The sequence below is a fragment of the Sus scrofa genome, chromosome 7, assembly GCF_054392235.1.
Source record: "Sus scrofa isolate SSC_HxYL_T2T_F1_AM1 chromosome 7, Sscrofa_HxYL_maternal_Yorkshire_Landrace_v2.0, whole genome shotgun sequence".
NCBI classification, from domain to species: domain Eukaryota; kingdom Metazoa; phylum Chordata; class Mammalia; order Artiodactyla; family Suidae; genus Sus; species Sus scrofa.
The window spans coordinates 13,412,094-13,530,228 of NC_139389.1; the positions used below are offsets into that span (position 1 = coordinate 13,412,094).

The 118,135-nt window shown below is 40.2% G+C and overlaps 2 protein-coding genes and 1 pseudogene across 15 annotated transcripts; 1 reads left to right on the forward strand and 2 right to left on the reverse strand.

Annotated features, from left to right (window-relative positions):
• Nucleotides 1-456: 456 nt before the first annotated feature.
• On the forward strand, nucleotides 457-13,198 carry FAM8A1 (family with sequence similarity 8 member A1). Of its 2 annotated transcripts, XM_003128189.5 has the most exons (5): nucleotides 457-1,288; nucleotides 2,365-2,485; nucleotides 7,186-7,309; nucleotides 8,152-8,291; nucleotides 10,043-13,198. In XM_003128189.5, the coding sequence occupies exons 1-5, from the start codon at nucleotides 571-573 to the stop codon at nucleotides 10,185-10,187; spliced, it is 1,248 nt and encodes a 415-aa protein (XP_003128237.2). In that variant the 5' UTR covers nucleotides 457-570; the 3' UTR covers nucleotides 10,188-13,198. The 2 variants fall into 2 exon arrangements, with proteins under 2 accessions (XP_003128237.2, XP_020955874.1); XM_021100215.2 differs by lacking the exon at nucleotides 8,152-8,291.
• A 2,886-nt stretch (nucleotides 13,199-16,084) lies between these two features.
• Nucleotides 16,085-104,784, reverse strand: NUP153 (nucleoporin 153). 13 transcript variants are annotated; one of them, XM_084967450.1, is made up of 25 exons: nucleotides 104,718-104,784; nucleotides 103,420-103,602; nucleotides 100,650-100,892; nucleotides 99,422-99,496; nucleotides 73,159-73,384; nucleotides 67,327-67,575; nucleotides 67,048-67,187; nucleotides 66,833-66,961; nucleotides 62,727-62,843; nucleotides 62,592-62,633; nucleotides 62,430-62,486; nucleotides 60,039-60,185; nucleotides 56,751-56,800; nucleotides 56,374-56,500; nucleotides 48,563-48,700; nucleotides 47,565-47,663; nucleotides 45,957-46,041; nucleotides 42,461-42,568; nucleotides 38,168-38,785; nucleotides 34,839-35,033; nucleotides 31,357-32,241; nucleotides 27,334-27,690; nucleotides 26,426-26,698; nucleotides 17,551-17,719; nucleotides 16,085-17,212 (listed from the first exon to the last, which is right to left on the reverse strand). In XM_084967450.1, the coding sequence occupies exons 5-25, from the start codon at nucleotides 73,232-73,234 to the stop codon at nucleotides 17,128-17,130; spliced, it is 4,146 nt and encodes a 1,381-aa protein (XP_084823576.1). In that variant the 5' UTR covers nucleotides 73,235-73,384; nucleotides 99,422-99,496; nucleotides 100,650-100,892; nucleotides 103,420-103,602; nucleotides 104,718-104,784; the 3' UTR covers nucleotides 16,085-17,127. The 13 variants fall into 13 exon arrangements, with proteins under 13 accessions (XP_084823576.1, XP_084823573.1, XP_084823575.1 ...); XM_084967447.1 differs by having other exon boundaries at nucleotides 42,461-42,586; XM_084967449.1 differs by lacking the exon at nucleotides 100,650-100,892.
• LOC146401202 (large ribosomal subunit protein eL33 pseudogene) lies at nucleotides 96,183-96,510 on the reverse strand (annotated as a pseudogene).
• Nucleotides 104,785-118,135: the final 13,351 nt, after the last annotated feature.

Genomic DNA, 118,135 nt, shown 5'->3' on the forward strand with positions numbered 1-118,135 from the left:
TAGTTTCTAATTCTCTTAGAGGATTGTCTCGTATCACCTTGCTGAGTACAAATGGGTGAGAACTACCTAATGGAATGAATGCAGACAGAAATACGCAACAAGCCCCGTGTCTAGTGATGAAGACAATCGCGTCTCCGTAATAGAAAGGGGGGCACACACCCTTGGGACTTCTCATAAATCCCCCTTTCTCCATCAGCTGTTTCTCCCGGGACAGCCCCAGTCCTCAGCCGGTGGGAATATCAAGAGAAGCCTCCGGCCTTAATTAAAAACGCAAGAGGTGTACGGGGCGTGGGTGTTGGCGGTGACAGTCTGGACCTACAACTAGTAAGCGCAGGACGCCCAATTCCAGTGTCAGCCTCCGAAGCCAGCTCGGGAACACGAAGGCCCACTTCCCTGCCCCGCCTCCTTGCCCCGCCCCGCGCCGGCGACGCGGAAGGGGGGGTTTCCGCTTCCGGTGGTGGATTGTTGACGCTCGCGGCTGCTGCGGTGGCTACGGGGCCGTTGGGGAGGGGCAAGCGGGGCAGGAGACGGCGCAGTGACAGGACCGCTGAGGGTGCTGCTGAGGCGACGATGGCAGAGGGGCCGGAGGAAGCTCGAGGCCGCCCTCCTGGGCAGGACGACGGCGGAGGGGACCACGAGCCCGTCCCTGCCCTGAGAGGCCTTCCTGCTGCCGCCGCCCCACGCCCCCGAGACGGGCCGCAGGCCGAACCCCAGGCCCCGGGCCGGCCCCCAGCCTCGGGCCTCGCGGCCGCCGCCAAGACCTCGGAGCCGGCGCGCGAGCCCGGGAATCGCGGGGAGGCGGGCTCGGGCTCCGGCTCGGGAATGCAGGCGCCGGCAGGCTGCGAGGCACCCGAGGCCGGGGCGCCGCGGGAGAGGCCGGCGCGGCTGAGCGCCCGCGAGTACTCCCGGCAGGTGCACGAGTGGCTGTGGCAGTCTTATTGCGGCTACCTCACCTGGCACAGCGGCCTGGCCGCCTTCCCCGCCTACTGCAGCCCCCAGCCGCCCGCGCCGAACTACAGCTCGGGCGCCGCCGCCGCTGCCGCCGCCGCCCCTCAGACCGCCGCGCCGCCGCCCCTCCAGCTGGGCTACTACAACCCCTTCTACTTCCTGAGCGCCGCGGCGGCCCGGCCTGAGCCGGGGGCAGCCGCCGGCGTTGCCACTCCCGCCCCGGTCGGTGGCCCGGGAGGCCGCGCCCCTCACGTGCAGCCTTCGGCCCGGGCAGCCCCAGTGGCCAGGGTAGCATCCGCCGCCGCTTCGCGAGCCCCGAGCGAGACTGGGCGGCAGGCAGGTGAGAAGGCTCTTCAGGGAAGGACCTGGGGGTAGAGCCGGCGCGGTTGTTTCTCGTCCGTCAGCTGGGGTTGGCCCAGGCCTTCTGTTCCCCAAGTGTACAGCCAGGTTCTAGTTTGCTTTTTCTTTAGACCTGGCGGTCTCAGTTGACTCCTGGGACTAATCGTTCACACGTGTAAAGACCATTCTCTTACTTTGATCTCCATGCTCTGGAGTGAGGTCCAAAGCTTAGTTCTCGGATGGCAAAGTTCACCATGGAGGGAGGAGGAGTTTTGACTGGTAATGCTGGAAATAACCCAGACATGGCTTTATTATATATATTACCCAGCATATGATAACATAGGTGAAATATATATAATTAATAGCGCTTGTGTGTATTAGGGACAACGGAACTGATGGATAATAAGATTTACACGAATCCAAATGGAGTTACAACCTTTGGGCCTTGGCTTAATCTTGTAGATTGTTTACTTCTGTTTGGGAATTAGAATACTTTTAATTATTTACACTTTTTAGTTTATTATTTAGACTTTTTATTTTAATTCAACCACAGATAATATGGGACAGACCTAGTTGCTGGAATTTGCAAGCTCCCTGGGAATCATTGGGTTTGTTACATAGAAAGCAAGACAAACTAAATGAATAAGGGTGAGATGAGGAGCACAGGGATTTACTTTGTACTAATTGTCTAAACTTAACCTTGATATTTTGCTAACAGATATTTAATTTTGTGTCATAGTCTTGCAACCACCTGGATTCTGCCCATTTGAATCCCTAGTGAAATGTATTGAGTACCTTCAGTAGTGAAATTTATCTGTGAAGTCATTTTGAAACAGTAAGGGGGTAAAAACAATTTTAAACTGCTCAGTTAAGTAGTGAAGTGGTGTTGCTGTATTATTAAAATAATAACATGCCTTATTGGAGTCAATTTCAACAAATGTTGAAAAAGTTATAATTTTTTTTTTTTTAATCAGCAAGTTGTACCTTTATACTCCTCATTCATTTCCTAACTTGGGTTCCAAGGTCTGTGCGCAATGACTAGTTTTCCTAATTTTTTTCTTTTTTTTTAATTTACAGGCAGAGAGTATGTTATTCCATCCTTGGCCCACAGATTTATGGCAGAGATGGTGGATTTCTTTATTCTCTTCTTTATAAAAGCAACCATTGTCTTAACCATTATGCACCTCAGTGGAATAAAGTAAGTTAAGGCCATTTGCAGAAAGGTTTTAATGTCTAGAGATCTTGCTTTAGTTCTTTTCATGCCTGCTTGCGACCATATGGATAATTTGTGTGCCATTAACAATTTCATTATAGGAGCTTTGTCAGGTTTATTTTCTTGTTGGTTTTAAGAAATAACTACAAAAGGGAGAACAAGACGTAATAAATTCTGTAAGGTGTGGGGGAATTTTACCTATCAAGACTAAGTAAAAGGAACCTGCAAACCTGAATTTGAATTTATTCACTGTTTTCTTAAGCCAGTTACTAATTTGTCTCTTACAGTCATGTTCAGAGTGGAGTATCTAAAGACCAAGGCATAAAGAGTTTTTAGTAGATGAACTATTAAATAATCAGCGAGGTAGCACTTGCAAATGGGGTTGCTTATACTGTCAGACAAGTTCCCAGTAAATTGAAAGTGAGCCATTTATCTGAATAATCTTCCTTTCAGATTAGTAATCTTAATAGCAGTTATCACTTCCTAAGCACTTTCTATAGGCTAGACTTCATATGGATTCTTAATTTTATTGGAGTATAGCAGACTCACAATGTTATGTTACTTTCAGGTGTACAGCAAAGTGAATCAGTTATACATTCATTCCTCTTCAGATTTTTTCCCATATAGTTTATTACAGAATATTGAATAGATTTCCCTGTGCTATGCAGTAGGCCCTTGTTAGTTAGTTATTTTATATATAGTAATGTGTATATGTGAATCCCAAACTCCTACTTTATTCCTTCCCCAGTGTTTTCCCTTTGGTAACCATAAGTTTGTTTTCAAAGTCTGTGAGTCTGTTTCTGTTTTGTAAATAAGTTCTCTTGAATCATTTTTAAAATTAGATTCCACATATGAGTTTTATCATATGATACTTGTCTTTCTCTGTCTTAGTGTGATAAACCTCTAGATCAATCTTGGATTACTTAATCTTGCCACCACTGTGTAATAGAGGTTAAAAACCTCCATTTTATAGAAAACTGAAATTCTTCCAGAAGTTAAACTCAGCATTTACCAAGTTACAAAGGTAGTAAGTTTGACTGTCAAGGTCAAACCTTTGTAGTTATTTAAATTTCAGGGCCCTTTCCGGGAACTTGAATATTAATCTGATTCTTCCCTGTCTCCCTCCCTATGGGCTAAACATCCAGTCAGCACCTACCACCTCCTTTCTGTTCAATCTCCTGAATAACCTTCAACCTGTACCATTTCCTCCAAAGTCAGAAATCCATTTTTCATCATCATTGCTTCTCCCTAGTCCAGTCACTGTCATCACCTGCTTGGATTATAGCACAAGTCTTCTAACTGGTATCTCAGTTTACTGTCTCCTGTTTTATCTTAATTCAGTCTCTGGTGTAAAACCAGAGATGATCATTTCTGATTCTGCCATTCTCCTGCCTTCAAAGCCTTCAGTAGTTTCTCATTGCCATCAGAATAGTCTTAATGTTTTAATAATCCCCTCATTTCTTTTATTTTTTGTCTTTTTTCTCTTTTTTTAGGGGAGGTTCCCAGGCTAGGGTCGAATTGGAGCTACAGCTGCCTTGCCTGTGCCATAGCCACAGCAATGCCAGATCCAAGCTGTGTCTGCAACCTACACTATAGCTCATGGCAATGCCAGATCCCTAACACACTGAGCGAGGCCAGGGTTCAAACCTGCAACCTCATGGTTCCTAGTCAGATTCGTTTCTGCTGCACAACAGGAACTTTTTTATTAATTTTTATTTGTTATAGTTGATTTACAGTGTACTGTCAATTTCTGCTGTACAGCAAAGGGACCCAGTCATTGTGTGTGTGTATGTGTATATACATCATATGTACACATTTACATTCTTTTTCTCACATTACACTCCGTCATGTTCCATCACAAGTGGCTAGGTATAGTTCCCTGTACTATACAGCAGGATCTCATTGCTTATCCATTCCAAATGCAATAGTTTGCATCTATTAACACTAGGCTACCAAGGCCATCCCATTCCCTCCCCCTTGTCAACCACAAGTCTGTTCTCCAAGTCCATGAGTTTGTTTCTTTTCTGTAGATAGGCACATTTGTGCCATTTATTAGATTCCAAATATAATATCACATGGCATTTGTCTTTCTCTTTCTGGCTTCACTTAGTTATGAGAGCCTAGTTCCATCCATGTTGCCGCAGATGGCATTATTGTTCTTTTTTAATGGCCAAGTAGTATTCCATTGTGTATATATACCACATCTTCATTCATTTGTTGATGGATGGACATTTAGGTTGTTTCCATGTCTTGGCTATTGTGAATAGTGCTGCTATGAATATAGGGGTATGTGTATCTTTTTCAACAAAAGTTTCTTCTGGACAGATGCACAGGAGTGGGATTGCTAGGTCGTACGGTAGTTCTGTATAGTTTTTGTTTGTTTGTTTGTTTTTCTACATAGTTTTCTGAGGTACCTCCATACTGTTTTCTGTAGTGGTTGTAACCAATTTATATTCCCACCAACAGTGAAGGAGGGTTCCCTTTTCTCCATACCCTCTCCAGCATTTGTTATTTGTTGACTTGTTAATGATGGCCATTCTGACCAGTGTGAGGTGCTACCTCATAGTAGTTTTGATTTGCATTTCTCTAATAATTAGTGATGTTGAACATTTTTTTCTTTTTTCTTTTTTTTTTTGCTATTTCTTGGGCCGCTCCCACGGCATATGGAGATTCCCAGGCTAGGGGTCGAATCGGAGCTGTAGCCACCGGCCTACGCCAGAGCCACAGCAACGCTGGATCCGAGCCGCGTCTGCAACCCACACCACAGCTCACGGCAACGCCGGATCGTTAACCCACTGAGCAAGGGCAGGGACCGAACCCGCAACCTCATGGTTCCTAGTTAACCACTGCGCCACGATGGGAACTTCTCCTGAACATTTTTTTCATGTGCCTGTTGGCCATCTGTTTATCTTTGGAGGAATGTCTATTCAAGTCTTCTGCCTGTTTTTCACTTGAGTTGTTGGACTTTTTTGTTGTTTAGTTGTTTGTACATGTTAAGAGATTAAGCCCTTGTTGGTTGCATTGTTTGAAACTATTCTCACCCATTCCATAGGTTGTCTTTTTGGGTTTTTCAGTTTCCTTTGCTGTGCAAAAGCTTGTCAGTTTGATTAGGTCCCATTGGTTTATTTTTGCTTTTATTTCTGTTGCCTTGGAATACTGATCTGAGAAAACATTTGTACAGCTGATGTCAGAGAATGTTTTGCCTATGTTCTCTTCTAGGAGTTTGATGATGTCTTGTCTTACGTTTAAGTCTTTGAGCCATTTTGAGTTTATTTTTGTGCATGGTGTGAGGGTGTGTTCTAGTTTCGTTGATTTACATGCAGCTGTCCAGGTTTCCCAACACCACTTGCTGGAGAGATTGTCCTTTCCCCATTTTATATTCTTGCCTCCTTTGTCAAAGATTAATTGACCATAGATGTCTGGGTTTATTTCTGGGTTCTCTATTCTGTTCCATTGGTCTGTATGTCTGTTTTTGTACCAGTACCGCACTGTCTTGATTACTGTAGCTTTGTAATATTGTCTGAAGTCTGGGAGAGTTATGCCTGCTTGGTTTTTGTTCCTCAGAATTGCTTTGGCAATTCCGGGTCTTTTACAGTTCCATATAAATTTTTTTGCCTTTTTGCCTTTTCTAGGGCTGCTCCCAACAGCATATGGAGATTTCCAGGCTAGGGGTCGAATTGGAGCTGTAGCCACCAGCCTACGCCAGAGCCACAGCAATAACAGGATCTGAGCTGTGTCTGCAACCTACACCACAGCTCACAGCAACACCAGATCCTTAACCCACTGAGCAAGGCCAGGGATCGAACCCGCAATCTCATGGCTCCTAGTCGGATTCGTTAACCACTGTGCCACGATGGGAACTCCCGGTTCCCTATAAATTTTTGGCATGATATTTTTCACAGAACTAGAGCAGATACCCTTACTTCTTAATCACTGTCATTTCTCATACTTAATATTTGAGGCATATCGAGCTGCCTACAGCTTCCATCACACTCTTGCTTCAAGGCTTTCTCTCAGTGCCTCTGAAATGTCTCCCTTCTTATTAGTCTGGCTAACTTATCGTCTTCAGATCTCAATTTAAATGTCACTTCTGGGAAGCCTCCGCTAAGTTAAGTGTGCCTGGTGTGTGTTTCCAAGTACCCAGTGGTTCTCTGTTATAGCCCTTACTTATCCCACTTCAGTATTATTTATTCTGCTTTTCCTGCTAGGTTAGAATCTCCATGAAAGCAGAGACCATGTCGAATCCACTTATCATATTCCCAGGCCTAGCACAGTGCCTGCTTATTTGTGGAATAAGATAAGTGTTTTGTGAAATTAGATGGTTGGAAACATAAAAATTATTTTTTTGGGGGGGGTGTATATATCTTTTATTGGAGAGAGGGCTATAATTCAACTATATCGTTTATTAGGAAATGTACAGAGTAGCTAAAATTCTAGGGGGTATAGTTTTGGAAAAATTATAGTGAATGTTCATTAAATAATTATTAAGATCCTCTTTTAATGGCTTGGAAACAAATTCTTCTATTCTTTTTGACCCAAGTTTCATAATGTTGTGAAGTTATAATAATGCTTTTAAAAATGATAATTTCAGTTAAAGTTTATGATTTATAATCATAGATGAAAAAGTCAATGCAGTTGCTCTGGTAATCAATTCTTTTTAACTTCAAACTATTTATTTTGTGTAGGGATATCTCTAAGTTTGCTATGCATTATATAATAGAAGAAATAGATGAAGACACATCAATGGAAGACTTGCAGAAAATGATGGTTGTGGCTCTTATATACAGATTATTAGTTTGTTTCTATGAGGTAAGCTACTGTCTTCAGCAAATAATAATATTTAACAATCTAATTTTAGATTATCAGCCTAAGACAAAACAAGTAATAGAAAATTATAATCATGTATTTGTCAAAAGTCTCCATTTTTTCTAAAAATTCTTTAACATAATACTTTTCAAGTTAAAACTTTCTGGGGAGTTCCCTGGTGGTTTGGTGGTTAGGACTCAGCATTTTCACTGCTGCAGCCCGGGTTCAGTCCCTGGTCTCGAAACTGAAATACCACATCAAGCTGCTGCATGTTGTAGCTTAAAAACAAACAAAACACACTTTCTGGAGACATTTTATAATTTCTTTTTTTTTTTTTTTTTTGCTTTTTAGGGCCACACCCACAGATATGGAAGTTCCCAGGGTGGGAGTCGAATTGGGACTATAGCTTCCAACCTACATTACAGCCACAGCCACGTTGGACCCTGGACCCACTGAGCGAGGCCAGGGATCTAACCCACACCCTCATGGATACTAGTCAGATTGTTTCCACTGAGCTACAGTGGGAGTTCCTATTACCTCTTTGTAATACATTTCAGTCTTGTCCAAAAATAAAGTTGGTTATGGAACTTGAAATGTATTTTTATATAGAAATAACTTGCTAAAAAATATAATAGGTCAAAGAGAAATATTATAATAGATATCTTGTGGTATCAGAAATGTTAGAGACCTGCAGAAATGCATTAAAAGGTTAACCTTAAAAGTATTCTATTAAATTCTTTCAACTTGAAATTTTTAAAACATGAATCATATGGCAGGAAAATTTACCTTTAAGATTGGTAGAGTTGAGCCAGTAAATTATTTTAAAATTATCCTTCTCTCCTTAGATAATTTGCATTTGGGGAGCAGGTGGAGCTACCCCAGGGAAGTTCCTGCTAGGGCTTCGAGTTGTGACATGTGATACATCAGTGCTTATTGCACCAAGTCGGGTTTTAGTGATTCCTTCCTCAAATGTTAGCATTACAACGTAAGTTCTTTTCTTAGCTTAATCTACTATGTACTTATGAATTATATTGATTACTATACTTACTTACTTATTTTCATAAACTATACTGGGGTTTTTTTGTTGTGTTTTTTGGTGTGGGTTTTTTTTTTTTTTTTGCTTCTTAGGGCCACACCCATGGCATATGGAGGTTCCTAGGCTAGGGGTTGAATCCAAACTGCAGCCGCCAGCCCACCCCACAGCCACTGTAGCGTGGGATCCAAGCTACGTCTGCGACCTACACCACAGCCCATGGCAATGCCAGATCCCCAACCCACTGAGCAAGGCCAGGGACAGGGATCCAACCCATGTCCTCATGGATGCTAATCAGGATCATTACCACTGACCCACGACGGGAACTCCTAAACCATACCATTTGATAAAGTATTTTTAGGATGTCAGTTCTTCATGGTATATAATAGGCTTACATTTGTTAAGTGTAAGTTTGGATGTTTTCAATTATGATTGTAGACCTCTCTTCACTGTGCATCAACTGTAAGTCGTAATAGTGAGAAGAGGATTTGGGTGTGGATGCTCTCGACATCAGTGTTCCACACCTAGCTTTTTAGTCTCTAGATCTGTGGATACTGGGGTTATGTTACTGAGCTGCCTTGAAGCCTCAATTTGGAAATAGCTGTCATTATCCCATCTTGAATAGACAATAAGTTTTGACAGCTGAACATGCGGATATCCTGCTCCTGCTCTTAAAGTCATAGAGCTTGTAATACTCTCAGTTCTCAGGGCTAGCTGTTGAGAAGGTACAGACAGTGGTAATGGGAGTTGTGGAGGTGAGTAGGTGGTAAAACAGTTGAGCAAAACAAGATACTGGCTGGAATGGCTGCCAGAATGATTCAGAATTGGATTGTTAAATAAATACGACTCTAGAAGAAGCCTTGAGTTTGCTGACATGTGCAAAATTTCCTTATATTTTTGTGGCTTCTACTGTTAATGAGAAAGGCAATAATGGCTAATGTTTATTGAGCACCTCACAAACCAGGTAGTTTAGAAAACACTGCATATGTATTAACTAATTTAATCCTCACAACCTTATAAGATATGTACTATAATCTTTATTACAGGTGGGGAACACAACGATTAGTTGTGTTGGTAGAAAATGAATCTAAAATCAAGTAGTCTGGATTCAGAGCCCACACTCAGCTGCTATGCTATTCCTTCACTGCACTAAAGGGCAGAAACCTAATGTTAGGATACTTCTCTATTCTGAGCTATTGCTGAAAGCTTTTTAAAGCTTTCCTTAATCACAGGACCCCACAAAGAGAGCTGAAAAAGAATACAGTAGTTTGAAATGCCGGCACTCTTCATAGAAGGTAGAAGGTGGGACTGTTAACAAGCATACTCAGAAGATAGTGAAAACACTAAAAGATACTGACTGAAAGTAGTAAGTGACTGTAGAATAGGTAAGTAAAGGGAATAGCTATTCTCTTCTGGCAAAGTACTAAAAAATACTGTTAAGTTTTTAGTACACATTTTAAAACATATTTGTTACTGCTTTTCATGTAAAAGTTCAAGGTGTATCTTCTATGTAATGAAGTCTTTAGAACTAGCTCAGTTAGTTTGATCATTATATAATGCAACTTGAAAGTAATCACATATCAAAGGTAAAACCCTTCCACTTTCAGTATGTTTTAAATACCTTTGGAATTTGATAGAATACTATTAATCTATTTGTAGTTGATAATACAACTTATCTGATCTTTTTTGCTTTAATTTTTTAGGTCCACTATACGAGCTTTGATCAAGAATTTTTCTATTGCTTCTTTTTTCCCTGCTTTCATCACACTGCTGTTTTTTCAGCATAATCGAACAGCCTATGACATTGTAGCAGGAACTATTGTAGTAAAAAGAAATGGGGTTAGATGATGCTCCAAAAGCCCTGAATTCCATAGTTTCTGGAATAATGACAAAACTAAACTATGTATCAAGGCCATCAGTATCCCTGGGTTAATTGATGATTTAGAAATTAAAGCAGTCGCTCCAGTGTGATGCAGGTGACTATGCTGAACGTGTTGACTTGACTTGAATGCCAAAGAACTTTTCCAGAGGAAAAACCTGTTAAGTTCAAGTGTTAAAATTTTTAGATCGAAAAGAAGGCAAGTGGTGTCATAATCAACCATGAAGAATATGTACTTTCTTAAGATCTAAAGCATTAGAATTTGCTAAAAGCATTTTTGGCTTTGAAATCTCCAAATGAAACTTTAAAAACTTATTTTGGTTTATCCCAAAATGATGGAAAATGTCCAGTTGTGTTTTGTAAACACATTCATCTTTGAGTTTCCTTCATCTTCTTGAAATTTGTCTTTGCTTTTTGAGGGGAGGGAGTGGGGGACATAACTTTGATAATAATCCACTTAGCTCCCATCCTAGGAGGTGGTGAGTTAGCTGCAAGAGAAAGGGGAAAGTGAGGCCGGCCCAGCAATTCCCTAACCTGAAATTTAACCATCAGTAAGTACTGCAGCCTGCAACTTTGGGGGCAAGTTTTGCATGATGATGAAAAAGTATCGTGTCATATTACTATCTTATCGTTGAATTTTTTTTTTTTTTAAAAAGGTAAGTTAGTGGTTGCTTTTAATGGGGCAGGGGAAGTAAATTTTCTCTGTAAATTTAACTTAATTCATGTGCAAACGTCTTCACTGCCCTAAATCAAACCATATGTGGGGATTTATGTCCTGTCAAATTGTTGCATATTCACAATATTCCCAGTATGTGTGCAGCATGAAGAAAGTATTAGTGCTTTTCAGTGTTCTGAATATAACTTTATATACAGTATATTCACATACTAGTTAGTTTCCTTTTATTATATTGTTTCATAACTTTTGAAACATCAAGAAGTTAATCTTAGTATTTCATTATTTAAATACTAGTACCCTGTGAAATACTTAGCAATTTTCCCATTAGGGATTGTTCTTTGTAACAAGGAAGAGTAGCATTTCCAGACATTATTCTAAGTTCTTTGGGCCATCAGCTCATTTGGAGCCTGGCAGGGATGATGTTTTGAGGAAAAATATTAACACTTCGTGTATTGCCATTTTAATTTATTCTTCCATTGCAGAGTTGTAGAGTTTTAAGTGTGTGTACGTGCTTTTGTTAGATGGCCCAGTTAGCTGTGCTGATAAATATCTGAACTAAAAGTTTTGATTCTTAGGCATTTTCTGCATCTCTGATATTTTCCCAAAAAAAACACTAAACTGTACTGGACAGTTCATAATTAGGGTGCTTATAGGATCAATCTAGGCTTTATTTTGATCTTAATTGATCTTAATAGCAAATAATTTTGCTTATTACTATATCAATTTTTAAAGTGGGTTTTTTTGACATTTAAAACTGAAAATATTCACGTTTGTTTATAGGAACCTTAACAATGTCCTTAATGCTTTTTATTGTAAAATTTCATAAACCATATTTTTCATAGTAATTTTATATTAAATCCATCACAGAAAGCCTATTAAATATGTCAAAGTACTAAACAGATCATTGATTTGTAACCTCAAAGAAGATAAAGTGTTATGGCCCGTCTTAATAAACCAAAACCACCCAGTAACTTTTTAAATTAGAAATTATGAAATGTTACATAAACTTACCGGTGAGCAGTGTATACATTAGCACTGGCATATATACCCCTTTTGTCTGATGGGGAATTCGAGCTGAAATGTATCATTCTGAATATAGCTCTGGAATATATCTTTAATGTATAATTTCCTCTTAGATAATTGGATAGTTTACCACCTAGGCTATTTTTATTTATAAAATAAAAGTAAATGCATACTCCAATTTAATTTGGTTTATACTTTATAGTATTGCACATTTGCTATACCTACGTGATTCAGATTAATTCCTGTGTAGGTGCATTTAGACCCATCTCAGGATTCATGTTATACTCTGGAGCCCTATCAAAAAATATTACTTTGTCTGCCTTTACAACAAAATCCAAGTCCATTTCCGAATTCAGTACTTAGGGAGATTTTGATTCCCAAGTTGCTGGAAGAAGGGAGGGGACCACATTTTTTTCTCTTGGGGATGGGGTGGGTGGAGCCTCCCTAATTTCATCATACTTTATATTTCATCTTATAGAAATGCTGACTTTTCTGTCAAAATAGAATCCTCATACTGAACCTCTATAACCTTTTATAGGATAATGAACATGAACATGCCACCCATAAACCCACAGAACAGGCAGTTAACTTAGGCATCTAGAAAATCTACCCATCCTGAGTGGCTAGCGCACCTTGAGGAAAAGTCCCTGAGTGATGGCAGCAAGCCATGTGACTATATAATAATCTATAACTCGTGGCATTCATTCAGAAATTACTTCTGTCTACCCAAACATTCACCTCCTAGTTTCACCCAAATGAATCTTTAGGCGTTTGTTTCAAACAACAGTAAAAATTTTTAACTCTGCTTAAAAGAATTTTTCCTTTAAGTAACTTGTTTGGGTGCTTCACTTATGCATAAGTATTTCCAGCAAAAAGGAAGACAGGAAGGAGTTGAGTAATGGGCTACTTGGAGTAACAGGCTCTTTGGTAGGAATATGGATATTAAGTATTTCCATTCTGCAGTTATCCCTATGACAACAGGCTATTGTTTCTTTTAAAGAATATGCCCAAATAATAGCAGTATTCCTAAAATCTGACAAGTATTGCAGTTACTTGCAATTCCCCCCCCCCATGCCAAAGGCCAAAATCTTTGCCATATGTGCTTCCTTGGGTCAAGTTCTTTATCTCAAACTGTGTATATATTTCCATGTAGTTCATCACAGCAGGGCTTGACCCACAAAAAGTATCTGATGGCCTGCCCATAAATGAAATTCAACATTCTATTTTTAATCATTTGTATGCCACCAATTTGTATTGTCTCAATAAATACCTGGATGCCAATGATTTGTGTTTTGCATGTTTCTTTGAGATTTGCTCTAGAATATCTCACTTCCAAATACAGCTGCTCTAGCATTCTCTTGCTATCGGGACAAGTGCTTTCAGAAATAGAGATCTATCCAAAAAAAAAAAAAAAAAAAATCATCCACTTTGCAATACATTCTTTTAGCAAGTCACTCAGATGTTAGCCGTAGATGACTAAGCATTTAATGTTAAACTAATCCAGTCAAAGTTGCTAATCCTTCCAACCACCAGGCAAGATGTTAAGGACCCATATTACACGTGAGGAACCAGAAATTCAGTCTCATAGCTAATAAAAGACAAGGGCTGGGTGATTTAATCTCAGTCTGGTCTGACAAGCATTCCCTCTTCCAGCCTTTCTAAACAAAACTAGAACAGGACACAAAACAGATCCCTCAAGAAAGACTAAGATAATTAATAAAGGATAAACTCATGGTCTAAGTCCTATAGACATTATACACTGTTAGGTGTTCGGCTAGGAACTGCACATTCTGGAACCACAGTGGACTTTTGAGATAAAGTTTATAAAAGTTGCCCCATAGTACAAGGAAATGAAAGCTCTGACATGCTATATATAGCTGGTGTGTGTAGATAGCATATATATATATATATATATATATATATATATATATATATTTTTTTTTTTTTTTTTTTTTGCTTTTTGGGGCCACACCCACGGCATATGGAGGTTCCCAGGCTAGGAGTCAAATCGGAGCTACAGCTAGCTGCCAGCCTACAGCACAACCACAGCAACACGGGATCCGAGCCGTATCTGCAACCTACGCCACAGCTCATGGCAACACCAGATCCTTTACCCACTGAGCAAGAACAGGGATCGAACCTGCAACCTCATAGTTCTTAGTCGGAATCATTTCCACTGCACCATGATGGGAAATCCAGCACATCCATTTTCTCAATTTTAGTGTACCACATTTGTCAGTTTCCATTCAACGGGCCCAGCACACGACATCCTAATACAATGAAAGAAAACGCAAGTTCTTCCCAAACTAAACCAGGAAGTTTATGGCCTGGTTACAAATTGTTAAAATTAGTTCAACACTTATTTCAAGTAATAAAATCCTAATTTTATGAGCAACTTACAGAGGAATTTGTAATAAATATTAATAGCTAAAGACATTTCAGTTATCTGAATTGTACTTTTTTCCCTTCATGTCCCAAATTGTAAATTACTTAAATCATCCTAGCACTTAAAAGTTCTAGCATTCTCCCAATTGTCTGTCCCACATGCTTATGTAATGATTTTTGGACCCTATCTGGACCCAACAAATGCACGAGTTTTTGATGAAGACTCAGAATACACATCTGACAAACCCCATCAAACACTGAGGTACGTTTAGTGAGGACTGACCCACTTGTCAACCAAATTATATAAATGTACCTGATTATTCAACCTTCTTGCATATGGCTTTCTTTCCTTCGGAGAGTAGTCAGTTAAAAACAATTCCTCATTGGTCCAGCATGAGAAGTGGGCTTTTACTGTCTTCTTTTCAAAATGTTTCTCCTTCTTCCACAAACAGCACTTGATTTTCACTTGTGTATGGAGCATAAAACCCAAGGCTGCTAGGGGGTCTGCAGCCTGAGCCAGTCCAGTAAAGAGATGCTGCTGCTGAGCTGAAGTAGGGAGAGGTTTGCAGGTGGAATTGCCACAATGAATGTGTAGTCTACAGCTGAGAGTTAAAGCAGTCAGATGGAAAAAAACAGGTCCCAAGTCCCAAATACAAGTCTAGTCCTACAGATCTCCGTTCTGGGGGCCAGAGATTTCATTTTTAAGACAAGCCACCCTGAGTATGGTTTTCAGTCACCTGCTTAGAAACAAATTACTGGCAGTTCCTGCTGTGGTACAGTGGGTTAATCATCCAGCTTGGTCTCTGCAGAGGCATGAAGGTTCGATCTCTGACCAAGCGCAGTGAATTAAGGATCCAGAGTTGCTGAAGCTGTGGTGTAGGCTGCAGCTCGGACTCAGATGTGATCCCTGTCCCAGGAACTTTCACATGAAGCAGGTGCAACCGAAAAAGGTGGGGAAAAAAAAATTACTAAATAAAATGCAGTATTTCTAGCACATCTGAAATGAAATCTTCCCAGAAAAAAAATCTTCCCCAGAGTAGAGAGTCATCCCTGTGAGCCTAAAGGATGGGTAAAAATGAACAAACCTGCTACAATTCAGTTAGGCATTTTCTCAGCATCAACACCGCACAGGTTTCCGGCTTGCTTCTAGCATTTGTCATCATCTTTTGCCCCCAAATAATGCACATTTGTCCACATCAAATGTGTATTATTTAATGAGGTGAGAATTATAAACACAAACACAAAATCTCTACTCTGAAACCAGCATTTGCTGACTAGACTCGACCAAAAGTTCAATAAAATAAAAGTCACCACAGAATACATTCAAATTGAAAAATAAAATTATCAAATGCTATCCCAAGAGTTCTTGCAAAGGCCACAGAAAAGATATCTGGTTCAAAAAAATTTTTGGTAAAAGAACCCAAAAGAAACTCCACAAAACGACCACCAAAGTTTTTGTGGGCTGCTTTGGGCAAGTTCTCCAAGAATGTGATCAATAAACACTGTCGAGTCATCTGTCAATGAAGATACAAGTACAAACAGAACAAACAGAAACAGTTGCTTGTGTTTATTTTCAACTTTTAAAAAGGTTTGTCAATTTGTGCGCAAAGTAGGTGTGGTTCCTAGCACCAGACAAAAAGCAAGGTACCTTGAGACACTTTCCCTCCAAATCACGTCAACGTGTTCTTTGGAATCTCTCTTCTGACCACTGTTAACCTTTATAAAAAGGTTCTCTTCTACTAACACTTGACCTTCACTATGAGTTAACACTAGAACAAAAAGTATTTCATAATTTTTTATTGATGGCATTTATCCCATGGTTTAACATGTTAATTATACTGTAATAAACATGGCTTTAATATTAAACTTTTCCTTATTATCCAAAGTCACCACAGTCCATTTCAGTAAATATAAAAATATATGCTTAATACTTTGTACAATACTGGTTTTTGGTCCAAACAAAACTGGATCAGAAAAGCCAATAAATTCACTTTAAGAATCCCCAATTTTTTTTTAAAGATTTCCAAATGGATTTAGGCAACTTTGAATAATGGGATTTACATAATAAAATCTGAGACAAGACTAAACAAACAACAAAAAAATTTTCTAACACAAAATTAAAATTTCAAGTTCACAGATTTATGTTATGCCAAAAAAGTACAGAAACAAAATTGTATTTACACAAGTTTCATAATAAAATAATGAAAAAGGCAAGACAGGTGATAGTCGGAAGAATGACAATATAGAAATAGCATATAATTATTAAATGGAGAACGAACTAGATCTAACAAGTCCTTAGCATGGACCATTCTTTAATCAGGATTCCTCTATCAGAAATTTTAGTGCACGATACACCCAACTCACTCATTTCACACATACACCAGCACAAACTCATCAGAGAAATCATTCATTTCAAAATCCTCTAATCTATACAGAATTCCTCAGATATAATTACAATTTCAATGCGTTGTATAAACGCGTATCAACGCACGTGGTGGTGCAGATGAAGAGGTTCTATACAAAGCCATTCTCCGAGCAGACTCAATTCCTGGGTTCGGCCAGCCTAAGCCAAATCAGCGAATAATTTGCTGGATCATAAAATATTTTTGCTGAAGAGTCAGTCACCAGTCTTAGCTATTATTTTTTAAAAAGGGGGGGCAGGAGAGGTGAGGTTGGGGCTTCTATAAAGAAAAACGGAGGAAAATTCCAAAATTAAAGAAGTCCTTAGGCAGATCTAACTTCAGATGACCCAGCACATAGTACAATCCAGTATCTGAAAGCAGGGCACCAGCTGTTGTTAAAATGGTGTACAATCACCGTGACCTTTATTTCCTGCGTCTTACAGCAGTCTTTATCTTGCGACCAGAGAGTGAAGTTCCCGAAGAAGAGAATATGTTTTTCCCATTTGACCTGTGAAAAATAAAAACTTTATAATGTGACATGATGCTCAGATAAAATTCTCCAATCATAAAATTAATGTGACCAGTGATGGGGGGGCATCATCAAAGCAAACCCATTTAGTTACGCCTCACACCCTCCAACACCAACACACACACACAGATTGTTTTGTTTTGTTAAGGCTATGATCCTCTCACATTGTAATGTGGTAAACTGATGAAGAACAAACCTGATTTTACCTCAACTATCCGGCACCATGATGACGCTAAAAACAACACACAAACACACACACCTTCATGCACACATAGGCACTCTGTTAAATTCTCCATTTCCACAGAAAGTTCTCTTACCCCACAGTAAACGCCCCTGGAGACTGGTTAAATGGAAAGCCCCCTGAGCCCGAGGGCTGGGCTGAGGCTGCAGGTATGCTGGGATTTGCACCAAATGTGAACACTCCTGATGGATTGTTGTTTGTGAAGTTGAAATTTGTAGTGCTGCTACCGAACTGGAAAACGGAACCTACAACAGTTGAAGCAGAAAAACTTTATTAAGGTAAAAACGATGGTTTTTCTAGTAATGATTCTGACCCTTCATGTACAAAAACATGCAAAGGGTTAAACTCTCTTATGGTCGCTTGAAGAAAATGAAGACTTTCCTCCACTGACACAGTACATACCTGACACCCTCCGCAACAAGTCACCCAACTTAACCAACACCCAGACGAAAAGGGCAGAGCCGACTTTTGGTTAAAGACAGCAGAATCAACAAACACATTTAGCTCTAGCTTCTTCAAAAATTATGTTAAAATAACAGTAAAGGGATTTTTACAAAGATAGGGAGAGAGGGGCCAACAGCAAAAAAAAAAAAAAAAAAAAAAAAAAAAGCTGAAAGGCTGGCTGGGGCCAAACACTAACCTAGCAGCAAGGGGAAGCACACAAGTCATTCCATGTACACTAAGGGTACCCAAAAGGTTTAGGTTCCAGCTACGCCTGGAAGTGAGAACAAAAGAACAGCTAAAAGGAAAAAAAAAAAAAGGAAGGATGGCAGAATATCTGTTTAAGAAGCATAACCCAGGGAGTTCCCGTCGTGGCGCAGTGGTTAACAAATCCAACTAGGAACCATGAGGTTGCGGGTTCGGTCCCTGCCCTTGCTCAGTGGGTTAACGATCCGGCGTTGCCGTGAGCTGTGGTGTAGGTTGCAGACGCAGCTCGGATCCAGCGTTGCTGTGGCTCTGGCGTAGGCTGGTGACTGCAGCTCCAATTCGACCCCTAGCCTGGGAACCTCCATATGCCGCGGGAGCGGCCCAAGAAATAGCAACAACAACAACAACAACAAAAAAAAAGAAGCATAACCCAGACCAATCCTCCCCAAAACCAAATGGGATGCTAATTCTCCCCTACTTAGCAGAAGACAGAAGTTCAGCCTCTGGACTGGTTCACCACACATAAAAGCAAGGATACCATACTGAAAATACCAAGATTGAGAGTAGGTTGGAACAACGCATACTGGCAATCAGGAGTATATAAACCCTCAGGCAGGACTGGAAGAATCTCCTCTGGGGAATCTAAGAGTCTAAAAGGAAAGACCTAAAGACACTATCAACCAGTTCTTTGCAAGCAAATAGGCCAGTTAGATAAACCTACAATGAAATTCAAGATCTGTAAGCCTTATCCATGTTCAAAGAATTATGAAATGGTATTTCGGTGTCCTATACTCAACAAAATTACACATAGAGTGGTAGAAAATATTTGTAAGCCATTTATCTGATAAAGGGCTGATATCCAAAAATATAAGGAATTCCTACAACTCAAGACCATAAAAGCAAACAAAAGAATCCCTCAACCCACCAAATAATCCAATTAAAAAATGGGCAAAGAACTTGACATTTCTCCAAAGACGGCATACAGGTACATGAAAAGATGCTCAACCTCACTAATCTTAAGGGAGAAACGCTAATCCAGACCATCAAGAGATGTTAATTACCTCACACCTCTCAGAAAGCCTATTATTAAAAAACCGAGAATAAGTGTTGGCAAGGATGTGGAGAAAAGGGATCGCTTGGGAAGTTGGTAGGAATGTAAAGTGGTGCAACCACCACAGAAAACAGGATGGAGGTTCCACAAAAAGTTAAAGACAGGACTACCACATGACCTGGCAATCCCATTCTAGGTATTTAGCTACTTGGACTCTCTCATACACTGCAGCATTATCCACAATGGTCAAGACGTAAAAACAACCTCAATGTCCACAGACGGAAGCACAGATAAAGAAAATGGTATACATACACAAAATGGAATATTATTCATCTTGTAATATGGGAAAACTGGAGGACATACATTATGCTAAGTCAAACAAGCCAGTCACAGAAGAACAATACTGCATCATTTCACTCATATGACGTATTGAAAGTAACCAAACCCACAAACTAAGACTGGCTGCTGCAAGGGAGGGGGTGGGGGTAGGAAGAAATGAGGAGTTGCTATTTAATAGGTACCAAGTCTCAGTTATGTAAGATGCCCACCTCCCAGAGCTCTGCTGCCCAGCACTGTGCCTAGAGTTAACAGTACTGCACTGAACACTTAATCTGGTGAAAGCGTAGACAGATCTCATGTTAAACATTCTTACTACAATCTAAAAAACCCTAAATGCTGGAGTTCCCAACGTGGTGCAATGGTTAACGAATCTGACTAGGAACCATGAGGTTGCGGGTTTGATCCCTGGCCTTGCTCAGTGGGTTAAGGATCCGGCGTTGCCATGAGCTGTGGTGTAGGTCTCAGACGCGGCTCACATCCCGCGTTGCTGTGGCTCTGGTGTAGGCCAGTGGCTACAGCTCCGATTCGACCCCTAGCCTGGGAACCTCCATATGCCATGGGAGCAGCCCTAGAAAAAGGTAAAAAGACAAAAAAAAAGTAAACCAATAAAAAATAAATAAAATAAAAAACCCTAAACACTAGTTTTGAGGAAAATATTTCATAAGAAACACTAAGACCAAAACAATAATAAAGAAATGCAATTTGGAGAAAACTAAGCAAAAGCTCTAAGAGAAAAACAAACAAAAAACAAACTGCATCACTGACACCCTCAAGAGATCAACGGGTAACTCTTTTTTTGGTCTTTTTAGGGCCACATGTGTGGCATATGGAAATTCCCAGGCTAGGGGTATCAGAGCTGTAGCTGCTGACCTACAACACAGCCACAGCAAGATGGGATCCGAGCCAAGTCTTCGACTATATACCATAGCTTACGGGAACGCTGGATCTTTAACCCACTTGAACAAGGCCAGGGATGGAACCTGCAACTTCATAGATACTAGTCAGATTTATTACTGCTGAGCCAGGAGGGGCATTCCCAACAGGTAACGCCTCTAAAACAAAAGCTGAAGGATAGATATAAAAAGGAAACATCCACAGAACAAAGAGGACCATTTGGAAATTAAAAAGTACAACTAGTGAAAGTAAAATATCAACCAATATGGTAAAAGATAAACTGAAATCTTCCCAGAAAGTACAACAAAGACAAAATGTGGGGGAAAAAAAGAACAGGAGTTTAAAAAGTATGAGAATGAGACACAAAATCTTCAAAGAAATCATTCAAGAAAATTCCCAAAAATAAATCACACAAAAGGACACACAGCATTCCTAACATATATGGATAAAAATACATCCAAACCAAGGAACATCCTGGTAAGTGAGAACACTAGACACAAACGAAAAGATTCTAATTAGATTCCAGGCAGAAATAAAGGTTAAAAAGCAAAAATAAAAGAGACTTTGAGGACAACTCTGGAAGCCAGAATATCCACAATGGAGAAATACTTTCAAAATTATGAAGCTGATTTCCAATACAAATCTATATTCAATCAAAATCTTACCCACCATGAAGGCCAATGAAGATCCTTCAAGAAATGTTTAAGGTCTCAAACTTTTCTTCCCTAAATCCTTAAGAAATCACCGGAAGATGTTACTCTCTCAAAACAAGGAAATAAGAAGAAGACATGACACCAGCAAACAGATTCCTGTGAGAGGAAGCTAAAAGGAATCTCCATTAAAGTAGTTAATAAGAGACCCCCAAGACCAGTTAGACAGCAAACTGAGAAAGTTTGGTGGGAGAAGAGGGTTAAAAGATATGTGAAGGCCATTATTACCCTGATACCCAGACAACACAAAGATATCAAAAAAAGAAAATTACAGGCTAACATCATTGATGAACGTAGATGTAAAAATCCTCAACAAAATATTAGCACGCCAAATCCAACAATACATTAAAAGGATCATCCATCATGATAACCAAGAGTGTAAGAATTTTTCAATACATACAAATCAATGTGATTCATCACATTAACAAATTTAAGAATAAAAATCATATGATCATCTGAAATAGATGCAGGAAAAGCTTCTGACAAAATTCAATGCCTATTTATGATAAAAACTCTCCAGAAAGTGGGCACGGAGGGAACATACCTCAACATAATAAAGGCCATATATGACAAGTCCATAGCTAACAACATCCTACTCTACTGAAAGCACTTCCTCTAAGATTAGGAACAAGACAAGAATGTCAACTCTCACCATTTTTATTCAACATAGTTTTGGAAGTTCTAGTCATAGCAATCAAGACAAGAAAAAGAAATAAAAAGAAATACTGTTTGCAGATGATATGATGCTATACACAGAGAATCCTAAAGATGCCACCAGAAAACTACTAGAGTTCATTGATGAATTCAGCCAAGTTGCAAGATACAAAATTAATATATAGAAATCTGTTGCATTTCTACACACTCACAATGAGCTATGACACAGAGAAATTAAGGAAAAAATCCCATTTACACTTACACCAAAAAGAATAAAATACCTAGGAATTAGCCTACCCAAGGAAGTAGGTAAAAGACCCGTACTCAGAAAACTGTAAGACACTGATGAAAGAAACTGAAGGTTAAGACAAAGAGATGGAAAGATGGAAAGATATACTGTGTTCATAGACTGGAACAACTAATATTGTTAAAATGACTCAACAGATTCAATACAATGCCTATCAAAATGCCAAGGGCATTTTTTACACAACTAGAACAAACAATTTTAATATTTGTATGGAAATACAAAAACCCCAAATAGCCAAAACAATATTGAGAAAGAACAGAGCTGGAGGAATCATGCTCCCTGACTTTGGACAACACTACAGAGCTAAAGTTATCAAAACAATATGGTATTGGTACAAAAAGACACAAAGACCAATGGAACAGATAGAAAGCCGAGAAATAAACCTACACACTTATGGATAATTAATCTACTACAAAGGAGGCAATTAATATACAATAGAGAAAAACAGTCTCTTCAATAAATGGTGCTAGGAAAACTAGACAGCTACAGGTAAAAGAATGAAATTAGAACATTTTCTCACATCATATACAAAAATAAATTCAAAACAGATAAAAGACCTAAAAAACCAACCTACTAAATGGGAAAAAATATTTGCTAATGATACGACCAATAAGGGGTTAATATCCAAAATATATAAACAGCTTATACAACTCAACATCCAAAAAATAACCCAGTTAAAAAATGGTCAGAATAGAGTTCAGGCTGTGGTACAACAGAATCAGCAGCATCTCTGCAGTGCCAGGACACAAATTTGATCCACAGCTGGCACAGTGGGATAAAGGATCTGGCATTGCTACAACTGCAATGTAGGTCAAAGCTGTAGCTCAAATTTGATCCCTGGCCCAGGAACTCCATATGCTGCAGAGAAGCCAAAAAAAGAAAAAAAGAAAAGGTGGGGAGGTGGAGGGCAGAAGACATGGACAGACATATACCCAAAGAAGAAATACAGGCATATGAACAGATGCTCAACATTGTTAATCATCAGAGACATGCAAATTAAAATCACAATGAGACTGATAAGACTTGGAGGGTATTATGTTAAATGAAATAAATCAGAGAAATATTTTGACATCACTTACATGTGGAATCTAAAAAATACAACGAACTAGTGAATATAACTAGTAAAACTCACATGTATCAAGAACAAACTAGTGGCTACCAGTGGGGAGAAGAAAGGTGGGGGGAGGCAAGACAGGGATCGGCGATTAAGAGAGAAAAACTATTCTGTATAAAATAAGCTAAAAAAATATATTGTACAACACAACGAATATAGCCAGTATTTTACAATAACTATAAATGGACTATAACCTTCAAAAATTGTGAGTCATGGAGTTCCTTTTGTGGCTCAGTGGTAACGAACCCAACTAGTATCCATCAGGATGCAGATTCAATCCCTGGCCTTGCTCAGTGGTTTAAGGATCCAGCACTGCCGTGAGCTGTGGTGTAGGTCCCGGCTGTGGCACAGACCGGCAGTTGCAGCTCCAATTCAACCCCTAGCCTGGGAACGTCCATATGCTGTGGGTGCAGCCCTGAAAAAAAAAAAGCAAAAAATATTAAAATATCTTTTTAAAACTGCATCACTACTGTACACTTGTAACTTATATAATATTGTACATCAATGATATATATCATTTAAAAAGTAAAACATGGAGTTCCCGTCATGGCTCAGTGGTTAATGAATCCGACTAGGAACCATGAAGTTGCAGGTTCGATCTCTGGCCTCGCTCAGTGGGTTAATGATCTGGTGTTGCCATGAGCTGTGGTGTAGGTTGCAGATACGGCTTGGATCTGGCATGGCTATGGCTCTGGTGTAGGCCAGTGGCTACAGCTCCGATTAGACCCCTAGCCTGGGAACCTTCATATGTCGCAGGTGCAGCCCTAAAAAAGACCAAAAAAAAAAAAATTTTTTTTTTAATAAAAAAAATAAAAACCAATCTAAAATCTTAAAAGAAAAAATGATGTAAGCTATTTCAGATACAAAAAAGTAGCCAAAGGAGTTCCCTTCGTGGCACAGTGGTTAACAAATCTGACTAGGAACCATGAGGCTGCGGGTTCTATCGCTGGCCTTGCTCAGTGGGTTGAGGATTCGGCGTTGCCATGAGCTGTGGTGTAGGTTGCATACTTGGCTTGGATCCCGTGTTGCTGTGGCTGTGGTACAGGCCAGCAGCTACAGCTCCGATTAGACCCCTGGCCTGGGAACCTCCATATGCCACTGGAGCAGCCCTTGAAAAGACAACAACAACAACAAAAAAGTAGCCAAAGTATTTAAAAATATTGAGAAGCTATCTATACAAATGGGAGAAGACAATAGCAAAGAGAAGGAATCACTGATGCTAAAGAAAACAAAATTCTGTATAGGAAAGAAAATCACAGTACATCATATAACATTTGCATACTCAGCATACTGATCAACCATCTATTAGGACTGAGGGCACTGTTTACCTATGTGAAAGAAAGCTAAACTCCAATTCCATATTGGGGGGGGTAATCAATAAATCCCCAAAGTCCCAATTAAAGTGGTTAACATGTCACAAAAACAGGAGAAATTTTGCTCCATGTACTAACTGACAAAATACTACTAAATTCAGAATACATAAAGAACTCCTACAAATCATTAGGCAAAAGCAAAACAACCTATTAGAAACATGACACAAAAAAATTATAAAGAGAATTCAAAAAAATGAAATTGCGTAGAATACAAACATGAGAATCCTCATATAAATAATGTTGGTAGGATGTGAACTGACACAATCCATCAGGAAAAGTTTGTATTAGAGTCCCCTGGTGGCACAGCAGGTTAAGGATCCAGCATTGTCACTGCTGGAGTGCAGGTCCAATCCCCGGCCTGGGAACTTCTGCATGCCACAGATGTGGCCAAAAACAAAGTTTGTATTATTTTTTGAGGTATCAGATATCTACCTTTCAATCTGTAATCCCTTTCCTGGGTATGAACCTTAGAAAAACATGCCTATGTGTCCCAGGGCACATATACAAGAACATGCAGAGTTGCATTTCCTAATAGCTGAGAACCACTCAGTCATCAACAGTATATGGAGAAACTGTGGTATACAGTGATTTATGCCACAGCAATGAAAAAACAAACTATAAGCAATAACACAAATGAACCTTACAAATAAGACAAAGTAAAAGGAGCAAGAATCGAAAGATTGAATACAGTTAAGATTCCATTTATACAGTTAAAAATCAGATAAAATTCTATTTTCCAGAGATGCTTATATCTGTAGTTTACCTTAAACAAAACCCAAGAAAACTGATTACCACAAAAGTCAAGACAGCATCTGTGTGGCTCACAGCATTAGAGAATGTGAACAGAAAGGGATAAGAAGGGGCTCCTGGGTGGTGGCTACACAAGTGTTTGCTTTATTCAGCATTACACTGTTCATTTATGTTTCTGGCTCCTCTATATGAGATTACATTTCACAAAGAGAAAACAGCTGCAGCTCTGATTCGACCCTTAGCCCAGTAACTCCCTTTAACCACAAGAGCAGCCTTAAAAAGTATACACAATGCAACTTATTACAAGGAAGTAACATCATTATAATACAACGTGACCAGCCATATAAAAAAAGCCACAGGAATGTTTATGCATATCCAGTGAAGAAGCTAGCTAGTATCATCAAATAGCAAGTGTCACAAGAGTTCCTGTCGTAGCCCAGCAGAAACGAAACCAACTAGGAACCATGAGGTTTCAGGTTCAATCCCTGGTCCTTGCTCAGTGGGTTAAGGATCTAGCGTTGCTGTGGCTGTGTCTGTGGTGCAGGCCGGCAGCTGTAGCTCTGATTCAACCCCTAGCCTGGGAACCTCCATATGCTGCAAGTATGGCCCAAAAAAGCAAAAAAAAAAAGAGAAAGTGTCATGAACAGAAATACTGTATGGTATCAGTTATGTGTGGAATCTAAAAAATACAACAAACTAGGGATTACTGGGGGGCTGGGAGGAGAGGTGGGATACCTCAGCTGGACTGCCCTAGGAGAGAGGACTAGGGCTGGGGTATAACCCTCCAAGGTAAATTCAAGCATAAAGAGGATCAGAAAGTACAGTTCAAATTTAGGCTAGAGTGCCCAAAAATTACAATGAGGGGAAATGGAACTGACTGAATCCAGTATCTAAATCAAACAGTAAGAAATAACTACATTTTAATCGAACACTTAAATAGCTTAAAAGTGCTTAACTGTGTGAAAGTTGGGAATTATTTATAGGTAAATCTAAACATACATGTCTCTACTCTGTCATGAAAGATGATTTAAAGAAAAGGATATGCATGGTTTCAAAGTTCACAGAAAATAATTAAAGTTGGATATAAACTACATCACAACAACATACTTACTGGAATTAGGAGCCGTTCCAGAGCCAAATGCAGACTGACTAGGCTGCTGTCCAAACACAGGAGGCTGGCTGCTGCTCGACACTGTCCCAAAAGTAGGTGGTGCAGGCTGAGAACCAGCAGAAAATAATGCTGCTGAAGATGCTATAGATCCAAAGCCTGGGGGATTAGGCTGGCTGGCACCTTGACTTTGACCAAATGTTGGGGTCTGGTTAGCACCAAACGCTGGACTGGCAGATGGTGCTGAAGGTCCAGTGCCAAAGACAAAGGAGGATCCTAGAGGTGCAGAGAAATTCTTCAATCAGCATGACAGCTAAAATGAGAGAATCCTCAAGAAATCTCTGTAAACTGAAAAGCAAACTTCAAGCTTCTTTTCAGACTCTTACCTTGCTGAACAAATCTCATCAATGGCAAGTGTTGAATAGAACACAACTCTCGCTGCCATTATTTAGCAAAATCACATAGAATCCACATCAACAAAAACTTCTATTAACAAGACTCCTATTTTGGCAGCCAAAAACTTTTAGGTAGAGAGGTTTATGTAAGAAGACAACTGATCTTCCATCAGAAATTTAACACATTGCAGAAATTAACTAATGTTGTGATTACGCATAATGAGGACTAATGCCTAATAAAATAATCTTCAGCGTCTGGCTATTTACAATTTAACATTTCAAAAAGAACACTTGAAAAAACTAAAGATTACACTCCTAATGAGATTAGAAAAATTTCTTCCAAGAGTTAATTACATTAAATTTGAACACAAAATGTAACTGTGAATAATTACAACATTGCCAGTAGAGATGACCTAAAGGCAGCCGTGCTCTTTTGGGGTATTATTTGCTAAGAGTTAATCTACTTTATAATTAAAGCCAATTCAACTGCAACATTTTCGTTTTTGTTAAACGTACCTGCAGAGCTTGATGTGGTTGTAGCGCCAAAGGTGAAACCAGAGGTTGCAGTATTATTACTGCTGGGTCCAGGACCAAAGACAAATGGGGTGACAGCTGTACCCGTGCTGGATGTGGTTGCTGGTTTGCTCTCTTGAGAAAACAGCAAAGACTGGGATGTACTGGATTCGGCCGAGTTACCAAAGGCAGAGCTGCTCACAGGATTGCTGGCCTGTCCAAACACAAAGGCAGCCACAGGTGCACTGGAGGACGTGGTGGAACTACCAAAAATGCCTCCCCCAGCTGAAGTGGCTGGTGTACTTGAATTGGAAGAATTGTTGTTCAAGAAACTAAAAACTGGCTTTGCTGCACCTTGATCTGTAAGACAGAAATTAAGAAACAAACAAAAATCTTTTAAGAACAAGTAATACCACAAAGCATTTTTTCCTACCCTAAAATCAAAGAGTCCTTTAGAAAACAGAATCATTGAAGTTTTTTATATAGATGTATTCATCAAATGGACATCTCTTCTATTTTATGGCTTATGGATTATGTCTTACATAGCAAAACCTTCAACATTCAGACTAATAAAAATACAAAATAATCCCTAAATCCAAATCTAACTGGATACTGTGTTTGGAGAGCAAATTCAAAGATTAGGAGATAGCCATACTTTTATAAATTTGATTTTATAATTTAAGTTTGCTGGATTATAACTTCAATTCAACTGAAGGGTAGCCAATTTTCTCTGCAGCCTTTTTTTTCCCCCCCTGTGGCCATGCCTGCAACATGTGCAAGCTCCCAGGCCAAGGATTCAACCCAAGCAGCTACAGTGACAATGCTGGATCCCCAAGCTGCTGCACCACAAAAGAATTCCTCTGCAGTCTTTACTGACTAATGTACTCTTTGCTCATTAATTTTAAACTTTATCTTCAAGACACAATAAATTTCCAAATATATGTACCCTCATTTCCTCTACAGTTACTGTTACCAGACTCTCTTAGGTACTGTAGCTTTGTGGCAGGGTTTGATATTACTAGAGCAAACTTGACTGTATGTCTGCCCTTCTCCCCAAAACTTCTTGTGCATTTTCCCTTCCTTATAAATTTTTTGGGGTCTTTTTTGTCTATTCAGGGCCATACCCAAGGCATATGGAGGTTCCCAGGCTAGGGGTCAAATTGGAGCTGTAGCCGCCGGCCTATACCAGAGCCATGGCAATGTGATATCAGAGCCACAAATGCAACCTATACCATAGCTCACCAAAATGCCGGATCCTTAACCCGCTGAGCGAAGCCAGGGATCAAACCCACGTCCTTGTGGATGCTAGTTGGGTTCATTAACCGCTGAGCCATGATAGCAACTCTTTCTCTTCCTTATGAATTTTAAAATTATGTTAGCTGGTCAAGCTCCACAAAAATTCCTCTAAGAACTGAAATCAGCGAGTTCCCACTGTGGCTTGGTGGATTAGAATCCAACATGCTATTTATAAGGATAAGGGTTCAATCCTTGGTCTCACTCAGTGGGTTAAGGATCTGCTGCTGCCACAAGGTGCAACATGGGTTGCAGGTGGCTCAAATCTGGTGTTGCCGTGGCTATGGGTTTAGGCCTGCTGCTGTGGTTCTGATTTGATCCCCTGGCCTAGGAATTTCCATATGCTGCACATGCAGTCATTTAGAAGAAAAAAAAGAGCTGAAAATTGGAGGTGAGATGGAGAGTAATGGATATTCTCATGAAAGAGCAAGTACAAAATGTGTCTTTTATGTTATCTTAATTATTTAACATGTTGCAAGTTCTGCTGACATTATAAAATACCAATTGGAAATGTTAGAAAATACAAATGGGATATGCTATCCAATTTTTTTGTTGTTTTTTTAGGGCTGCATCAGCGCATACGGAGGTTCCCTGGCTAGCAGTTAAATCGGAGCTATAGCTGCCCACCCTTCACCATAGCCACAGCAATTCCAGATCCGAGCCACGTCTGCGACCTACATACCACAGCTCATGGCAATGCTGGATCCTTAACCCACTGAGCAAGGCCAGGGATCGAACCTGCACCCTTATGGATACTAGACAGATTCATTTCCACTGAGCCACAATGGGAACTCCCACTATCCAATTATTAATCCTTGCTTTGAAGGAAAAATACAGACTTTTTTTTTCTATATGATAACCCTGAATCCAGCTACCTTACTGAAGATTTTTTTTTAACTTATTCCATTAACACTGTCTCATTTCCAATATCATCTACCAGACAGGGCTGGTCAAATTATAGTATAGGCACTTGCATAATTCACAGAAAATAGAGCATGGTAGCTCACTTTCAAGTTGTTTAATAAGAGGTTAAAAATCTTTAAATGGAAACAGTATAGTGATACCAGGATTACATCTGATTAGACCCTATCTCATTTTTCTTTCTTTCTAAATAATATTGTATAATTTGGTTTTTGTTTTCTTTGAAGGATGTTTTTAAATTTTCAATTAAAAATTTATAGACAAAAACTGCTCACCACCCATGTGGTGAATTCCATACAATGTCTTTTCAGCTTCATTTTTCATTTTCTTGTGTTTCCAATTTATTACTCAAAAATGCCCACGTTTTGATTCTTTGCTTGTCTGTATGTTGCTCTTATATTTGATAATATTTGGCTGGTGACAGAATTCTAGGGTTAAGACTTTTTAATTTGAGGACACCACTCTACTGTTTTTAGCATCTGATGTTACAAATTACAAGTCTGACCCTAATCTGATAACCTAGTCATCTGCGGCAAACTGCTTTTCAGCATTCAAGACTTTGGCTTTGGTGTCCTAAAATTTCACTAGTCTTTGACCAATCCTTACATCTGGGAAATTTTCTCCTGTCACTTCTTTGTTGTTTCCTCCACATTGTTCTCATCTTCTAAGCACGCCTACTCCAATGGAGCTTGTGGATGGAGCTTAGATCTCCGTTCCTTTGCGCTGTGTTCTGGGAAATATAGTTCACTCATCTGATTATCAGCTATGTTTTCTTCTGCAACTCAGCCCACATATGATTTTATTTCACCAACGATATGTTTTTAAATTTTAAAAATGCTATTTACAGAGTTCCCGTCATGGCTCAGTGGTTAACAAATCTGACTAGGAACCATGAGGTTGCAGGTTCAATCCCTGGCCTTGCTCAGTGGGTTAACGATCCGGCGTTGCCGTGAGCTGTGGTGTAGATCGCAGACACGGCTCGGATACCGAGTTGCTGTGGCTGTGGCGTGCGCCGACAGCTGTAGTTCCAATTAGACCCCTAGCCTGGGAACCTCTGCATGCTGTGGTGCGGCCCTAGAAAAGACAGAAAGACCAAAAAAAAAAAAAAAGCTGTTTACTTTTTTGACATTTTAGTTTTCATAATCATATCTATTTCCAAGGGATTTACTTGTTGTTTATGTTCCTTAAGTGCCAGGTGGGAGTTCCCATTTTGGCTCAGCAGAAACAAATTTGACTAGCATCCATGAAGAAGCAGGTTCGATCCCTGGCCTTGTTCAGTGGGTTAAGGATCTAGTGTTGGTTGCCATGAGCTGTGGTGTAGGAGACAGACGTAGCTCGGATCTGGTGTTGCTGTGGCTGTGGCATAGGCCAGCAGCTACAGCTTCGATTCGACCCCTAGCCTGGGAACTTCCATATGCGCTGGTGTGGCCCTAAAAGAAAAAAAAAAAAAAAAAAAAGAAAATCCAGGTGAAGACTAGCTGTCTCTACCTATTTGTAAATGAAAGCCTTTACATAAAGATTTTATTAGTTTCCTGAATAGTGTATGTCAATTGTGATTATAAAATCCCAAACAGAAGGGAGAAAGTCATGGACAAATGTGCAAATACTGCAGGCTTTCTGTTGGAGTTGTATTTTTTAGATAACATCAGAATCATGGGGGTCTGGAGCAAATGAAATGGAAAATCCTTGGCTCCTCCCCAGAGAGTTCTGTTACTGGTACTGTCTCAACTATGTCCAACGTAAACTCCTCCTTGACCTGCTGCATGTGCCAAGTTATCAAAGACACCTTGTAAAAAATTGTTAAATACTTACCAGCTGTAGTACTGGTTTGCGCTCCAAAAGCAAAAGTGGCCTTTGCTGGCTGCTCAGATTCTTTCTCGGATGGTTTTGCCGTACTGAAACTAAAAGTTGACTTGGAAGAACCTTCATCTTTGGTTTGCTCTGAATTCCCAAAGGAAAACACTGGCTGACACTTTGGCTCTTCAGTGTCCACTTTCTTCCCAAATACCAGAGAAGTAGAAGTGACAGGCTCTTGCTGTTTCTCTTCTGTCCTTCCCAAAACAAACGAGGCAGAGGGCAGGGGGGCAGAGTCCATGCTGCCAAAAGTGAACCCTCCTTTGGTGACAGGTGTTTCTTCTTTTTTTGCTTCTGGTGTCTTACATGTGAAAGGAGCCACTGAGACACTCTTGGTGTCTGTGGTTCCAAAACTGAAGCTGTTCTTGCTCTCAGAGGTCACTTTGGTGTCAGCAGCAAGAGGGGGAGGGTTAATGACACCGGAACAAAAGCTAAAGCCTGCAGAGGAAGATTCAGGCACTTCCTCTTTCTTTTCTTGCTGCCCAAGATTAGACACCCCAAACTGAAATGGAGCTAAAGGAGCTGGATTGCTTAAACCAGAAGAAAGTCCAAACTTAAAATTATTATCATTTTTACTGTCTTTTTTAACTTCTTCAGGCTTAGAATCAGATGAAACTCCAAATTTAAAATCTCCTATTGGTTTAGGAAATTTAAAGCCTTCTTCACTCATGGGGTTTACAGACCCCAAATCTGATGACACACCTATTTTGAAGCCTCCTTGATCTCCAAATTTAAAATTTCCAGTGTTTGTTAAAGTCTGAGAGGGTGCAGAAGAGGATGATGGGATACCGAATTTGAAGGATGAGGTTGCTGGGTTCAAAGATGAGGAAGATGTGCCAAAGCCTTCAAAAATATAAAGGAGACTGAATTAATATTAGCCTCTCAAAATGTAAACCTTGAAAAGTAAAGGGAGACAGTGATTACTCTGCAAAGTATTAGTAAACATGAACCGAACTACCCATACATTCAGCGGGAGAAGCACATCTTGATCTTGACAACCACACTGATGTGCTACTTTTCATCAGAATGGCAGAGATGCAACAAGTTTGATGAAAGAGTGTTGGTGACGAGACTAGGAATAATAGACACTTTAGACACTGCAGGTGGATGTGTAAATTAGCACAAAACTTGCAGGAGGCAACTTGTCAGTATTTACTCCTAATCACAAACTCATGTTGTGCCCTCTGACTCGGCAATTTTACAGCTGAGTATTTTTATGATAAACTACTAAATAGGATATGCAATCCAGACAGCTGTAAGTGATGAATGAAAAACAAACTCTGTCCAAGCTTCTTTGTGGTAAAGCCAAGGGTGAAGACAGTGTGGTATACATCCTTTTCTAACAAGGTAGACAGAAGCGAGAATATGGAGAAGTATATTTGGTTCTAATGTGCATAAAGCAACTCTGAACCAGTTACGAGAAGCTAACAACAAAGAGCTATTACCTTTGATGGGGGGAAGAATGGAAAACGAGCCAATGAGGACAAGAGACAGACATTTCACTGTGAATTCTGTCATAATCTGCTTAAGTCTTGTGAGTAAATGTGTTATTTATAAAAATTAAAAATTTTCACATTAGGAGTTCCCGTCGTGACACAGTGGTTAACGAATCCGACTAGGAACCATGAGGTTGTGGGTTCAATCCCCGCACTTGCTCAGTGGGTTAAGGATCCGTTGTTGCCGTGAGCTATGGTGTAGGCCAAAGACACGGCTCGGATCCCGAGTTGCTGTGGCTCTGGTGTGGGCCAGCAACAACAGCTCCAATTAGACCCCTAGCCTGGGAACCTCCATATGCCGCGGGAGCAGCCCTAGAAAAGGCTAGAAAAAGACCAAAAAAAAAAAAAAAAAAAAAAAATTTTTTTTTTTTTTTTTCACTTCAAAGAAGCAGAATTAGGAGTTCCCGTCATGGCTCAGTGGTTAATGAACCCAACTAGCATCCATGAAGTCTCGGGTTGAATCCCTGGATCCAGCGTTGCCGTGAGCTGTGGTGTAGGTTGCAGATGCAGCTCAAATTCCATGTTGCTGTGGCTCTAGCGTAGGCTGGTGGCTACAGCTCCAATTGGACCCCTAGCCTGAGAACTTCCATGTGGCGCAGGTGCAGCCCTAAAATTAAAAAAAAAAAAAAAAGGACCAGAATTTTAGGAGTGGAAACAATATTTTAAAAGATAAAAATACTATTCTGACAAGATCAGTACCTTGGTTTCGGAATGCTTCTTTAGTGGAATAAACCAGAAATGAAGCACCTAAATGACCAGCTCAACACAGAAATCATTAAACAGTGCCAAGCTACTGATCCATCACTCTGCTCCCCCAGGTATAAATAAAGATAGTGACAGCCATTACCTACCTCACTTTCTTTTCCCTAAGAAATTTATTTGAAAAATTATGTCAGAATTTCAGGAGCAACTGGCCACCCACATGGTCTCTAAAATACCTTAAATGATATCAGACAGAAAGCTAAAAATCAAGGTGCCAAAGACATCTTAACTAGTTATCACCTCTGTCTCAAAAGGAGGATTTAACGGTATGGTAATTACTGTATTTACAGGCGGGAACATGGGAAAGGGACCTGAGCTAACAGCTACAGAAGGAGCTTTAGCGCTCTGCTAAAACCCAAATGCAGCGTTTTCTTTTTCTTTTTTTTTGTCTTTATCTTTTTAGGGCTGTACCCACGGCATATGGCGCTTCCCAGGCTAGGGGTCTAATCGGAGCTATAGCTGCCGGCCTACACCACAGCCACAGCAACACCAGTTCGGAGCCATGTCTCCCATCTACACCACAGCTCATGGCAACGCCAGATCCTTACTTAACCCACTGAACGAGGCCAGGGATCAAACCCACAACCTCATGGTACCCGGTTGGATTCGTTTGAGCTGCACTACAATAGGAAATCCAAATGCAGCATTTTCTAAGCCAGCTGTACCCCATCAGTCACGCAATTAATTCAGTGGGTACAACCAGCATCTTCCTTCTAAAATGAAAATGAATAGAAAATATACTTATCTTTACTGCTAACCAGCAAATGATTGGTTTTTATAGTAATTTAGAGATAGGAGCTAAGGTCCAGGACAATACCTCTTTTTACATGGATTTTTTTTTTTTTTTTGTCCTTTTAGGGCCTCGTTAAGGGTCAAATTGGAACTGTAGCTGCCGGCCTACTCCTCAGCCATAGCAAGATCCAAGCTGTGTCTTCGACCTACACCACAGCTCACAGCAACACCGGATCATAAACCCACTGATCGAGGCCAGGGATCGAACCTGCATCCTCGTGTCCGGCGTCCTCATGGTTATTAGTCTGGTTCGTTAGCGCTGAGCCATGGCAGGAACTCCTCATTTTACATGGATTTTCAATAAAGAACAAATCATTTTAAAACCAAAACTGTTCACCTATATTTCATTTTAAAGTTGTAACATAAAAAAGTGCTTTACTAAGACCTTACCTTTAAACTCAGACTTGGTGCCTGGTTTTGCACTTTCGCATGCTATACATTTGGTGGAATCTGCTTTATTCTCCACTAGGCACACATCACAGTTCCAGTTTCCCTCAGGTTTCTTAAACTTGTCCAATCCTAGGGAGCCTCCAGACAACACAGAGACAGGGACAGTGCTGCTACTTGAAGCAGGTACTGAACTTCCTAAAAAATAATGGAGAAATACAGGAAAATTCCTAATTTACATCATGTCAATATCTCAGTGACACCACCAAGTCTTAATTTCCATTCTTATTAGAGTTTATTAAGATAGAGAAAATGCCAGAAGTCTAAACATTACATTGTTAAAAACAATACAGACATCTCAGATTTCTTTTAATCTTATAAATGAGCAACTCACAAACCTTGTGCAATGATGAGCTCCCTCTTAACCCCAATTATGAAGAGCCAGGATTTTTAAAAATCATGCTCATATTTCAGAGCCTAAAAGACTCAATTCTCCTTAAGATTCATTATCAAATTTCACAGCATTATACAATGTAAGTTCCAAACTGTAGGCAACAGTCTAAAACATAAAATACAGAGCCTAGACCACATTCATTTCAAGATTGCCAAGGACAGGGCTCTGCTTTGAAATGACAATTTTGCATAGAAATGTTCTACTGGCCACTCTGCAATTCAACTCGATACTACTGACTACCGTCCACAGCATTTGTTATAAAGCAGCTATCTAACAGACATGAATTAATAAGCACCATAACGTTCTTAGGTTCTGGGGGCGGAGAGCAAGATGAACAAGATGTTGCTTAACTTCTAAAGGTGCTCATGGTCTAAAAAGGGGGAAGTAAAACAAACATAAATGCACAGTAGCACCATTACGGACAAAGAGTAACACATGATCTAAACAAGAGGACAAAGAGGAAAGGACTACAGGACAGGAGAAGGAGTCACAGAGCTGATATTTACATTTTTAAGCAGAACTAGCAACTGTGGGGGAGAGGCGGCAGCACAGGAAGGATGGCTCAGCGAGGCGCAGGTGCATGAAGAAATAGTGTCGAGAGCGGAGCCATTCATTCTGGTGCCCCCACTTCTCTAAATGTTCTCCAACTGTCGTCACTTTTCCCAGTTACCTGATCTGCCGTTTACTGGTATGTTCTTTTCCATCCTGCCAATAAAATCGTTCCATCTTTGGTCCACTGCCCTTCTCACAAGCTCTCCTCGACTCCGAACATTTTAATCACCAAACAAAACCATCTTCTGATCTGGACCTGCCACCCACTCTTCAGGTTTCCTCCCCGTGCTGTCCTCTTGTCGGTGGTTCCACTATCCCCCTGGTTACCCTGGCTAGATGGCAACTCTTCCCTTACCCTTACACATTCAATACATTTCATTCTTTTTCTGACCCTTCTCCTGCTATTTTGGTTTGAGCTCCCTCACCTCTTGCTTAATAGCCCTGTTTTTTGTTTCTTTTCTTTTTTTTTTAGGGTGGCGCTTGTGGCACATGGACGTTCCCAGGCAAGGGGTTGATTTGGAGCTGTGGCTATGGGCCTACACCACAGCCACAGAAACACTGGATCTGAGCCACATCTGTGACCCACCCCGCAGCTTGTGGCAACGCCGGATCCTTAACCCACGGAGGGAGGCCAGGGATCAAACCCACATCCTCACGCACACTACGTCAGGTTCTTTTTGTTCCCTTGAAATCCATCCTCTAAAAAGCACCAGTACCGTGTGGTTTTTGATTTTCCTCTCTGGTTACTCCTTTAAAAGATTAACTGTTCCAAAGTTTTATTCCTGCTACTCCCTTAAGTTAGCAGAGTTCTGTTTTAGGCTGTCTATTTGCTCTGCTCATTCACCTCACATCACCTCTACGCCCATGACTGACTTGAAAATTCTGGGCTAAGTCCTCCCGGATCTGTATCTCCAGCCCAGAGGGTCCAGCGTCAGTGTAACCAAAGGCTTCACACCTATCTGTCAACTTTAGCAGCTTGAAAGCAACCATGTCTCCAACTGCACATTATTCTACGGCCCCCTCTAATCCTTATTTGATTCCATTAGTACACATCACTAGGATCTTGACCTATATAACTGATATAACTTCCTAATCTGTCCTCTGGTCTCCAAATTTTGTTGCCTTCAAATCTATCCTCCAAAAAGCCACCGAGTGATTTACCAAAATTACAAGTTTGACCAGATCATTTTCTGCTTATAATGGTGGTTCAGCTAAAGGATGAAGTGGAAGTTTTTTCATATATATATGAGCTTCCTTTGTTTCTGTATAACAATTTCCTGACTCAGTTTTATTCTCCCATCAACTCAATTAATTTTGGTTTCTTGCATGCATCAGGGCTTTCTTTCTTTCTTTTTAAGGGGAGGAGGAGGAATACCAGATGGGAAGAGAAACCTATTTTAGAATAGAGATTCTGAAATCATTCTTGTGGAGAGGTCTAGGAGGAATTATGAATAAGGCTCACCCCTTGTATTAAGACAGGGGTCTGGGCTATTAACCCAAGAGTTTTCCGTTGCAGACACAAAACCACGCATCCATGAATGAGGCAATAAAAATAGGAAGTATAATTCCCAGGATACTCATAACATGTTTTATTTAGTATCCATGTTACTACATATCTATACCAAATAATTATATAAAAGCATTACAAAAACATCAAAAAGTCATTTCCAAATGAATTAAAGATCAATTTAAATCTTCAGTAACTCTTTCAAAATTGAACAGAGAAACAGAACTCAAACCTAATTCCATTTTTCTGGCTGCCTATTTTAAGATCATTGCAATATGTCTGGCACATGGGTGAATATTCAGCCACAGCCTTCTCATAAAGCAATACCATCTACCCTTTAATGAAACTGTCCCGGAAATGACCACCAGCCATCCTCACTTCTACTTCAAGGAAAAGAGACAAAGTAATATTTCATTCTGCATAAAGGTTTGAGAGAGACTGTCCCGTTCTAAGGCCTTTGCATCTATATTAGCCAACTTTGGAAATGATGGTTCCCATTCTAAGGCCTTTGCATCCATATTAGCCAACTTTGGAAATGATGGTGAAGAGCCCAAAGTTCCTGATAAAAGTGCATACAAAGAAGAGGTCAAAGCAAATGCTGGACTGATTAACACAAAGCCTATCCTAATAGGACATGCAGTTTCAGTTGCGAACAAGTCATTTTACTCTCAAGACAGTTTAGAAAAATTAATGTACGAGGAAATGCGCATCCTGAAACATCTAAAACATTGAGGTTATTCTTAGCTGTTTTACAGAGAATAAATTAAAATGTTCTATTAAAGTAATGAACAAAATTATTCCAAACAGCCATAAACGTACCTGGTTTCTCAGACATACAGGACACACATTTATTGTCTTCCGCATTATTAGAAACACAGCACACTGGACACTCCCAAGATCCCATGGGCCTTTTGAATTTATCTGTAAATCCTAAGGCACCAGTGGTTACAGTGCAGCTGGAGGAGGAAGCAGCCATGGTTACAGCACTTTCTGAAGCCACTGGCAACGTAAAGACTCGTTTAACACCAGTTCCAGGTTTCGGTGTTTCACAAGCTACACATTTTATCGCTTCAGGTTTATTTTGCACTAAACAAGTATCACAATCCCAAGTTCCTACTGCTGGTTTAAATTTGTCTCCGAAGCCTGTCCCTGGTGAAGAAAGAGTTGGTTTGCCACTTTTACTTGGTGTCCCAGTTCCCAACTGTTTAGCAGTATCTCTTGGTGGCAACTTTGTTGCTTGACAGGCTACACATTTGTTGTCTGCAACTTTGTTCTGGAGTAGACAAGTATCACACTGCCATGATGGCCCAGCCTTTAAACTTTCCCCAAACCCGATTCCACTGGAAGAAGAGCTACTTATTGCTGGTCTTGTATAAACTATTGGGCTTGTGGTGGTAGGCTGAGCAGCAGGAGAATCTGCCTTCGGTGATGTGAAACCTACAATGGGGTGGGGGGGTTGGGGAGAGTGGAGTGGGAGAAGAAAAGTTAGTTAATGTTTTGATCAGAAAGCCTATTACTTATTATAGTTAATAAATATTAATAATATAAATAACTATAGAGTAATAGCCATTCATAATAAAAATATTATTCTTGGCACAAAACACCTTACTGTAGAGCTATCATAATCTAAGGTGGACTACTTAAGAAGTATTTTTCACCTAGAACTATATTTCTAGTACTAATCAAATAATCAGTAAGCAACAGGCCTAGTTAAAAAACCTACAAAAGACATTCTGTTTATAGTAGATCATCTTCCTCTAGCAATCTATTTACTGTAGTATAACTAATTTGAGACTTAATTTGTACTCCTTACTGACATACACACCATCCACATTTTGCTCCTTGCCTTTCCTGCAGCACTGAACCGCAGCACAGTCACTGCCGTCCTCCCCCTGCCTATGCCAAATGACCTCCGGTATGGAGCATCTTTGAATTTTTTCCAGTCATAATCCAGTTTCAGTAAAACCAGCTCAACTGTGCAGGTATGATTATTTGAAAGATGTCCCTCCCAACAACAGAGTAATAAGGATCATTTTTAGTAACATTAAATTCATACAAAGCTTTAAAAGAGTAATGGTTCAATGACAAATACGATTAAAAATCCCAACAGAAGTTCCCGTCGTGGCTCAGTGGTTAACGAATCCGACTAGGAAACACGATGTTTTGGGTTCATTCCCTGGCCTTGTTCAGTGAGTTAAGGATCTGGCGTTGCCGTGAGCTGTAGTGTAGGTTGCACATGTGGCTTGGATCCGGCATTGCTGTGGCTCTGGAGCAGGCCAGTGGCTGGCTACAGCTCCAATTTGACCCCTAGCCTGGAAACCTCCATATGCCACGGGTGCGGCCCTAGAAAAGACAAAAAGACCAAAAAAAAAAAAAAAAAAAAAAAAATTCCAACAGAGATGTACTAAAATAACCTGGTAAAACCCAGAAATACAAAAATTAGGGTCCATTTAATACAGTAATTTCTAGGTCCATTCATGTTGCTGCTAATGCCATTATTTCATTCTTCTTTATGGCTGAATAGTAGACCAGAGATTATCATACTAAGTGAAGTTAGACAGTAAGAGACAAACATCATATGCTATCACTTACCTGTGGACTCAAAAAAAAGGATACAAATGAACTTATTTGCAGAAGAGAAACAAGCTCACAGACTTTGAAAAACTTATGGTTACCAAAGGGGACAGATGGGGAGGAGGGAGGTGGGAACTTGGGGTTTGGGATGGAAATGTTCTAAAATTAGGTTTTGACGATGGCTGTGCAACTATAAATATAATAAAATTCACTGTATTAATAAAAAAAAGAACTCCATTATAATTATAATGACGGAGCTGAATAAAAATAAAAACGAAAAAATAAAAATTAGGGTCCACTATCTCCTAATGGAGCACAAGCTCAGGCTAATTCAAACAGACGACCACACAAAATTACCAAACACTAATTCAAACAAAACTGCGACAGCTTTCCAATAAAAACCCAGAGCCTACCACTTTGTTAGCCATCATAGGTGTATTTAAAGAGTTAAGGTAGGAGTTCCCATTGTGGCTCAGTGGTTAACAAATCGGACTAGGAACCATGAGGTTGCGAGGTTGATTCCTGGCCTTGCTCAGTGGGTTAAGGATCCGGCATTGCCGTGAGCTGTGGTGTAGGTTGCAGACGCGGCTCAGATCCCATGCTGCTGTGGCCCTGGTGTAGGCCAGCGGCTACGGCTCCAACTGGACCCCTAGCCTGGGAACCTCCATATGCTATGGGTATGGCCTTAGAAAAGACAAAAAGAGACCAAAAAAAAAAAAAAAAAAAAAAAAAAAAAAAAAGTGTGCACACAGAACCATGAACCATGAAATAATAAAAAGACTTTGTGCTACCAAAACCAACATTGTTGACTTGATTAACTCAAACTACACTTTATTTGCACAAATGACCTTTGAATCCTTTACTCTCCACCAATTTTATTTTCTATGTAACAAAAAAAACTCAGTGACCCATTTCTCTAACCTTTAGAAGAGGAAAAGAAAACTAGAGGGAAAGTTGATACAGAAGGTTGTTAGAGGTTTTTCTACCGTACCAAGAAATAATTCAGCCTAAGGGCAAAACAATCCCATATACCTCAATTACTAATAGCGGACAATGATATACTATTTTGTTAATGATTAACCTGGTCACTGAAGCTGGTAAAATTGTAACATAAACCACTTCAGGGTATTCCAGTTTTCTTTCTGCCCACTTCTTTAGATTTTCCTAATTTCCCTTCAGACAGCATTTAACTCCTCCAAATTTCTGCCTTTTTTTTTTTTTTTTTAAGTTTAAAAGTGTGAAGGAGTGGACATTATGAATGCAAAGAGTAAACTTTTTTTTGCCTTGGCCATGCCCCTGGCATGCAGAAGTTCCTAGGCTAGGGATCAAACTCATACCACAGAGTGACAGGAGCCACAGCAGTGACCGTGCCAGATCCTTAACCTGTTGTGCCACCAGGGAATTCCTCAAAGCGTAAACTTTTATGATGATAAATATATGCATTTGATGCTTATTACTGCTTGGTTCATCCCAGTATAGGCATTCTAGAGTCCTTCCCATAACTGTGTAAAATCGCCTCTATTACTGAGACTTCAATAGGCAATACACTCATCTATAAAATAAGAACCTCATTCTTCTACACTTTGTTGTACCAGCCAACCTATTAATGAAACTCTTGTTCACTTATACAGAGCACATGTGTTGGATAAATCTAATTCCTCCTGAGATACTAGATTATCTTATAAATACTTTTATATCCTTACAGGATACATCCCAATTGGAATTATGCTATCCTCTTGGATTTTCCAATTGAAAACTATTTGAGGACTTCTGTTCATCACCATCAAAAAAAAAAAAAAAAAAAAAAAAAACCCACTAGCATTCGTATCTTGTTTCAAGTGAGTACTATAACTATTCTCTATGTATCTATGCTACAATCAGTGTATGTTTTCTTTCTACTTAGCTTTGTTTTATATATATATACCACAACTGGGAAATAATCTGAGAAGAATAAGGCAGCAGTCTCTCAGAGAGAGACATGTCTAGGTACATCACTGAGTTTGTTTTACTTTTTTGTATATTGGCCTCTTTTAACAGGCAATTCACATTTTCTCCTATACTTGTCCCCTAGAGATTTCATTTTAGTGCAGAATCCTTGATTCTAAAGAAATAATAAAGTTTCTATCGTCTTTCACCTAAAATAATTACATCTGACTATGCCTATATTCAAAAGTCAATCTCAGATATCCCATCGTGGCTCAGTGGTTAACGAATCAGACGAGGAACCTAGTTAAGGATTCAGCATTGCCATGAGCTGTGGTGTAAGTCGCAGACACAGCTTGGATCCCGCATTGCTGTGGCTGTGGTGTAGGCCAAAGGCTACAACTTTGATTAGACCCCTAGCTGGGAATCACCACATGCCACAGGCACAGCCCTGGAAAAACACAAAAAGACAAAAAAAAAAAAAAAAAAAAATCAATCTCCCATGAAACCAGTCATCATTTTTTAAAAGCCTGAAGTACAACAAATAATATTAAGATGAGATCATAATTTTGTAATTAAGATTTCAGAGTATCTCGAGGGCAGCCATTATCTTACCAGGGTTCTTCAGAACATCAAGAACACTTCCTTCTTTCAGGGTTTTTGCAGGTCTGAAAAGGCCCTCGCCGTCTTCGTCTGCCTTCTTACAACTTGTACTGTTGTTCACTGCAGTGATATCTTCAGCTGTAATTTTTTTAATTGTAAATGATATCATGCATGGAAAAAGCAACTTATATGTATTAAAAAGATCATTCAAAGTCAATCTGAATCAACTTCTAAAAAGTCACTGCAATTCAAAGATAATGAACAGGAATTCCCATTGTGGCTCAGTGGTAACCAACCCAACTAGTATCCATGAGGATGCAAGCTTGATCCCTGGCCTCACTCAGTGGGTTAATGATCCGGTGATGCCATGAGCTATGATATAGGTCACAGATGAGGCTCAGATCCTGCATTGCTGTGGCTGTGTTGAAAACTGGCAGCTGCAGTTCTGATTCAACCCCTAGCCTGTGAACTTTCATTATGCTGCACATGCAGCCCTAAAAAGCAAAAACAAATAAAAAAACCAAAGATAATGAACAAATAACTTGTACAGGGTTGACTTGCCATTACAAGAAAGTAAAAAAAAAAATACTATTTCCCATCTTGTACATCTTTCTCCTCCAAAAGGGTAAAAAATATATAAACTACATAAAAATCTTTAATTATTACCCAGTGAGTTCACCTGTAATCAAGAAAATAAAACTGAAGCACTGGAGAGGATATGGCATTTGCAGCAGCTCAAACACTGCGTGAAAAACGTTCAACTAAGCCAGACATTTCATTTCTAGAAATTCATCCTGTGATTAAAAATCTTTCAGGAGTTCCCGTCGTGGCGCAGTGGTTAACGAATCTGACTAGGAACCATGAGGGTGCGGGTTCGGTCCCTGCCCTTGCTCAGTGGATTAACGATCCAGCATTGCCGTGAGCTGTGGTGTAGGTTGCAGACGCGGCTCGGATCCTGAGTTGCTGTGGCTCTGGCATAGGCCGGTGGCTACAGCTCCGATTCAACCCCTAGCTTGTGAACCTCCATATGCCGCGGGAGCGGCCCAAGAAATAGCAACAACAACAACAACAACAACAAAAAAGACAAAAGACAAAAAAAAAAAAAAATCTTTCAGTTATTATACTGAAAACCTGAATAACAAATACTCAATAAAAAGGGGTTAGCTATACAGATTACAGAACCCTGAAACGATGGAGAGTTATGCAGCCACAGAAATAAATCATTAGTTAAGGGAGAGCAGGTTCAAAAGTCCAGAAGATTTTGACTACTTACATCTAAAGAATAATGCTTTTACTTTTTATATTTCTTTTCTCTCTTTTTTTTTTCTTTTCTTTTTACAGCTGCACCTGTGGCATATGGAAGCTCCTAGACTGGGGTTTAAATCAGAGCTGCAGCTGCATGCAGGCCTACACCACAGCCAAACCCACACCCAAGCAGAGCAGCATCTGTGACCTACACTGCAGCTTGTGGCAATGCCAGATCCTTAAGCCACTGAGCAAGGCCAGGACCCGTATCCTCATTGACACTATGTTGGATTCTTAACCCACTGAGCCACAATGGGAACTCTGTGTTCCCTTTAAATGGTTAACTTTATCTTATGTCAATTTCACTCTAGGAACAAAACAGACAAAAGACCACACCTATCTCTCACAACAGTCTCAAAACAAAGAAAAATAGGGTTTTATCACTTTATCACATTCTATCTTCCTTTAGAGTCAAAACTGAATTGTTTTTGTAATTTGATGTAAATTTTAAGAATTCCTTGAAGTATACTTAGAGAGACAGAAAATGAAGGCAATGGGAAAACTGGCTCCTCTCATAAAGTAATTCATCATGACTTCCACATTTTCAATCAGCTTTTTAATGACAGGAGTGATGAGAATCAGAAATGTCAACATTAAGAACAATTCCCACAATTCTATACATGCCACTCTCATAATAAACTCCTTAAAACTGTGGGTAATTTTTTCAGATATAATGAAACAAAAAAGTTGCCTCAACAAACTATTCCTGATTCAGTTATCACTGGTAAAAAGTGAGGCTTTTAATGCCTATCCCTTGATAACCACGTATGAAAATGAAATTTAAATACTTACTATTCTTGAATCATAACAACATTAAAGAAAAAAAAAAAACATGTAGTAAAGAAGTACACCTGAAATGTGTTTGTTACTTTCTCTTACACAGGGTTACTTTATTCAATAAAAATTAGGAATGCAAATCTATCAGTCAAATTCCTATTCTGTGCCACTCTCATAATCTACACCTTATCTTTCAGATCACCTAAAGGCAAACATCGTCCTAGCAGTTTTATGTTCTGGATCTTTGATATTTTTTTTAATCTATCTTTTGAAGGAGGATCTGGTTTTTAAAAATTCCAAAACCCAGCAGATAATCAAAGAGACACTTCTTAATAAGGCAACAGCCCGTTAACTGAAGTCTCACAGCCTCTAATACCCCACACTCCCACCCACACCCCTACTCAATGCACCTCTGTTACTTCTAGACACTGTATCACCCCCATATAAGTATCACAGTGCCTACCACATTCAGACTAAAATCCAATTCTTTAGCATAGCATTCAAGAATTTTCAGAATTTAAAGTTACTTCTTGGAGTTCCCGTCATGGCTCAGTGGTTAAGGAATCCGACTAGGAACCATGAGGTTGCAGGTTCGACCCCTGGCCTTGCTCAGTGGGTTAAGGATCCGGCATTGCCGTGAGCTGTGGTGTAGGTCACAGGCGCGGCTCGGATCCTGAGTTGCTGTGGCTCTGGCATAGGCAGCAGCTACAGCTCCGGATTAGACCCCTAGCCTGGGAACCTCCACATGCCGTGGGAGGTGCCCTAGAAAAGTCATAAAGACGAACAAAAACAAACAAACAAAAAAGTTACTTCTCAATCTCATGAAAATTATTTGCCATTTTCAAAGTATGTCATGCTTTTCCTCTTGTTGTCTTACATTAGCTGTTTATTTCTTGAGTAAAATGCCCTTGCTCAAAATTCTTGACCTGAGTAACTCAGCACAGCTGGATCCTCCATTTTCCAAAAACCAACACTTGAAAGAAAATCACCACTATTACAAAAAAACCTACTGTTTAATTATCTGAATACTCATTTCTTTCCCTCAATTACACCCATTTCTTGAGTTGAGAAATTATGTATCACTGTCTGCAGAGGACAGCATAACACTTATGCATAACAGTTCTTTTGAACTGAAGAGTAAACCTAGAGATGGACTCCACTATAACTACAATGTAGCCCACCCTTAAATTTCTTATAATGAGACTTCACTTACAATAAACTAGCTCCTTATTTTGACTAAACAAAGACAGTGCATAAATTTGCTCCTGTAACTATTCCTTTCACAACCAAAGGGTAAGTAACATTTACATTTGGACAGCAATTTCATTCAAATGAAAGCATTTACAAGAAACGGCAAAGGAGAAAGAATCTGAAATATTAATCTAACGTATTTTTACGTAAAAATTTGTGAGAAAATTTTACTTACCTGAACTACTCATAATTGGTTCTGAAATAGTACTAGAGCCAGAAAGTTCTGTTTTTGCCACAGGCACACTAAATGTAAATCCAATCTGTAAAGAAAAGGTGTCCTTTAACTGTTCATTTATTTTTAAATAATTATCAAATATAAAGCTCTTTTTATTCCAAAGTCAAAAAAAAATACTGAATTTCACATATTCTAAGATTTTATTTTTCCTATCTTTAAATCTCTAAAATAGCTGTGTCATAATTTAACAACAGCTTTTCAAATTTCTACAGCACTTTCTTGTTCAGGACAGTACATAAAATAATAATGTGTTCCTAATGCCCAGTTCTGGGCTTCTAAGTGCAATTTCCTAATAATAAGTATGACACTTTACAGATAATGAATGGATCTCAGGCATGCGGCAGGGGCAGAAAAGCTACAAAATGATCTGGAACATATAGTTACGACAGAAAACAGGGACACAGTGAAATACAGAAGGTAATGTTAAAATTATACATAGGCCGAATATGGGTGGGGCAACTCAAGACATTAAACTTAAGTATTAATTCTTACTCAAAACAGGGACACAGTGAAATACAGAAGGCAATGTTAAAATTATACATAGGCCGAATATGGGTGGGGCATCTCAAGACATTAAACTTAAGTATTAATTCTTACTCAAAATTTTTATCCGTAATTTTGAAGAAACAAATACATATTGTGAGACATAAAAACTTCAGATCCCTCTGGATGAGAAGTTCCTGCAGTGCCATTAAAAGTACACATATATACGGAGTTCCCATTGTGGCTCAGTGGTTAACAAATCACTGAGTTCGTTAAAATGAGTTCCGTAAATGATTATCTGTCTATTCTGAAGAATATCATATATCCATTATAACAATAACAGTAAAAATCATGAAACAAGGAGTTCCCGTCGAGGTGCAGCGGTTAATGAACCTGACTAGTATATATGAGACATGGGTTTGTTTGATCCCTGGCCTTGCTCAGTGGGTTAAGGATCTGGCATTGCCCTAAGCTGTGGTGTAGGTCACAAATGTGGCTCCGATCGCATGTTGCTGTGGCTTCGGTGTAGGCTAGCAGCTACAGCTCCAATTCGACCCTAGCCTGGGAATCTCCATATGCCATGGGTGTGGCCCTAAAAAGAAAAAAAGAAAAAAAAAAAAAATCATGAAACAAGATGAATAAAACCTAAATATAATGTTAGATTTAGTATGATGAATCCAAAATTACAAATATGGTATTTCTTACTTCCAATGGCATTTTGGATTTGACTTTTAAAAAAAAAACAGTATGCCTTTGAAATCAATAATATGGGAGTCCCCATCGTGGCTCAGTGGTTAACAAACCCAACTAGTATCCATGAGGACGAAGGTTCTGATCCCTGGCCTTGCTCAGTGAGCTCTGGTACAGATCGCAGACACATTTCAGATTCCGGCATTGCTATGGCTGTGGTGTAGACCAGCAGCTGTAGTTCTGAATCAACTCCTAGCCTGGGAACATTCATATGCTCTGGGTACAGCCCTAAAAAGACAAAAGAAAAAAGACCAAAAAAAAAAAGAGAGAGAGAAAGAAAGAAATAATATGAACTACTTCTTGTTTGCTACTTACGGATGATGGAGGTAGTACATCTGCCTCAGTAGATTTTACAATTGGAGATGAAAATCTAAACAAGGGACTGCCAGTGCTGTTCGGAGAGGTCATCTGCACCTGGTTTTTCAAATTATTACAGAAATGATTTAAAAAAAAAAAAAAAAAAGAGCTTTTTAGAAAAAGAAATTGAAAATAAAATAGACCTTAAGCAAACTATTTCCAAGAAGCCAAAAGCAATTTTTCCCCTTTAAATTTCACCTTCTAACTTCTGACAAGTACTTAACCAGTATAGTAACCACCGTTAAGATCTGGCTTGGAGTTCCCATCATGGCGCAGGGGTTAACGAATCCAACTAGGAACCATGGGGCTGAGGGTTCCATCCCTGGCCTTGCTCAGAGGGTTAAGGATCCGGCATTGCCGTGAGCTGTGGTGTAGGTTGCAGACTCGGCTCAGATCTCGCCCTGCTGTGGCTGTGGCGTAGGCCGGTGGCTATGGCTCGGATTATACCCCTAGCCTGGGAACCTCCATATGCTATGGATATGGCCCTAAAAAGACAAAAAAAAAAAAAAAAAAAAAAAGATCTGGCTTCCCCTTAGAAGAGGAATATACATGATGTTGGAGGAAGATATTTATCTAAAGGAGAAAAATAACATCTATAAGAATATGTTCAGAAAAGTCAAAGTCAGCAAAAAAGCATAAAATTTTTCAGGAGCAGATTAAAGAATCCTACTCAAATAAAAACATAAATCCATTCTTATGCACAAAACTATTTTATAAATAGTTGGAAACAAACTTATAAATCAACTTTTCCTCTAATGCATTCATAAGAAATGAAGAACATGCCTATAATACGGTTTTTTTTAAAAAAAGAAAAAACAATCTTTCCATTTTCTTCCTGAGTTTTTGCTTTCCATAGTGAAAATTCATTACTATTTTAAACAAAATGTTATTTTTTTCTAAAAAAAAAAAAAAAGGGAAAAACAAAAACCACCTCTATTTGTAAAATGGATTTTTACCTTGTTTGTTAATGATTGTGAAGGACTAATAGGTGATGGAGAGGAAGTTGTGATCACAGAAGAGCTAAAATTGAAGGTAGGCAGTGAAGAACTTGTAATGGGTAGAGAGATTTTCGGTAATACTGGTACTTCCATTTCCTAAAACAGAACAAGTTTTATAATGATATATTTCATTTTTTTGTGTCATTCTTTTATCTCTATTTATTTGCAGGTAGAACTGAAACAGTTACAGGTCAATTTAGAACAGGGATAAGGTAGCACTGTGCAGCATTAACAATGTGGGCTTTTGAATCCAAAAAAAACAAAAAAACAAAACAACAAAGGCTTGAATTCCAGCTGTTCCACCAACTAGTCATGTGACTTTGAATTTCACCATCCTCAGTACCTATTTCCTAACTGGTAAAAATGAAAAAAAAAGTAACATACCACAGCTGTGGTATTAACAGGAAACAAAGTCATTATTTTTGGTCTTGGTATGTACAACAAGTATTTAGCAAAACATCAGTACTGATGAGTCTGGTGAAATGCCTTGGTTTTTAAGCCAATATAGCAAGGACAATCACCACTCTCAAATAACCCAGATTAGAACAGATTAAAAAGAGTTCACAGAGTTCCGGATGTGGTTCAGCAATGAGAACCCCATACTATCCTTTTGAAGATGCATGTTCAATCACTGGCCTCACTCGGTGGGTTAAGGATCTGGCATTTGCTGCAAGCGGTGGTATACGTCGCAGATGTGGGTTGGATCTAGTGTTGCTGTGGCTGCAGCGGTAAGCTGGCAACTGCAGCTCTGATTCAACCCCTAGCCAGGAACTTTCACAGTAGATGCAGAATTTAAAAAAAAAAAAGTTCTGCCTCTGCTAATAGTGGAATAGCTTGTATCTGACCAATGCGCTGATAACAATTATAAACAACCATCTGAAAACACTGGAAAGCAAATGACAGCAAGCAGATACTTGAGGGAAGAAGATACTCAGAAGAAGGGAAGGGCTGCTTCTGAATGAACGTCTTGTTTTTTTTGAGTTGATGCCAGTTGGATACTTGAAATCGAGAGAGAAAACTGCAGATTTGTTAAGGTGAGGATTCAAAGGACAGACTAGGGTGACTACAGTAGCTAGAAAATAAGGGGAGATGCAAGGATGAAGAGCCACAAAAGGGAAGCCCCAAGTCCGCATACAAACAGTCCAAATCTCTGGCAGACCTGTAAACTACAGGTGTGTAACAAAAACATTTTTGGATAAAACAAAACAATCTGTCGCCATAAAACCTGCTCTAGGAGTTTCCACTGTGGCACAACGGGATCAGCTGCACATCTTAGGAGCACTGGGACTCAGAGCTGGCACAGTGGATTAAGGATCCAGCATTGCCATAGCTGCAGCTTAGGTCCCAACTGCAGTTCGGATCTGATCCCTAGCCCAGGAAGTCCTTATGCTGTGGGGCAGCCAAAAAAGAAAAACAAAAACCTGCTCTACAAGTTCTTTCGGGTGAAAAGCAATGATACCAAATGAAAACGCAAATCTCTGGCAGAGCAAATATAAAAAAATTGTCCCCTTAACTTCTTTAAATTACATATAACTATACAAAGCAAAAATACACTGTGGGTTTATAGCCTATCTAAATGTAATACAAATGATACATAACAAAAATCAAGGAAGAGGGATGGTAAATAAAACTATTAACTTGTAAGATTCTTAAATTTTACAAGACATGGCACAATATTAACACAAAGTAGAATTTTATAAGTTAAGGGCATAGATCATAATCCCAAGAAATCCCAGCTAAGTCACGTGAAGAGTCAGAGATACAAAGCCAACGAATAATTAAAACGGAATTCTAACAAATATCCAATTAACCCAAAAGAAGGCAGCTTTCGGAAGGAACAATAAACAAAAGAAATAGGAAAAATGGAAAATAAAATAGTAGACTTTAATTCAACCGCATCATTTATCACACTTACTTGTAAGTAAACATTACAATTAAAAGCAGAAAACAGGAAGTTCCTGTTGTGGCTCAGCAGTAACAAGCCTGGCTAGTACCCATGAGGATATGGGTTCAATCCCTGGCCTCACTCAGTGGGTTAAAAAAAAAAAAAAAGCAGAAAACAGATAAAAGATAAAAGGGCAAAACTCAATCACATGCTGTCCACAAGAGACTTACTTTAAACATAAAGACAAAAAAAATAGATTCAAAATAAATGGATAGTGGGAATTTCCATTGTGGCACAGTGGGTTAAGGATCCAGTCAAACGTGGCTCAAATTCAATCTCAAGCCCAGGAACTTACACATGCCATGGGTGCAGCACCCTCCCCCAAAAGGAAGTGGATGGAAAAAGACATCACCTGCAATTAATGAGCACAAGAAGGTTTATCCTACTAATAAAATGGATGGCTATCTTTTTTTTTTTTTATTTTTTTGCTGGATGGCTATCTTAACACCAGATAAAGTATGTTTCAAGACAAAAAAAAATTTTTTCAAAGACTTAAGAGGACATTTAGTAATTTTAAAAGGGGTAAATCATTGAGAAGCCATAATAGATAGAAGGTGTCTGCTAAGAAGGGCTTCAAAATACATAAGCAAAAATTGACATAGGGGAGTTCCTGTCGTGGCGCAGTGGTTAACGGACCCGACTAGTAACCATGAGGTTGCGGGTTCGATCCCTGGTCTTGCTCAGTGGGTTAAGGATCCGGCGTTGCCATGAGCTATGGTGTAGGTTGCAGACGCGGCTCGGATCCAGCGTTGCTGTGGCTCTGGCATAGGCTGGTGGCTACAGCTCCGATTCGACCCCTAGCGTGAGAACCTCCATATGCCGCGAGAGCGGCCCAAGAAAATGGCAAAAAGACAAAAAAAAAAAAAAAAAAAAAAAAAAAAAATTGACATAATTCAGGGGAAAAAGACAAATTCACCAAATAAAATTTGACAATTTTAACTCGCATCTCAGTAACAGACTAAAGAGACACACATGCCCCCAAAATTTCAGCAAGAACAAAGAAGATCTAAGCAATGTATCAGTCATCGCATTTAAGTGACATCTATAGCATACTATGCCCAACAACCACAGAATACATATTCATCAAGATTCATCAAGCAGACCGTGTGCTGGGCTGTAAAACTAGTCTCAATATATTTCAAAGCATTAAAATCATGAATAAATACACTTCTAAATAGTCCATGATCATATAAGAAATCAAAATAGGAAGATCATAAAAGCACTACTATAAATCTTCTAGAAGAAAGCATAGGAGAATTCCTTTGCAGCCTGGGGGTAGGTTTCTTAGGACACAATGAATAGTAAAAAGAAAAAGAAAAAAATAGTTAAGTTCAGACTTCATAAAAGTTAAAACATTTGCTGATCAAAACATAGTGTTAAAATGGCAAGTCAGACTGGGAGAGAGTAATCATAAGATTCCTATCTGACAAAGTACTTTGTGGTACCTTTTCATTGGTTATCAGAATAGATACTATTGTTTTAGATAAGGACACTGTAACAGAGAGAGAATATAGACTAATACCATACAGCTTTTAAATGGCTGACATCCTACAGACAGAAGTTCAATGTATTTACTCTTCTTATTATTCAAAGAGGTTAATTTGACCAAATTTACTCAGTAAGTGGCAGGACTACACACTTTACATGACAGTAACAAGCAATTAAATCTTTCCAAACTCAGTCTTTTTTTTCTTTTTTTTTTTTAAATGGATGCATTAGTGGCACATGGAAGTTCCCGGGCCGGGACTGAATACAAGCCAGAGCTGCAGCAATACCAGATCCTTTAACCCACTGCACCACACCAGGGATCAAACCCACACCTCCACAGTGACCCAAGTTGCTGCAGTTGGATTCTTAACCCACTGTGCCACAGTGGGAACTCCTCAAACACAGTCTTATTATATATTGCTTATCTATTCTCTATCAATGAGCTTTTTCATTATAAAGATCAGACTGAGTTGTTCTGTTGTGGGTCAGTGGTTATGACAAGTATCCATGAGGATGCAGGTTTGATCCCTGGCCTTGTTCAATGGGTTAAGGATCCGGTGTTGCCGTGAGCTGTGGTGTAGGTCACATATACAGCTTGGATCCTGAGTTGCTGTGGCTGTCGTGTAGGCGGGCAGCTACAGCTCTGATTCGACCCCTAGACTAGGAAACTCCACATGCCATGGGTGCAGCCCTTAAGACAAAAACACCAAAAAATAAATAAAAATCAGATTGATATCATAGTTGAGGCAAAATGCCTAGTGACTAACATATAAACCTTACAAATTCTGAATCTAAGGTGAAAACTAAAATACTCTTATTTCATATTGCAAAATGAGTTCATTTCAATATACAATTCTATTATCCTGTTTAGTGAATCAAACTACATCAATCCCTATTAAGTGGCAACAGTATCTAATATTTACCTAATTTATTACATTCAATTAAAAAGAATGTTTCGGAGTTCTCGTCACGGCACAGTGTTAAGGAATCCGACTAGGAACCATGAGGTTGTGGGTTCAATCCCTGGCCTCGCTCAGTGGGTTAAGGATCTGGAATTGCCAGTGAACTGTGGTATAGGTCGCAGACGTGGCTCAGATCCCACATTGCTATGGCTCTGGCGTAGGCCAGCAGCAACAGCTCTGATTAGACCCCTAGCCTGGGAACCTCCATATGCCATGGCTGTGGCCCTAAAAAGACAGGAAAAAAAAAAAAAGAATGTTTCTTCCATTTGATATTTCCCAAAAACCAAAATGAATCTTTGATCTTTTATCAAAAATTCCCATTGACTATAACTGATTAACAAAACAACTAGTGGGAGTTCCCGTTGTGGCTCAGTGGTCAACGAATCAGACTAAGAATCAGAAGGTTGCAAGTTTGATCCCTGGCCTTGCTCAGTGGGTTAAGGATCTGGCATTGCCATGAGATGTGGTGTAGGTTGCAAATGTGGCTCAGATCTGGCGTTGCTGTGGTTCTGGCACAGGCTGGCAGCTACAGCTCCAATTAGACCCCTAGCCTGGGAACTTCCACATGCCATGGGTGCGGCCCTAGAAAAGACAAAAAAAAAAAAGAAAAAGAAAAAGAAACAACTAGGGGTCTAAACATATTTGATATCAGAAGCAAAGAGTAGTGGATACAAAGCAGTGTCTATTCTAACCTTTATAGAAAAAACACAGATTAGGCAGAAAATTTCCAGCAGCCACCCATTAGTACCTCTTTCCTCAGAAACATGGAGGCTGTAACTCCAGTGTGGAACAGAGCAAGGGACAGAAAGAAGGGACATAAAGAATTAGGTGAGGCATCCTGGGATGCAAAACTGACAGTTGGCCGGAATGGGGGTGGCGGGGGAGCCAGAGAAGGGAGGAGGTAATAAACAGGAGGCGAGTTAGATTTTCATAAAGCTCCTCATAGCTAATATATCAGATAATAACAAAACAATAAAATTATTTTTAAAACCCCCTCAAAATATCACTACAGCAAAATTATACAAAACACACATGCAAGATAGCTAAAACTGTGCTACGAACATCAGCCTAAGCTTCAGCTAAAGATCTTAGAAATTGCATCTTTAAAAACTGAAACTATGAGTTCCCATCGTGGCTCAGTGGAAACGAATCTGACTAGTATCCATGAGGACACAGGTTCAATCCATGGCTTCGTTCAGTGGGTTAAGAATCCAGCGTTGCCATGAGCTGTGGTGTAGGCTGCAGACACGGCTCAGATCTGGCACTGCTATGGCTGTGGCCTAGCCCAGTGGCTAGACCTCTGATTTGATCCCCATCCTGGGAACCTCCAGGTATGGCCCCCCAAAAAAGACCAAAAATAAAAAAGACAAAAAACCCTGAAATCAGGAGTTCTCACTGTGGCACAGTGGGTTAAGAATCTGAATGAAGTGGCTGGGGTTACCATGGAAGCACGGGTTCAATCCCTGGCTCAGCACAGTGGGTTAAAGGAGCTGGCATTACTGCATCTATGGCATAGGTTGCAGATGCCACTCAGATTTAATCCCTGCTCCAGGAACATCCATATGCCACGGGTGTAGCCATTAAAAAAAGTAAAAAAGGAAACTAAAAGGAAATAAACAAAATTCACAATCTGTCATCTGGCAAACACCAAACTAAGCTAATGTTTTTCTCCTAAGAGATACACCTTAAAAAGGTAGGACCACACAATTCAACCCCTGGCCCTGGAACGTTCATACGCCACAGATGTGCCCAGGAAAAGAAAAAAGAAAAAGGCAGGGCCACAGATTTTTCTAAGAAATATAAAAGTTTTCCTGAAGAATTAACTCATGCTATATTAATTAGATACTTGTTTCCTTATGTATACAAGGCAAACTGAATATAACTCATTTCTTGTCTTTTTTTTTTTTTTAGGGCCTCACCTGTGGCATATGGAGGCTCCTAGGCTAGGGGTCAAATCGGAGCTGTAGATGCCAGCCTACACTACAGCCACTGCAACTCAGGATCCGAGCCGCGTCTGCAACCTACATCACAGCTCATGGCAACATGTGATCCTTAACCCACTGAGCGAGGCCAGGGACTGAACCTTCGTCCTCATGGATACTAGTTGGGCTCGTTAACAGCTGAGCCACGATGGGACCTCCAAATAACTTATTTCTTAAATGTAATTAATCAAGACTATATAATGAGCTTTAAATGAGAAAAGAAAAATTTGCTAAGAAAAGTACAAAATTTTATATGCTACATAATCAATGGCATTAAAAACTTTTTCTTTCAAGACAACAGAATACATTCCCTTCCTTCACAACACTCCAGCAGAGCAACAAGTAAGAACCTAAGGAGGATAGAGCATCAAGACCAGTAACTGAGCCAAGGCGCCCAAAATACTCTCAAATATCACAATAAAACAGGCATACGGCAGAAAGCCCAAACTGCAAAGTCAGGATTCTGATAAGTCAGAGAAGTACAAATGCCAAAACTGTTATACTGGAAAAGAGAGAGGTAAAACATGAAAAAGACCTACATTCTAAACAAGACTACAAAACAAAATACCGATAGGAGGAAAATTAACACTGGATACACACAGTAATTTCAACTAAAACATAATTTCAGTCAACAGAAACTGTTACAGAAGATCTTCTTTTTAAAAAACTAAAAACATACTCACAGTTCCTCATGGGTCAATGAGAAAGTCACAAATGAAATTTTAATTAGAAACAAACCACAGGAGTTCCTGTTATGGCTCAGTGAAAACAAGCCCAACTAGTACCCATGAGGATGCAGGTTCGATCCCTGGCCTCACTCAGTGGGTTGAGGATCTGGTGTTAACATGAGCTGTGGTGTGGGTTGCAGACAGAATCCCACGTTGCCGTGTCTATAGTGTAGGCCAGCAGCTGTGGCTCCTATTCCCGACCCCTGGCCAGGGAACTTCCATATGCCGCAAGTGCAGCCCTAAAAGGCAAAAAAAAAAAAAAGACACAGCTAGCTAGCCTGAAATTTATTTATAAAAAACTGAAATGGGACCTGTGTTCTACTCAAAGTAGTTAGAAAACATATAGTGTAAACTAAACAAAAAGATTAATTAAACCAACTTCCAACCAACCCCATCATTCTCAAACTCTCATGTTCAGAATATATAAAGAACTCTTCCTAATAAAAAAGATAACCCAACAAAGAAAAATGGATAAAAACCCAAAGGGCCAAGAAACTCACAAAAAGATGCCTCCCCACCCGAGTAATTTTTAATTAGACATGCAAATTAAAAATTCAATGGCACACCACTTCACATTCATAACATTAACAAAAATGTGAAAACAAAACAAACAAAAAAAATCAAGAAGTGGTGAAATACATATTAACTAAGAGTGTGACCCTACCTCCTCGTCCTGAGGTTTAGATGCCACAAAGCGGGTTCTCTCTCGTCTCATCTTGCCACCTCCACTACCTACTCCAGAAGATAAACCATTGGCTGCAGACATACTGAAATTTGGGTAAGAAAAGCCACTAGGCAAAGAAAAAGAAAATTAAATGATATATTACTCTGGTCCACAACTTGATAACTGAATACCTAAAAATTAGAACTGCCAACAATTAAGAAAATAAGTGTTCAGCTGAATGTGATTTTAAAACTTGACAGATTTTTTGTGTGAAGTTTCTATTTTTTTAACCTTCTTAATCTTCAAAAAAGTATATGTAAATCATATAGACCTTACAAACTAACTATAAAGAAGTTTTGCTACAAAGATGACATTACCTCTCTCGTTCTTTATTCTGTCCTGGTGACATATTTTTTTCATAGCCAGTCTAAAAAAAAAAAAAAAAAAAAGAACATATTTACACACTTGCTTATTTAACTTTAACACAACCTATCTCTGAATTTTAATATTTGGAATGAGGACTCTGATTTTTTTTAGTTAATGAATCCCACCTAAAATCTGTAACTTACACCCTGCCTCCTGAAAGATGACCAAGAGTTACAGTCTGATTACATACATAAACTGTCACTAAGCACAGCAGTCCTTTCAACATAAATGGTAACACCTAAATTTAAAACATTTACCAACCACAAAAATACTTTTACTTATCTCTCGTTATGGCCTATTAAATGTGCAAATCAAATTTACACGGATATTCCTTTTGAAATGATTCTCTGCAAGTGCAAATGGAGTTCCTCCATTTAAAGGAATCAGGGTTTCTTGGACAAATAGCTGGGGCTGAAAACTCAGAAATGAGCCTGGGTATTTTATAATACCAAAAAGCAACTAACTGCTCAAAAAATAATGGATAAATATTAACAGGACACAAAGAAGCCACTTCAAAAGTCAAATGTGGGACAATATGAACATCAAAATAAATTAATACTAATAAAAGATTATAATCTTACCAAATGTAAGAATTCAAGCTGACTTCAACAAATAAATACATGAAGAAGTAAACAGATAAAGAGAAAAAACAAAACTTCTTAGAGCAGAAAACCAACTAATAAAAGTAGAAGAAATGGTGGAGTTAGAAAACCACCATTTGACATCTACAAATAACAGATTCAGGCAAAAACCATCAATAATGCTAACAGTAATGGGTGAAAAGGATATTTTTGCTCTCAAAGTTCTTATTAATTACAAAAGGTAAAATAGTGACTTTACAGTGAATCATCTCCATCAGCACCACCTTAACTAATTAATGAGCACAGTGTCAGAAATGGGGAAACCGGGTGACACATGCCTCCTACTAGGATACATTGAGACGAGCTCAAAATCTATTCTGTTGTATTATACTACTGAAAGTCCATAACTGGAATCGCTTCGTGAGGACACATCAAACTTGCCCAAATTGCAGGACACTCTACATAGAAACTTACCTGTACTATTTAGAAATATCAATGTTATGAAATACCAAAAAATAAACGAAATCCTAAACAACTTTTCTAGATTAAAGAATATAAAAGAGAGGGAGCTTCAGTCATGGCTCAGCGGTAACAAACTTGACCAGGATCCATGAGGGTGCAGGTTCCATCCTGGGCCTCAATGAGTAAAGGATCCAGCATTGCTGTGAGCTGTGGTGTAGGTCACAGATGTGGCTCAGATCTTGCGTGGCTATAGCTGTGGCCAGCAGCTGTAGTATCTGATTAGACCCCTAGCCTGGGAACTTCCGTATGCCATAGGTGCAGCCCTAAAAAGCAAAAGAAAAGAAAACAAAAAAGAATATAAAGAGATACAACTAGATGAAAGAAATGATCTTGCATTTTCTTTCTTTTGAGACAACTGGCATCCAAATGACATCTGCATAGTAAATAACATACCATTGTTAAGTTTGTGGGATTTTTTTTTTTTTTTTTTTTTTTTTTTTTTGCTTTTTTAGGGCCACACCTGCGGCATATGGAGGTTCCCAAGCTAGGGGTCTAATTGGAGCTACGGGCTACACCATAGCCACAGCAATGAAGGATCAGAGCTGCGTCTGTGACCTACACCACAGCTCATGGCAACACCAGATCCCTAACCCACTGAGTGAGGCCAGGGATCGAACCCACAACCTCATGGTTCCTAGTCAGATTTGTTTCCACGACGGCAAGTCCCAAGTTTATAGTTTGGATAACACTTCTGCAGTTATCTGACAGAATTCCTTATTTGTAGAAAACACAGAAAAAGATAAAAAGCAAATGCAGTAAAGTGTGGAGAACTTAAGAACTTTCTTACAAGTCCAAAATTATGTTCAAATTATTTTTTAAATTTTGATAAAGCAAATATTACAAAACGTTAATGATTAGTGAGTCAAGTCAAAGGAAATAGCTAAATACTGTACTATTCTTTCAACTGTGAAAATTTTCAAGAAACTGCATTGTTATGAAGACTGAATGAGATTAAACATAAACAGAGGCACAAATAGGAAAATGTTACGTAAACACAAAAAAATTTAGTTAAATGATACAAGGAAACAGGCAAACTCAGAATACGAGACGTATAACAGACAACTGATCTAGTCTTTGCAAATACCAATGTGCCTAACAATTCTAATCCAAGGTGTAAGACCCAACAAAAACTAATACATATGTTCACAAAAAAAATCTGTACATAAAACTTCATGGTAGTACTATTCTTCAGCTAAAAGTGAAGACAACCCAAATGTCCCTCAATTAATGAATGAACAAAATTGGTATATCCAAGTAATATTAAGCCATAAAAAGGACTGAAGTTCCAATACATGATGTGAACCTTAAAAACATTATGCTAAGTGAAATCAGTCAGACACCAAGGACCACTTATTTTAAATTTAATTTATATGAAATATCCAGGTCAGCAAATCTATAGGGACAGATTAATGGTTGCCTAGGGCTGGAGGAGGCAGGGTGGGAAGTAACTACCAATGGGTGTGAGATTTTGACGGGAAAGGGATGGTGATGAAAATGTTCTAAAGTTGACACTAGTGATGACAGAAGATGAACTGTGAAGATACTAAAACCACTGAACTATACACTTTAAGTTAGTATTGGTGAATGGCATGCCATGTGAATTATATCTCAATCAAGAAATTATTTAAAAAAACAATGTGGTGAAGATTTGAGGTCTAGAAAGCTAAAACCAAAAGTAATTTGTAAAACTTGCTTGGATTCTGGTTTGAAAAAGCAGCTATAAACAATGTTTGTATATGAACCAGATACTAGATAATATTAGGAAGGAATTAACATTATTAACTTCCTTAGACATGGTAACATAAGACGTGTGTTCCAAAGTACTTTGGGGTGAAGTCACATGACTGAAATTTATTCTCAAATAGTTCAACAACACAAACAAAATACACAAAGCCAGTCTGGCAAAATTATTTAAACAGTGAATATATACTAGTGTTTACTAGGAAATACTAATTTAGGATTTGACCAAGATGCCAGCCATTTAAAGCCATACCAATTTGCAATGATCACTAATTCATAAACTTTATGCATTACCTAGTTGCTAGACTGCAATAGTTCATTATCTATACTTTACATTCTTATTTTTAATCATTTTAATCAATATTCAAAGACTAGTAAAAATAAACACATACTCACACTGTGCTTTTTATCTACTCTTTGATTAGTCTTCCTTAATTCACCAGATGGTGTCAGAGATGGTTTAAAGTAAACAGTTCGATTTGCTGCTATGGAAACTGGCTTTGGGGTCATGAGTCCCTGAACAGGGGGGTTCTGAGAATCCACCTTACAGAGAGGCAGAAATCAAAGACAAACTTTTATTTCCATATATCGGTGATGCATACTTAAAAATTATTTAACAATAATTAATACAACACAGAGACTATGAGTACTTCCTAGAGAAATACCCAGTAGTCGCAAACAAATGCTAAGAGGAAAAACTGACAGTAAAAGAACCAAGGGTGTATATACATGTACTTACATGATTTATTTATGTATGTACTTATTTAGATACCTATATATATATACACATATTATTTCAAATGGTTTTATACACTATTTTATTCTACACCTAATGACTCTTCACACGCATGTTCACACACACACAAAATGGGAAATACTGCAGAATATTCTGAATAATCTAAACTTTTACAGGACAAATTTCAAGCATATGAACTAAAATTGTCACATTTCCCCCAAATTACTGTGTACATTTTCTCCAGCTGTAAATAAATTATCTTTTAACTAGCTGTGAAAATACTTTAATTGCTACAAATTGAGCAAACCTCTCTTCAAGTAAATTTTCTTCCAATGTTATTTAAAACCCAAACCCAAAGCCCTACAATTTAGGCCTAATTAGTAAAGCACTGTTAAGAATTCAAAATATTAAAATGAACTGGCTTTGTTATCAAAGTATGCAAGCGTCTAGTCAACAGTCTTTGGTACTCTGAAACACAGTCAAAATCCTGTTGGTATAAGATGACTACAAAGCTAAGAGCCTCTACTCTGTCCAAAGATTGTAATGCTATGAATACAATCCTTTCACTCAGCAGCAACAGCTGTGAACAACACTGGTTTCCAGGGCAAAGCCTCTGTACAGTTACCAGCTCTTTCCTAAATCCTCATCACAAATGTGATCCTATGACTCAATGAGAAAGTCTATTTTGTAGACTATTGTGATTACAACCATGAAACCTGAACTACAATACTGTATTCTGGCCTTGCATTTCCTAGCATCCATTACTAAAATCTTATTGATAGTATATTCAACCATTAATTAAATTTTTATTGATGAGAACTTCTACTATGGCACAATTTAATGGGTTCCCTCTTGCCTTATTACAAAGATCTAGGTAATTCTAAAAATTGAGAGGCAATGCTATCCCAAAAAAAAAACTCAATTTAAACCTTATTTGCATCAGAATTTCAGTAAAAACAATTACAGTTTACCAATATCTCAAGTATAATTATCCCCACAATTAATTCAAAGAGTTATGATAATTTTAATCAACTATTTCTGGGGTAACATGGTGTCACAATAAATGCTTTCATAAGTAAAACAAGTAAGGATCTGGGAATCGGCTTCCCCTGAAAGATACTTAAATATAAGTATATAAGAGTTTCCGTCATGGCTCAATGGAAATGAACCTGACTAGCATCCATGAGGACGCAGGTTCGATCCCTGGCCTTGCTCAGTGGGTTAAGGATCCAGCATTGCCGTGAGCTATGGTATAGGTCGTCACAGACGTGGCTTGGATCCCGTGTTGCTGTGGCTGTGGTGTAGGCCATCAGCTGTAGCTCTGATTCAACCACTAGCTTGAGAACCTCCATATGTTGCAGGTACGGCCAGAAAAGACAAAAATACATACACACATACACACACACACACACACGTATGTGTGTATACGTATATAAAGTCTGAAGGACAGCCACAAATATAACTGACAAAAAATATACCTCATTAACCCTAACTATCAAGCATTTTATTTTTTCCACAGTAACATTCAAAGGTAATTTTAACCAAACAGAATACACTAAAAAGGTTTATCAAGATACCTACATTATATTTTTTATTAGCTCTGCTGTCATGGAACAGAATATTGGCTGATGATGGAAGATTCACCAACTGGAAATACCATCACACATAATAGACTTGATATGTTCATTTACGACAGAAGTTTACAAAGATAACTACATTCAATGAAGGCTTTAGTTCACTGAGCTTCTAAGTAACACCCACTTCAAGCTCCCTTCACTCATATTTTCATTAATCAAAATTAAGAGTTACTCATGAAGACTGCCAGGATACTGAAGATGGAAATGCCAAATAACCAAGAAAAACTGACTGAGCATCTACTACATATACAGCATGGCTAATGCCCTCATAAGAGACTACAATGTCCAAGTAAAAAAATCTGTTTTTTTAAACATGTCCCCTGATGACCATGAACTAAATTCAATTTGTATATTTGCCAAATTAAAAAGAAATACAACATAACCGCCAATACCTTAAACGCTAAAGAATATTACCTTTCTCCTTTTGGCCTGCAAGTCTGTGGTGTTATCTATCCCACTCCTATCAAGAGACTGAAAAAATAAGAACTATTAGAATAGATGGGAAACTGAAAAATATGGCTCTCATCACCAATATATAAAAAATATCTCTTAAAAAAAGATTTAAAAGTGACTTACAGAATTCAGAGAAGAAAAAACAGATGGAATTCTTTTTGCATCCTGGTAATGTTTAAACAATAACAAAATTAAAATTTTTCACTAAACTCAAATTTTGTTATACTCTTGAATTTAATTATGATTTTAAAAACTTACCGCTAGAGGGCTTGACATCTTCTCTAAAGACTGCAAAATTCTCCGAGCTGTTGAACTAGTCACACCATAGGATTGTGCATTGAGTTGCTTAGCTTTCATCTGTCTTCTGACTGGTGCCTACAATATAAACCTTGTGTTATTTGTTCAAACTGTCAACTCTCAGCACTTATTTCAGGCAATGAAAATATTTACAAAATAGAATGAATGTGCAAAGCAAAAATTGGATTTAATTGGATGAATTGTTAACAGCAACTTATCTGTGGATGATGCCATCGAGCTCATGTTCAACTTTTTCTCTTTATGCCTTTATCGAAAATATAATTCTCTGAGAAATCACTCTTACAATCAAGAAAAAATGGTGATATCATACACTACTCTAATGATCTGCCAGCTATGCTAAATGGGAACAATGAAAAAACTGGTAAAAAAGTTCTGGCATTACCCTGATCAATTATCCCTGATATTTAAATAAAAGAACACTAAATTAATGAGAACTGCATTAAAGTATTTGTTACTCTGAGTATTAAATATTACTACAGTAAATTCCAAGATGGCTAAACGAGACTGTAGACCCACTACAATGGTAATTAAAACTTAATCATTTATTTATTTTTGCCTTTTAGGGCACAGCCGCTACATTCAAAGTTCCCAGGCTAGGGGACAAATCGGAGCTGCAGTTGACAGCTTACACCACAGCAACACCAGATCTGACTAGTCTGCAACCTACACCACAGCTCACAGCAATACCGACCTTAACCAACTGGGACCTTAACCCACTGAGCAAAGCCAGGGTTCAAACCTGAGTCCTCATGGATATTAGTCAGGTTTGTTACCACCAAGCTATAATGGGAAACTCTGGAAATCAAAAATTTTAAGCTGACTTCTTTCTCAAATTTTAACATAAGAAAAATTTTAAATATTCAGGCTATTTCTTAATAAATGAGTTTCAAACTTTCTTAAAATTGTAGTTAAGGAGGAGTTCCCGTCGTGGCACAGTGGTTAACGAATCCAACTGGGAACCACGAGGTTACAGGTTCGATCCCTGCCCTTGCTCAGTGGGTTAAGGATCCGGCGTTGCCGTGAGCTGTGGTGTGGGTCGCAGACATGGCTCGGATCCCGAGTTGCTGTGGCTCTGGCACAGGCCAGTGGGTACAGCTCCGATTAGACCCCTAGCCTGGGAACCTCCATATGCTGTAGGAGTGGCCCAAAAAAAGGCAAAAAGACCAAAAAAAAATTGTAGTTAAGGAAAAAAATCCTTATAAAGAATAGGCATGTGGAGTTCCCATCATGGCACAGCAGAAACGAATCCAACTAGGAACCATGAGGTTGCAGGTTTGAACCCTGGTCTCGCTCGGTGGGTTAAGGATCTGGCGTTGCTGTAGCTCTGGCGTAGACTGGCAGCTGTAGCTCCAATCAGACCCCTGGCCTGGGGACCTCCATATGCCAAGGGTGCGGAACTAAAAAGCAAAAAAAAAAAAGAAGAGGCATGTACCCTTTAGCACACAACCAATGTTTACAAATTCCAGTAGAAACGCTTCCTTTTCTCATAAATGCATTACAACAATTCCTAAGGACAAGACAGTCTTCATATATACTCGCTTTCCTCTCATTTCTGTACCAACTGTCATCTCCAAGGGGATTTCCCTCTCCAAAAGCCTACATGTTTGAAGTATTATTACACCTCCATCTTTAAAAAAAACTGAAAGTGTAAGCACCATAGCAAATACACATCAAACAGAACTTTTATGATCCTCAAATAACTCAAGACAAAGCACAGAATAATGCAATTTACCTTAAACTGGTGTTTTTAAAAAAATTATCAGTTTCCAATTATTGTTAACATACGAAATGTAAACACAATTGACTTTGTATGTTGACCTTTATTCTATGTTGATGTTACTGAACTCATTTGTAAGTCCTGACAACTTCTTTTAGTGTTTCCTGGGATTTCTTATGTAAATAAGCATGTCATCTATCAATAAAAGTAATTTTAGAAGTTCCCATGGTGGTGAAGCAGAACAAATCCGACTAGGAACCATGAGGTTGCAGGTTCGATTCCTGGCCTTGCTCAGTGAGTTAAGAACCTGGTGTTGCCATGAGCTGTGGTGTAGATGGCAGACACAGCTTGGATCCAGCATTGCTGTGGCTGTGGCATAGGCCAGCGGCAACAGCTCCGATTAGACCCCTAGCCTGGGAACCTCTCCATATGTCACAGATTTAGCCCTAAAAAAAAAAAACACACAGGAGTTCCCGTCGTGGCGCAGTGGTTAACAAATCCGACTAGGAACCATGAGGTTGCGGGTTCGATCCCTGGCCTTGCTCAGTGGGTTGAGGATCCGGCATTGCCGTAAGCTGTGGTGCAGGTTGCAGACGCGGCTCGGATCCCGTGCTGCTGTGGCTCTGGCATAATGTGACAATGGGGGAAATGTGGGAATTTCAGTTCGTATGCTTGAAATTCATCCTGTAAGTTTAGATTATTCAGACAAAAAAAAAATTTTAACTCACAATGACCCATAGGTCCAAATTAAAACCTAAAACTAGAATCTGAAAAAGAATGTGTGTGTGTGTGTGTGTGTGTGTGTGTGTGTACATACACATAAACACACAAATATGTAACTAAATCACTATGCTGTACACTTGAAATACAAGACTGTAAATTTAATTATACTTCACTCTATTTAAAAAACTATAAACAGGGAGTTCCTTGTGGCTCATTAGGTTAGGAATCTGTGGCTCTGGTTGTTGCCATAGCACAGGTTTGATCCCTGGTCTGGGAGCTTCCATATGCTGTGGATGCAGCCATTTAAAAAAAAAAAATTCTATTCATGAAAAATTTTTTTAAAAACCTAAAACTATAAAGTTTCTAGAAGAAAACAAAAGAAAATCTGTTACCTTAAGTTAGACAAAAATGTAAACATGTACCATAAAAAGAAAAAAACCAATATGGTGAATGTCCTATCAAAAGTAAAAACCTCTCTTCAAAAGATACTGTGAAGACATGTCAGAGAATGGGAGAAAATATCTGTAAAACACTTATCTAATAAAGTGTTTGTAAATATTTGTAAAACACTTGCCTAATAAAGTCCTAATAAAGGACTTAACACCCTGAAAAATGAACTCTCAAAACTCATTAATAAGAAAACAATCTTATTTAAAAATGAGCAAAGGAGGGGAGGTCCCTGGTGGCCTAGTGGTTAGGACTTGGCACTCTCACCACTGCAGCAGCCGAGGTTCAATCCTTCTTCCTACTTCCACCTCTTGGCAACCAATGATCTGTTTTCTTTCCCCATAGTTTTGTTTTCTACTCCACGATGTCATAAATATAACCATATACTAGTCTTTTGAATGTGGCTTATTCTACTTGGCATAATGCATTTAAGACCAATTTATATACTAGTATATATCAATAGTTAGTTCCTTTTTATTGCTGAGTTACAGTATAATCTGTTTACCAGTGAGAGGATGCTTGGGTTGCTTCTAATTTTTGTTCACTGTGAATAAAGCTGCTATAAACATTAATTTTCATTTCTCTTGGGTATGTACCTAGAAGTTGGACTGTTGAGTTGTATGTTAAATAAACATAAATTTTATAATAAACTGCCAAGGTGTTTTCCAGAGTGACTGCTACTACTGTGCATTCTCACCAGTATTGTAAGGATTCTGGCCAGCACTTTTTGTCATCATTTTTTTATTTTAGGCATGTAGTAATGATTAATAGGGTTGACTACAGAGTTGCACAAGGTAACATTTTGGAGGGCGGGAAATGTGTGTTCAATATTTTGATTGCAGAAGTGGTTACTCAACTCTTGTGTGTTCAGTTAAAATTCAAATACTGTAGTAAATTTTACTGTATGTTACTTATACCTCAACTTTTTAAAAAAGGAAATAGATCATACTTCCTAAAACATACATACACAAGTAACGTATAAAATGTTCACTTAGGTCTAAAGTAATATTAATACAGTCCCTAAACAAAAAGAATATAATCCACAGATCTATCATTTCACCAAAGAGTAACTGAACCAAAACTCAAGTCTATTCGAGTGCCAATAGTTACTTATTATTTTCTTTAAAAAGTTATGAATCTTTTTCCTATTCAAACCAACCTGATATGGTGTGTTTTGCAGTTTAGGCTGTCTCACAGCAGCTGCTGCTCCACCATACATTGTTTTTCCAGGGTAAAAAGGAGAATCTCCAAGCTGACTTGTTTTAAGGATTGAAGAATTCCCAAGTGACTACACAGAAACATAATGATAAATTATAAGCAATAAACACTGAAAACTAATATGGCTAAATTAAATCAAATCAAATTAGTACTTACAGGAGAAAGTGTTCCAAAGGCAGACAAGTTGAATGCTGGTTTTTTTGAGCTGGTGGCAGTGTGCTGTGAGAGGGAATGAGAACGTTCAGCCTCTGGGGACCACAGAGGTGGCACTGAAGTGTTCTTTGACACAGCTATATCTGAAACAAAAACAGCACTAATTACAAGACCTATATGTTTATAAATAGAAAATGAAAATGACAACCAAGTTAAAAAAAAATTATCCCATGAAACTCATTTTTACTACCAAAATGCTATGCTATCAAATGCCAAGAATACCTTTATCAGAAGCTCTTGAAGAAAAACCACTGGTGGTTGAGATGTTATCATCATCATGCTGAGAGGTAGAATCTTTAATCTCCTTTACAAGGGAAAATCCAGAACTGCCAATTGGGAACGCCGAGGATGTGGAGGGCTGACAGTGTAACGCAGGAGATTCCAACATGGAGAAATTCAGATGGCTCCGATGAAGAGAAGGCCTTGTTAATACATCTGGATAATTTGAAGCAGTACTAGTTGTTGAGGGTTCTTAAAAGAAAAGCATTAATATTATGAATGTTCAACTTAGAAAAAGCAATACACTATCACAACAAAATAGCGTTTAAGAAAACATACTATATAATAAATATAGCTTTAATTCAAATCACTGAAACTTGCCATGATAAGCCCAATTTTTAAGATATTCTTTAGCCAAACAAAGTTTCAACCAACTGAAATGAATTTGCCTATACTTCAGTAATCAAATACACTTCTAAAAGCACATGGTTCTTTTTTTTTTGTTAAGGCTGCACTCGTGGCATCTGGAAGTTCCCAAGCTAAGGGTCGAATTGGAGCTACAGCTGCCGGCCTAAGCCACAGTCACAGCAGCACAGGATTCAAACCGTGTCTGTGACCTACACTGCCAGCACGGAAGCTCGAAATGCTGGATTCCTAACCCACTGAGTGGGGCCAGGGATTGAACCCACATCCTCATGTATACAAGTTGGGTTTGTTACCTGCTGAGCCACAATGGGAATTCCTACAAGTACATGGTTCTTGATGTTCCTTGAATTTGTATTATTATAAAATCTGCTCACAGATTTTTCACAGAAAGTATAAGCAAAGGAGCTATAAAGTCATAAAATAAGGTTAAGTCTGCCCCTCCAGAAATAACCACTACTAAATTTCTATATCCTCCAATGGAACACTACTTTTGGAATACTACTTAGTTGTAAAAAAAAAAAGCATGAAATTTTGCCATCTGCAACAACGTGGATGGACTTGGAAGGTATTAGGCTTATTGAAATAATTCAGAGAAAGACAAATATCATTCATAGGAGGAATCTAAAAAAGAAAACAAACTAGTGAATATTACAAAAAAGAAACCGTATCAAAAATATAAAGAAAAAAACTAGTAGTTAAAAATGGAGAGAGAAGGGGGAAGGGAAGGGTAAGGGTTTAAGATGTACAAACTGGGAGTTCCCGTCATGGCTCAGCGGCTAATGAACCCGACTAGCATCCATGATGACGTGGGTTCCAACCCTGGTCTCACTCAGTGGGTTAAGGATCTGGTGTTGCCATGAGAGTAGTGTAGGTCGCAGACACAGCTCGGATCCTGTATTGCAGTGGCTCTGACGTAGATGGGCAGCTACAACTCCAATTGGACCCCTAGCCTGGGAACTTCCAGATGCAGAGGGTGTGGCCCTAAAAAAAAAAAAAAAAAAAAAAGAGGTACGAACTACTATATACAAAATAAATAAGCTACAAGGATATATTGTACACCATAGGGAACACAGACAATATTTTATAATGACTACAAATGGAGAAAAACCTTTAAAAATTGTGAATCACTGTTGTACACCTGAAATATATAATATTGTAAATCAATTGTATCGCAAAAAATTTGTGTATCCTCCCAGATATTTTATATGCATACACAAATATTTCCCCTAGCCACATAATCATGTTTATGCATCCTATTATGGGACTTGTTTTTTCATTTATCAACATAATTTAGTCTCTACATACAGAGCACGTTCCCTTTAAAGATCGCACTGGAGGTGGCCACGCAGCACAATGCACAGCACACTGGACTTGTAAAGACCACAGTGTGTTTGAGCATACTGATTTACCATATTTATTTATGTAATTGTTTTCCCAATACTCCATATCAAGTATACACGTACTCACATTTGCACACTCTGAAGAGTATTTTTTGGATAAAATCACAGTTCTTTAGGAGTTCCCGTCGTGGCTCCATGGTTAACACATCTGCCTAGGAACCATGAGGTTTCGGGTTCGATCCCTGGCCTTGGTGGGTTAGCAATCTGGTGCTGCCATGAGCTATGGTATAGGTCACAGACATGGCTTGGATCTGGCGTTGCTATGGCTGTGGTGTAGGCCGGCAGCTATAGCTCCAATTGGACCCCTAGCCTCGGAACCTCCACATGCCGAGAGTGCAGCCCTAAAGAGCAAAAAAAAAAAACAGAGAGAGAAAACAAAAGATTCTAAGTTTTAGCAAATGCCTATTTACTATCTACACAAAAGAAACAACTTATAAGATCATTTCACCTATCAACATGCTAAATTCTATTAATAATTCCCTAATGATTAATGATTCCTTGCATCCCTAGATTAAGTCTGCCCAGTGAGCGAGAAGAGTCTGCATTCTTTACTGTGTTGCTGGACTGTATTTGCTACGTGAAATTACTCTGTAATTTTCTTCTATGTACTATCTTTCTAAAAGCTTGTCTTCAAATATAACAGCTTAATAAGCAATACAAAACAGTTCTCGTTATTCAGTCTCAAAGTGCTATTTATTATTACATAAGAAAAGAGGTGCAGACACAAACACTCAAATAGAACTAGAAGGAAATATCAACATAACAAATCATATATGAAAAACTCATACCTAACATTATATCTAATGGTCAAAGACTGATTTTCCTCCAAAATCAGGAATAAGACAAGAATGTCTGCTTTCCCCAATTCTATTTAACACAGTATTCAAAGTTCTAGTTAGAGTAATTAAGGCAAGAAAAAAGGAACCAACTTAATTCAAATTTTAAAGGAAGAAGTAAAATTATCTGTTTACAGATGATATATCTTATATGAAGAAATCCCTAAATAGTCCACAAAAAAAGTGTTAAAATTAACAAATTAGGCTAAGTAGTAGGATACAAATCAATATGGAAAAATCAGTTTTGTTTCTATACACTAACAATGAACAATCTGAAGAGTAAATTAAGAAAGTAATTCCATTAACAATAGCATCAAAAACAATAAAACAGAAATTAAGGAAAGAAGTGAAAGACCTCCACAATAAAAACTATAAAACATTGCTGAAAGAAATATAGAGGACATAAACGGAAATACATGCCCCATTCTTAAGACTGGAAGACTAGTATTGTTAAAATGTTAATACTATGCAAAATGATCTGCAGATTCAATGCAATGCTTTTCAAAAGCCCAATGACTTTTTTTTGAGAAAATAGAAAAATACATCTAAAATTCTTATGGAATCTCAAGGGACCCTTTGATAATACTCAAGATAATTGGAAAAGGAACAACTTTGGAGGTCTCACACTTCCTGCTTTCAAAAACTTATTACTAAATAGTGATCGAAAGTGTGGTATGGGAGTTCCCATCGTGGTATAGAGGGAACGAATTGACTATATTCATGAAGACATGGGTTCAATCCCCGGCCTCACTCAGTGGGTCAGGGATCCGGCAACACCATGAGCTGTAGTACAGGTTGCAGACTCAGCTCGGATCCTATCTTGCTATGGCTGTAGCAAAACCCAGCAGATGTGGCTCTGATTTATTTCACCCCAACCCTGGGAACTTTAATATGCCATAGGTTTGGCCCTAAAAAAGCCAAAAAAAAAAAAAAGTGGTGTGAAGTTCCCGTTGTGCCTGAGCAGGTTAAGAAGCCAACATAGGGTCCTCAAGGATGCATGTTCATCCCGGGTCTTGCTCAGTGGGTTAAGGATCCAGGGTTACCACAAGCCATGGCATAGGTTGCAGATGCAGCCTGGATCCGGCATTACCATGGCTGTGGTGTAGGCCTGCAGCTGCAGCTCCAATTTGACCTGTGCGTAGCCTAGGAACTTCCATATGCTGCAAATGCAGCTATTAAAAAAAAAAAAAAAGTATGGTGACAGCATAAAGACAGACATGTAGACCAGCGGAACAACTGAAAAGTATAGAGAGCCCAGGAGTAAACCCTTGCATACACAGTCAAATGATCCCTGACAGGGTGCCAAGGCCACTCAATGGGGAAAGGACAGTCTCTTCAACAAATAATTTTGGGAAAACTGGGCATCTACAAGCAAAAGAAGAAAACTGGACGCTTATCTTCCACTACACTCAAAAAAAATCAACTCAAAATGGATTAAAGACCTAAACATAAGCCCCCAAACTACAAAACTTTAAGAAAAACAACAGAGAAAAGCTTCAAGACAATGGTCTTGGCAATGATTTCTTGGAATATGACAGGCAACAAAAGAAAAAAAGATGCGAAACTCTAACTTTAAAACCTTTGTGCACTGAAAGTCAAAATCAAAAGAGAAAACAAAAGAGAGAAAAGGCAACTTAAAGAATGACAGAAAACATCTGCAAATCATATATACAATAAGGGGTTAACATCCAGAACATATAAAGGACTCCCACAACTCAACAACAACAAAAAAAAACATGATTAAAAACTGGGCAAAAGACTTGAACAGGCATTTCTCCAAAAACAATATACGGAATAGCCAACCGTCATATGAAAAGATCATCACTAATCTTATCATTAGCTCAACATCACTAATCTTAAAAGAAATACAAATCAAAACCACAATGAGATATTTTCACACTCATGAGGACAGCTACTGTCAGGAAAACAGAAAGTAAATGTCGGTGACGATGTGCAGCTGGAACCCTTGTACTGTTGATACGAAATGTGAAATGGTGCAAACAGTAGGGAAAACAGTATGGTGGGCCCTCAAAAAAACTGAAAACTAGAACCATCATACGACCCAGCAATTTTACTTCTGGGTATACACCCAAAAGAAGTGAAAGCAGAGTTTCAAAATGTATAACCCAGAGTTCCCATCATGGCTCAGTGGTTAACGAATCCAACTAGGAACCATGAGGTTGCTGGTTCAATCCCAGACCTCACTCAGTGGGTTAAGGATCTGGCGTTGCCATGCGCTGTGGTGTAGGTGGCAGATGCGGCTTGGATCCTGCGTTGCCATGGCTCTGGCATAGGCCAGCAGCAACAGCTCCGATTAGACCCCTAGCATGGGAACCTCATGTGCTACGGGTGCGGCCCTAGAAAAGACCAAAAACAAAAGTGATAGGATGATATTCTAGCTATTGGCAGACACCTGCTATATATCTAATATATACAGAAGCTCTACAGAAAAAAGAAAGCTAGTATAATATACTTCTACTGGATGGTACGCTACTAACACAATGCCAGTTTTTTATATTTACAGAGCTTTCTTACTCTCCAAACCAGGTCCAATAGAGAACACATTTGGGAATAGTAAGACTAAATGAGGCCATGTCATCTATAGAGTCACATCAGCCATAAATACGCAGTGTGCTGAAAGTATTCCTACGATCACATGCTATCAATCGGCCAGTGCAGTCTACAACTTCAATGTACTGCTAGCTAGCCAGCTAGATATGCCATTGAGGGGCCCTCAGAGGCCTGAACTCTCACTGAATCAACAAAAATTTAACACGTACATGATTTGAGGTTCTCCTCACTGATCCATTCCACTAACCTAGCAGAAGAAATAATGGCTCACCATCATTAAGACAGTCAATGCAAGGCGGTACATATAAGCAAAAAGCTGCAGACAAGATCTGAAATGAGCCAGAGGTTCCCTAACTGTTCTTAGTGCCCTGTGCTATTTGAAGAATGCATACTACTCTCCAGCTCTAGTTACTATTTATATAAAAGTTACACTGGTAAAATTACTATTTAGTAAACAACTAATTTGAAGGTGATTATCAATCTCCTCCAACATGGTTTCTGTACTATACGATTAGATTTACCACAGCCAAGGACTATAAAAATATTTTAAATTAAGGCATGAAAGCCTATCATTCATAACAAAATATCCACATCCTACTTACCTTCTGTATTACTGACTGTTGGTTCAGGAGTGATCCTCCCATCATGAACACTGGCGCCCTCCTCATCTGCATACATCGTATGGTCATCTTCCCTGTTTTCCGGCCACTGTGGCACCTCTCTTGTGTCTGTTGAGCAGCTACACACATCTTCATTCTTGTTGAAGTATCTCTGTAGCCATCCTGGCACAATATTCTTAACAGATTCTGTAACCCTGCTAAGAATGCCCTGTTGAGGGGAAAAACATGTAAGGCAGTTTTAGGAATTTCTCTTTTAAATAAGTACCTATTTACAGAAGGCCATACCAAGCATGTCTCCAACAATGTTTTCTAAAATTCAGTTACTTGAGTTAATGCTAAGTTAATGTATTTTACAAATTCTATAGACATGAAATTCCTACCTTTTTCTTTCTTCCATATGCATATGCATATGTCCATGAGTCAGTAACTGCCCCAAGTGGCCACAAGATTATTCTAATCTTTAAAAAAAAAACTCCAGGAGTTCCCATCGTGACGCAGTGGTTAACGAATCCGACTAGGAACCATGAGGTTGCGGGTTCAGTCCCTGCCCTTGCTCAGTGGGTTAAGGATCCGGCATTGCCGTGAGCTGTGGTGTAGGTTGCAGACACGGCTCAGATCCTGCGTTGCTGTGGCTCTGGCGTAGGCCGGTGGCTACAGCTCCGATTCGACCCCTAGCCTGGGAACCAAACAAACAAAAAAAAACTCCAATAGGCCATCAAAAAGCAACAAATTTTAGATTTAGTAATAAAATATGCACTAAAATGTTATAATCCCAAACGAAAGGCATCCATCTTGATCCCAGCACATTAAGAGAAGCAATATAAGCAATACTTTCAACAGTTTCCATAAGGAATTACTTTACTGTATAGTCTTTAAGAATAAAGTTTTTTGTTTTTGTTTTTTTGTCTTTTTAGGGCCGCACTTGCGGCATACGGAGATTCCCAAGCCAGAGGTCCAATTGGAGCTATAGCCACCGGCCTACACCACAGTCACAGCAACGCAAGATCTGAGCCGAGTCTGAGACCTACACCACAGCTCACGGCAACGCCAGATCCTTAACCTACTGAGCCAGGCCAGGGATCAAACCTGTGTCCTCACGGATGCTAGTCGGGTTCATTAACTGCTGAGCCACGATGGGAATTCCAAGAATGACGATTCAGACAAATAAAAATGAGAATTTTTTTAAAAGACAGGCAATAAGACAACTAATCGAACATAATAACCTTAAGACACAAACTAAGATTTTTTTGATGGTTAAAACTGCATTATACCAAATGTTGCCTGAAAAACCAAGAATTTTATTACAGTTTAAAGGCAGAAAAGGTGTGGCATAACAACTATCAATATTATTAACATTAATCACAGCTTTGCTACATGTCAGACACTGTTGTCAGCAGTTTATACATATTCAATTTAATCCTCACAATAATTTTATGAAATTGGCTTTAATAGTGCCACTTTATAGATGAAGAGAGACAATGAAGTGTAAGTCACCCAAGGTACAAACCCAAATGCTGTGGTCTATCTAGCAAACAGTAAAAGCATGGACTCTGGGACTGACAGGACCTGGGGGAAACATGAGTATCTCCCTGTACTCTTGATTTATTCTAGGTAAAATAAGAACACCACTTACTACTGAACAGGTGAATATTCAGTAGTAGTTATTCTAAATAGGAGCAGGATAACCCTGCTACTATTCCCTGATAGAATTATAACAAAGATCAAATGAAATAATATGAAAGCACTTCACAATTGACAAAATATAACAGAAACGTATATTGGTAATTTCACTAATGAGAAAAAAAAAAAGCTAGCAGAAACAACTTGGGGTGAGATAACCAGTAACCAGTTTTAGGCAATGATTTCCTTCACAGACTACCATTAGCAGGATTTCAGACAAAGTCACAGAAGAGGGAAAAAAAATGAATTGACAGGTACCAAAAAAAAAAAACAATCATTACCAGAATACATAAATCTACCCTGAAAGCAAACCCAAAACAAAGAGGCCTTGAAAAATCCTCTCAACAGAAATGATGGAAGACACCTCTGATACTGGGACTTGAATAGTATTTTCCTTACTGCTTGAAAAGATGTAGGTAACAACTGGGAAATAAGTAATTATTTTTCCTCCAAACAGAAATTTTGAACAGATCTAACATTGTAAGTTCTCTAGCAACACATGAAGCCAACTAGAATACTCATTACTGAAAAACACAAATACATATGTTGCCTTTTTTTATACTATTACATAGTATTAGTTCTTTTTGAAAGAAAGATTATATACCTACTCCAGGATTTAATATTTATAAAAACATCATATTTTTTGTTATTTATACTTAAATATTTATGTACTCCTCCCCATAGCCCAAAATACTTGAAGGTGATCTCAAGACATAGCTGAAGCAAAAAAGTAGGACATGCTTGATAAGAAGTGATAAGATAGCTAGAGCACTAAAGCAAAAATTTAGTACAAAATATATCTTTTGTTGACTTCCCTTAAGGTGTTTAGCTACTAAAAATATCAGACATTCCGTGATCCCTACTCACCTAAGGAGGCAAGTACAAAACAACTTAACACCATATTCAACCAAAGGTCACTTATATGATGGCCGTTAGGTATTGTGGAGAATTATGTAAAAAATGAACAGTCTCCTTTGTGGCTCAGCAGTAAAGAACCCAACTAGTATCCATGAGGGTGTGGGTTTGATTTCTGGCCCCGATAAGTGGGTTAAGGATCCCAAGTTGCCACAAGCTGCAGTGTAGGTTGCAGGCGCAGCTTGGCTCCCACGTTACTATGGCTGTGGTGTAGATCTGCAGCTGCAGCTCTGATTAGACCCCTAGCCTGGAAGCTTCCATATGCCACGGTGTGAACCCTAAAAAGACCAAAAAAAAAAAAAAAAAAGTCTATAATAAAGCTCATTCATTGCATTCATTAAAACTCATGAATTGCTTGGAGACCTTCTTTTCCAAACTAAAATGTAAGCAATTTATTTAACCTCAGCCCACAGCAACTTGGTACAACAAAATTTCAGTGAGAGAGGAATTATTAATGACACAATGAATGGAAGCATGAAGCACTTGACAATAAAAAGAAATACAGGTGATAAAATTGACCTGGAACCATTTATTAAAAAGAAATATCCTGGGAGTTCCCATCGTGGCTCAGTGGTTAACGAATCTGACTGGGAACCATGGGGTTGTGGCTTTGATCCCTGGCCTTGTTCTGCGGGTTAAGGATCTGGCATTGCCATAAGCTGTGGTGTAGGTCATATATACAGCTTGGATCTGGTATTGCTTTGGCTCTGGCGTGGGCTGGCAGCTGCAGCTCTGATTTGACCCCTAGCTTAGGAACCTCCATGTGCAGTGGGTGCGGCCCTCAGAAAGGCAAAAAAAAAAAAAAAAAGAAAGAAAGAAATATCCTGATACTTCAATATACCTCTATAGGGTTAATGACCTTAAGTCATCAAGAAAAGTTAAATTAAGACCAGTATCCCTAGCACTAGTGGTTCCCAAGATGTGGTCCCTTTATTATTTGTAATACCATCATCTTGGGTTTGTCCTAGCCGTACTATATTTAGGAGGTAGGGCTTACCTTTTTTAACAAACCCTCCCAAGTGATTCTGATACATTCTATAGTTTGAGGACCACCATTCTAATTCAAGAGATTAGGAAATGAGATACATTTCAAGAAATCACCATACATTTTAGGGAGAAAGTCCCTCTACAACAGGTGAATAAAATTAAATACACCTAAATCTCTTTTTTTTTTTTTTCCTTTTTAGGCCACCCAGAGGCACATGGAGTTCCCTAGCCAGGGATCAGATCCAAGCTGCAGTTGTAACCTATGCTGCAGCTGTGGCAATGCCAGATCGTTAACCCACAATACCAGGTCAGGGATCAAACTTGCATTCTAGCACTGCAGAAATGCTGCCGATCCCACTGGGCCACAGCGGGAATTCCTATATACTTAAAACTTTTCTCTTCTTTTTTTTTTTTTTTTGTCTTTTTAGGGCCAAACCTACAGCATATGAAGGTTCCCAGGCTAGGGGTCGAATCAGAGCTATAGCTGCCAGCCTACACTACAGCCACAGCAACACCAGATCCGAGCCAGGTCTACGACCTACATCACAGCTCATAGCAATGCTGGACTCTTAACCCATTGAGCAAGGCCAAGGATGGAACCCACATCCTCATGGATACTAGTCGGGTTTGTTAACCACCAAACCACAATGGGAACTCCTCTTTTTTTTTCTTTTTAGGGCTGAACCTGCAGCATATGGAAGTTCCCAGCCGAGGGGTCGAATCGGAGCTACAGCTGCCGGACTACACCATAGCTGCCAGCCTACACTACAGCCACAGCAACACAGGATCCGAACAAGGTCTGCAACCCACGCCAGAGCTCATGGCAATGCTGGATCCTTAACCTAGCAAGCAAGGGCAGAGATCGAACTCGAGCCCCTATGGATACTTGTCGGGTTCATTTCCGCTACACAGCAACAGGATCCCCCTTTAAACTTAATATTCAGTTATCTGAAAAACATACATGCAGAACACTAGTCAGACAATAATTAAAATCTATTAAACTAAAATGGAGTTCCCGTCATGGCTCAGTGGTTAACGAATCCGACTAGGAACCATGAGGCTGTGGGTTCGATCCCTGCCCTTGCTCAGTGGGTTAACGATCCGGCGTTGCCATGAGCTGTGGTGTAGGCTGCAGATTTGGCTTGGATCCCACGTTGCTGTTGTTATGGTGTAGGCCAGCAGCTACAGCTCCGATTAGACCCCTAGCCTAGGAACCTCCATATGCCGTGGGAACGGCCCAAGAAATGGCAAAAAGACAAAAAAAACCTCTAAAATGAATCAGAGGAGTTTCCATTGTGACTCAGTGGTAATAAACCCAACTGGTATCCATGAGGAGGTAGGTTCAATGCCTGGCCTTGATCAGTGGTTTAAGGATCCAGTGTTGTGATGCGCTGCAGTACAGGTCACAGATGCAGCTTGGATCTGGCATTGCTGTGGCTGTGGCACAGACAGGCAGCTATAGCTCTGATTTCCTCACCTGGGAACTTTCTTATGCCGCAGGTACGGCCCTAAAAAGACAAAAGATAAAATAAAAAAATAATGAATCAGAAAAACAAATCTTACAGTGGACTGTGCTGAATACAATGTGGTTTATATAACTATTTCCCCAGTGTTCCTCAAACTTTAGCCATGATTTTTACCTGAAATATGATTGGTTTTCTTTCTAACTACTTATTTCTCTTAGTAAACTTAGCAATAAAACTATCAAACCAGATGTGACACTGTACTGGTTTTCACTTGCCCTTCCCTGACTCCATTCTTGACTGGCTGTCTCACCCAAGCCGCTTCTGGTAGGACTGGCCTATCAGAGATCTTGGAGGATATGGGCGGATGGAAGGAAACTCCCTCTCTGCTCAGTGCCCCAACTCTAAAACTACAGCTCCTGCCAAGCAGCCCTTCCCCCACTCCAGTTACCCCATTTCTTCCCTTTATCCATCTAGTCCTACGGATGGGAGCAGCCTCCTACTATTGGTAGTCTCTGGGCATCCCACTATCCTACATGCGTTCCTTTAACCACCAGCATAACTCCGTGTAGATACGTCCTTCAAAATATCTCAGCTGAACCATCCACAGTGAACCAGTTCTAGCTGAGTCCTTAACTGATCCAGCAGTGTACTTGTTAAATTTGTTTTCTAATTAACTTGAAAATTAACGAGTCAGTCCATTATCAGATTCATTTCTTTAGCCACAATGGACACTGTGCCACACTTGGGGAAGTACTCACATTATCTAAAAGTTATATCCAACCTTTATCTCCGTAAAGCAGTACATAAATGGACCAGGAAAGAGGCTTATCCTGGTGAATAATTTAGAATCTTAATCTAACTCATAGAGGTAAAGGCAAACATTGCTTTTCTTCATTCAATTCATTTCATCAGTATTTACTGATTACACACTACATATCTGGCAAGAATACTGGATATGGCAGGCAACAAGTTCCTGCCCTTTTAGAGATTAGAGTTTAAGTTACAGAGACAAACCAACTAGTATAATATGTAATACATAATACTGTGATTCAGTGCTAAGGCCAATAATAAAGCGGGGAAGTAAAATGGGAATGGTTGTTTAAAATAGGCAAAGACCTGGAAAAAAAAGTGAGGAATGAGCCATGTACATTTCTAGTATCTCTACTAGAAATGCACATGTATGTTCCAGTATCTCCAATAGTCTTATAGACTGAGGAAACAAAGTGCAAAGACTCAAATGTAGGAGTGTCCTTGGTACATGCTGCCCAAGCTTCTGATAATCTTGTTCATAAATGGGAATCTAACAGACCTGAAATAACTATTTAAATCCTTCACAATTCCCCTTTATTCATGTGTTGTGTGCATGTGTATGTGTGAGTATTTATGTGTAATCTTTTGTTCTGTGGCTCTTCTAGTCACTATAAAAGGACTAAAATATTGGTTCTCAAATTGGAGTCTTCGGACCAGCAGAGTAGGTGTTTAAAGACAAGGGCGTTAGAAACGCAAATTTCTGGAGTTCCCGTCGTGGTGCGGTGGTTAACGAATCCGACTAGAAACCATGAGGTGGCGGGTTCGGTCCCTGCCCTTGCTCAGTGGGTTATCGATCCGGCGTTGCCGTGAGCTGTGGTGTAGGTTGCAGACGTGGCTCGGATCCCGCGTTGCTGTGGCTCTGGCGTAGGCCAGTGGCTACAGCTCCGATTCGACCCCTAGCCTGGGAGCCTCCATATGCCGCGGGAGCGGCCCAAAGAAATAGCAAAAAGACAAAAAAAAAAAAAAGAAACGCAAATTTCTTTTAACAAGTTCTAGAGGTGATTCTTATGCAAATTAAAATTTGAGAACTACTGTACTAAAATCATCTAAAGACTCAGTGACAGGTTTCCCAATTAAGGCCATGATAAACATAACCCTGATTATAAGCTTAATTACAAAATATACTATTTCCATGATCATCTCATTATCAAATATGTCATACCATTATACCAACTTTTATAAACATCTACTTTATAGAAGTAAACAGAAGTAAAACATGAAAGTGTACCTTTGTAGTTCCCACTGTGGCAGCACAATGGGTTAAGAATCTTTGGAGTTCCCGCTGTGGCACAATGGGTTAAGGATCCAACTGCAGCAGCTCAGGTAGCTGAAGGGGTGAAGGTTCGATCCCCGGCCCATCGCAGAAGGTTAAAGGATCCAGTGTTGCCACAGCTGCAGCACAGGTCCCAGCTGCAGCTCGGATTCAATCCCAAGCCCAGGGAACTTCCATATGGCGCAGATGCAGCCATAAAAAAAAAATAAAATAAAAAGCCTACCTTTGAATCTATTTTATTTCCAGTTAAAGACATAACAACTTACAGCAAATAACCAACTACCAGATATTAGAAGTTTAAAAAACTGCTAGGGAAAAGAAATTTCCCAGTGATGCAAAGAATGGGGTAGACTGTGAGGTAAGTCTCTCAAATAGATTTGGACGCATCTTCCCCGGCTGGCAATTTTTATGAGCTTCCAAGTACTTCCACCACTAATGGACAACTGAGAAAGAGCAAAGGGAGCTGGAAAAGTGAAGACATAACTTTCTTATGGGAGAAAAGGTTCCTTTGATTCCATTACCAAAGAAGTTCTATCTTTTCAGGAGTTATGGAGATAACATGCATCAGGTCTTTGTAGGAATGGGGCAAATCAGCTTCCTATATGCACCTGAAGAAATAACGTCTTACGATATTAAACCAACAAACAGAGGTACACTGAGTAAAGGTCTACTAAGGAGTGAATACTCAAGTCCTACTCTACCAGATTAGCTTCCTTCCTTTTTTCAGAGGCTTCCTTTAAGCATAATTGCATCACTCTAACTTGATGTTTTCCTTAAAGAGAACCTCTGATCCTCCCATTTGGGACAGTCAGTCACTCGCTTACATGCACCAACAGTGCACTGTACTGCCTACATGATAGCAATCTATCAAATGGAATGTTAATGACAGTCTATCACCTCCACTAGACTCTCCATCAGCTCTGTGAAGGCAGGAACAGGTCTGTACAGTGCACAGATTAGCTGGCGCATGACTAATTTATCTACAACTGCACTCACCTCAACCAACTTCTTATTCTCACATATGAAAATGCCGTAACAAGTTTCAAAAAAGGACATCATTAATTCTAGAAATCAAAAAATTAGTAATAGGAGTTCCCATCATGACACAGCAGAAATGAATCCAACTAGGAAACAGGAGGTTGTGGGTTCAATTCCTGGCCTCGCTCAGTGAGTTAAGGATCTGGTGTTGCCATGAGTTGTGGTGTACGTCGCAGACGGGCTCAGATCCTGCATTGCTGTGGCTGTGGTGTAGGCTGGTGGCTGTAGCGTAGGTCAGCAGCTGCAGCTCCGATTTGACCCCTTGCCTGGGAACCTCCATATGCCTCGGGTGCAGCCCTAAAAAGCAAAAAAAAAAAAAAAAAAAAGAACAATACATTTGCTTGATATAACTGTTTAGGCTTAAGCAAATATTATTTTTGTTGCCACACTAATAGACCTTCCCTCCAAAAAAGCAACCTGTGCAGCTATCCAAGAACATGGGAAAACTGAACTATTTTCTGAAATAGTAACACAAAGCCAACCAACTGAAGAGAAGCAGAAAGTCTGGCCAAAGAAGAAAATGTAATCAAACTCTTAGGAAAACCAACAAAACAAAGGGAGGAATTGAAATCTTAAAAATACTCCTTGTAGCCCTAAAGCAAAGTTTACACCAGATGATCCTAAGTAATGAAGTTAAATTTAAGAATTAGAGGAGTGAATCTTTAAACCTGGACTCATTAAAATGATCAGATTTTTTTTTCTCCAACAAAAAAAGGTTCCACATTTGTCAAAACATGGCCAAAAAACAAAAACAAAAAACAAAAAGAAACATCAAAAATGCCACTGAGATTCAGAATAAACATTCAATTTATAGGCCAGAGGTAAATTCAATACTATACACATATTAAGCACATTCAATTTACAAGGTACTGTGAATATATTGGTTTTTTGAATTCTCTTACTTAACCTGCATGTGAGAGTTAATGAAAGAAGGCTGAGGTGGGTCAAAGCTCTTCCACAGTCCTAACTCAGAACACATTATAATGAAAAAGAAATTCCTTTCCTATGCATCCTCTCACCATTCTAATCTCAGAATAACCAAAGACATCTCTTCTCTACAGCCAGCTCCTTACCATTACCATACAGCCTCCCTTCTTATATAAAGCTATCTATTCCTCTTAGTTTTCTTGACTTCAGTTCTATTCAACTTTCTTTTCTTCAAATTATTAAAATTAGTATTCAGATTATAAAATCTTTCTCACATGACTCTACTGGATCTCTAACTATGTATATCAAACATAATCCACTTTTGCTTTAAAGGTTCTAGAGCCCTATTCTCCCAGAATACCCTGCTGTTTTGATTTCTACCTGCTCTTTCAGCTGCCTTTATTTTGTTGAGACTTGTCACTGACCCTTAGTTTTCTTTCAGGGTTCTATGAACTCTCTCCCCACCTACTCACCTCCTGTGTTAGCAGGCTCTGCTTTCCATACCTTTTTGGGAGTCTCAGTTCACACAGATTCCCTAATCAGTTTTCCCCCTGCTGTGTCCAAGCCCCAGTGAAGAACAACAAGGGAAGAAGAACAGTGAAGAGGAACTCCAGACTTCACGTGAAATATCTAACCATAAAAAAATCTTAAACACTAAAGAGTAAAAACAGATGCTACTTTAGTCTTCCAGTAACTTCCGAGTTTTTAAATATATCCATTCTAACATCACTTATAACAATGCATCTCCACTATAAAGTATTCAAATACTAAGGCAGTTACATTGAATCTAAATCTCAGCAATCGGATTTTAACCTGTTTTTAACACATTCTACAACCTACAGATAGTCATTCAGCAGCCAACCTTTCCCAGTCCAAATCTTTCAAGCCACTTAAAATCCATACTTTATACTTTTCATTTCTCTTAACTTCAAGAGTTAAGTTGAAAAACATGACCATAAAAGCTATTCCAGCTAAAAAAAATTTAAAACTACAACTGGCCACAATTTTCAACCTCCTTTAAGATTCTCTAACACTAATTCAGAAGGAGAAAGATGACCAGGCTTAGTCTCTTATTTTTAGTGATCCATATGATAGAGATGGGATTAATAATTAAACAACCAGGACAAAAAAAAGAGTCCCTAAAAGACCTTTCAAACTAGCAACAGGAGACCCAATAAGAGCCTAAAATAATTTAACCCACTAAAATAAAAGTTACCTCCAAGATACTGCCACTTTCCTTTCACAATCTGAAAACTGGATGTATAAGTTTACTCCAGGAGTTCCTGTTTTGGTTCGGCGGTTAACAAACACAATAGTATCCAGGAGGAAACAAGTTCAATCCCTGGCCTCGCTCAGTGGGTTAAGGATCCAGCATTGCCATGAGCTGTGGTGTAGGTCACAGACTCGGCTCGGATTTTGGCGTTGCTATGGCTGTGGAGTAGGGTGGCAGCTGTAGCTCCAATTCGACCCCTAGCCTGGGAACTTCCATTTGCCTTGGCTGTGGCCCTAAAGAGACAAAAAAAAAAAAAAAAATTAATTAAATAAATAAAAATAAAAGTTTACTCCATAAATCACAAGCAAATGGGCAGGGAAACTAAAACATTTATAGACAGAAGGCATTCTACCATCATGTGTATAACAATAAATTCAGTAAATTGCATCTAGTGGCAAGACTTTCACCCTGGCTTCCCAACACAGAAGATTTCTTTAAAAATATTTTACAACCATAACCATAAACTAAGTAACTACAAATAAAACATTTTTGAAAATACAAGGCCATTACATCTTTCAAATGATATTTTGTGCCTAATGAAAATGGTGTTAATTAGTGACATCAGACCAAAGTCTTCATTTTACTTCAAACTAACAGATAATTGCCTCCTCAGAGGACTTTCCAGGAAATGGAGACAACACCTGGGCTTTTGTTGTCATTAGCTCAGAAAAATTGGTGAGTAAACTGATAAACTGTAACACACAAGGGCCTCCCATCACAAAAAACCTACCCTGCATTAAACAATTTAATACTTCGATTTATTTTCCCATATAATTAAATGACTGGCATTTCTATGAGGAAAACACATTAAAAATAAGTCTATAAGGGAGTTCCCATCGTGGCGCAGTGGAAACGAGTCCTGACTAGGAACAATGAGGTTGTAGGTTTGATCCCTGGCCTCGCTCAGTGGGTTAAGGATTCAGCGTTGCCATGAGCTGTGGTGTAGGTCGGGAGATGTGGCTTGGATCTGGCATTGCTGTGGCTGTGGCGTAGGCCAGCAGCTACAGCTCTGATTTGACCACTAGCCTGGGAACCTTCATATGCCATGGGTGTGGCCCTAAAAAGACAGAAAGACAAAAATAATAAGTCTCTGAGAGGATAGTTTAAGGTATGGCCTCATCATTCAGGAAATCCTACTAGTAACCATGAGGTGGTGGGTTCCACCCCTGGCCTCACTCAGTGGGTTCAGCGTTGCCATGAGCTGTGGTGTAGGCCGGCAGATGTAGCTCCAATTCAGCCCCAGCCTGGGAACCTCCATATGCCTCCAGTACGGCCCTAAAAAGCAAAACAACAACAACAAAAAAAGAAGATTTTTACTTTTTTTTAAAAAGATTATAAAAACACAACAGAGAATTCCTGTCATGGCTCAGCAGAAACAAACCCGACTAGTATCCATGAGTACATGGATTCGATCCCTGGCCTCACTCAGTGAGTTAAGGATCCAGAGCTATCATGAGCTGTGGTGTGGGTTGAAGACGCAGCTTGGATCTGGCACTGCTGTGGTGTAGAGCAGCGACTACAGCGCACCGATTTCACCCCTTGCCTGGAAACTTCCATATGCCTTGGGTGTGAAAAAACAAACAAACAAAACAGAACCTGCAGCAACAAAATCTAAGATATTTACTATCTGTCCCTTTACAGAAAGTTTGCAGACCCCTGATCTAAGCTACTGAATAAAGGGGTTTTCGTCCCCCCTTTTTTGATATAGCTAAATGCAGAAACTGACTTGTAAGACAAATTATAGGAAGAAAAAAATTAATCAATTCTCTCAGTTCCCAACCAGAGGACAAAAACCTCTGAAGCATGCTCCCCAACTCCCACCAAAAAAAGGGCAAAAATGAGTAATTCCCCTCTCACCAGGAGATGGCAGTAGATTCCTGCAGAGGCAAGATTCTGATTTGCCCATGGGCTCAAGTGGTAGCTATTAAAAAAGCAGCATGACCTCTCCAAAGCTGACTTTCTGGGCCTGACAATCCGTACAAAAAGGAAATGAAAAAGGATACTGAACAGGTGGCAAGAACTAACCACATCTTCTGTAGCGACCTGTTCAAGCCCAAGTAAAAAAAATGGCACCATTTCCTAAATGCACCTGGGACAGGAAAGGAGGCAAGTGGAAATGATGACTTATTCATTCAGTGCTGTTCTTCACTTTTGCTTCTACAATTCTTAAGTTACTACCTTTCAGTTAGTTGAGTAAGACAATAGATTTTTACCTCCACAACTTCAAGAAAATGCCATTTTAAAGATCAGAAGTTAAAAGGAAAAAGTGTAAACTTGAAATATATCTCAGCTGAGCTAAACCAGAAGTCAAAACAGGAAATTACAAGTCAGTTGAACACATGCAAAAGTTGTACGTTCTGTGTGACTGGGCAAGCCAGTTGGCCTGAAAGGTGATGACAAATATCCATTAACTAACAGTGCCAGATCTCCCATTCTTATTCCAACCCTCTACTACACAACCAAAAACTTCATTTTTGCCCAGAAACCACTGGACACTTAATCAAATAACATTAGTATAAAACATGCCATGTCATGAAGCTCCTTGCTATTCATGATGACTCAGCAGCTGCTGCAAAACATAGAGGTGACAGCCCAGGAAAGCTGACAGCAAGCAGGTAGTCCATAATCCACAAAAGTTCCAGTAAGCACTAAAGAAAGTCTTGAAGATTTTAAAAATCGTTAAATTAAATAGAATATTCTTTTGTATATTCCCAGATACTTTTCTTTGGTAGTATCTGCCAATACTAACACAATGTATCTGCAATGTTAATCAAGAAACCGCCAAACATCTTTAATCCCAATTCAAAACCTAAAAATGTTCTTTCTTTTTCAATCAGATGGCTCACGCAAATAGCTGAAAGTATTTCAGAGAGGGCGACATGATAAATGATCAAGCTCTAACACAAAACTGCAGAGTCTGAAATCCTATCAGCTCTAAGACAATTTGGATCATAGGTGTTAAATGTTGTTAAGGCATCACCTTCCCCCAAATCAGATTTTTCTCTAAGTACATTTAAAAATAAAGTGCGGTTATAGTTTTTGCTACCTGGAATATATGAGTTCTTCTCTACACTCTGCCCACATCATCCAGTGATCTGTATTTACAACATATCATTTTTTTATGTAGAAACTTTAAGGAGATGTAAGAAAGCACTGAAAGACATTTATTCCTCAGGAAAAACAGAAAGCATGTGTCTAAATTCCACTCTCCAAAAGGATTAGGTTAAATGGCCAGTCCTGTGACCTGAATTTTAATCTCAAATCTGTCTGCAAGTACCCCTGCTCCTCACAAAGAAATCTAAAAACCAAGCACTCCTGGTATATATCTGGGGGACAACTGGTGGTGGGAGCTAACAATAATGCCAAGGCTTATAACCATTAGTAGAAAGATACTTACTATTATAACCCAGTTTTTACTGTTAAGAAATTTCTCCCAAATCTTTATTTTTAAAATTCTGTTTTTTCATGATACAATTTACCACCACTAAACATGTCAAAGTGCTCATATTCATTATCATCCACAACACAGCAATCTAGGAAGTCTGCCTTCAACAGGACGCAACAAGTTTTCAGACCCTTTTGCCATACTTTAGTTTTTTTACAGGTTTAAGACATATACTTCCCACCGAGAAATTTTAAAGGGCCTTTTATTAGAATATTTAACATTTTCCTACTCAATTCCCATAACAAACAATTAACAGCTAAAAAGCAGAATTTTCTCAGACTCTAACATCTCAGTTACAATTAGACTAAACCCCTGTTCATAATTTCGAGCGCCCACGAGTACACAAGGTGACTAAATTATAAGACCACCAATATTCCTAGACTATTAAAAAGTACCTGAACTTCCTAAAGTACGTCCCATAATATTAAAATATTTTGTGCATGAGATGAGAACTGGAGTTCCGGTCAACTGTGCGCAATGGCCAATTCTAGCCTCCAAAATAAAAAGGGGAGGGGTGGACATAGTGGGGAGGGAAGAGTCTTGCGACGGAAAAAAGACGTAAGTGCGGAGAGGGACTTTCAAAATGCCCCGGTGCCACTAACTATAACCCGGTTAAGAAAACAAAAATCTAAGTCAACGCTCTCAGATCGGGAGGCACCCGGGAAGGGGAGATGGAGAATTAACTAATAGGTTGAGAGTAACTTCTTCCACTTGCCGTTTAACAGCGCCCCCCACCACCACCAACCCCCGGGGGCCCCAGAGGCCGATACCCCAGGGCAGCCCCCTCCCCACTCACGCTGAAACGCGGGAGACTAGAAAATATCAAACGTAGGGGCCTCCAGCCACATCTTTTCCTTTCTCCCATCCAGAAGACGTGGGTAACACCCTCACACCCCCAATCCCCGCCAAAAACGAAAGAATCCTAGGCCCGTCGTGGCCTAGGATTTCTGTTCCCGCCCTGCGCCGGTCGGGGGAAAGCCCCAGGCTAAGAGGGCTGGGGAGAGGCGGCCCGAACCACACGTGTGCGCCGCAAGATTGGCCTGTCTCAGCCCACTTCCCGTCGCCACCCCAGCGGCCCGAGCTCCCGCCGCCCTGCTCGGGCCTTCGCTCAGGCCCTCCCGTCCGCTCCACGTGGGGCCCCGGACCCCTCACGCCCGTTCCCTCCCCACCCCAGTGCCCGACCCGCTAGGCCCCCGAGGCGCCGGGGTCCCGTACCTGGTGCTGTTGTCGCCCCTGCTGGTAAGGCTTAATTGGCCCCTGGTGGCAACGCCGCGTCCGGATCTTGCCGCCACCGCCCCCTCCTAAGCCTCCGGCTCCCGAGGCCATGGCGGAGCCTCCGCGGCTTCCCCCTGAGGAGCGGGTTAGGGGGCGGGAGAGGCAGAGGCGGCCTTGAGGCCCCCCCCGCCCGGCCCCAGCCCAAAAGTCCGTCCGCGCTGCCCACACAGTGGGTCACAGGCACACCAGGAACCGCGGGTCTGCGAGCAGGAGCCGAGAGAGAATGCGCGCTGGCGGCAGCGAAGGGGGTGGCGGCGACACAGGCCGAGGACCTGGCTCCCGTCCGGCAGCCTCCCGCGGACCCCCGCCTCTGTGTATGTCACCGTCTCTATGGAGATTCTCCGCGAGGACAACACAAGAGGTTCCAAGCGCTGCTTAGGCCTAACGCGACCGCCGGCTGACGGGGATTCTTCTTCCGTCGCCCTAGCCGTAGCTGCCGCAGTTGAAGCCGCCGGCGCCGCCCGCCTACCCCTCCCCTTTGCGCACAGCGCCCGCCCCGCCGTCGTCGTCGTCGTCCCTGCAATCGCCGCTGTTGCGTCTATTACCGCTACTAAGGCCGCCGCTGCGGTCGCGAGCCAGGACGCCGTCACTAGTCAGCGCGCGACGAGTTTGCATCATCACGATGTGACCAGGTGATAGGCTGGGAGGTGGGAAGGGCTAGTCGAGCCCGCGCTCTCAGCCGCGCGGGCCGCTGGGAAACGTAGTTCAACGGAAGGAGGCGCGTGCTCAGAACGGAGGACGCGGAAGGAGAGCGGCGGTTCCCTGCAGAGGCACAAAGCCAGGGGTTCCGTTCCTTTTAACTGCTCTTGATTCTAAACTTTGAAAGAGGCATTTAACACAAACGGTAACCTCCTTCCCACTTTCCTTCTCTGGAATGGTAAAGCGGGAAGAAAGTAAGCACATAGTAAAATCACAGAGAGAAGCTAACAATATCTTATAAAAAGAAAAAAACTGGTTGAAAAGACAGTGTCTATGATCTTTAAGCCTAAAACAGAATTAGCAAATATATACAGTTTCATTAATGTCCGTTACAATAAGGGCTTTGTTGTCAAACACACAAGTGCTGTCTGGCTCCACCACTTAAGTTTGACCTTGAAGTCAAAACCTTCCGCCCCTATAAAATGGGAACTTTAAAATCCAGCTTATACAGCTGTTGCGATCATCTACGTGGAGCACTTAGTGTATTTCCTGGCATGCAAGAGATGCAATAAATGGTTACGGTGATCACCTACAGCAGTCAAGCTCACGTTAGAGGTAAGCCGTATATTACCAGTAATAAAAGTATACATATATTTGCTCCAAATAGAAGGCATTATATTTAGCAAAGTGAAAAGTGAGTTAGGCTCAAAGACTTAATCCACAAAGTATAGCGATTTTTAAAAGTTGACCGTTAGAAAGATCTGGGTGATCACGTGCGCCAGCCCTCATTCAACGGACAAGACGGGGTTCCGGAGAATTTAGTCGACATATTGGAGGACACTGAACTGGGCAGTCAAAGCCAGGACTATAACCCAACTTTTCTGTAGGAGTTGAAACAAGTAACCAAGTGATTAGAAAGAAAATCTACTTCTGTGAAAACACATGGGCTTAATGTTCCATTTGAGACAATTGATTTTAAAGCTTATAAATAGCTTTGGATTCAAATAAACTTAATTTTAAATCTATCACTTACTAGCTGTGTAGCCTTGGGTAAGTTACTGATCCTCTTTCTACGCTTCAGTTTCCTCATCTGCAAATAGAATGAATATTAACCTCAACAAGTTGGTGGTTCTGGTGAAAGGATTAATATACATAATTCATAATAACTGCTTAGACAGAAAGCATCTAATATCATCCAGTTATCTGATACAAATAATTAACCTCAAGACTTTTATACCATCTCTACCACCAAATTGCATGATTCCAATCGCTATATAAATCATATAAGTCAAAAGGTGAAGCCAAACTTAAGCAGTACCTTAGAATTTGCAGCATCTTCCAGCATAGGCTGACAGAACAAATGGCATCTCTGACCTTATCACCACCAAGACTATAAAAAGTTCCCAAATATGATGGACAAAATTAATCTACTTCCTTTTGTGCTTCCATTTTATACCTTCATGCCCCAACTCCACCACTAACTTCTCACTAGACTCTCCAGGTACACAAGCTCTTTCCCCAGAGGCACCTCATCCTTTAATACAATTGTTTGTCTTTCGCAATTCTTAGCTAGGTATGTGACAAGCAAAGTAGTCATTCCTAAAAAGCTTTAATACCCAGGAAAGATCTGTACCTGAATCTTTACTTGCATGACGTAAATAGAAGATTGAACTGTAGCCGCATCCCATTTGCCCCTTTCACCCTACTAAACTCAGAATCCAGCACAGGAGTGTGAATGGGGACTCAAAAATCATTCCTTTCTTGGAGGCTGTTCTTTGGTGTTTGGGACAGCATTCATAGCGCTGCTCTGAAAGGAAAGGACATGCAATAGAGCTGGGCCATGTAGTTCCCGTTGTGGCTCAGCCGATTATGAGCCCAAATAGTATCCATGAGGATGTGGGTTCTATCCCTGGCCTTACTCAGCGGATTAAGGATCTGGCATTCCTGTGAGCTGTGATGTAGTTTGCAGATGCAGCTTGGATCCCTCATTGCTGTGGCTGTGGTGTAGGCTGGCAGCTGCAGCTCCAATTCAACCCCTAGCCTGGAAACTTCTATATGCAGCACCTGCGGCAGTAAAAAGCAAGGGAGGGGGGGAGAAAAAAAAAAAGAGCTGGGCCAAACTCAGCAAGACTTCAGAATAGAATTGATAGGATTCAGGGAGATAAGGAAAAAAATCCACATCTTCCTTTAGCCTTGATCTCAATTGTTTATGTTATAATTATTTCTTTAAAGGCAAACAATATACGAGGGAATAATTACACAGTAGTCCCACACTGATGTGACTGAGTTATTAGCAACTTTACCAAACCTGACAGCAGAGAAAGAATAAGAACAAATCTGCCTTCAAAACTTCCCACTGCCTAATTTTACCCTGAAATTGTATCAACCTCACTACACGATGAAGTAGTTTCTTGAACATAATTTAACATTCTAAAATAGCATTGTTTTTGCACTGAAATTCAGTTGGAGTTACAAATCACCAAATCTACAATTCCTCCTGTATTTTTGGTACAGAATTCAGTGTTCAGTTAAGGAATCACTAGTGGTAGAATGGGTTATAATAAATTATTCTGATTATAAAACTGCCCACATTCAAACATATAAATAATTATTGAATATTTCCCTAAGAGATACTCTGTATAAATTGGAAAATAATCAAATAGCATAGAACCATAATAGGGATTCTTGAAATGCTTCCAGCCATGTTAGGGACAATATGATAACATGATGATAACTTACTATAGTTAGTTTTTGAGGGGTGATAATAATTATTATTACCTAATACTTATAATTAAGCCATTTCTATAAATGATGAAATTCCTACCAAGCCTATGATATTCTGTAGTTCGCAGAACTGGAAGCTATCACTTAAAAGTCTCCTATTGTAAAGTAGCTATCTTTATTCATCCTTTATTCATAACTTCTATTCCCATCAATGTTAAGGTCTAGACAAAAATGAAATGGCTCTGGAGTTCCCATTGTGGGGCAGTGGTTAACGAATCTGACTAGGAACCATGAGGTTGCAGGCTCGATCCTTGGCCTTGCTCAGTGGGTTAAGGATCCAGCGTTGCTGTGAACTGTGGTGTAGGTCGCAGACGCGGCTCGGATCTGGTGTTGCTGTGGCTCTGGTGTAGGCCAGTGGCTACAGCTCCGATTTGACCCCTAGCCTGGGAACCTCCGTATGCCACTGGAGTGGCCCAAAAAATGGCGAAAAGACAAAAAAAAAAAAAAAAAAAAAAAAATGAATGGCTCTGAGAAGTGATCTTGTGTTTTGGGTTGTTTCACTGGGTACAAATGAACAGAACCTAATTTCTCCCCTACTAGGTTTTAAACCTCAAGATTTTTTTCCTCACTGCTATAATCTGAACATAGAACAGTTTTGTCACAAAGCAGTAGCTCTACATGTATCACAGGTCATTTGTCCAACATCCAATTGCTATCAGTGCCATCTGTTTCCATTTTATTGTAATAGGTAATACGATGATAAAGCTAATACAGTGATACAGTTAAATCATGTTATATAAAATTTTCTAGCTTGCATATATTCATTTTCTATATTGTATAACAATCGCTATTTCTCAGATTTATTTATTCATGATAAATTATTCATGAGCATTAGTAACAAATCCCTATGAAAATGTAGGAGTTTCTATCCTTTTACATTTGCCATCACTGCCATTTTTGTTACCAACTTAGGAACCTGCCTACTGCTTAAACATTTTGGGGGAAAAAGATGTTTTTCCAGTTCAGTGGCGAACTCCACACTTTAGAAATCTCTTAGAGTTACTGTCGTGGCTCAGGAGAAAGAATCTGACTAGTATCCATGAGGACACTGGTTCGATCCCTGGTCTCACTCAGTGGGTTGAGGATCTGGCGTTGCCGTGAGCTGTGGTGTAGGTCACAGACGTGACTTGGATCCCATGTTGCTGTAGGCTGTGGTGTAGACTAGCAGCTACAGCTCCAATTTGACCCCCAGCCTGAGAACCTCCATATGCTGCGGGTGTGGCCCTAAAAAGATAAAGAAAAAAAAAAAAAAAAAGAAAGAAAGAAATCTCTCTTTCTCTGATGGCCTTCATATTGACTGAAATGTTTAGATCCTGGTTCTGTCTTATTGCATAGTGAGAATGGACAGTTGTCAAGTATATTATCATACATATGATCGCCATTGGAAGGACTAAACTCAAATAGCTGGTTTAGGATCACTGGGAATTCCAGGACGCCCATCCTGGCATGGGGATATGAGGGGATGTTTAGAGATGGAGTGAAGAGTACATCCGCAGAGGCACTTGAGTGGAAAGGGAATCATACATCAGACTCCAAATCACAGAGAGAAGCCATGTTCACAAAATCAACAGAATTCAACGTATTTGCTTCTATGAAGGATGGGGGGGGGGGGGAGTAACAGCTATTCACATTCAGATCAAGTGGCACAAAACAAACAAGGGCAGGAATTCCTTCTTGATAAGTTGAAAACAAAAATTAGACCAACTTCGCTTTTCTTCAATTTGGATCCATTTTTTTTTTTTTAGCCAGAAAAGATGGTGTATTGGGAGAGAGCTTAATGAATGAAAAGCCTGTTATTACCAGGGTCCCTCTTCCGCAAGAAACATCTTTATTTTTCCCCCTATAGTATGGTATCCATCTGCCAGTTTAAAAATTAGCAAATAGAGAAAATGCAGACCTTGAAGAGCTAATACCCACCAGTTACAAATGAAATACAGTTTAGCCAAAGTCCAATGTGGATTGAAAAACAAACTTTCTATCTTCTTCAAAAGGTAAGAAAATTCCAGCCAAAGGAGTATTTAGAGATGGCAGTTCCAAGAAGTTAGAAAGGTATGTATTTATTTTACCCTACCTACACAAAATGAGGTACATACACAAAGTGAGGTATCTGCTTTGAGATGTGTTGAAGCAAATTATTTTATTGAGACTAGTTCTAGATAGATCTCCACTATCGTCCACAGACATTTCTTTGTGATAATTATTACCAAGACTCTCATCGGGTAGAAAAATGGGTTAAACCAGTGGGGTTTTGTTTTTTTTTAAATGAATTATAGGAGTTCCCATCGTGGCTCAGTGGTAAGCAAACCTGACTAGCACCCATGGGGATGCAGGTTCAGTCCCGAGTCTCACTCAGTGGGTTGAGGATCTGGTGTTGCCATGAATTGTGGTGTAGGTTGCAGACATGGCTTGGATCCCACGTTGCTGTGGCTGTGGTGTAGGCCGGTGGCTACAGCTTCCATTGGACCCCTGGCCTGGGAACCTCCAAATGCCACAGGTGCGGCCCTAGGAAAGACAAAATAAAATAAAATAAAAAATGAATTATATTATAATGATTACAATGAACTTAAATCTCAGCTGGAAAGTGGGGTTGGGATTCTAGAAAAGTATTGGGTTTTTTGGTCTGTTTGTATTTTAGGAGAAGAGAGGCCACAGCACTGGGACGATATTTAAAGATGTACATCATTATACTCTCATTAATTCACTGTGTTCTCTGTCATTTGGGAATAAAATAATACTTAAGACTAAATGAATTAACTAGTGTAATCAAATTTTAACTATATGTGTCATTTAATTCCAACATGCCAAATAAGATTTTTCTTCTTTCTGACTGGCTATGTCAGTGTACATTAAGGTTGAAGGCACATTTTAAATTCATCAATTCTAAATGGAAATTCAGTTTTACTGAATGAAATCATAACCAAATCCATGACGACTAGTCCTATCCTAATATTTAGGACAGTTCATGAATCAACAAAGATTAAACACATTTTGGCGGATAGGCCAGATGTAAACTAGGATAACCACAACTGAGATCAAGGTGAAAGGAAGATATAAACATAATCAAAACATCAAAAAAAAACACTGATCAGGAAGTTCCCGTCATGGCTCAGTGGTTAACAAATCTGACTAGGAACCATAAGGTTGCAGGTTCGATCCCTGGCCTTGCTCGGTGGGTTAAGGATCCGGCGTTGCCGTGAGCTGTGGTATAGGTTGCAGACATGACTTGGATCCCGCATTGGTGTGGCTCTGGCGTAGGCTGCTGGCTACAGCTCCGATTCGACCCTAGCCTGGGAACCTCCACATGCCTCAGGAGCAGCCCTAGAAAAGGCAAAACACACACACACACACACACAACCAACACTGAGAACTTCCTATGTGTTGATTTCTAACCTGATCATTTAGTATATATGTCAGTGTGCAAAACATTAAATCAACCTTTGTCCAAATAGTACCTTATACTTCATCATTTTATTGAATTCTCTTAAAGTTTACTGCATTATGCTCTGTTAACTACGAGCACATAACACAAATACTTCATGCTCAAAGTCTACATTCTAAACGCTGAACACCTGCTACTGCATTCTTCTCATACAATACATCTATTGGCTTAGCTTAGTTTTTTAAATATAATTTGTCAGGTACATTAGAAAATTGGACCTATCATTAAGGTGGCCATCTATATAAAATTATAGCATTTGCAAAATTGAGTATGCTCATCCTGAGATCAAGCTTTTTATATTTTTTAAAAGCATTTGTAGAGAATGTATCAGATCCTAACTGACCAAGACTCCTTTTCAAGAGCATTCTACCAGTTAATAAGTAAAACAGCCTTATTGTAGTTATTACCCTACCACCACCAGAAAGACACAACCTACCTAGTTTATTGTGGTGTCTCTTGGTTCATTGCAATTCAGGGGCTAGCAGCACCAGTATGGTGAGCTTGTTAGAATGAAAGATCATCCCAGGCCTACTTAATCAGAATCTGTATTTTAACATTTTAACAAAGTCTCCAGGTGACTTGTATGCGCATGACATCTGAGAAGCACTCTTTTAAAAAATTATGCAGGAGTTCCCGTCGTAGCACAGCAGAAATGAATCTGATGAGGAACCATGAGGTTGTGGGTTTGATCCCTGGCCTTGCTCAGGGAATTAAGGATCTGGCATTGCCGTGAGCTGTGGTGGAGGTTGCAGACATGGATCAGATCCTACATTGCTGTGGCTGTAGTGTAGGCTGGCAGCTGTAGCTCTGATTTGACCTCTAGCCTGGGAACCTCCATATGCCTCAGATGTGACCCTAAAAAGCAAAGAAAAAAAAATTATCAGTGCTGCAGAGTCCATAAAGCACGTCTGAAATGTTAATAGCCTGAAAGGAAACATTAGTTATAAAATATAAAGCTTAGATATTTAAAGAGCGCTTTGCTAATTTCAAAGTATTCTTTTTTTTTTTTTAACAATGGAACAAATCCACTTTTACTTATTTACTTTTCAATAAGTTTAAATCCTTGAAGGGTACAGCATCACATGATTTCTGTTGACCTGAGCAGGAAGGTTGCTTCGGAATTTGGCACGAACCATGCCACTGTTGCCATGAGCATGAGTTACCCTTCCCCAGGTTACTCTGGTTTTGTTAGGTTTTCCAACAGGAGTCACTGTGTTATTCTTTGCTTTGTACACATAAGCACATCTCTTGCCTACGTAAAATTCAGTTTGATCTCAGGCATAAACACCTTCAATTTTAAGAAGAGCTGTGTGCTCCCTCTGGTTCCAGAGACCCCACTGATAACCAGCAAAAAATGGCCTTGGAACACAATCTTCCCACCATATTTGTTGTTTTAGAATCCTGTGCCCAGCAGGCCTCCACGGGCTCCAAGGTGGCTGCAAGAGAGCCCAACTATCCTTCTTAATTTGTACAAAATTTCTTTTAGAATTAATTCATGAGAAGTAAAAGACATGGATGTAGAGTGAACCATCTCATAATCCAGGAAGCGATGAGCAGAGAGAAATTCTGAAAAGAAATTTCAGACTTCCTCCTTAGAATTGCTGTAGCTTTTCTCTTTACAAAACACTCAGAAAACCATGTTTAAGGTAAGAACTCTAAGAGAGAATATTCTTGGTACTGGGTTAGCCTCTAATATCTAAAGTGCTGGATAAGGAGTCAGGCAACCTGGAGTAAAAGCTATAGACTGCACTTCCCTAAACTGCAAGGACAGGAATGATAATTGTTTTCTACTTGACAAATCACAAAAGCAATTAAATAGATTACCTCCTATTAGTCTGATCTCTTTCTTTTTTCTTTTTAGGGCCTCACCAGTGGTATATGGAAAGTCCCAGGCTAGGAGTTGAATCGGAGCCACAGCTATGGGCCCACACCACAGCCACAGCAACTCAGGATCTAGGATCCAAGCCATGTCTGCAACCCACACCACAGCTCTCGGCAACACTGGATCCTTAACCCACTGAGCAAGATCAGGGATCGAACCCGCATCCTCCTGAATATGCTAATCAGATTCTTAACCGGCTGAGCCACCACGAGAACTCTATAGCCTGATCTCGTAATAGGTGCCAAGAAGTCAAGGTAATATTCAGATTTTCTCTTTCATTATATTCAGAATTTCCTCCAAATACTATTTCTGCAAAAAAAAAATTTAAAAATAGATCTTTAAAGATTCCTTCCCTGAAGTTGTTCATTAAAGGTACTCTTTTCATAACATACCTACAGCTCCTAAGTCTTACAACAGGGAAGGCCTAAAAAGTTGTGCAACACAAGAAATGAGAAATCTTTTTTTTTTTTTTTTTTTGTCTTTTTGCCTTCTCTAGGGCCACTCCCGCGGCATATGGAGATTCCCAGGCTAGGGGTCGAATCAGAGCTGTAGCCACCAGCCTACCACCAGAGCCACAGCAATGCAGGATCCGAGCCATGTCTGCAAGCTACACCACAGCTCACGGCAACGCCAGATCCCTAACCCACTGCGCAAGGCCAGGGATCGAACCTGCAACCTCATGGTTCCTGGTCGGATTCGCCAACCACTGAGCCATGACGGGAACTCGGAGAAATCTTTTTAAAAGACTCACACACATCTCCCGTCCTACAGGCCAAAGAAAAACACATCTGTTCAAACGAACACTTACACCTCAAGACATCAAGGTAGTGAGTTAACCAAAGTCTCTGTAAAGAGCAGACTTAGAAATTCCTATTCAATAATCTCCAACCAACAATTTAAGCAAGAGTTGAGGAAACCAGCAGTTTACAGAGCATGTAGATTTGTTTCCCTCTTATTTATCATTGGGTGCATTTCACCTTTACCACGAAATGAACAGAAATGAAATTAAACATTTAAAAACTGTCATTAGGTTCTTTTTGCAAAGGAAGCTAGGCTATTACTGGAAATGAAATTGTGAATTTAGCGCCCTCTTACTGTCTGTTATCACAGATAGCAGCACTGTTTTAACAGAGCAACTAACCAAACCTAGTGGTTAGGTAACAACAGGATTTTAAGCCAGCACCTGTAACCCGTGGCCTGTGTCTTCAAGCTATCTCACCTTGTTTGGGTCCATTATAAGGCCAACAGGATATCATGAGCCACCAAAAACATTGTTCTTCAAAAACAAATAAGCAAAAAGAATTCTTCTAATATTCTCCAAGGCACATCTGAGTGAAGTTCTATTGTTGTACACGCAATATTAAATAGGCAGCATTGCCAGGCAAACAAAATCAGCTCTGCAGACATAAAGAAAGCCTGTGAGAGAGACCACCTCCGGTTAGAGAAAGCCACCTCTGCCCGTGAAGGCTTAGATCTAGAATTAAAACATCAAAGCACACCAGAGGTCTCTGCAGAGGCCCCAACGAAGCAACGCACAGCCTCTACCAGCCACAGTTAAATCCCAGCCACAACTGAGATGCTTTAAATTAGTAATAGTTAAACCAGCTCCATTTCACTTGCGTGGTCATAAAATCCTGCCCTGTCTGTGAGTCAGCAGTAACTCCTCAGTACTTTCTAGGAGAAGCACCTGCTTTTAGGCCTATCTCTTGCAGCTGAAGTGCTAAGATCAATGAATGATTTTAATTTCCTGCTAATGCTGGAGTATAATGCCTTGTCTCTCCTAGACCAGACAGTGGCCAACTGCCGGGTGATGGGACATAAAGCTACAAAAGGCCACTAGGAGTGGACAACTGGGAAGGAAAAGCCATTTTTCTGTTTTCACTGTCAGCCTTTGTGACCCTGTCTCTCCCTTAACCCTGCATCATCTGGGCCCATGCTTCTCGGCTAGGCTTCCTTTGATAACAGTCTCTTCCTTTGCTCAAGGTTTGGTTTGAGTTTACAAACCAAAGGGGGCTGACTCTTGCCATTCATTCGCTCCATCACTCACTTTAGAACAGGATCTTTTGAAAAGCCTAAAAGACTGAGATGGAGGGGAACAAATGCCATAGTTCCTAGACGCTTTCTATCCTAAGTTCCAGCTAAGGAAAAGACAAGTATAGCAGCCGGTTCTACCTCAGGTCTAAACAAGTCAAATCAGATCCCTTGTTTCGATTTTTTTCAGCAACATTCACTGACAGCTTCCTACCCATGCCAGCAATATAGAAAAAGAAAGGGAAGATGTTTAAGGAGTGATGTAAGAGAGAAGGGAGGGGCGAGGTGAGAAAGGGGAGAGCACGTTTCAATAGTTGCGACGAGCAAGTTCTGAAAACACGGGTCAAAAATTCTGCCAGGTCTGCAGCAGTCTGAACTCACCTTTGGTGTATTGAGCCTCCATAAGTCAGTCTTCTGAGTCCAGAGTGGCTCCTCGTTGAGCCAAATTCAAAAGCTCTAAAACAAACAAAGGAAGGATGAGGGGTACCTTGCAGGAGTGGTGCTACAGACGCACAGAGTATCGCTTCCTGCCGTCGTAAATAATGAAGGACTAATAAATAATACACTAGAAAGAAAAGACCCTCCTTATTGCCACACCATGGTTTCCTAACATTTTATATTCAGAGTAGCAGGTGCTAAATGGACGAAGGCATATTCACAGAGGTTTTGCCTTTCTTTAGGGGATGGCATGATTTCTGTGTATTTCAGAGATACTTTAAAATCTGTTCAAATCATCTTTTATTATTAAAACACCTTTAATCTCCCCCTTCCTCTCTTCCCCGCCCCCCGCCCCCTGCCTTTAGGGCCAAACATGCAGCATATGGAAGTTCCCAGGCTAGGGGTGGAATCAGAGCTGCAGCTGCCAGCCGTACACCACAGCCACTGCAACTCTGGATCCGAGCCACATCTGCGACCTACACCGCAGGGCACGGCAATGCCGGATCTTTAACCCACTGAGGGAGGCCAGGGATCGAACCCGCATCCTCAGGGATACCAGTCAGGTTCATTACTGCTGAGCCACAACAGAAATGGTTGTACTTTCACTTTTAAATATTTTGAATAAATACTTACACAGGTAAATTTATTTTGGACATATTTACTGTGTAAATGGCTTTAAATTTACATTCTTTAAACACTTTCCAAGCAGAAGAAAAGCTTTACCTAATCCAGCATTGTCCGTACTCACTCCTTGGACTCAGTGGAATGGTGATTAGGACACTCAACTAGAAGATGTGTTGAGAATGCCATTTTTAAAATTTAGATGTAAATAAATTCTTCAGTATTAAAAGCCAGGTTAAAGGAAGGTCCTCTAAGATGTACATTCTAGACACATACACCTGAAGTTGCAATGTGACAAATCATGTCCCCAGATAATTGCAGTGTCCAAGTAGGATCTTTCAGAGGTGAGGAAGAGACCAAGGAATATGATTTAAAGTTTCCCACACTCTTACATAGTAGCAAAGTATGTGAAATCATCGCAGTAAGGAGTAGCCCCTGGAAGCCACACACCTCGCTGTGTGCTTTACCTGCAGTCTTTTTCATCCTTACAACGCTTCTTAGGGAGTCTTCGAAAAGAGAAAGGTTAGGTAGTTCACTCAAGGTCATATACCTGCAGTTGACGGAAGGGCTCTGAACTCAGGTCTGACTGATTTCAAAACTTGTATTCCTCTCCTTAAGCCAGGCGGCATTCTAGAACTTCCCAAAGCCAATGGGCGGATGCAGGGAGTGGAGCCCGAGATGTTTACGGAAGCTGCTCAGCCCACTGACATTCCTGCCTCTTCTCAACTTCAAGGTTTGTCCAGCTGCTTCTCAGTGAGGGCCTTGGCAACGTTTCTGGAACTGCATAAGAGCTCTGCTACCCAGATCAGGGGACAGTGGCAGAAGTCTTATTGGGACCCCTCATCTGGGAGTTCCTTTCTTTGCAGGGTTGCCAGATAACATAGAAGCCACCCAGCTACATTGGCAATTCAGAAAAACAATGAGTAAATTTGTTTCCTTTTCCGTCTCACCTGCAGCCTGTGAAAATTCCCAGGCCAGGGATCAAATCCGAGCCGCAGCTGTGACCTATGCCAGAGCTGCGGCAACACCGGATCTTTAACCCACTGCGCCACAGCGGAAGCTCCAAGCAATGAGTAATTTTTTTATTATAAGGATGTCCCCCATAGTGCACCTAATGCGTGGGACAACTTAACTGCTAAATCTGGCCACCTTGCATCTTTGCCCTAGTTCAAAATGTCTTGAATTAAAATTAGAGTTGCACCTACGCTCGAATGACTTACAGCTCTATCTGAGATCTTTAAGATATCCTGGCTATTGACTGAAACAGCTGCAGGCCCATCCTCCCTCCCCTACACCTACCTCAGGCTGTGAAGCCATTTATCACCCGAATTCATTTGATTAGCTTCTAATGCAGCAGCCAGGAGTCTAGACCTAACCGAGCAGAGAGCAGACAGGAGTATGTCCGTGACTCAGGTATTTAAGAAATGTAATTACCTGAGTTCCCATTGTGGCTCAGTTGAACCGAATCTGACTAACATCCATGAGGATGCAGGTTCGACCCCTGGCCTTGCTAAGTGGGTTAAGGATCTGGCATTGCTGTGACCAGTGGTGTAGGTTGCAGACACGACTCGGATCCGGTGTTGCTGTGGCAGCTATAGCTTCAATTGGACCCCTAGCCTGGGAACCTCCATATACCACAGGTGCAGCCCTAGAAAGACCAAAACAAAAAGTAAATTCCTGTTTATTTAACTCAAGAGAATTTCAGCTCCCAGACATCATCTCTTAAAGGCTGCCAAAACATGAACTAAGTCCAGTCTCACCAGCCCGCCTTTTTCCTAGAGGGGTCCCTTGGGCTGGCTCACATCATGCTGGGGCGGGGAGGGGGGGGCTTCTGTTTGTGGATGCCCCCTGTCCATGCAGATTGTTGCCAAGGCAGCTCACGGTCCTGACCTCCTGGCCCCTTCAGTGCAGGCGTTTGCCTTCCCTCCCTGTCCCTCTGGGCCGAGGTGCACGGGGTAGCCCTTCCCTCTCTAGGGCTTCTGCTTTGGGGAGTGAAGCTTAAGGCTCTTTGCCATTGAATCCTACTGACTTTCTCAGGTTTTGCCTTCTCCCTGGGTTTCCTCCCCCAGGGAAGGGCACTGAGTTCCTCTGGAGGACTCAAGGCCCCCAGTTCTCTTGGTTCCCCTCCCCCTTCTAAACTCCCCCTGCCTTGGGAGTTCCCACTGTGGCACAGCTGCTTAAGGATCCCTGGCCTGGGAACTTCCATAGGCGCTGGTGGAGCCGAAAAAAGAAAACAAAAAACAAAAAACTTCCCTCTGCCTAGATAATCTTCCTCAATCTTTTTCTTTTTTCTTTTCTTTCCTCCCCACCTGACCCCCCCATCTTGTTCTCGACATGGCCCCGCCTTCCCGCTCTAGAGTATTTCTCTTGAGTATCTAACTCTTCTAAGGATCTTAGGTTTTTGGAAGACTTTGGAAGGTTGTTCCTTTTCACCTTGGCTTCTTCTCCTCGAGGCAATGAATACAAAAGAATTTACTCGATAAGGGGAGAGAGAATGAGGAGAGAATAGAGGAAACCAACTTTAAACTGATTTTAAACATCCTCAGACTCCCCCCCGCCACCACCCCGCTTCAAAGTTAGAGCTAAAGAATTAGCTCCTGAGTTCCCATCATGGCTCAGCGGTTGACGAATCCAACTAGGAACCATGAGGTTGTGGGTTCGATCCCTGGCCTTGCTCAGTGGGTTAAGGTCCGGCGTTGCCATGAGCTGTGGTGTAGGTGGGAGATGTGGCTCGGATCCCACGTTGCTGTGTCACTGGCGTAGGCCAGTGGCTACAGCTCCAATTAGACCCCTAGCCTGGGAACCTCCATATGCCATGGGTGTGGCCCTAAAAGGACAAAAGCCAAAAAAAAAAAAAAAAAAAAAGAATTAGCTCCTGATTTCTTTGGGCACAAGCTACGCTCCTCCACAGTAGCCCCCAAATCTGGCGACAACATCTGATGGGAAGCATTTCAGACATGGATTTTCAGGGCCCCACTCCAGACCTAGAGACTCTCTACAGTTGAATCTAGGAATATACATCTTTTTTTGTTGTTTTTTGGGTTTTTTTGCTTTTTTAGGGCTGCACCTGCAGCATATGGAAGTTCCCAGGCTAGGGGTTTAATCAGAGCTACAGCTGTCGGCCTACACCACAGCAACACCAGATCCGAGACACGTCTGCAGCCTACACCACAGCTCACGTCAATGCCAGATCCTTAACCCACTGAGCAAGGCCAGGGATCGAACCCGCAATCTCATGGTTCCTGGTCAGATTATTTCAGGCACCACGATGGGAACTCCTAGGAATATACATTTTAAAAGGCTCCCAACATTTTTCTTACATGCTCAGCTGCACTCGTTCTCTCGGCTGCTTCGGGGAATGCCTCCCCTTGGCTTTCCCACATCTTCTGCCTCCTCTCCCTTTCCTTCTTATCCCTGGAGCGGCAACATCCAGTTAAAGGTTCCTTGCGTAGAGCCAAAATCTCGTGTGGCGTTCTGTATCCATCTTTCAAAGGGAAGAGAACCTGGAGGACGAGAGGGTGCTCAAGGCCCCATCTCATCTTGCTCCTATCCCGCTTCTCCCATCCTTCAGCGTCCTGTCCAGGCCCCAAGAAGAAACTCTGAGCCTCACCCGCCGAACAGGACCATCCAACAGCATAGCTGCATCCTGTGTCAAAGGCAAAACTATTGCCCAGGGACTCAGATGCTACCAGGTTCTTGAGAAGAATCACCTGCATATCTAAGCACCCCAGTTTCTCAAGGTTCGGGGATACTTCCAGAGGCAAGGCCTGAGCATTTAAGATATATTCCCCAAGTACAAAAATTACAAAGTAAAAAAAAATGTTTTTTTTACTGTTTTTGTCTTTTTAGGGCCACATGTGTGGCATCTGGAAGTTCCCAGGCTAGGGGTCCAATTGGAGCTGTAGCTGCCGGCCTGCACCACAGCCACAGCAATGCAGGATCCAAGCCGTGTCCGCGAGCTACACCACCAGATCCTTAACCCACCAAACAAGGCCAGGGATCGAACCCAGGTCCTCATAGATGTTAGCTGGGTTCACTAACCACTGAGTTATGAAGGGAACTAAACAAGTAAAAAATTTTGTCTTTTTTGTATTTTCTAGTGCTGCACTTGCAGCATATGGAGGTTCCCAGGCTAAGGGCCAAATCGGAGCTGTAGCTGCCTGCCTACGCCAGGGCCACAGCAACACAGGATCTGAGCCACGTCTGCGACCTATGCCACAGCTCACAGCAATGCTGGATCCTTAGCCCACTGAGCGAGGCCAGGGATCGAACCCACAACCTCATGGTTCCTAGTCAGATTCATTAACCACTGAGACACGACAGGAACTCCCACAAAGTAAAATTTTTTAAAAATTGCTTGACCTGTTTAAATTATTAATCTGTTTAAATTATTGTTGAATATCATCTTAATTTATTTGGAGAGACCAGTTCATCTTTTTAAAAAGGGAATATAGCCAGGTAGGATATGTCAGGCTGGCAATATCATTGGCCTATTTTATTCTAAAATCAGGTTAGGAGTACGGAGCTAAATTGGAGCTCTTAAAGGATTATGTCCTAGAGGGTGATAATCAACACACTAGCTGAAAATCATTCACAAGTCATGATTCGAAAGACTCACCCCCTGGGATGGTAGTTGATAGTATAAAAGTCAGCTATGCTTATTGACTTGACCCCAACAAAAAGTCATGTATTGTTATTATGACATCAGAATACTACTCCATATTAAATAATACAGCAAAGGGCCTGAAAAATGAGGTGAGGGGCGGTGGACAGGCTGAAACAGGAGCAGAGAAGTCAATGAAGCCTAAGCAGTTTCCAATAATTTCTTTTTCTCAGGAAAGTAAATTTACACTGAAATATCTCGCTCCAGGTTTAAATTATTGAGACATATATCTTTTCCTTTCAAGTTGATTAAGCAGTGACAGAGAGAGTCAAATGCTTTATGATTTCAATTAGCTGTGGAATCTAAAAAACAAATGACAGTAACAAAAGAGGAACAGAGTTATAGGTACAGAGGACAAACAGGTGGTTTCCCGAGGGCAGGGAGGTGGGAGGAGGAGAGAAATAGGTGCAGGAGAGCAATAGGTACAAACCTGCAGCTGCAAAAGAAGTGAGTCGTGAAGATGAAATGGACAGTGTTGGCAATACAGTCAGTCACTCAGTGATAGATTTATACGGTCACATCTTATAACCAGACCTAAGGTGGGGACCATTTGGAAGTGGATAGAAGAAAAATCACTATGTTGTGTAATAGGAACTAACACAGTGTCGTCAGTTATACTTCAAAAGGAAGCATATGTACAAACTCAGAAAAAAGGATCTGATTTGTGGTTATGACAGGCAGGAATTGGGGGATGGAGGGAAGGGAACTTGGGTGAAGGTGGTCAAAAGATACTACAAACTTCCAGTTATAAGATAAATAAGTCCTATTATGTACCACATAATATAGACAACACAGCTATGTGTTACATATGAAAGCTAAGAGTAAATCCTAGAAGTTCTCATCACACACATTCTTTTTCTATTTCTTTACTTTTGTATCTATATGTGATGGTGAATCAATCGCTCATTACTAATTGTGCTAATCATTTCATGATGTACGTTAAGTCGAATCACGCTGCACGCCTTAAACTTACATAGTGCTGTATAGCAATTACATCTTTTTTGTTGTTGTTGTTCTTTTTGTCTTTTGTCTTTTTAGGGCCACATCTGTGGCATATGGAGGTTCCCAGGCTAGGGGTGGAATTGGAACTGTAGCTGATGGCCTACACCACAGGAATGTGGAATCTGAGCCGCGTCTGCAACCTACACCACAGCTCATGGCAACGCCGGATCTTCAACCCACTGAGCGAGGCCAGGGATCGAACCCACAACCTCATGGTTCCTAGTCGGATTCGTTTCCACTGCACCACGACAGGAACTCCTTTACTTTTTCTGTTACAGTTGATTTATAAGTTCTGTCAATTTCTGCTGGACAGCAAAGTGACCCAGTCATATATATGTATATATTCTTTTTCTCACCTTATCCTCCATCTTGTTCCATCACAAGTGACCAAATATAGTTCCCCGTGCTATACAGCAGTTCTGTATTTATACTTTAGATAACACCTTTGCTCTTTGTGATGGTTTGCCAGATGGCGAAGCATTTTTTACATTCTGCTATTCATTCAATTCATAAATTCTTATCAGTTACTCTTGTGTTTCATTATAGGCAATTGTGGTCCAGAAGGCTTAGGCTATGTATTCAAAGTCACAATTTTGTGACTTAGTCATAGAATAGCTACCTCCTCATTCAAGGTCCAGTGAATTTTACACTATTTGGGGTGTGGTCTTTGTTTTCACTGAGTAATTTTTTTTTTTTGGTTTTTTCTTTTTTTGGCTGTAGTTGTGGCACGTAGAAGTTTCTAGTCCAGGGATGGAACTCAAATCACAGCAGTGACAATGCCAGATCCATAACCTGCTGAGCCACAAGAGAACTCCCATATTTTTTGTTCCACAACATTGTCATACTTCTACACAAGTTTTGTTCTGTTGATGCTTGTTTAGATTTAACTATTTCTTCTCTCACCACTTTTTTGTGCTTTTTATTCCTTCCTTTTAGGTTTATTTTTTTTTAATTTTATTTTATTTTTGTCTTTTTGTCTTTTGTTGTTGTTGTTGTTGCTATTTCTTGGGCCGCTCCCGCGGCATATGGAGGTTCCCAGGCTGGGGATTGAATCGGAACTGTAGCTGCCGGCCTACGCCAGAGCCACAGCAACGCGGGATCCGAGCCACGTCTGCAACCTACACCACAGCTCATGGCAACGCCGGATCGTTAACCCACTGAGCAAGGGCAGGGACCGAACCCGCGACCTCATGGTTCCTAGTCGGATTCGTTAACCACTGCGCCACGACGGGAACTCCATGATTACATTTTTTAATGCAGAAGTTTCTGGGCCGGGGATCAGTCCAGAGACCTGAGCCACAGCAGTGACGATGCCAGATCCTTAACTGTTAGGCCAAAAGAGAACTCCCTGATGAGAACTTTTAATATCTACTCTCTCGGCAACTTTCAAATACATGGCACAGTGTTGTCAACTACAGTCACCATGCTGTACTTGACCTTCCCAGAACTCACAGCTGGGAGTTTGTACCTTTTGCCCATCTTCACCCTCCCCCACCCCTGGCAACCATCAATCCGTTCTGTATTTTTGAGTTCAGCTTTTTTTAATTCCACATATAAATGAGATCATAAGAGTATTTATTTGCCTTTCTCTGACTTATTTCATTTAGCATACTGTCCTTGAAGTCCATCCACATTGTCCCAATTGTCCCAAATAGCAGGATTTCCTTCTTTTTTTGTGTGTGTTGGATAATATAGACACATTTTCTTCATCTCTTCATCCATCAACGGACACTTGTTTCCGTGTCTTGATTATTGTAAATAATGTTCATTGAACATAAGGGGATGGTGCTTTTTCTTTTTTCTTTTTTTTTTGCTCTTTAGGGCTGCATCTGCAGTATATGGAAGTTCCCAGGCTAGCAATCTAAGTGGAGCTGTAGCCACCGGCCTACACCACAGCCACAGCAATGCAGCATCGGAGCCACGTTTGTAACCTACACCACAGCTCATGGCAATGCTGGATCCTTAACCCACTGAGCAAGGTCAGGGATCAAACCAGCAACCTCATGCTTACGAGTCAGATTCATTTCTGCTGAGCCACAACGAGAAGTCCAGGGATGGTGATTTCCTTCCCTTCAGATATATACCCAAAAATGGCATTGCTGGATCATATGATAATTTTATTTTTAATTCTTTTGAGGAAATTCCACGCTGTTTTCCATAGTGGCTATACAAATTTACACACCCACCAACAGTGTACCAGGATTTCCTTTTCTCCGCATCCTTGCCAGAACTTGTTACTTCTTGTGTTTTTGACATCAGCAATTCTAACAGGTGTGAGTTATCTCTCATAGTGCTTTTGATCTGCATTTCCCTAATGATTAGTGATGTTGAGCAACTTTTCACAAACCTGTTGGCCATTTGAGTACCTTCTTTGGAAAAATGCCTATTCAGGTCATTTGCCCACTTTTTATTTGGGATTTTTTATTTTCTTGCTATTGAGTTGTATTGGTTCTTTATATATTTTGGGTATTAACCACTTATCTAATGTATGATTTGCAAGTATTTTGTTTCATACCACTGGTTGGCTTTTCATTTTGTCAATCACTCCTTTTGCTGTACAGAAGCTTTTTAGTTTGATGTAGTCCCACCTGTCTGTTGTTGTTTTTGTTGCCTTTGCTTTAGGTGTCATGTCTAAAAAAATTATTGCCAAGACTCTCATCAAGGAGATTTTCCCCTTTGTTTTCTTCTAGGAGTTTTATGATTTCAGATCTTTCATACAAGTCTTTAATCCATTTCAACTTAATTTTTGTGAGTGGAGTAATACAGGAATCTAGTTTTATCCAATCTTCTCCGTACCATTTATTGAAGAGACTGTCTTTTATCCACTGAGCATTCTTGGCTGTCTCGTCAAATATTAGTTGACTGTTTAGGTGTGGGTTTACTTCTGGGCTCTTGATTTTGTTCCATTGGTCCATGTGTCTGCTTTTAGATAGTATCATACTGTTTTGATTACTATAGCTTTGTAATATAGTTTAAAATTAGGACTGTGATATTTCCAGCTTTGCTCTTCTTATTTAGGATTGCTTTGGCTATTCAGTGTCTTTCGTGGTTCCATATGACTTTTAGGATTTTTTTTTTTTTTTTTGCCTTTTTAGGGCCATACCTGTAGCATATGAAAGTTCCTAAACTAGGGGTTGAATTAGAGCTGAAGCTGCCAGCCTACACCACAGCCACAGCAATGCAAGATCTAAGCCGCATCTGCCACCTAGACCACAGCTCATGGCAACACTGGATCTTTAACCCACTGAGTGAGGCCAGGGATCCAAGCCATGTCCTTTTTAGATACTAGTTGGTTTGTTACCATTGTGCCATGAAATGAACTTCAGGATATATATATTTTTTGGATTTCTGTAAAAAATGCTATTGGAATCTTGTTAGGGATTGCATCAATTCTTTGTGTGTGTGTGTGTGTGTGGTTTTTGTCTTTTTAGGGCTGCACCCACAGCATATGGAGGTTCCCAGGCTAGGGGTCAAATTGGAGCTATAGCTGCTGACCTATGCCATAGCCACAGCAATGTAGCATCAGAGCTGTCTTTGGCCTACACCACAGGTCACAACAGTGCCAGATCCTTAACCTACTGAGCAAGGCCAGGGATCGAACCCACATACTCATGGATACTAGTTGGGTTCATTAACCACTGAGCCATGATGGGAACTCCCTCCTGCATCAATTCTTTAGATAGCTTTAGGTAGTATGGACATTTTAAGCAATATTAATCCCTTCAATCCATGAACATGGGATATCTTTCCATTCATCTGTGTCTTCAATTTCTTTCATTGCTGTCATAGTTTTCAGTGTACAGATCTTTCACCTCCTCAGTAAAATTTTTCCTAAGTATTTTATCAGGGGAGATTAACTTTGAGGCTCTGATGAAAATGAATTATCAAAATATATTTAAGCTGTACCTTATTTGTTCTTAATACATAATAAAAAAAGGAGGAAGAAGTGGAGGAAGAGAACAGGTGAACTGAAATAGTATAGAGGCAGAAAGTACCTTTTTGAGAGAAAAAAGCCTTACCTTAATCGAATACCTGTCCAAAACAATCATCCGTCAGCTTGTCACTCAAAGATGTTCTTTTCTCACATCAGCTTATGCTGTTATTAAATCCAACCCCTTAAGCTAGTATTCATCCCCAAACATTCTAATAGTCATTTAAAACGTCTGTCTCTAATATGTCACATCCTCTCTTTCTTCTATTGATACAATTCAAACTATATCATCTCCTGGGTTATTGTGAGAGCCTTAAAACTGGTCTTCTCTTTGGGAGTCCAATCTCCTTCTCCTCACCAGGCCAACTCATAATTGTACTTTCAGTCTTAGCCCAAGCATAAATTCCTTAGAAAAAGCCTTTGAAAATCCCTGAGGATAGATTGGATTCCTCTTCTTGTTCATAATCATAACACCCTATACTTTTTCTGTGCATTACTTGTAAATGCTATAATTAACTGCATGTGTCAATAGCTAAGACATGGAAACAACCTATCAAGAGATGAATAGATAGATACAATGAATTTATTTGCAGAACAGAAACAGATTCAGAGATTTTGAAAACAAACTTATGGTTACCAAGTGGACAGGTGGGGAGAGGGGTGGAATGGAGGTTTGGGATTGGTATATGCATACAGTGGTATGTGGAATGATTGGCCAATTGGTGCCTGCTATATAGCACAGGGAATGCTACCCAATATTCTGTGACAATCTATATGGGAAAAGTTTCTGAAAAAGAATGGATGTGTGTATATGTATAACTGAATCACTTTGTTGTACAGTAGAAAATATCACAACATTGTAAATTAACTATACTGCGGTGAAACAACAACAAAAAACCCACCAGATGAATGGATAAAGATGTGGTACATATGTACAGTGGACTACAACTCAGCTTATAAAAAAGAATGAAATAATGCCATTTGCAGCAACATGCATGCAACTAGAGGTTATCATATTAAGCGAAGTAAGTCAGAAAGACAAATAACGTATGATATCCCTTATATCTGGAATACAAAATATGAAACAAATGAACCTACCTACAAAACAGAAATGGAGCTACAGACAAGAGGAACAGACTTCTTGTTGCCAAGGGGTTAAGGAAGAGATGGAGTGGGAGGTTGGGGTGGGCAGATACAACATATTATACATGGAGGGGGAAAAACAGCAAGGTCCTACTGTACAGCACAGAGAACTATATCCAATGTCCTGCGATACATCATAATGGAAAAAAATATATGTATGTATATATATCACTTTGCTGTACAGCAGAAATCAACACAACATTGTAAATCAACTATACTTCAATAAAAACAAAGTTTGATTAAAATATTGTGTAGTTTTTGCTTGTTTCTCCCCTCACTAAACTGTCTACTCTGTGAGGGGAGGGCCACTGTCTATCCAACAGCGACAGCATTGTACTCCATTTACTAGAGTCCAGTACGTAGTGGCCCTATGTAATTGTTAATTGTTAAATGGAGAATAAATAAATACACACACACACACACACACACACGTTTTTTACCTGATTGCCTCTTTTGTCCACATTGTATTTAGTCGTCATGTCTTCTTCAGCTCCTCTTGGCTATGACAGTATCTTAAACTTGTTTTGAGGAAAATGATAAGGTATTTTACAGGATTTCTCTCTCCTAGACTGTCTGATGTCTTTCTCATGATTAGACGGAGGTTATAGGTTTATGGGATGACCACAGAGGTGATGTGCCATTTTCATCACATCATATCATGTATCGACATCACTTATCACTGTTGATGTGGACCTTGGTTGCCTGAATGTAGTGGCTTTCTTTTCTCTCTCTCTCTCTCTCTTTTTTTTTTTTTTTTTTTTTGTCTTTTTGTCTTTTAGGGCCGCACCCACGGCAAATGGAGGTTCCCAGGCTGGGGGTGCAATGGGAACCGTAGCCACCGGCCTACACCAGAGCCACAGCAACACGGGATGGCGAGCTGTGTTCTGTGACCCACACCACAGCTCATGGCAACACTGGATCTTTAATCCGCTGAGTGAGACCAGGGATCGAGACCCGGTCCTCACGGATGCTAGTCAGGTTGGCTAACTGCTGAGCTGAGCCACAACAGGAAGTCCTTGTAGTGGTTTTCAAGTGGTTTTCTTTATAAAGTTACTCTTCCCTCCCTTTCCATTCTCTCTCTTTTTTTTTCCTGCTTTTTTAGAGCTGAACCTGTGGCCTATGGAATTTCTCTGGCTAGGGGTCTAATTGGACCTGCAGATGCTGGCCTACACCACAGCAATGCCAGATCTGAGCCTTGTCTGCAACCTACACCACAGCTCACGGCAACACCAGATCCTTAACCCACTGAGGCAGGCCAGGGATTGAACCCTCATCCTCATGGATACTAGTCAGATTCATTTCTGCTGCGTCACAACAGGAACTCCGTGGCTGTGGCTGGCAGCTGTGGCTCCAATTGGACCCCTAGCCTGGGGACTTCCATATGCTGTGGGTACAGCCCTAAAAAGGCAAAAAAAAAAAAAAAAAAAAAAAAAAAGTATCTTTTGGAGTTTCTCCTGTGGCTCAATGGGATCAACAGTGTCTCTGCAGTGGCAGGGATATAGGTTCAATCCCCAGCCCAACACAGTGGGTTAAGGATCCAGCATGCCACAGCTGTGGCATAGGTTGCAACACTGGCTCGATTCCTTGTCTGGGAACTCTCCATGCTGTGGAGCGCCCCCCCCCCCAAAAAAAAAGGAAAAAAAAAGATGTATCTTTTTTGCGTGCAAATTATGCTGCACTCTGGTTCTCCACTCTTTGTGTCCGTGACATGCCTTCCTTCATAGGGTGGTAGCTACTGTCTTGAGCGTGGCTTAGCTTTCAGACCTCACCTAGGAAATAAGTAACCTTGAGAGCCATGTTTTGCTGAATGAGAAAACAGTTATTTTTAACTCCATGAACCTTCCTTTATATGAGCAAAACTTGGAGGTCTGAGAATGTGTAGAGCCAGAGTGTATGGTATAAAGGTGGTTCCTGTGAGGTAGGAAGGGATGAAAAGGAGGAATCAAGAAAGGGGATGACGGAAGAGAGAGACCTCAGAGGATGAGACCATGGTGGGGGATGCTTCCTGGTCTGTGTAGGAGGAGACCCGTCCGCCAAGTCTTTGTCTGGGTTAAGACATTAGGAAAACCATTAGAAGCTAAGACAGCATGAGAGGGAACTTGAGACTGCTTAGGCTGATGTCTGCTTCTCAGTGTTAACTCCCTCCTAGCCTTGCTCTGGTGGGATGGAGGGAAGAGATGCACTCCAAAAAGCATCCAGTGGGTTCTTCTTGTGTGGCGTGTGTAAATTCCTAGAAGACACCATGAATGATGCAGAAGAGTTAAGAGCTGAGTATGAAGAGTTGCCAGGGTTCACCAGGCATGGGCACAGTATAGGAGAGCCATGGCAGGGGGTGTGAGGTGGACAGATCTGGGAACAGGAAGACCTGGGCCTCACAAGTACCTGTGCAAGGCCAGTGGGGGAAGCCCGTCAGCAGAGGGCATTTTCCAGGTTTCCTGGGAACAATTGTCCTGCAAAAAGGTTCTCAGAAGACAGACCATCCCTGGCATCAGTGGTGGATGAAGACAGAAGTCTGTACCCCAAAACTAGATGAGAAAAAATAATCTTCAACCAGGGTCAGCAGGAGGCAGCACAGGGCAAGAGTTTACAGGCACCTACCCTGGCTGACAGGACCACTTCAGTGGCCTTTTTAAAAAAATCCCCCTTTCAATGCAATGCCTATCAAATTACCATGGACATTTTTCACAGAACTCAAACAAAATATTTTAAAGTTTGTTTGGAAACACAAACGACCCAGAATAGCTGAAGACATCCTAAAAAAGAAAAATGGAGCTGGAGGAATCAGGCTCCTGGACTTCAGACTATACTACAAAGCAACAACCATCAAAACAGTATGGTACTGGCACAAAGACAGAAATATAGATCAGTGGAACAGGATAGAAAGCTCAGAATTAAACCCACGCACCTACAGCCAACTAATCTATGACAAAGGAGGCAAGAATATACAATGGAGAAAAGACAACTTGTTCAATAAGTGGTGCTGGGAAAACTGGACAGCCACATGTAAATGAATGAAATTAGAACACTGCCTAACACCATACACAAAAATAAACTCAAAATGGATTAAAGACCTAGATATAAGACCAGCCACTATAAAACACTCAGAGGAAAACATAGGCCAAACACTCTCCGACATAAACAACAGCAACATCTTCTTAGATCCACCTCTTAATGACAGTAAAAACAAAAATAAACAAATGGGACCTAATCAAACTTCAAAGTTTCTGCACAGCAAAGGAAACCCTAAACAACACAAAAAGACAACCCACAGAATGGGAGAAAATCTTTACAAATGAATCGACGGGAGTTCCCGTCGTGGCGCAGTGGTTAACGAATCCGACTAGGAACCATGAGGTTGCGGGTTCGGTCCCTGCCCTTGCTCAGTGGGTTAACGATCCGGTGTTGCCGTGAGCTGTGGTGGAGGTTGCAGACACGGCTCGGATCCTGCGTTGCTGTGGCTCTGGTGTAGGCCGGTAGCTACAGCTCCGATTCAACCCCTAGCCTGGGAACCTCCATATGCCGCGGGAGCGGCCCAAGAAATAGCAACAACAACAACAAAAAAAGACAAAAGACAAAAAAAAAATAAAATAAATAAATAAAAAAAAAAAAAAAAAAAAACAAATGAATCGACGGACAAGGGATTCATCTCCAAAATTTATAAACACCTTCTGCAGCTCCATATCAAAAAAACAAACAACCCCATCAAAAAATGGGCAGAAGATCAAAATAGACAATTCTCCAAAGAAGACATACAGATGGCCAAGAAACACATGAAAAGATGTTCAACATCACTCATTATTAGAGAAATGCAAATCAAAACCACTGTGAGGTACCACCTTATACCAGCCAGAATGGCCATCATCAAAAAGTCTACAAACAAGAAGTGCTGGAGAGGGTGTGGAGAAAAAGGAACCCTATTACACTGTTGGTGGGATTATAAATTGGTGTACCACTGTGGAAAACAGTATGGAGATTCCTCAGAAAACTCAAAATGGAACTACCATTTGATCCAACAATCCCACTCCTGGGCATCTATCCAGAGAAAAACATGACTTGAAAAGACACAAGTACTCCACTGTTCACTGCAGCACTATTTTCAATAATCAAGACATGGAAACAACCTAAATATCCATCGACAGAGGAGTGGATCAAGAAGACGTGGTACATATTCACAATGGAATATTACTTAGCCATTAAAAGGAATGAAATACTCACACATTTAGCAACATGGATGGACCTAGAAATCATCATGCTAAGTGAAGTCAGTGAGACAATGAGACACCAACATCAAATGCTTTCACTAACATGTGGAATCTGAAAAAAGGACAGACTGAACTTCTTTGCAGAACAGATACTGACTCAGAGACTTTGAAAAACTTATGGTTTCCAAAGGAGACAGTTTGGAGGGTGGGGGGATGCGCTGGGGTTGTGGGATGGAAATCCTATAAAATTGGATTGTGATGATCATTGTATAACTACACATGTAATAAATTCATTGAATAATAAAAAAAAAATCCCCCTATTGGAGTTTCTGCTGTGGCAGCGTGGGTTCAATACCTGGGCTGGGAACTTCCATATGCCATGGGTGCAGACAAAAAAGAAAGAAAAAATTACCCAGTCATTTATATGAACTGAAAAAGAAAAAAAAAAAATTCCTCTTATTAAAATTTTTTTTTCTGGAGTTCCCATCATGGCTGAGCAGAAACTAATCTGACTAGCAGCCATGAGGACGCAGGTTCTATCCCTGGCCTTGCTCACTGGGTTAAGGATCTGGCGTAGTTGTGGCTGTGGTGTAAGCTGGCAGCTGTAGCTCCGATTTGACCCCTAGCATGGGAACCTCTGTGTGCCATGGGTGAGGCCCTAAAAAACAAAAAAAAAATTTTTATTTTTTCTGGTTGCTCTGTTTTGGATTTAAAGTTTTATTTTACAAGCTTCAAGAGCCCTGAACCAAGCCTTTTGCTTATTTCCAAACATTTGGATGTGTATGACATTTTAATAGTAAAATAATCCTATGTTTTTAAGTATCTTCAGCAAAAAAAAAAAAAAAAAAAAAAAAAAAAAAAAGTCCTGTGTTCATAAACCCTTTTGTTGGCAGTTTTATTTCTAAAGCTAATCATTAGTATTGCTTGCCTTAAGTAATGATTGTTTGAATTTCCTAAGAGTCATTTTCAGTTTTGAACAAAGCCATCAAATCTATTCATTGTGCCTCTAATGAAGCAAATCTGAAAATAATCAAATGTGAAAATGTAACTATAAATAGAAGCATGCTTAATAGTTCCTGATAATTTCCCTCTTCCAGAAACAGTAGTACATTGCTATTGGCTACAACTCACATATTCAGATCATCCTAGTGTTTTCATTTTTTTTTATTAATACCTTTTTATTCCATGGACATGCAGGCTTTCCTTTTGACCTTACTGTTATAAACAAGTTGGATACCCATATTCATTCATAGGTTCCAGTTAGCTTTGCTTTGGCCCATGGCCTCAGCCATATAACTTGTAACAGGTTATGGTCATTTTAAAATGAGTCTACACATCCTTAGGCCTTTCTCTTTTCAAAAGGAAGAGTCCAATTCCCTCCCCTGCAGTGGGGGCTGGGTTCCTGGCTCACGTCTAATGAAAAGAACGTGGTGGACGTGACAAAGTGTGACTTCTGAGATGAGGTCATAAAAGGCTTTGTGGCTCCTGTTTGCTCTCTGGGACGGCTCAGCCATCACGTCCTGAGGACACTCAAGCAGCATGGAGAGGTCTGCATGGCCATGAAGCACCAGGTTGCCAGGTGTGGGAGAGAACCACCCTGAAAGCGGGTCCTCCCAGCTCTAGCCAAGGCTTCAGATAACTGCGGATCTGGCTGAGCCAGAGCTGACTGCACCTCACGAGCAACTGGAGCCAGAATTCCCCAGAACTGCCCACATCTGAATTCTGGACCCACAGAAATTGTATGAAATAAGAAATGCTTGTTGTTGTTTCAAGTGGCTGAGTTTAAGGGTGATTCATTTTGCAATAGATTACTAATATTAATGCACCAGCGTTCTCACAACTGTATACTACGGCATAGAAAAAGAATAGAAAAAAATGCTGGTAAGTTGGCATTCTCATATCATTAAGACAGCCTCGGACGCAAGTGTACTGAGGTTAGATCTTAAATCATCATTCTTGGTGATAGTGCTTCTCTTGGCTGTGGCTGTGGCTAAATATTTTAACTCTGGTGTTTCTAAGCAGCTTGGCTTATTTGTGGTTACCTCTATGTTTGGTAAAGATTATGCTGATTCAACAAGCTTACCTAATCACTTACATGTGGCTTTGTGCTCAGATCCATTTTTCTAAGCTCTTTCGTCAAGGGAAAATATATATGCTCTCCTGTGATGTTTCCCAAAATGCAAGCTAGACCAAGAAAAGATAAACAATAACAAAGAAACCTAATAACATCTCGCTATGATTTGGTTCAGGCAGATAAAGTCGTTATAAACACCGATGTTTTCCAGTTTTAAATGTAAATAGTTACAGGGAGTTCCTTGGTGTCCTAGTGGGTTAAGGACCCAGCATTGTCTCACTGCTGTGGTGCAAGCAAAAAAAAAAAAAAAAGTAAATACTTACAAGTGTTTTAGGTATTGTGAAAGGGTCAGGTTGGTTTTTAGGACTCTAAACCAAACTGGACCTTTCCCCCTTTCCCAGTTGATCTTCCAGAGACTCCAGTTTCAACTTATCTTTCTCTTTGTGAAATATTCATTGTTTTATTAATCAGCCTCTCCATGTCTTCCTAAATAGGATCCCATGAAGATTCAAGAGTTTCTTGGAATTCCAGTTGTGGTGTACCGGGTTCAGGATCCAGTGTTGTCTCTATGGTGGCTCCAGTTGCTGCTGATGTGAGTGTTCAATCTCAGGCCTGGTTAAGGACCCAGGGTTGCTGCAGCAGCAGCTCGCAATTGATCCCTGGCCTGGGAACTTCCATATATATGCTGCAATGTGGCCAAAAAAAAAAAAAATTTTTTTTTCTTTCTCCAGGACAATCTGGTGTTTTGTAAGCACCACGAGGATGGCTGTCGCCCATCGAACTGATTATGGTGACCGAGGTCCCAAAGCATCTTTTTGAGCTGCAGTCTTCTAAGTATTGAATGCTACAGGGACCCCTCACAAGAGGGAAAATAGCTTGTTTTCTCCAAAATACAGAGTGTGTGTCCCAGAACATCAGAAAGATGAAAACTCAGAGTTTTTTTTTTGTCTTTTTGCCATTTCTTGGGCCGCTCCCTTGGCATATGGAGGTTCCCAGGCTAGGGGTCAAATCGTAGCTGTAG

Excerpts from the sequence above, each read along its gene's own strand:
- FAM8A1 (XM_003128189.5), top strand. The coding sequence starts at position 571 with ATGGCAGAGGGGCCGGAGGAAGCTCGAGGCCGCCCTCCTGGGCAGGAC. Across the intron at positions 1,289-2,364 it reads CGAGACTGGGCGGCAGGCAG|GCAGAGAGTATGTTATTCCA; the intron begins GTGAGAAGGCTC and ends TTTAATTTACAG. Across the intron at positions 8,292-10,042 it reads TCAAATGTTAGCATTACAAC|GTCCACTATACGAGCTTTGA; the intron begins GTAAGTTCTTTT and ends TTAATTTTTTAG.
- NUP153 (XM_001926651.7), bottom strand. The coding sequence starts at position 88,316 with ATGGCCTCGGGAGCCGGAGGCTTAGGAGGGGGCGGTGGCGGCAAGATC. Across the intron at positions 67,576-73,158 it reads AACAGTCAGTAATACAGAAG|AACCCTCAACAACTAGTACT; the intron begins GTAAGTAGGATG and ends TTTTCTTTTAAG. Across the intron at positions 60,186-62,429 it reads TGCAGGCCAAAAGGAGAAAG|GTGGATTCTCAGAACCCCCC; the intron begins GTAATATTCTTT and ends CCTCTCTGTAAG.